General features: G+C 35.4%; 23 protein-coding genes and 2 long non-coding RNA genes across 31 annotated transcripts in view; 15 read left to right on the top strand and 10 right to left on the bottom strand.

Annotated features, from left to right (window-relative positions):
• LOC107191698 (CCHC-type zinc finger protein CG3800-like) overlaps positions 1-2,046 on the bottom strand; it is a 2,547-nt gene extending 501 nt beyond the window's left edge. Inside the window, exons 1-2 of the mRNA XM_015580797.1 lie at positions 1,951-2,046; positions 1-261 (exon numbers count right to left, since the gene is read on the bottom strand). The exon at positions 1-261 is cut by the window's left edge and continues 5 nt beyond it. Of these exons, the coding sequence (XP_015436283.1) occupies positions 1-250 (250 nt within the window). The 5' untranslated portion in view covers positions 251-261; positions 1,951-2,046. The remainder of the gene's footprint in view (positions 262-1,950) is intronic.
• Positions 2,047-3,151: 1,105 nt separating this feature from the next.
• On the top strand, positions 3,152-4,590 carry LOC107191676 (splicing factor 45). The gene is made up of 4 exons (XM_015580773.1): positions 3,152-3,312; positions 3,382-3,693; positions 3,774-4,202; positions 4,284-4,590. Exons 1-4 carry the CDS (start codon positions 3,196-3,198, stop codon positions 4,569-4,571), a joined length of 1,146 nt encoding a protein of 381 aa, XP_015436259.1. The 5' UTR covers positions 3,152-3,195; the 3' UTR covers positions 4,572-4,590.
• Positions 4,591-5,131: 541 nt separating this feature from the next.
• Positions 5,132-6,671, bottom strand: LOC107191660 (alpha-1,3/1,6-mannosyltransferase ALG2). Its single transcript, XM_015580753.1, has 2 exons — positions 6,384-6,671; positions 5,132-6,185 (listed from the first exon to the last, which is right to left on the bottom strand). The coding sequence occupies exons 1-2, from the start codon at positions 6,624-6,626 to the stop codon at positions 5,205-5,207; spliced, it is 1,224 nt and encodes a 407-aa protein (XP_015436239.1). The 5' UTR covers positions 6,627-6,671; the 3' UTR covers positions 5,132-5,204.
• Positions 6,662-8,832, top strand: LOC107191661 (vesicle transport through interaction with t-SNAREs homolog 1B-like). Of its 2 annotated transcripts, none has more exons than XM_015580756.1 (3): positions 6,662-6,837; positions 7,392-7,523; positions 8,403-8,832. In XM_015580756.1, exon 3 carries the CDS (start codon positions 8,491-8,493, stop codon positions 8,830-8,832), a length of 342 nt encoding a protein of 113 aa, XP_015436242.1. In that variant the 5' UTR covers positions 6,662-6,837; positions 7,392-7,523; positions 8,403-8,490. The 2 variants fall into 2 exon arrangements, with proteins under 2 accessions (XP_015436242.1, XP_015436240.1); XM_015580754.1 differs by having other exon boundaries at positions 6,816-6,837; positions 7,397-7,523.
• Positions 8,833-10,180: 1,348 nt separating this feature from the next.
• Positions 10,181-17,988, top strand: LOC107191550. The gene is given in 13 exon segments (XM_015580613.1): positions 10,181-10,238; positions 10,923-11,512; positions 11,843-11,953; positions 12,033-12,088; positions 12,091-12,180; positions 12,251-14,484; positions 14,571-14,700; positions 14,770-15,267; positions 15,335-15,478; positions 15,819-16,549; positions 16,613-17,014; positions 17,101-17,330; positions 17,715-17,988. Coding segments are annotated over 13 exon segments (5,490 nt in total). The 3' UTR covers positions 17,931-17,988.
• A 1,534-nt stretch (positions 17,989-19,522) lies between these two features.
• Positions 19,523-20,583, top strand: LOC107191551 (E3 ubiquitin-protein ligase RNF4-like). The gene is made up of 3 exons (XM_015580614.1): positions 19,523-19,708; positions 20,055-20,193; positions 20,275-20,583. Exons 2-3 carry the CDS (start codon positions 20,060-20,062, stop codon positions 20,576-20,578), a joined length of 438 nt encoding a protein of 145 aa, XP_015436100.1. The 5' UTR covers positions 19,523-19,708; positions 20,055-20,059; the 3' UTR covers positions 20,579-20,583.
• A 354-nt stretch (positions 20,584-20,937) lies between these two features.
• On the top strand, positions 20,938-21,565 carry LOC107191772. The gene is made up of 3 exons (XR_001516284.1): positions 20,938-21,169; positions 21,355-21,414; positions 21,490-21,565. It is a non-coding gene; the product is annotated as an uncharacterized LOC107191772 (long non-coding RNA).
• A 2,544-nt stretch (positions 21,566-24,109) lies between these two features.
• Positions 24,110-26,256, top strand: LOC107191715 (E3 ubiquitin-protein ligase MARCH8-like). The gene is made up of 5 exons (XM_015580814.1): positions 24,110-24,276; positions 24,354-24,445; positions 25,203-25,383; positions 25,506-25,771; positions 25,928-26,256. Exons 1-5 carry the CDS (start codon positions 24,160-24,162, stop codon positions 26,166-26,168), a joined length of 897 nt encoding a protein of 298 aa, XP_015436300.1. The 5' UTR covers positions 24,110-24,159; the 3' UTR covers positions 26,169-26,256.
• Positions 26,257-26,960: 704 nt separating this feature from the next.
• On the top strand, positions 26,961-31,978 carry LOC107191596 (ATP-dependent RNA helicase WM6). Of its 2 annotated transcripts, none has more exons than XM_015580661.1 (11): positions 26,961-27,009; positions 27,733-27,970; positions 28,249-28,469; positions 28,745-28,928; positions 29,019-29,137; positions 30,741-30,872; positions 30,979-31,125; positions 31,228-31,365; positions 31,442-31,559; positions 31,700-31,759; positions 31,836-31,978. In XM_015580661.1, exons 2-10 carry the CDS (start codon positions 27,769-27,771, stop codon positions 31,711-31,713), a joined length of 1,275 nt encoding a protein of 424 aa, XP_015436147.1. In that variant the 5' UTR covers positions 26,961-27,009; positions 27,733-27,768; the 3' UTR covers positions 31,714-31,759; positions 31,836-31,978. The 2 variants fall into 2 exon arrangements, with proteins under 2 accessions (XP_015436147.1, XP_015436148.1); XM_015580662.1 differs by lacking the exon at positions 26,961-27,009 and adding an exon at positions 27,415-27,437.
• A 163-nt stretch (positions 31,979-32,141) lies between these two features.
• Positions 32,142-33,865, bottom strand: LOC107191597 (U6 snRNA-associated Sm-like protein LSm4). Of its 2 annotated transcripts, XM_015580664.1 has the most exons (6): positions 33,696-33,865; positions 33,572-33,613; positions 33,387-33,485; positions 32,702-32,879; positions 32,546-32,628; positions 32,142-32,216 (listed from the first exon to the last, which is right to left on the bottom strand). In XM_015580664.1, exons 1-6 carry the CDS (start codon positions 33,696-33,698, stop codon positions 32,208-32,210), a joined length of 414 nt encoding a protein of 137 aa, XP_015436150.1. In that variant the 5' UTR covers positions 33,699-33,865; the 3' UTR covers positions 32,142-32,207. The 2 variants fall into 2 exon arrangements, with proteins under 2 accessions (XP_015436150.1, XP_015436149.1); XM_015580663.1 differs by lacking the exon at positions 32,142-32,216 and having other exon boundaries at positions 32,243-32,628.
• Positions 33,866-34,975: 1,110 nt separating this feature from the next.
• On the top strand, positions 34,976-37,800 carry LOC107191713 (aspartate--tRNA ligase, mitochondrial). The gene is made up of 10 exons (XM_015580811.1): positions 34,976-35,013; positions 35,087-35,172; positions 35,500-35,723; positions 35,811-36,179; positions 36,252-36,428; positions 36,499-36,678; positions 36,747-37,031; positions 37,093-37,305; positions 37,381-37,564; positions 37,640-37,800. Exons 2-10 carry the CDS (start codon positions 35,160-35,162, stop codon positions 37,798-37,800), a joined length of 1,806 nt encoding a protein of 601 aa, XP_015436297.1. The 5' UTR covers positions 34,976-35,013; positions 35,087-35,159.
• A 6,765-nt stretch (positions 37,801-44,565) lies between these two features.
• On the bottom strand, positions 44,566-45,845 carry LOC107191707 (WD repeat-containing protein 82). The gene has a single exon (XM_015580806.1). The coding sequence runs from the start codon at positions 45,511-45,513 to the stop codon at positions 44,566-44,568; it is 948 nt and encodes a 315-aa protein (XP_015436292.1). The 5' UTR covers positions 45,514-45,845.
• Positions 45,846-50,426: 4,581 nt separating this feature from the next.
• Positions 50,427-52,180, bottom strand: LOC107191731 (transmembrane protein 189). The gene is made up of 4 exons (XM_015580830.1): positions 51,949-52,180; positions 51,242-51,453; positions 50,880-51,098; positions 50,427-50,721 (listed from the first exon to the last, which is right to left on the bottom strand). The coding sequence occupies exons 1-4, from the start codon at positions 52,178-52,180 to the stop codon at positions 50,461-50,463; spliced, it is 924 nt and encodes a 307-aa protein (XP_015436316.1). The 3' UTR covers positions 50,427-50,460.
• Positions 52,181-60,742: 8,562 nt separating this feature from the next.
• On the top strand, positions 60,743-63,950 carry LOC107191552 (mitochondrial ribosome-associated GTPase 2). The gene is made up of 7 exons (XM_015580615.1): positions 60,743-60,767; positions 62,315-62,551; positions 62,616-62,735; positions 62,794-63,132; positions 63,254-63,392; positions 63,463-63,695; positions 63,780-63,950. Exons 2-7 carry the CDS (start codon positions 62,315-62,317, stop codon positions 63,948-63,950), a joined length of 1,239 nt encoding a protein of 412 aa, XP_015436101.1. The 5' UTR covers positions 60,743-60,767.
• Positions 63,951-63,975: 25 nt separating this feature from the next.
• On the bottom strand, positions 63,976-68,874 carry LOC107191773 (alanine--tRNA ligase, cytoplasmic). Its single transcript, XM_015580874.1, has 14 exons — positions 68,751-68,874; positions 68,373-68,539; positions 68,112-68,300; positions 67,901-68,046; positions 67,626-67,821; positions 67,272-67,558; positions 66,813-67,197; positions 66,417-66,740; positions 66,092-66,350; positions 65,769-66,021; positions 65,432-65,696; positions 65,051-65,335; positions 64,794-64,971; positions 63,976-64,708 (listed from the first exon to the last, which is right to left on the bottom strand). Exons 2-14 carry the CDS (start codon positions 68,514-68,516, stop codon positions 64,026-64,028), a joined length of 3,594 nt encoding a protein of 1,197 aa, XP_015436360.1. The 5' UTR covers positions 68,517-68,539; positions 68,751-68,874; the 3' UTR covers positions 63,976-64,025.
• Positions 68,875-69,286: 412 nt separating this feature from the next.
• Positions 69,287-70,298, top strand: LOC107191737 (probable 28S ribosomal protein S25, mitochondrial). Its single transcript, XM_015580838.1, has 3 exons — positions 69,287-69,510; positions 69,724-69,830; positions 69,937-70,298. Exons 1-3 carry the CDS (start codon positions 69,374-69,376, stop codon positions 70,200-70,202), a joined length of 510 nt encoding a protein of 169 aa, XP_015436324.1. The 5' UTR covers positions 69,287-69,373; the 3' UTR covers positions 70,203-70,298.
• A 571-nt stretch (positions 70,299-70,869) lies between these two features.
• On the bottom strand, positions 70,870-72,491 carry LOC107191553 (probable RNA-binding protein 18). The gene is made up of 5 exons (XM_015580616.1): positions 72,486-72,491; positions 72,289-72,386; positions 71,411-71,624; positions 71,261-71,337; positions 70,870-71,151 (listed from the first exon to the last, which is right to left on the bottom strand). Exons 1-5 carry the CDS (start codon positions 72,489-72,491, stop codon positions 70,938-70,940), a joined length of 609 nt encoding a protein of 202 aa, XP_015436102.1. The 3' UTR covers positions 70,870-70,937.
• Positions 72,492-73,478: 987 nt separating this feature from the next.
• On the top strand, positions 73,479-74,943 carry LOC107191827 (succinate--hydroxymethylglutarate CoA-transferase). The gene is made up of 2 exons (XM_015580950.1): positions 73,479-74,540; positions 74,713-74,943. The coding sequence occupies exons 1-2, from the start codon at positions 73,479-73,481 to the stop codon at positions 74,941-74,943; spliced, it is 1,293 nt and encodes a 430-aa protein (XP_015436436.1).
• An 823-nt stretch (positions 74,944-75,766) lies between these two features.
• On the top strand, positions 75,767-88,727 carry LOC107191828 (CKLF-like MARVEL transmembrane domain-containing protein 4). Of its 4 annotated transcripts, XM_015580953.1 has the most exons (6): positions 86,053-86,153; positions 86,222-86,320; positions 86,549-86,697; positions 87,312-87,485; positions 87,749-87,847; positions 88,035-88,727. In XM_015580953.1, the coding sequence occupies exons 3-6, from the start codon at positions 86,563-86,565 to the stop codon at positions 88,167-88,169; spliced, it is 543 nt and encodes a 180-aa protein (XP_015436439.1). In that variant the 5' UTR covers positions 86,053-86,153; positions 86,222-86,320; positions 86,549-86,562; the 3' UTR covers positions 88,170-88,727. The 4 variants fall into 4 exon arrangements, with proteins under 4 accessions (XP_015436441.1, XP_015436438.1, XP_015436440.1 ...); XM_015580955.1 differs by lacking the exons at positions 86,053-86,153; positions 86,222-86,320 and adding an exon at positions 75,767-75,785; XM_015580952.1 differs by lacking the exons at positions 86,053-86,153; positions 86,222-86,320 and adding an exon at positions 85,033-85,236.
• Positions 77,582-80,682, bottom strand: LOC107191554 (F-box/WD repeat-containing protein 5). Its single transcript, XM_015580617.1, has 8 exons — positions 80,393-80,682; positions 79,927-80,084; positions 79,450-79,627; positions 79,174-79,366; positions 78,887-79,099; positions 78,661-78,812; positions 78,237-78,582; positions 77,582-77,867 (listed from the first exon to the last, which is right to left on the bottom strand). The coding sequence occupies exons 1-8, from the start codon at positions 80,679-80,681 to the stop codon at positions 77,582-77,584; spliced, it is 1,815 nt and encodes a 604-aa protein (XP_015436103.1). The 5' UTR covers position 80,682.
• On the bottom strand, positions 81,399-84,326 carry LOC107191593 (male-specific lethal 3 homolog). Its single transcript, XM_015580657.1, has 10 exons — positions 83,946-84,326; positions 83,674-83,742; positions 83,484-83,593; positions 83,120-83,303; positions 82,859-83,044; positions 82,477-82,781; positions 82,176-82,388; positions 81,886-82,079; positions 81,704-81,788; positions 81,399-81,630 (listed from the first exon to the last, which is right to left on the bottom strand). Exons 1-10 carry the CDS (start codon positions 84,045-84,047, stop codon positions 81,543-81,545), a joined length of 1,536 nt encoding a protein of 511 aa, XP_015436143.1. The 5' UTR covers positions 84,048-84,326; the 3' UTR covers positions 81,399-81,542.
• Positions 88,728-89,732: 1,005 nt separating the features above from the next.
• Positions 89,733-95,750, bottom strand: LOC107191555. Its single transcript, XM_015580618.1, is given in 5 exon segments — positions 89,733-90,059; positions 90,671-91,220; positions 91,662-91,849; positions 95,569-95,603; positions 95,606-95,750. Coding segments are annotated over 5 exon segments (1,245 nt in total).
• Positions 95,751-102,740: 6,990 nt separating this feature from the next.
• On the top strand, positions 102,741-105,218 carry LOC107191714 (glycosylated lysosomal membrane protein-like). Its single transcript, XM_015580813.1, has 6 exons — positions 102,741-102,873; positions 103,482-103,739; positions 103,832-104,041; positions 104,120-104,350; positions 104,440-104,732; positions 104,807-105,218. The coding sequence occupies exons 1-6, from the start codon at positions 102,790-102,792 to the stop codon at positions 104,976-104,978; spliced, it is 1,248 nt and encodes a 415-aa protein (XP_015436299.1). The 5' UTR covers positions 102,741-102,789; the 3' UTR covers positions 104,979-105,218.
• A 2,126-nt stretch (positions 105,219-107,344) lies between these two features.
• Positions 107,345-121,062, top strand: LOC107191682. Its single transcript, XR_001516280.1, has 3 exons — positions 107,345-107,718; positions 119,522-119,599; positions 120,511-121,062. It is a non-coding gene; the product is annotated as an uncharacterized LOC107191682 (long non-coding RNA).
• A 3,142-nt stretch (positions 121,063-124,204) lies between these two features.
• The window catches only part of LOC107191756 (sodium channel protein para), a 43,845-nt gene continuing 34,616 nt past the window's right edge, over positions 124,205-133,433 (top strand). The window contains exons 1-3 of the mRNA XM_015580858.1: positions 124,205-124,369; positions 127,038-127,044; positions 127,374-127,402. Coding sequence (XP_015436344.1) covers positions 124,223-124,369; positions 127,038-127,044; positions 127,374-127,402 — 183 coding nt within the window. The 5' untranslated portion in view covers positions 124,205-124,222. The remainder of the gene's footprint in view (positions 124,370-127,037; positions 127,045-127,373; positions 127,403-133,433) is intronic.

Consider the following 133,433-nt stretch of genomic DNA (forward strand, 5'->3'; position numbering starts at 1 on the left):
TACAATCTTTTGCGAAGTGTCCAACACCGTTACAACGGTAGCAAACATCCTGAACCTCTTTGCAGTCACGTGCATAGTGTCCAAATTGGTTGCACTTGTAGCATTTGTCACGATCGCGTCCATAACCGCCTCCATGGTCATATCCACGGTCACTTCTACCACCACCGCCGCCTCCACCACCACCGCCTTGTGGACACTCTCGTGCAAAGTGCCCTATCTGGTTACACTTGTAACAAGTGCTTGAACTCATGTTTCAAACTCCTGTAAAATTAATTAGCCAAACTATTATGTACAGTTTGAGCAGATATTTCTGCTGAAAAATTCTAGTGTTTTATCAGAAACAAATTTTATTTGTACTATTTTAATCCAAGATAATAAATTACAACAAAATTCCATCAGTAACTAGAATACAATATAATAAACATATTATTACAGTCGTATAAATCAAGCATCATACAGTTAGAATTAATAATGCAAAAGTCTGTAATTGTTGAACAAAATAGAATATTATTACGAATATGTGACTCATAGACAACATAAAAATATAACCAAATTTTTGTAACTACAAATTATGGACAAATTGTTTTTAAAAATTTTATGTTAAGAGAAGCCGAACAGAGAAATGTGAAAAATAAGAGACACGTGGAAACAATAAGAATTATTCTCTTTCTTTCGATCTTTACAAAAATACAGAAATATATACGTATTATAACACGGGAAGGAGGTTCGTGAAATACGTAAAAGCTACTTTCAATAACGGAATAAAATTGCATTATGCACACGTGTTCTTTGTGATGCGTTGTGTATAACGAACATTGTTTCCGATGGGAGTATAAATATTTTGTGGCTGAATGGATAATCGCTGTTCGACCATTTCTCTATAAAATTCTCAAAAAATGATCATCCATCCTACAAACGTGGCTTGATCGTCCTCACTTTATACTGGTGTTACAGAAGTACGCCACGTTGAAAAATAGTATCCAAGAATTCAGTGATAGCTCCGCAGACTATTCAAATATATTTGGCCTTTCAACGAATAGTTTGGACGGCCTGAACAGAGTTTGGTTGCCTCGCCACGACCAAAAGATTTCAAACAATTGTAGTCTGCCAAATGACTCAAGTAGTGGGGTATCGGGGCTTTACGATCGGTTATCGATATTCTCCTTGCCCCGAAGTCTGATTGGTCACCGGTGATCGACCCGCGACCCGTAATATAAACATGCAGAATTAATCACGCATAAATAAAAATTTTAGTTTTTATTGCTTTTAATATACTTTCACCGTAATTTTATAATTAAATTGAAAGATTCTTCTGATAAAAATGAGTCCAAACTCGAATAATTTTTTCTGACACGTAATATCGCGATTCAAGTTGTGTATTATTGAAAATAGTCTGACGTCGAGTTTAGACTTATCATAAGGAAAATCTCGTCAATTTGTTTGTAACACTTTTATGAAAGTACATTTAAAACAGCAAATGTTTAGATTTTTTTAGCATAATTCATTCTGTGTGTTTACATTATAGGCCGGTGGCTAGTCAATGGCGGCCTTATGGACTGCGAAGAAAGGAAGCCATCGATAGCCGATCTCGAGCGGCTTGAAAAGTCAGAACTGTTCTTACTTTTTCAGGAGTTCGAACATTTTGCCAGGTTCGAACTCTGTTTGGACTGCTCATACTTTTTGTCAGGAGTCCGAATATGTTCGAATAGTTTGGTGATCCATCATTAAGTATATGCGCACGACAAAACGGGACGTATGTAGCGAGCCGAACATCAAAGGCAAAATGTTCTCCATAATACTGAAGAATCGAAATAAAAGTTCATTTACTGGATAACGAGAAAGTGAGTCGAAGAAGTTGAGGACCACGTGCAAAATTGCATAGAAAGAACTGCGGAGCCCGGCTTATCACGGCGTACAGTATTGTTCTTTACTATCAATGAAATGACTTACCTCAGGTACTCGATGAACACGAACAATGAATTCTCCTTCGATTGGATTTTACCGACGCGTTGGTGACAATGGGTTCGGGAGAAGTAACGTTTTCCTGGGAAAGCTCGAACCGATATTCAGCCGAGTGATTGTGAAGACCATCGATTAGAAGAGGGAAGATGGAATAACTGTTGTTACTTTGCCTGCTAAACTCCCGTTGCAACTATGACGGCAGCGTCTAACAAACTTGTTACCAGAGGGCTAACACACAACACTAATTCGTGCAAATTGTCCAATAATGTCGAATTGGTTGAATGAAAAGGTCATTTATGATTCAAATTATTTTGGGTTTAAGTCCAAGTTCATGGAATAAACTTTATAACCGAATTTATATGTGTGGTAAAGTTCAAGCAAAATAAAAAGGTTCCTTTCCTTTCTTCTCAAATAAATACAAATACGAACTACCATCGCTATCCAATACGAACGCCCCCTTTCGCACCACATATATTCGTAACCAACATAAGTTTAGAAACATATTTACTTTTTCTAGAGCTAATGCTTTCACAGCTGCCAATGTAATAATCATCAGACTTGGATAGGGAGAGATGCCAAGAAAAAGAACGCAGCAATCTAACACCGTTAAAAAATATTTTTAATCGTCATGCCTGGATGTATTTCTATATTTTACTAAATCCCTTACCACCACTAAATGCTGTAGCATCAAAAAGGGTTCTCATTTCAATTGGTGACCTTTGGTCTACAAGTTCGGTGTGATCACAGTAGAATGAACAAATATTTCAATCGATGGTGTGCAGTGTAGATGCATCTGGATGCATCTACAGTCTGAACAATTCTACTAGCTTATACAATTTTCTTGTCGTATCATTGAAAACATTTAAAGTAAATGAAATCTTATGAATTTAGTATATCTTTCTTATTCCTAAAATAACTACAAGTCAACCTTATTAAATCTTTTGAAGTCAGTTGTACTTCTCTGTAAGCGATTCTATTTCTTATGCATAAACAGTTGCATTCACATAGGGGCCGTAAGTAGGCACAAGTAGGCATTAGTGTTTAATACAAGTGTAGTATTTTTTAGTAAGAGAACGTAAAAAAATAAGGATTCGTTTCGTGACATTGACAGAAATCAAGATTAAGACATTATTATTATAATATTTATGAACTGTCGATTTGATAAAGTTTTATAACTGGATCATTCCACCAAATATAATGTTTTAATACAAACGTGACGTATAAAATACAGACATGTCACTATATGATGATTTTGATAAACATAGAACCTCCGAAAAGGTGGCTGGATGGTCATCAAGTATCAAATTGTTACAATCCCAGTTACAATTAAAAAAAGCTGCTACTACGCAGGTAAATTTCTTACATTGTAACATTTGAATTATGATAACAGTTAAGATTTTTAATGTTTTGTGTGACTAGCCCAAACGTGAACAATATAGAAAAGCCACAGCAGTATTAGCACCTGTGATTGATTTGAAATCAAAATCAAATAGAAATGTGGATAGAGAAGATGAGGGGCCACATAGTAATCCTCTTTCTTCCAGTAGTGTTGGTAGTATTGGAATAGGTGGCGAATTCGATTGGAATGTAATAAATGAATATGATCCTATGTGGCCTAATGAATATGATAAAGTTGTTAAGGAATTAAGAGACTTGCGAGATAGAGAACATGATCAAGAAACTGAAATGCGTAAGAGAAGACGTGATAGCTCACGTTTCGAAGATACACAGGTAATATATGATACTATGTTCAAAGAAAAAGAATAGGAGAACATCTTTCTGTATGAGAAGTAACATAAGCATTTGTCTAGACTTCCTCTGGGAATAACACAATGATTGCTCCTGAGAGAGATGAAGAAAGGACTCCAACATCTAGAAGTGTGGCAGGTGGAGCAGCTATTGCACCACCACCCTCTTTGCAAGAACCTACTGACCTTCCACCTCCAGCACCAAGGCAATCAACTAACATGGGATATGCAACATCATCCGTGGCAGCAAAAATAATGGCCAAATATGGATTTAAAGAAGGTCAAGGGCTTGGGAAAAAAGAACAAGGAATGTCTGTTGCTTTGCAAGTAGAGAAGACTAGTAAAAGAGGTGGAAGAATTGTTGGAGAAAGGGAACAACTTATGCCTCCACCACCACCTGTTGCAGTTTCTCCACCTCCATCACAACAAGCTCCTCTACAGCAGCCTTCCGAAGAGCCTAGTATTACAGAAATAATGAAATGTCCGAGCAAGGTTAATTTAAAAAAGCTTGTGGATACCATAAATTACTTAAGACTTAATGTAATTAATTACAAATATATCACTTTTATTTAGGTCGTTCTGTTGCGCAATATGGTTGGTCCTGGAGAGGTGGACGAGGATCTTGAACCTGAAGTAAAAGATGAATGTAACACAAAATATGGTGATGTTGCACGTGTTATTATTCATGAAGTAGCAGAGGTTGTTCCAGAAGAAGCTGTTAGGATCTTTGTAGAATTCAAAAGGATAGAAAGTGCTATTAAAGCTGTTGTTGATTTGAATGGACGGTTTTTTGGTGGAAGACAAGTTAAAGCAGGTTTTTATTCCAGTGAGAAACTCGACAATTTACAATTAATGGACTAACTTCTTATTTAATAAATGCAACAACAAAATTATTCGAAATAAATGTATTGATTATATTGTGTATCAGTTAGTACAGTATATCATGATTTTACTATCACGCTCGTGTCATAATTGATTCCCATGAAAAGAATTGTCGATAAATTAATGTCACGAAAAAATGACGAAGTTTACATAAAAGTCAACATATTAAGAAACATTTGAAATTATATTTAACTTCAAATTGAATAAGATGTAATATAGCTGAAACATTTTTATATGTATCATACAATTAATGATCTGAATGTAACATAAACGTCATGTGCACAGTAAGTATAAAAGATAAATATACATAAAAATTCATTTCTATCCTAAAAATAAATAAACGAATAAATATTTCGATGTTTTTAGTACAGTTGACAATATAGGAAATATAGGTCAATATAAAGGAAAATGAAGGAACATCATTTTTCTAGAATTGAAAATAGCAAGTAATAGTTGCAATACAGTCTATCTTCTGCAGGTTTATGTATGATACTTTCTAGATCCTAGAACCTTGTCACAATCACCATATATTTGCTTGATATAAAAAATATAATTAACATGTAATAAGGCAAAAATTCACTTGTAGTATATAAAACTTTAGCTGTTATAATATTATTCTTCTTTCTTACTGCTAATTAAGTCTTCAATAGCTTCATTTAACTGAGCAGTAAATGCAGCAAAACTAAAAATTTTCATAAATCTGTCTTTACCCGAAATACCAAATTCGTGCATGAGAGTTGGATTCTTAATCAAATATGCTAGTTTTGAAGCAAATGAATAGCCTGATAAATCGACTAAAAATCCAGTTATTCCAGAAATCACAGATTCTTTTGGACCCCCGGAATTATGGGCAATCACTGGTTTACTCGCATACATTGCTTCAAGGGGTACAATACCAAAATGTTCATTTGGTGGTGTGTATATTAAAATTTTACAATGATGTAGAATAGATATTTTGTCAATATCTGAAGGTGAACGAAGAAATATCACTTTATCTGTAACATGTAATTCATCAGCAAGCCCTATTAATTCTAGATAATGTTCTACATTTTCTTCAACTCTTTTATCGTATCCTCCTGCCATAATTAAATGCACTGTTTTATATTCATCATCTGTTAAGTACTTTTTAAGTTCTGCCAATGCTTCTATTGCCAATCCCAAATTCTTTTTTCGTTCGTATCTGTTAATTGATAGTAATATAATACTATCTGGTGGTAATTTTTTATCAAGTACCCTTTCCAAAGACATGATTCTAGTTTTGTCAAAAAAATCTGTGTTAATAGAAGGATATAATACTTCAGGTTCAACTTGTAATCTTTTGAAAGTATCCTTAAATACACCACGTGTGTATAAGCTATTTACAAATATTTTTTGCGCCATTCCAGTTGTGATTTCTTCCAAATAATTTAATGGTACACGATATAATTGTTTAGCAATGCCTCCTGGTTGAGACAACAGCTGATCTGGATGATGGCAATAATATATTACATATGGAATTCTCAGACGAAGAATAGGAATGCATACAGAAACTAAGTCACAGAATACAATTTCTGGTCGATGTTCGCAAAAAATGATGTAACTAGCTGCATATATCTGAAAAAAAAAATAGAGCATTGAAATGAATTTATAAGAGGTATATAGTCTCTTGCAGATCACAAAATCACAAATAAATAGTCCTCTTGGAGCCATCTTTTAGAGCTCGCTATATCTTGTACACCAACTATACAACTAAACAATTGTTTTCCCACCTGTACCAACAATCACATATTAAAGCAAGTGAAATTAGCTCACCATTCGAATGTAAGCAAAAAGTGCGAAGAATCTACCCAAAATATGCGTGGGTAGCCAGTCTCCAACAACTGTGACGGGAATTGTTCCATCTTTAGTTTCGGAAAAACAGTGATCTGGATCATGATGAGTTGTCACGAAATTAACATCGTGACCTTTTTTCTTTAAAGCTAACGCTGCATCGACTACTAATCGTTCGGCACCTCCAATTCCAAGGTCCGGGTGTAAAAATGTAATTCGCGTCATTTCTATTAATTATTTAATAACAGTAAATATAATATTTAAAACGGAAAATAGAAGGTGTCAGTCAGTGTCAGTGGTACTACCGGTCTGATCTAACCAGATCTAACACCTGTTAGTCTTTTAAGGCTACTTTTAACACGACGATCAACATAGATAACATCCCGCTTGTCAAATCATAAGAATAGCCAAACGAATCAACGGATGTTTATTCAATGTAAGAATAGTTTAAATCTGCTAGAATTTGTTCGTGTTGTTACAATCAGTGAAAAATGTAATTGAATGTAACCATAATTAAGGAATGGCAGATTTTATGCATTTGTATAGTATATGTATATGTAAATATGTAGAATACATAAATTCTCATCGAGTAAAAGCTTTTCAATCTAGGTAAACTATTATAGATACAGATTTTTGAGATTTTAACTTATATCGCATACAGAACTAAATACATATTGTTCGTTGTTGCTTGTTTTTAGTAATATCTTTACTGAACCAAAACTAATTCCGAAACATCATTTTTAAGGACACAAACAATATTAAATAGTTCTTTTGAAATATATTTCAAAAATATATATATAGAAACATTCCCCCTCGCCGCCGCAAGTCTCTCTAGGGTTAATGAAGCTTTGACAACGTATTTATTTGATATCTAATCTCTAGAAGTCTTTAATAAGAGGAGTTACTTTTTCTTCAATTTTTGTTTGATGATTTTAGAAAATTTGAATTTACATAAAAATTCACTGGTTAGTAACCATAAATGTATGTAAGTGCAGGGAAGAAATTGGAATCAATTGGAATCAAGCGAGCGTTGCTAACCACGATTGCTGCACTACAAACAACGAATGACAGTACAATATAGAAGTTGATAAATCTTATCATCCTTTACGACTTAACAAAAAGGTAAACTTATTTAAATAATTGTCATCAATTATGTCGAGCATTAGAAAAAGTGTGATTACGGAAAATGATAAGAAACGTCTGAAAGAATCATTTTACTTGATGGATAGCAATGCTGATGGTTATTTAGATTATCATGAAACGAAAGCTGCACTAAGGGCTTTAGGTTTTACAGTTAAAAAATCGTATGTTCTGGCAATTATACGTATGTACGATAAGCACGGTCGTAATAAAATTTGTTTGGATGATTTTAATTATGTTGGTATGTTGAACATAGTAGTAATAGTTAAAATATTTTTACAGTGTATCCCATTTTAATATTTCCATATGATTATCTCCCAAATTGTTGTGCGAAAAAATCATTCAGAACATCTTATAATGAATATATTTTTTTTTCTAGATTGAAGTACTTTTTAATTGTTTAAGGTGATTTTTCTTTTTTTTTAATGGTACAATGCTTTTTTTTAGTTGGACATGTAGTCTACATCCAGTCATTTAGAATCTAGTGTCATTAAGTAGCCTGTTATTTAAAATGAAACACTTTATAAATTAATTACATATGTATTGATTTATATAATTTTCATGTCTGTGCAGTATTAGAAAAATTGAGTAAACGAAGCTTTTTAGATGAAATAAAGATTGCATTTAAGTTGTTAACAAATAATTCTACATGTGATAAAATAACATTAGAAGATTTACAAATATTTAACGAAAAACTTGAGTGCAACTTAACACTTGAAGAAATGGAACTCATGATTAAAGAGTTTGATTTGGACCAAGATGGTTCTAGTAAAGACGATTTTAGTCCATTAATAAAGCTTGACATTATATTCTTTGTGTTTTGAAAGTATAAATAATAATTAATAATACTTATGGTTTTAGTTAATGAAAATGAATTCATAGAAATTATGATGGATCTTGGGATTTAAAAGAGTTCTAGTTTCTGTCATAATTTCACATCACTATCACAATGAATGTTGGAATCAATTGGGAAGAGGAGCACCGGCGTACATTACAAGATAGCTTTGCCGCATTGGACCGCTCTGCACAATCAATTGCACGGTCACAAACTGTTGCTGCTCAGAGTGAACAAATAGGGACAGAAGTATTATCTGAATTAGGTGACCAAAGAGATCGATTGTTGCGAGCGAAAAGACGATTATCAGAAACAGATGAAGAATTGGATAAAACAAGGAGAATACTGAATATTATGAAAAGGAGAGTGTTAATGAACAAATTTGTATTAGTTCTAATAATATTGTTGGAAATAGCTATACTTGGTATTATTGTGTATCTAAAGTTTTTCCATTGATAATACAGTGTATTATTTAATTTCTATTTATATGTGTACATTGTACATACATGTATTTTTATTTCATTAATGTATCATATGTACTGTATATATAAATTACTTAAGATTGCATTATGAATAAAATGTTATAACTAATATACTCAGAAGTGCTACAATAAAATTATGTAACTTTAGAGTTACTGATCAAGTATTAAATCAGATCTACCAATTATACAAAAGGGACTTGTAACAATATTTGTAACTGATAGAAGAGAATCTGCAATAACAGTCACTTCAATGATTTTTGTATGTAGTATAGCTGAATGTAGCTAATAGTCGTAATTTAGATTTTAGATATTACAATATCAAAAGATATAATATAGATTTTACAATATATGTTATTCCTGAATTTACTGTTCTCATGACGTAGAAGTTGTTAAAATCACAGGCTTATATGTAAAAATATACCAATTGCCAAAAGGTAATTGTGCGTATTAAGATTCTTATATCACGTTATTAGATAAAAAAGATATAAAAACAAATAAAAAAGGAACGTGTAAAAAGTCACATTACTAAAATGTTCATTCACGGTTTATATAGAACAATATAGAATAAGTTATCGTATAGATAAGTCAAAAAATATATACTTCTGTGCGTCTGTGCGTCCTGTTTCATGAATGCCTTTACTGAAGCGTCGCATATTTTTGTTCCCGCCAAATCATATTAAATTGCGTAATATGAACGAGGTATACGGGTGTAACAAAAGCGTTGTGAGTCCCTGAAATGGGTCAATCGTTCGCGAGGTGATTAGAAACAAAGTTTTCCTCAGTTTTCCTTAGCAAAAATGTTATCCAAGCAGGCTTTGTTAATAAGATGTTAACAAAAAACCCCGACCAATCGCAACGCGTAGCCAACACTACGCGCTCGGCCGATAGACTCGGATTCTGATTGGTCGGAGTTTTTTTATTAATACTTCATTAGCATAGCCTGCTCGAATAACATTTTTGCTAAGAAAAAACTTGTTCTAAATCACCTCGCGAGTGACCCATTTCAGGGATCTATAACACTTTTGTTACACCCTGTATAATAATCCATTTATGCTAATAAAAATAACACTCAGAATTCATGCTTTATCGGTAACGTTGGAGATTGACACTATTTGACACTAAAGTCATAACGGGGTTCCTAGGACCCCACAAAATCTGGCCCATCTGGCCACGAAAAAGCATTGGATAACAGGTCTATTGATACATCTCATCTGTGGCTGTATCAAGTGTTTAATAGTTATCGACAGGGCGAACTGGAAATTAGAACGATTGAGGACGAGCAAGAATCTTTAGTATTTTGTGATTCAATACATGGTCGGGTCATGGCGTATGTTAATGTCGCTGAATGGAAAACTGATCAAGTGTGCGAATGGTTAAAAGGTGTGAAAAAACGTGTTTTTTTTTTATAAATTTACTAAATCGTTTATTATATTTCCAGAAATGAGTGATTTTTCTTAATCGTCTGTCGTTGAAATTTGCGTGTGAAAATACACTCTTGGCATGTATACGCCCGCATTTCTCTCTTCTCTCCTCTCTTCGTTTGATCACTCATTTTATTATATGTGTAAAACAGTGCTGATTCATTTAATCGCTCGTCTCAAATAGATACTTGCCTTACGGATAGTGTATTACTTCAAAAACAAATGAATTCTAATTGTAAAAAATGACTTGTGAGCATAAGCAAAGGCTTCATTCGTCTCTGCAGTATGTATTTAAGTTCATTGTTTACATACACTTCAATGAATGATCTTCACTAATCTGGAGTAATACATATTCAAAGTATGAAACACTATTCAGGTTTAATATATCATCTTCTAATGAAAATAATTTTCTTTTAAAGTGATTCTTTTAAGTTTTTATTTTATAAACTAGTTTACAAAAACTGGAATCTAATTTGTTTATTATGGGTCTTTTTAAACTCACAATAATATATAAATTAAATTAAGTTCTATTCAGCTTCTTATTATATTGAGATATGGACATTTACTTATAGTTTAGTTATCATATCTGTTTTTCATTGAGATTAATGAGACTTTCATAAAGTGTAAATTATTTTTGTTATAGGCTTAGATAATTCTGTACTCCCTTATGTGCACAGTTTTACAAATCACAGCGTTAGTGGGCAACAGTTACTGAGTTTAAGACCTGAAGATTTAGAACACCTTGGAGTATTAAAACTTGGCCATCAGGAAATTATTCTAGAAGCTGTAGAGTATTTAAGGAATTTTCATTATGAGCTCGATCGTGAAAACCTGCAATTATTGGCATTACGACTATCCTGCCAAGCACATAGTCTGCAGAATGAGCTATCCCGTGAAACAGATTCTAAGCCTGTCACCACTCAAACTTTATCTGATGTAGCATCTGTTATAACAGCTGTAAAGCCTTTAGTGAGATGGCTTGATCGTCCTCCGTTTTCTGGACAGTTGGAATATAATGATAAAAAAACTGAACTAATGAAACTAGCTTTGGAAATGGCTACATGTGCACAAAGAGATAGATTCGCAGAGAAGCCAATAGAAGAGATCAGAACAATTTGCGGGCAACTGGCTAAATTAGCAGATTATATAATACAAGATATAACTGATCCTATGATATTACAGCCGGCTAGTTTAGATTTGGCTACATTAAAAAAGAAGCCAGGAGATGACTTAGTAAGTCTTAAAATAAACAGAATTATTATAGTTGAAAGAAAGTGATATTTTCCATGATGCTTTCTCTTCCTTAAAATAAATCTATAATGCATGCAGTATACACAGTGTAATGACATAAATTGTAGAACATTGTGGTTTGTAATCATTGTGGAAGAAATTATCTGCTGCATCCTTTATAGATAAGCCTGCAACCACTGAACCAACACAACTCTAACTTCCTGTACAGATACTTGTTTCATAGTATATAATTAAATTACTATCAGAGAACATATTGTTTATAATCATATATTACGAAAGATCGACATTTTCAAATATTATCCTGTTTTTCAGGGATTTTATATTTTACCATCGTTTCACGGAGCTCATCAAATTGCTGAAATTAAATTTGGATCAGCTGCTCATCAATGTGGTAAAATGGAAGAAGGAGATGAAATAGTTCAGGTATTCTCGCAATCTTGCTTGTCAGTTGAGTGTCGATAAGTGATAACATTGAATATTAATCACGAAATAAATATTTTAGGTAAATTATCAGACTGTAGTCGGTTGGGAACGAAAGAACCTTTTAGAATTATTTCGCGAACATCATATACAACAAGATGGCAACATAATCTTCCATCACCAAGACCAGAATTATTGACCATACCAGATTTTACAATGCCATTACCAAGGTACATACGTATACATATTGTTTTTACATTTATATTATATCGCATGATATTAATTTAAAAATTTGTTTAGGCACATGCCAAAGAATCCGAGTCCAGAACCTGCAAGTATTTTAGATACAGTCAATATATTAGACACAATGATCATAGATAGTAGTGACTCTGATAGTGAAACAGAACCGCCTCTATCAATTCGATTATATTCTACAAAACCAAGAAATTCAGTTCAAAGACGAGCTACTATAACTGGTGCTAGTCCCACTACTAAACATGGAATTGATATTGAACAATTCTGGAAAGAATTGAAGCAGGAGCATAGTACGAGTTCTCAGTTACGGGACAAAGCAGCATCTTGCGCTCACGGTTTAGATAATGTCCCTTCGAATTTACGACCACAATCGTGTTTGACTATAGAACACAGTAAACGAAAGAAGAGGTCTGATATGCAAACTGACGATAAAAAGTTGCAGTTTCAAGAAAAATCTGTTAAATCTGATGTTCCTCAGATAGATAATACAGTTAATGTTATACACGAAGCGAAGGATGAATGTAAAACTGTTCGAAATTATGAGGAAATTTTAACTACTAATAATACTACAATTTCCAGCAAAACATCTCCAACATCTGCTAATGTTACCAATAACAATAATTTCGGTGATACAAGTGTGCCTTTAGACGAGTGCAACAATTTTATTAGAGATAGACATAGTAATAATAAGAATATACTAGGCGGTAAAGAATCTAGTTCGTGTGCTGTTAAAGAGCGAGGTAAATTGGATAAGAGTTATAGCACACCTGCATATGATTTAATGGACACTGACGATGTTGAAGACAGAAAGCAAAAATTATTTTATACGTTCCAGTCGTCTACAAATAATGTAAGCAATGTATCCACGAGTAAGACTGATATTGAATTGAATTCTACGAGTTTAGATAATCAACAAAAGTTAAAAGATATTGGTGATCAGCAACAATGTACTCACGTGGTCATTGATAATAATATTAAGAGTGAAGAGCAAAATAGTAAAGAACAATTTGTTGAAACGTTTCAACACTCCGATTTACCGAAAATATTTGTACATAAGATAATCGATGCGAGTCACGGAAACAGTATAGAAAATAACCAAAGCAATAACGAATGTATTATTTCCGATGTAAATAAATACGACAAAAGAAATATAACGAATAATTCAAATGCTGAAATGGGAAATACGTCACAGGCGTCTAACACTCAAATTTTGGCAAGTAATTCAAGTTCGAAATATGAAGTAAACGAAGATAAGTCACAGTCGTCGTATAATTACGTACAAAATAATATCGAGAACAATACAAATTTGAGTAGTTTTGGTAAAATTCTGCAAACGTTCAATTCCGTTCCAGTAGAACATTCGAAGTTAGGAGAAAAAAAGTCTTCTAATGTATCGACGAAAGAAAGAACACCAGTCCAAGAACAAGTACGGACAAATTGTGATTTGGATTCTGCTGAAGATGACATACAGAAAATTACTCAAAACATTCCTCAAATACAGATCAGTCAAAAAATTCAGAATGATAACACAAAAATTAAAGATGCGGTTAATCAAGCAAAGACGGTACTACCAGGCAAATACGCAGAGCTAACTAAGACCGACTCTACTAAGAAGCTAGAACCTAAATCTCATTTAATACCTCCAGACCCCCCTCCACGTAAATATTATACAAAGTTGACGACATCACATTTTGATAATGCTTCAAAGGCTTTCGAAGATCAAGAAAAACTTTATGCATCTCAAAGACCTAATGTTAGAAGAGATTTAAAAAAGCCAGAGTATTATGCGGAAAATCATATTAAAAGCAACATGGATCTTCAAGAAAAGCAAGATTATTTAGACGCTTGTAATAATTTTACAGAAAGATCAATCGAATACATTGATGAAGTAAACAATTTAGGTAACGAACGTAGACCTAGCTCAAACCTGGATTCTTTATTTGTAGAATACAATGATAAGCAGGTAAAAGAAGACAAGTCTATCTGTGATAAGTATGAACCTTTCGGTGAAAAATATGGTTACGCGAGTTCGACAATGGACGGCCATAATCCTGAATTATATTCGCAAACTATGGATTCTCTAGATGGTTCATGCTCTTCAAAGCAATTACAATCCCTAGAACATAAACTTAAAAATTCGGAAAAAGAGAAACATTTAGAAAAAGGTGTGGTTAACAAAGCTATGATGGTAGCCAGAAGTATTGGACTACATGGAAGTTTAAGTAAATCTTCTAGCAGTAGTCCCAGAAGTAGTAGGAAACGGAGCATATTGTTTGCAAGTAAGCATCGGATGTATAAAAATCGTTTATTTGCAAGTGTGCATATATCCATTAATATTATAACCTTTGTATTACATTTTCGTCAGGAAGGAGAAATATTTCCGTTAAAGATATAGGTGCTGGTGATTTAGAAGGGTGGTTAACTTATCGTACAAGAGGTGCTGGTGGTGCTTGGGCTAAAGCTTGGTTCGTCTTAAAATGTTCTTCCTTATACAGGTTTGTCGAATGAATTCTAATATTCTTGTATGTGTATATCGTACAATATTTAATTCGTTGTATTTATAGATTTAAAACTCAAACCAGTATGAAAGCAGATTGCCTCATAGCTTTGACTGGATTCACCGTGTCGCGAGCGTTCGAAGTAAAGTCTAGAAAATTTGCGTTCAAAGTTTACCATACAGGAACGGTATTTTATTTCGCTGCAGACACGGAAGACTCGCTTACTTTGTGGTTAGAGGCAATTAACAAAGCAACTTTGGGCACCGATAGTCATAGTAGAAATAGCGCGCTTTTCAGTGAAACGGACGAGAGCGACGGCGAACAAAAACCGAAAGTTAAAAACGCTCAAACACTAGAATATAAACCAAATTTGGAAAAATCGTTCGGGTCGTTGAACAAAGTTGTTCGCAAGGATTCTTCTGGATACAAGGATCATGAAATGAGCGGTTCCAGCTTGGACAGGAAATATTTAAAATTTCTCGGTACAAGAAATCATAATGTACCAGTACCAACGGCACAATTTCGAAGTTACAGAAGAGTACTTCCCACATCTACCCCCAACAAGTAAATTGATATAGTAAGAAATGCTTCGTGTAAGATGAGAATGCAATATTAACAACTTTTTTTTTAGGAAACAAGATTCTGTCCTGAACTCGTCAGACTTACAAATGACAATTGCAGGAAGCACGTTTTATGGATTGTGCGCATCTCAAAGTGCTACGGATATGTCGAGTAGTACTCAAGATATGGGGGATTATAGGCGCACAACGGACAGGTAAATACATAAATCTAATACTGTAGAGATAACAGTTTTATTGCTTATTCAAATGTGCGTACTGTACTAAATCAAAGTTACTAACCATACTACTCTTTTTAAATGTAGAAATAGATTCTAAGTCATAAAACGATAAGATTGTCACGCTGCACAATTTATAATAAAACAATAGACAGAAATTATTGATTAACTTTATTTTACACACTAATAGTTTGTGCACGTCTTTCCATGGTTTATTACGTTCCTCCACTCCATCCTTAATTGTGCGAACTTTTCAAATTTTTTTGTCCGTTGTACATCTATATTTAGAGCAACTAGTAAAAGGATGTTTAATATACAGGTGTGTTACTAGCAGAAACAGAAGACCGGACGAATTACAAGGTTTTATCACGTTAGAGGAATTTATGTTGTCGCAACAAGACGATCGGGGACAAGTAACAAGAAATAGATCGGTATCACCGCATATAACACCATTGACCAGCGATCATGTTCATGTTCAGCACAGAAATTTTCATGACAGCGGAACAGTTAATGAACAATCTAAAACTACCACCGAGGCAGTGATCAGTAATAATGTTGTACATGCCCGAAGTAAAAATAATGGTGAAGTAGTAAATGCTACTACGTCATACGGATATGCGAGAAATACGGATAGTTTACACGCACGGCAGTTAAGCGGCGATTTCGATTCGGAGAGAAGCGAAAATAGGGGAGAATCGTCAAAATATTCAACCCAGAAGAAATCAAGTGAGCCCAGTTACATGCACAAAAGAAACGCAGCGGAAGGCTCAAGTTCTCAACAAGTGAAACCTTGCGATTCGACTCATTTGAGAAATGTTACAAGCGATTCGAAGCAATCAACTTCTTTCTACCATAGTAAATCAGAGATGGGTGAACAGTTGGATAGACAAGCAAGTACGGTTTGCGACTATAGTTCGAATGCTTGCGCGTATCCTCAACCTTTAAATCATCATGAAACCTCTAGATCGTATGATTATTATTCAGTAAAAAATGTTAGTAATTTCGCGGAGGATATGAAATCAGTGCCTAAACGACTTGTTCGAAATGACGGTAAGAGTTTCGTACGGAAATACTAATCTTGTAGTGTACGAAAATAATAAGTTCACTTTTCAGGTTGTTCTGGATCTAGTACCGATCTCACATATCACGCCTCGTACGAAACATTACAACGTGCGAAGAAAGAGGCAACCGTGAGTCGCAAGGGAAGCTTCAACTTAACGAGTCGCCGTGATCATTCGTTCTCGGATAAGCATTGGTTGGATTCTTTGCGACGAAGCGATAAGAAGGATACCGATTCTGATAAGACGCGTTTGAAAAATGTAGCGCAGTATCAACCGCCGCCAATTCCGACATCCCCGTTTGAACAAGAAGGAATGACAGCTGCGTTCGAAATGCATTTGGATAAACGTGAACAGGTCCAAAAGCCAAGTCGTTTGAGAAATTTATTTGGCAATAAATGTCAGCAGAAACCTTGTACGCTTGATCTACCCAAAGAAACGCAGAAAACTTTGCTAGGTAAATTAATACATTGCGGTTTGACAATGGAAAACTATAATTTAACAAAAAAAAAAAAGAAATGAATAATTTTAATGTTTTCGTAGGTTCTCCAAGATTACATAGAGCACTCTTCCGTGAGAAATGTTACAATCAAACACGATTACCTAGCCGTTCCAATAGCCAAAGTCCTGGTGATAGTGGGATCAGTCAGTCTGTTAGTTCATTCAGCGGAAATAGTCCACAAACACTCAGTCAAAGCTTCACTTCAGTTAGTTCTGTTAGTGATTGGAGTCCAGATACGCCATCACCATGCACTGCAAACGTAACATCAAGTGTAAGTATTTCAATAGTGTAGTTCGCATCTTTGTTACAAAAAGTATTAACCATTATTAAATTATTTATTAAAGTTTATGTACAGTTTTTTATTTTATTGATGATTGCAAATGTTTTAATGAGGTTTTATTATAAACGCAGAGACTGTGCTACTTTACTACAAATTATTTATTTAATCGATTAGATAGTCATCATTGCATTCTGTAATGTTCTATTCATAATGTTTCGATAAAACAATGGCTATCACGCCATCCACTGAAAATCTAACTAAACTTTTGCACTCGTTCGGTATTATATTTTGCACATTGATGCATGGTATAAATGATGAAAATTCACGAGTTAGTTACATCAAACGTTTATCCTGATATGACAAATTTGTTTTCAGAGTGGTGCAAGTTATCCTGCATGTCAAAAAGGATTCACTGGCACGGGTAGACATTCGTTAAATCCGCCGACATTACCTTACATACCACCACCCACATCACCACCGCCTGATTATCCTGGTTTAGAATATCCACCAGTGTTCGAACCTGGTACTTATTCTCTCTTGGATGCTTCGTTACTGCGTAATCGGAGTAAAAGAAATCGAGACACTCATTAACCGATGATATCATACTTAGTTCATTGATCTACACGATAATAGCCAAAGATAATTTTTTTTCTCGCTATTCATTAATATAATCAGGTGTTTTGAATGAGGAATTTAAGAATTTACTAGTATTTTTCTATAAAGTATTCAAATTTAACCGTCCATTTTATAACCATTTGAATGTTATCGAAATCATTTTGTATAAATTGAAATTGTAAACTGTCCACTCTCAATGATACGGATGAATTGTAATATATATTATCTGAGTGGATGACTGAAATTAATATCATGTACCATTGTCTTCATAGATATACTGGAAATACTGTGTGTATGTAATTCAAACAAATTCCATTTTGTTATTTTATCATTTTTTGTAGTTACTGTTATTATAAAGGAGTAAATCAAGACATTTCATTGTATTCTCTAAAATATTTCAAAGGAGTATTATTTAAACATTTATTGTACATGAATTGTATAATCCTATGTTAACTAATGAGAACATGCATATATTTACGCATAGAACATTATAAGGCCAGTCTGTTTTTATGTAAAGAGCTATTATAAAACCATAATAATGTATTATTTGCCGAATAATTATACAGAACAAATTAATTTTTGATACACAATAGTACCATTCAATGTATTTCTATTTTGATTTTGATGTGGAATGGCCTATGTTTATCATACATGTACACACATAGAAAGTTTTACTACAAATAGTCTTAAATGCTGATGCTGGAAGTGCTCTTAAATATTAATAATATATAAAAATAATAGAAATTACTTTTCAAACAAATATTTGGAAAATGTTATTGCATAACACAGTTTTAAAAGTTATTTATGAATTATTTTAAATACATTAATATATCATACGTGTACACATACATTTATATGTAATGTAATGATATGTAAAGTGCCTACATATCTTCTTTATATAATTTTTGTATATAATTAAATTTATGTTTTAGCTCTTAATGTAATTCAAGGTGCATGACTTTTATTATAATTTATGCTCAAAATATTTTTAAAAAGTATTATAAAACTAAATATCATTGAAATTATTTACTACGTATTTTCTGTACTTTTGTAGTAGTTTGTAATTATTATATATATTTTTAAATATACTAAAAAACATTTTATTATGTTTCACGAAGTCTAGAATGCTATAAAATGACTAATTTATTGAAATGAACATATACAGAAAGATCAAATGAACTTAAACAAAGTTCAATATTGCAATTCCCTATTGTACTACACTATGTTCTGAAATCCACAATCAAATTAAATTTATCTCATCAATTGAAAGATTTATTAAGTTAAAAATACAACAAAAATTTTGTTAATCTCTGTTAAACATTTCGATTTACCGTGTGTTATGCATTTGCGTATACAAATATTAATGTAACTAAAATACATATTTTAATCTTAATTATCTTGAAATTAATAAAATCAAATTCTATCGTTTGAATCGAGTCCTATTTAAATATGTTTATTGTATTCCCCCTCCCCCCCCCTCTCTCTCTCTCTCTAATATATGTTGACACCGCTGACCGCACGTTCAACCACGTTCAACTATATACGTTCAACCACTGATATCCCTACTAATCACTACAGTTGATGATTCAAACACGTTGGTTCGTAAAAGAAGTGAAGCAACAAAAAGTTTTTCAAATTTGTCTGTGCTGATTAATAAATTGCTGCAATTTAATTTTTACACTATTTAATATATTTTGTTCTGTAATTAATAAAAGAAACGATCTCTGTTACGGAAAAACGGTTAAAATAACACGGTTAGTATAAGATAAATCTTACTCGACATTCGTAATTTCAGTTACTGAATTTATATATTAACAACGTGTACTATTAGACTGCAAATGTTTATGGATTTATCTAACTGAATACACCATTGTGAAATAAAAACTTTAGTAAAAGCATACTAAAAACAAGAAATAAATTTCCATCTAATTCCTGTTCTTATAAATTAATCTGTAAATCTAATAAACATCCGCAGGCTAGTAATAATAAAGAAAAAATAATAAATTAATAATAATCCGATCAAAAATAAAAGTTTGTTGAAATTTGTCTAACCTTTACTGGTAATTTAGTAAACATGTATTTGAAACAGGATTTTTGTAGGAAATATGACAGACCCTATAGATATTATTGATTTAACAGTAGACTCACCAGTAGTGCCTAAAACATTAAGATTGCGAAGTATCAATATTGACACAGTGTCTAATAACAGTACAACATCACAGCTTCAGGATTCTATCATGTATGTAAAGTTTTAATATCACCAGAAAATTATTTCATTAATTTGAAAAAAATACGTGTGGTAATGAAATTACTGTTTCAGAGAAATAGTGGATGAGAACATATGCAATAAGGCACAATCAACAGAAATTATAGACTTAGATAATGTTAATTTACCTAAAAATATTAACATTTATAGAGAGAACAACTATGAGCCAAGAAGTGAAGCTACATTAATTTGTGCAATCTGTTTAGAACAATTATATTCTGATATGAAACCTATGTGTACTCGTTGTGGACATATATTCTGTGAACATTGTTTACAATTAGCTTTGCGTGTATCAAAAAAGTGTCCAACATGCAAAAGGGTTGTTAAAATTCAAACCTGTACACGTTTACATTTTTAGTTTACTAGAACCTTATTTAACATATTTGTTTAAGTATTATTTTGGATGACTATATGCATCATTAAATTATGTTTTATTTTAAATGTATACAAATGATTCACCTAAAAGTGAAGTAAACCTGCTCAGGAAATAAAAAAAAATATTTTAATAGTTACTAATATATAGATATATATGACTGTAGTTACATAAACTTTGATACCTTACAAGAAAACAGTTTTTTATTTAGGCATAATGTATGTTGCAATTTTTTTTAATATAAATATTAGTAATTTATTAATGTCTGAAGACATATTGCAGATTTTAACTACTGAAATTTTTCTTCCAAATGATGCATGTATGCACGACAAGTTCAACACATCTTGGCAAAAAGTAGTTCAATGTTTACATTCTGTTACCACCTTGAAGTGTCTTTCTTGAAGCATTTAATACAACACTCATCAGAATGTGGTGATCTGTCTGTGCTTCAACCTGTGTACTATAATATAACTGTGTATGATATTATTTAAAGCAATTAATATTAAAAAATGTCCTCAAACAAAGAGAGTAAGACTGCATATCTTCTGGCAGGCACTGCAGTCGCAGGAGTGGCTGGTAAATATTACTTAAATCTTTAATATTTTCTGTTCAATGATTTATAAAATTTGAAAGATAAAAATTCATTGTTACACTTTTTTCATACTGCTTTGTACATTTATATATATTGTAAATGAATAAAATCTGTATCTGATCATATTTAGCTGCTATACTTTAATAAACCTTATTCTTTATATTTGTAGCTGGTTTTCTATTTAGAAAATTATTCGCTAACACATCAACTGTACAAGTTCAAACTTTTGGTAAGTTTCTTTCAATATATCACAATGAATAAGAAAATACATTTATTACTGCTAATATCTGTTATTTGTTTACAGAGTCCAAAACTTCTAACAATGAGAAAGTAATAAAATATTCCCAGGACGATAACATTTATGACTTACATTTACCCACTAATATAAATTCTGGTCATACACGTTCTAAAAGCACTTCTCAGTATGAAAGTAAGAATTGTAACAAAGGATCACTTTTTGAAACTCCTGTACCAAGATTGCATAATGATTTAAGAAACAATATTAATGACCTTGCTTCGCAAAAGAAATGTGATCGAACGTCACAAAAGATGTTTTTTAACAGTGATACGAAATTTTATAACATAAGCATAGAAGATAACAACGAATGTAATTTGCCTAACAAAGTTTCCTTAAATAAGGAAGAAGAAATGGAATATAATACAGATGATGTTTTTGACTGTGAAAATACAAAGAAGGAATCATTATGTGCTGCTCAGGAAGATAGTATTCCTTTAACAAACATAGAATGTGGGAATTTGTCAAAAGCAATAAATGTAAACATAAATACATCGGGTAACAATAAAAATGAAAGAAATATGTTAAAGGAAGAAAAAGAAATATGATAGATCGTTTGAAAACGTTGTAAAAGCATGGCATTAACAGATATGTTGAACACTTTGTGTAATGACGATCTTTCAAGTTCTATAAACAATCTAATTACATTATGAAGTCATGTGAAGTAATTCAGTCATGTGGAGATGTACATAAACAATATCATACTATCTGATAATAAAAAGAAGAACAAAGCTACATGTCAATCATTTAAAACAAAATAACTCAAACCATATCTACACATTATTTAAGATACTTTATTATTTTCATAAAATTAGGGTTTATAGCGGCAGCTGAAGTTCCACGCGAGTAAATTTATAAGAACGAACATATATATATTTTTTAATGTGCATGTATATTTGTGTAAAATAAATTATAGAGTGCGTAAAATATATTTTTGAAACAACAAGTAGTAATTTACTTAATTTCCAAATCTGATATTTAAATTTAATATTATTTCAATTTTCAATTATTATGTTGCAGATGTTTATTTAAATTCGTATCAAACTATTTTTCGAAATTCAGAATCAAATAAAATTTATTTCATCGATACGGAAGTGACTTGAGTTTATTATGCAATTGTATATACTTATATGTCCTTAAAGCTGGGGCCCAAAAGATAGGTAGTTTACTAATTATATCCGAAATTTCACGTCAATTACATCTTCACTTCAACCTAGGTAGTATTCCATACATTGCTATTTCAAATTTTCCTACCTCTGTATTAAATGTCATTCCTGAGTAGCCGATTGGTCGAATCTGTGCATACGCCACGCCTACACAGTGCGTTCTGGCGGTTATGGCGGCGTATCAGAGAAATGAGATACACAGTCTGTTATGGAGAAAGGACTCTGCATTGCAATGAAGTCGGTGCCTGTAATAATTCTGAATATTAATGCGGTTAGCAGCGAGCGTTTAAGACGTGAATGATGATAAATCGAACCGATTCGCGGGTCGTTCGACTGTCAAATCGCGCCAGTTAATTAATTTACCGCAGTGAATACGAGTTTCCTATATTGTGTCATTGACTCGAGACGAAGTGTCAAAATCGTTCAGGCTCGCCTTGACTTGTGTCTGATAAAACTTTGTCGGGACAGAAACATTAAAAGTCTGTTTAATGAAACTCTATCGAATCGCTCAAAATCGGGCTATTTTAATCGCGTACACCTTGGCTGGTCATCGTTATCCAAGCATAAAATTATTTAATGCATCCACTGCAACTTTAGATGGAAACGAAAAGATGTATGTGACGCCACTGCTTTTGGTTTCTTTTTGTTGAAAAAGCTTCTCTCCCCAAGCGTCGGTTTACATGCAGTGATTTTTGTCAAAATATATAAACTATTCGTTATGCCTATCCATAATTGTTTGTTACTTTTGTACATTATGTTATTTTGATGTTTTCTTGAATTTTATAAATTAGAACGGACAACTTGTTTGTTTATTGTTGACGGAGAAGACGTAGCGAACTCGTAAAGTAAAAGATTGGTACCTAAAAACCTTAGCACACTGATTTTTACAGTAATACAAATAAAAGTATAATCGATGTTGATTATTTTTAAAACACTAGGTGAACACTTAACTTCTACCTATCTCAAATTTTTGTGAAGAGGATTGTCCCAAATTACAAAATACACTTCCGTGGTTGCCTAAAAATATTTTATTAAAACAAGTTTGCTATATCTTTCCCATCGTCTGTAATAGTACTTTTTGTAACTCTCTGCGATTCGTCTTATTTACATTATGTTGGTATGGATCCTTAATTAATATTAACAGAAACTTGTTCAATGTTTCGTATTACGAATTTTATTGTGAACAGGCATGATTTGTCAATAAATATTTATATCGCTTATCTTGGTTTATTTATCATTTCTTATCTGTATTCTGTAATGTTTTTTGGTTATGTGTCGAGATCAGAGGAGCACAGTTTTGTGTATAATATTTTGTAAGTTTTAATGCAATTGCAGGTTATTAGATGCGCACTGAAATATAATATTAAATACTACGGCGTAAGATCTCTGTATGCGATTAATAATCGATATGTCCTTAAACATGATATCAACGAGAAAAAATTACCAAACACTCGTCGGGATGTGTTTCGCTAATGTTTATCATTGATCGCATCTTTGCTGAGGTCAGAGAGTGATGCCGGTTCACCAGATCAATGTTAATCCGCCTGACTGGCAACCACCTTTGTCACTTGGTCCTTCCAATAATAACAGTCCTGCTGCCGGTGAAGGCTTACCAGAATGGACTCCAAGGGTAAATTAGTTTCATACATTTTCTACTTACTACTGTTTCTATTTTTAAACATATTTAATGGAACATTTATTTAACAGGAATCGACGTATGCAACAGTAGTTACAATTATACCAGACCATTGTCACTCATCCGTGAGCACATTGTCCTCCAGCAATCATGATATTTGTAGGTATGTAAGTATTAGTTATGTGTAGTTAATTAAATTTTGAGTATTTATTGGTATATATGACTTCTAAATGTTTTTATTTATATCTGTCTTTAATCTCATATAGATCTGTATACAATCTTTGAATTTATCTTGAATTGTGTTATTAAAACTTATCAAGGAATGATTGATAAAAAGAATATTGATTTTCACAAAAAGGGGACATCGAAATTTTGGGTTGCTGAGTTTAATGAAACTTTTAGGATATGCAATAGGCTTCTTCCTCTATACAAATCGCCCCCCAACTAGGGACAGATATTCAAAAGCTTTTGAGTTATCTGTTGTTGAAGTTTTCCATGTAACTTGAATACAAGTACCCCTCTAACAATTTTTTGACGTATTCGAACTCTAGTTGTCACAGTCAACATTATGTACGTTGCCCCGACACTAAGATGCTTGTATCAAAGTCACTTGTATCAAAGCTTAAGGGTAGCTACTCTTAGATGGGGGTGATTTGTATAGAGGAAGAAGCCTATGACATGTCCTAAATGTTTCATTAAAATCAGTGTCCCGAAGTTAGGGCCCTCTTCTTGCCAAAACTTTGTATACTGAGACACGATTAAACTTTTGTCTGGAACAATATTTTATAAAGTTAAAAAGGGGTCTCATACTTTTATGGTGATATATATATGAAACATCCTATTTGTGTGAAGAATTTTTGATATTACAACGAAACGGATAATTTACGAGAATAAATATATGTATTTTTCTTTCATTGCAGAATATGTCATTGTGAAGGGGAAGAAGGTGCTCCTCTTTTAGCACCTTGTTACTGCAGCGGTAGTTTACGTTACGTGCATCAGACATGTCTTCAAGAATGGATAAAAACTTCAGACACGCGTGCTTGTGAATTATGTAAATTCACATTTATTATGCACGCTAAAACCAAACCATTTTGCGAGGTATCATTCTTTTCCGTTTACAGATGTTCTCTGTATTTTATTTCAAATAAGAAAATAAATAATCACTTTCTACTTCATTACAATACATATAAAAAATACCAATGTTATACATTAACTTTCAGTGGCAGAAGCTCGAAATGTCAGCCCTAGAGGTTCGTAAATTATGGTGCGCAGTTGCTTTTCATGCGGTAGCTACACTTTGTGTGGCTTGGTCTTTATATGTACTTGTTGAACGATCTGTTGAAGAAGCTTTACGTGGATATGTAGACTGGTCATTCTGGACTAAGCTAATAGTTCTTGTAATTGGTTCCACAGGAGTTTTAGTTTTTATGTTCATTCAATGCAAAGCATACATTACGCTATGCAGAAAATGGCGAGCGTTTAACAGGTAAATTGTGTATAAAGAAATCCTTTCATACTGTAATTCCTAATACAAATTATTAGGTCATCTTCATAAATTCGTGAGTTCATGAGAGATGATTTAATATACCTTAACGGTAACATTTATATTCTATGTCTTATACTAATTGATAATATTTTCTAGAGTAATATTCATTCAGAACGCTCCTGAAAAAGTGGTGCTTCCTCCCTCACCTACAGACTCTCTGAGAGAAGTAACATTGCCTCTGAAGGAGTTCAATCATACTTTACTACCCCGTAACATAGATCCTCCATGTGCCTCGCAGATGGTGAAACCAGATTCCGAAGCGCCTCCGCAGAGGCACGAAGCTCAATTGAAACTTTACGTGTTTGATAAATTATCCTCGTCAGAAGACAACTTATAATACGGTCGGGGTAATACGGATAATTGCTAATTGTGTATTAATGAATAGCGAAATTGTAAGGCGAGCATCAGCATGTGTCTAGAATGTGCCCTTATTCTGGACTACAATGCGATTTCGAAGAATCGAAGTTTCTGTTTCGAAACTGTCAAATGTCCGCTCTGATGGAGTATCCTTATCTGAAACTTAGTACTTCAGTGCTTACATTGACAATGGGATAGCTGAAGGTGTTCAGCCATCGAGCTAGCACTTTCTCCAGACATTTGTGTACATAATTATTGTATCTGTGATGTTATTAAATAAACTTTACCATATTTAAACAATACTTCCAACAACGCCAGTGTGATTTATTAAAGGTTTACTTTTTGGTTTCTAAAAATTCCATAAAAGAATTCTATCATTTGAACATTATTAAATTTGTAGTAAATAATTCAAATGCCAAACTACCATTTAATTAACGTCAGTTTGATTCTGATTTTAAAACCAGCACAAATTCTTTAATGTGTACTACTTGATCGTTACTTCCGGGATTACTTGCTACAATTTACAACATGACGAATTCATAATTAGTAAATCACTAAGAAATTAACAAAACTTCTTTCAGTGATAACAATTATAACATAGAACTGCAATGTAATTTTCATAATTAAAATGTTCATGTAGAGTAAATATTTCAGAGTACTTTATTATACATTTACCTAATAATTTTTACAAAATATGTATCAATTTGTAGATGGCGGCACTAGTCTTCCGGAACATAGTTTCAAGATGTTGAAGCGAACGTGCCGCTTGTAGCAATAAGCCAGCGTCAGTTTCAGTCAGTTTGTCGAAGTTGTGTTCAGAGGTAAGTTTGATCGTTTGTTATCCATTTTTAGTTATTTGTTAAAGATCAATCCATTCGAAAAATATACTTAATTGCATGGAGAATATTCTGATGTTTTAATAATAATCAATAGTTTCTCTATTGGATGAGCTATATTGCTAAAATTGAACGACGCGTAAATATTTATTTTGTGGACTAGCATCACACAATACGTAGACACATTTGATTTATAAATTACATGAATTGTGGTTACACGTGTATATAAATACACTTCTTCGAATTCACACTTATAAACTACGTTTATAATAGCAAATAGAATTTCTCAGTATTGTAGGTATTTTATAATATTCACATTTCCTTGCGGGAAACGGCATAGCGTCACTAAAATGGCGGTTACGTTACGTGTACAGTTTCTACAAAAATCGTTATCGCCACGAGCAAGCGCGTTGGTACAAATTCATATTATTTTGTGATTATTTTATTTTTTTTAAATCGTAATTACATGAAAACCAGAAATTTAGTATAATTACATAATTAAAAGCAGTATGAAATTTATTATACAGTAAAAATTATGCGAAAGTGTATATTACTTTTTAGGATTATGAAACGTTTTTTTAAGATCATGTATAATTAGATAAAAGTATAAAACTAGCTCAAACAAAATTTAATCCAATTTTACAATATGACTGAACATATAGTTTTATTGTGTAAATAGTTCTCATAATGTTATCTGTAATATTTTAGGTGTAACCCAATATAAACCCATACACACACATAAAAATGGCGGACAATGATGACCTTTTGGATTATGAAGATGAAGAACAGACTGAACAAGTAGTTGATGGAAGTGGTGATATACCTGCCAAGAAAGAAGTCAAAGGCACATACGTATCTATCCATAGTAGTGGGTTTAGGGATTTTCTTCTCAAACCTGAAATATTACGTGCAATCGTTGATTGTGGTTTTGAACACCCCTCTGAAGGTAACTAAAATATATATTCAATTAAAGATATTGAATAAGAGTAAATAACATATTGAAGTAAAATATTACATTATATCCAAAGAAAATATGAAATAATGTATTATTAATTACGTAACGTAGTCATTGTATTTATATATTTTGGTGCATAGAATGATGATAATAGATAGGGACAACTGATTCTATGTGAATGATTGTATCATATACTGAGGTCTTATTATACAAAATATTTCATGTTCTTGTTAAGCGAGAAATTAATTTTGTATGAAAATTGCTTACAGTGCAACATGAATGTATTCCTCAAGCAGTGCTTGGCATGGACATATTGTGCCAAGCTAAGTCTGGAATGGGAAAGACTGCAGTATTTGTGTTGGCAACGTTGCAACAGTTAGAATTAACCGAAAACCAAGTTTATGTCCTTGTTATGTGCCACACGAGAGAACTTGCTTTCCAAATTAGCAAGGAATATGAAAGATTTAGCAAATACATGCCTCACGTAAAGGTAAGCCCTCTTCGAATATTGCTGAAGTTTTGAAACTTTCTGTAACTTTTGAAACTTATTATGTTCCCTTATTATGGAAATTTTCTCAGAGCATTTTAATTAAATTAGCATCAAAGAATCTTCACATGATGAAATAACTATCTTAACAAATAATGATGACACCTTCATCACCATCACTCACCACTGACGAAGATTCCTATTTACATTTGTTGTCCCGATTTAAATATATCTAACAATTAAATATAAACATAAAAGAAGCCCTTCTGCTATTATAGGTTGGAGTATTTTTTGGAGGCTTGCCAATTCAGAAAGATGAAGAGGTTTTGAAGAACACGTGTCCTCATATTGTCGTGGGTACGCCCGGTCGTATCCTCGCTTTAGTACGAAATAAGAAATTAAATCTGAAGCACCTGAAACACTTTATACTCGATGAGTGTGATAAAATGCTTGAACTCCTAGGTAATTATAAATCCAACTTTTTAAATGTAAAAGGGTGTTTGTGACAGGAAACAGGACACTTTAATATCTATTGATCATTTATGTTTGCAGACATGCGTAGGGATGTACAGGAAATATTTAGGAGCACACCACACGGCAAGCAAGTCATGATGTTCAGCGCTACGTTATCGAAGGAGATACGTCCCGTCTGCAAAAAATTTATGCAAGATGTAATTAACCAATCTTCCTCTTCACTTCGATCTTCGATTGCTCCTACTTCGTTGGCCCTGTATTCATACCCAGGACAAAGCTCAAACCGTATTCTAAATATCGTTGACGGCGCACCCGCGGGTTAGGCTAGTTAGACAACACTTTGAAGAAGTGACACAATTCAGTAACGATAAAAAGCCCCTCGATGTCTTTGGATATTACAAACTCGAGTTCTACAACTTGAATATAACGAGTTACTGCTCCAAAGTTTCCCTCCGTTTACTGGATGAGATCTGATCATAGAAAAGGATACGAAAATCTTCCTTTGATATCGTTTTTCGAGTTAATGAAGACCAGGCATTGGCAGTCCTTTAAAAAAAAAAAAAAAAAAGAAAAACACAGAATTTCATTTAGTTTTGATCTTCAATATTCAAATCTTTTAATTGTCTGCTGCATATTGAAGTTGCCAGTGTTTCGGTATAACGTTAATGCAAAATGTTGGGAAACATAATGTCCGTCAGGATGGGTTGGGTAGGCAAGGGAGGGGTAGATTTTTTAAATGAGAGTTAGAGCGGCATTGAAATGAGCTTTTGAGTTGGGTGGGGGGCTAAGAAGACTTCAAGACAACCTGAAGACAGAAGAGCGCAAGAAAGAAGATGCAAGAGGATTAATGGGAACTTGGGGTTAGCTAGGGTTTCGAGCAATCGTTTCAATTAAGTGGCATCTATGTATAGAGATTAAGTAGCGTTCGTGTTGTAATTGAAAACGGCACATTTTGGTATTTTCACGAATGGGGTAACGGACGTGGGTAATTCGAGTAATAGAAGTGAAAATTGGACAGCAATGGAAGTGTTATAAATATATAGTTTGATCGTGGCCATCTGTACGTGAAATAATGCGAATGCATTGATCAGTTTGAGAATCGCGATGTTAGAGAATCCCAGAGGCCCTAAATGTTTTGTGATAATACCGAGCGTACCAACAATAATCGTGGCAAATTCTGGGCATACATTCTGAATGTGCCAGAATTTTGTGAGAAGAGGTTTGGGCATCGAGTGGCCAGCGGATGTGCAATCATGGGTGCGCCATCTTATTTCTGTTGGGGTGACTGCTGAGTTTTCGTTGTTGGCACTACCCAGAGGTGGAAGTCGCCGGACCGTATGTAACCAGTAATGACTAATCCGATCGACAAAATAAGTGCGAAAAACATGAGAGCTCGAGCGGAAAGTTCTCTAAAACAGTCTAATACTTTTCTTTTATAGTTACTGACATAGAGAATTTGTCATTATCAAGGAAGCGGGAGAAATTGGGACATTTACAAAATTAATTTTACATCTTCGCATTATTTGATTCATTCTTTAATTATTGTTTATATACTTCTTTGTTTCACGTCTCAAAAGTATTTCTTTTTAGTAATTTTTCTTTAATCTAACGATAAATTGCATTCAGTACGTTTTCTTTGAGTATTCTTTTTTTTTTAACTTGAATAGTAACTAACGTTCTGTTTCTGAATGTGTTAAAAGTATATACAAAGGGAAAATATCTTTCATTGAGTCTAAAGCTTATCACGGTGTAACAGTTAGGGTAAAATAGGTAATCTTGTAAAATACATTCTTTGTGTAGCCTATGGAAGTCTATGTGGATGATGAAGCTAAACTCACATTGCACGGTCTGCAACAACATTACGTGAAACTTAAGGAGAACGAAAAGAATAAGAAGCTGTTTGAGTTACTTGATGTTCTTGAATTCAATCAGGTTTGTCTACTCGATCAGATTATCGAAATTAGGTTTACTTATTTAGAATTTCTCTATTTGTTGTACCGATATTGAATCATTCGAACTTAAATTATTCGTTCTGTAGGTTGTTATCTTTGTAAAATCTGTACAAAGGTGTATGGCTTTGGCGCAACTTTTAACCGAACAAAACTTTCCCGCCATTGGAATCCACAGAGGCATGACGCAAGAGGAACGGTTATCCAGATATCAGCAATTCAAAGACTTCCAAAAAGTGAGTATCAAATTAATAAACTTTTTGAGAAGCTTTCACGATCCAGAATCATACACCATTATTACTATTGGAGGTTTCTATTTATATTCTTATCCTTTTCAGCGAATTCTTGTAGCAACAAATTTATTTGGACGTGGCATGGATATTGAACGTGTGAACATAGTTTTCAATTACGATATGCCAGAAGATTCTGATACGTATCTACATAGAGTGGCTAGAGCTGGCCGTTTCGGTACAAAGGTTAATATCCCCAATATTTCTTACAGCTTATATTTTTTAATTTATTTTGGTACTAATGATTTGTTAATCTTTCCAGGGTCTTGCTATTACGTTAGTAAGTGACGAAAGCGACGCTAAAATATTAAATGACGTCCAAGAAAGATTCGATGTTAATATCACGGAATTGCCAGATGAAATAGATTTGGCTTCATACAGTAAGTTTATTTTTGTATACTAATTTAACATTGTATCTGAAATGTTATAGACTATTGGGGCAAGATATCAAAAAATATGCATAAGTGTAAAAGAATTTGATAAAAATTCTATGACTAATGTTTTTTTTTTTTCATTTCAGTCGAAGGACGATAAACGAAATTCCATTTCGAAAGTATAAGCTTTGAAACCCTCACTTAAGGTAGGTAGAATCACGAAGAAATGTTTACAGTAGATTGTATTCTTTCATATTTTAATCTTTCTTTTCTTCATTGCAGATTATGAAAAACACTGCATTCAGTACACTTGTCATTGTGTATTCACGTTGAGCATAAGTCATATTTTGTATCTATATACAATTATCTTTTCATTCATCTGACAAACTTTAAGAACAAGTGACGCAAAAACGAATTATAATAGCTGAATTATTATTCTTTTAAAGCTACAATAAATAATTCATGTTAATCACTGTACAATACTATTTAACTTTAATTCCTAGCGGGTAAGAAATGTGTATAATAGATATACAAGAGGACATGTGTGTCCTCTCGTTCGTGTACATGAAATAACTATTCCTTTTTTTTTACAAAAAATATGTAGTATTTATTGCCCTCTTATTTTATTATTATTAACGATCCCTAGTAGTACTGCTACTGATACTGAAATAATAATCTATTATTAATTTATATACATAATTTATAGTCGCATTTATTAAATATATTTTATCGAAATGTGTATATTACAAATATAACTGACACTTTCTATACATGTATTTATCTTTGAAACAATATTTACTCTTTATCTACCCTTGCATCTTCATAGACGTTATCTATTGTGTACAAGTGATTATTAAATTCCTAAACTAATATTGTGGTTTACAGAGGATTATATTTTTTAGAAACTTAAAAATGAAATACAAAAAGGAGAACCGATAATTAACTAAATTACACTAAAATAATACCATAATTTAGTTTTATTTAGTCCTTGCCTTGTTTTGTAGTTTATTTCCCCCTGGATTACCTCCACCACGACCTAGAGGTGCAGGACCCCTTCCGCCACGGCCAAAAGTTCCTATCAAAAATAAAACAATTTTCATATCACGTATATAAAAAGAATACCTCTTTCCTTCATTCAAAAGTCATACCTCTTCCACTACCGCGTCCTCGTTGATTTTGTCCTCGTCCTTTCATTTCTCCGCGTCCACGCGATTTCATTTGCACATCTTCTTTTACCATATCTATAACTTCATCAGGTATTCGTAGATACTTGATTGTGCTACCCCTGATATAACATTCGGGCATTCTCCAGAATTTGTCACCGTCCTAACCCACATATACAAATGCCTTGTACTTTTTATGTATTTAGTGTGAATCACCAATGAATTAGTGTGGATATGTTTTGTTAGACTAATTTGTGTGGATATGTACAGGATTCTTATAAGTACTTTAAACTGGATAAGTACTAACTCTAGAAGTAAACACTATGGTCTCCATGACCCTGTGAATAGTAAGCTTTGTATAAATAATAATCTGTATGGTTCCAGCATTAAATTTCTTTAAATAGTATTTGATCCACATTGCTAATATTATATACATATATGTATAAAGAATATTTGCCGGAAGGTCTGAATATACTCTATTAAAGTTTGAATATATACACGTAGAAACATTGTTTTTGATATACAGGGTATAAACATATTCAATTAGAAAATTCAAATATATACAGTTAAGACTTGATATTACTTATAATTACAGCATCTATTTTTGTTATTTAATTTTATTTCAATTTTAACTGAAATAAATCTAATTTAGAAAATAGTGATACCATACCCTAGATGTGCATATAACCTCTCTGAGATTTATGTTCATCCAACTATCGCAGCTAACTAAATGTCCGTTATAAGTTTCTCCATTTTTCAGCTCAACAAGCTGTAAAATAATACATTAAATTACTTTAAGGTAGGTATATGGATGACAGAAAACGCATATTTATTTTGAACGTGTTGAAAACATACCATAGGATGATTCTGTGCCGTCCTTAATAACGATAATGGTAACTGAAAAATAATAATATGTGTGTAAGAAACGAAAACGATAATACTTTAATATCATTTCTCATGTAATGATTTGTAAATATACCATTTTTTGTTAGTTTGACGAATATCCAAACTCTAAACTCTAAACCACTCTGAACGATGAACATCAAAACATATTGTCGGTAAAACCTCTGTGAAGTTAGCCTGACAATCTGACAACTTTAACTTTTTAACGTTTCATTATACCCATCGATGGTGGTCGATTGGTAGTCATTTTTCTGAATCCAAGATGGCGAAAAAATCTGCACGTTCTGGAAGATTATTCTTATTATATTGCAGAACTTCTTCCAAAACTTAAAAGTTTTAGAATTAATTATTTTGTTATTATTTATTATGTCTTATTACTTTTTTGGTTAATTGATATTAGGAATAGGAATGGAGATAGTGCCGCTCAGGCTTATAAAATATTGTAACTTATATGCCGCAAATAATTCTCTCCTCTGTAACTTGCAAATCTTCCGTACCGTATTCAAAGTTTCATAAAGGTTTCATAAGTTTGATGCCGATTACAAAAGGACGCTTGACCACCAAATGTTCTAATTAAGCTATCAATGACCACCAAACGACCACCAATTAGAGATGGCGTGCAAAATCACTAACGGTGATTTATCACAGTGATCGTCGACTCACGATCACGATCGTGATTTAACTTCCTTCACGACCGTGATTGCGATTTTTTTATCTTGAGTGAATTTGCTCACTGCAATCGTAAGTCATTAATCTTTAAACAGAAAAACGTATTCAATATGATTTTACGATGAATTACATTACTGTGTTTGTAAAAATCAGTAGAAAAAACAAGAAATTCTAAAAGAATGATTTGCTAGGTAACATGTAGATTATAATTTGTAATCATTAATTTATTCATTATTCTTCATTGTTTCTACTTATTCCTTCACTTTATACGATATAACCCTAATTTTTGTTTTGATGTCGTTAATGTGAAATATACAAATTATGTATCGCGTGTAAAGAACTGTTAGGTTTCTCCACCAATAAGAAACAATCACGGGAAATCACGAATCACTGTGAAAAATCATTGTGATTGGGAACTGTTGGGAACGAATGTGTTCGAATCACGAGTGATTCACAAGTAGCAGTTCACGCCATCTCTATTGGGTATAATGAAACGTTAAAAAGTTAAAGTTGTCCGGCTAACTTCACAGAGGTTTCTATCCTGTACTTATGTATATTTATATAGATAGATATATTGAATAAAATAACGCGAACAAAAATTTAAACTCGTATTGTAAACAAATTTAATTGTATTTAAAAATTCTTTTATTTATAAATGGGTTACAACGTATTCTTTTTGTGATGTAACTTACTTTGTATTAAATCTAACGATCGAATAAATACTGGTAGCTAATACTTTCACAATTAAATACTTGTTATAGTACTCATAAATATTATATATAAGTTTATTCATTCCAGAGAGAATGTTTACCTTGCGACATTGTATTATGTCAAGGAGACAGTTTTTTAAATTATTTTGTATAAATGGTTTATGCAAATGGGAAGTAAGTCTCACTATTTATTAAGACTTTTACTCAGCTTGTTAGGTTCCTAAAATTTGATAAGAATTATTATGAAACTAATGGATATTTATGCAAAATTAAATTTTGATAATTCAGTTTTCGAAATTGAGAAACAAGTAGTAGAAACTTATTTTCTTTATCAATGTTTATTAATTATTTTATTAAACACTTTGTGAAGTCTCTGTTTTCTTCTATTTTGTATATTGAAACATGTTATAAATGCATAATATTTACAGTCTAATTATTAATTGTGAACGAAATGAAAATATAATTTGTTTTAGCTTATGAAGAAATATCGTTATATGTTAGTAGCTTATACACATAATTTGGCTATGGAGAAACAAATCCTGACAAAACAAAATGTACAGCCAGTTAACAAATTTGTTTCAAGGACCCATACATGTGGTGAACTGAATATTCAAAATGTAGGTGATAATGTTCATTTGTATGGCTGGCTGGAATTTCAAAGATTGAACAAATTTATAACACTAAGAGATGCTTATGGTTCTACACAACTTATGGTACCAGATAATGTAAGTCAATGTATTATGTCATTCAAATTGTTTGCAATATTTTAAGCACAATGTCTTAAAAAAGTCATTGAAACATTTTTGTTTCAGAGAAACGATTTGAAGGATATGATTAAAATTCTATCTTTTGAAAGTATACTACATATAATCGGTACAGTATTTGAAAGACCAAAGGAACAGAAAAATAGCAAAATGAAAACTGGGGAAATTGAGGTGCATATAGAATCCTTGAAAATTCTGAATCAAGCGAAACCAAATCTTCCAATATTTATCAGAGAATTTAATAAAGCAACAGAGAGTAACCAAATGAAGTACAGATATCTATCTTTGAGATATCCTGAGTTGCAAAGAAATCTAAGATTACGTTCTGAAGTAATAGCAAAGATGAGAGAATACTTAATTAAAGAATGCAATTTTGTGGACATAGAAACACCAACATTATTTAAAAGTACTCCTGGTGTATGTATGTCAAAATGATGTATAAAATACAGTAAAATAGTAAGTTCTATAATAAGATTTTTTTACATATAGGGAGCTCAAGAATTTGTTGTACCAACACAGCATCCAGGACAGTTTTATTCTCTGGTACAGAGTCCTCAACAATTTAAACAATTACTGATGGTTGGCGGCTTTGATAGATATTTTCAGGTTGCCAGGTGTTATAGGGATGAAACTGCCAGGCATGATAGACAACCTGAATTTACACAGGTGTGTAGTTGCTATTAAATGTGTATGTTACACATTAAAAACTCCATTTTACAAATATATTCTTTTGTAGTTGGATATAGAAATGTCATTTGTTGATTGCGAGGGAATCATGGAATTAATTGAAAATTTATTAGTGTATTCTTGGCCTGAAGAATCAGAACCCATAACGAGTCCTTTTAAACGTCTCAAATTTGACGAAGCAATGGAACTATATGGTTCAGATAAACCAGACTTAAGGATACCATATCAAGTAAGATGTCAATAATGTACTCTAAATTTATTTATTACATGTTGAAAATATTACTACTAATGTTTCAGCTTCACAGACTCACAGATATAGTCGATTTTTCTGCAATAAAAGAATGCTTACAAACGAAGTGTAACGATTTTGAGATTTATGCTTTAGTGTTTCCCAATCAGCATGTATGTTTACAAAAAAATTATGCATCATCTGTAGTATTACTTCAATTAAAAGTGTGCCATAAGTCATCAGCAATAGAATCAAATAAAATTTACTCAATTTTAAAAAGAGATCTAGAACAGAAACTAAATTTAAAGGACGGAGATGTTCTGTTTCTAGCTTGTGGTCAGAAGATTCTCGCAGTAAGCATTGACTTATAAAGTGTATAATATTCTTAAACATGACATGTTTTTAAAATCGTAGCAATCACTCTTGGGAAGGGTGCGTGTTGAATTCACAGATCTATTAGAAAGCAAAGCACAAACTATTCGAACACCCGGTAATGAAATGTTATGGGTCACTGATTTTCCGTTGTTTTCATTTAATTCTAATAACAATGAGTTGGAAACTATGCACCATCCGTTCACACAACCTCATCCGGACGATATTCAATATTTTACTGAAAATCCAAAAAAGGTACTGTTATTATTTAGTAATGTAATTATTACCATGGTGTATTCAAGGTTAATTCAAGTATTCATTTAATTGTAGGTAAGAGGATTACATTATGATTTGGTTATGAACGGCTCTGAAATTGCAGGAGGATCAATACGAATTCATAATTCAAATTTGCAAAAACAAATATTGACGATGTTAAATATAGACGCATCACATTTAGTACATATGCTTGATGCCTTAGAGTCTGGTGCTCCGCCACATGGTGGAATTGCTTTAGGTATTTCAATTTATAATATCCGATAAATGAAATATTAATAATCTAAGTAAATTTTTAAACTTCATCTTATTCAAGGGCTGGATCGTTTGATGTCTTTGCTGTGTAAAACAGAAAGTATAAGGAGCGTAATAGCATTTCCGAAAACTACGGACGGTCGAGATATGATGTCGGGAGCGCCAACAGCACTTTCTGATAAGGAGAAGGCATTATATCGTATACAAACAATAGAAGAATAAGATAATAATTCCAAAACGTTCTATGTACGTTACATTATAATATAAAATTTATTTAAAAAGAATTCGTTCATATTGTACTGAATATATGGTGCATTATGAGAAACAGATTTATTTCTGTTGGATTTTAAAACGTAAAGTGTAAAGGATCACAATTCTTCACAATAAATTAATTTTTTATAAGACCAATTTAACTATGCACTATTATATAATATCAGAATGACCGTAGACTTCAAAATGTAAGGCGGAGGAACTTTGAGAAGTAAACTTATTTCAATTGTTAAATTTCACTTAAACCGAAGAACTCGTTTAACAATGAAATGGAAGTGTTTTTTCAACAATGTTAGAGACTGTAGAAAAATTCTTTCTAATATGTACTTTTTTATAATATATTTTACATATATATGTACATATTTGTACATATCGTATTTTTTGAAGTGACGAAAATGATCACGATCCCCTTTATATTTTAACTTTTAAAAAACTTTTTATGAAATACAAAACACATAATATCATACATATTATTTGAATTTATTTCAAGAACCTGTTTTACGATTTACAATATTCATTTACGTTGAATTTCTGTAACTACAAACATTTATAAATAAAATGTTTTTTTATGACAACAATCATGAGTGCAATTTGTTTCTTTTTTTTTTTAATTTACAAATGTTCCGTTGGTATTGCACTTCTGTAACCATATGAATAGTTACAAATAAATCACGGTAAATGCGGCTGATGCAACCTACAAAAGTATAAAAATAAACTATCAAATACATTACCAGGTTCGAACGAAATTTATGCGGTCTCTATCATATATCACAAGTAGGAAATTCATCGTGTGAGAAAAACGGAAATTTATATCCGAGGAAATCATATATAACATATCATAACTAGATTGCGGATTTTATGCATAGTAACACGCACGTATCTATGAAACATAATAAAGTAAAATGTTAAACAAAAATTTAATAAAACGATTGGATTGCTTCCAAATAAATAGAATGAATTTCCGTTTGACATCAGTCTATACAAATTGCTCTAACAAAATAAATAAATCTGCATAAAGGTCCGCAGTCTAATCGTTACGATTTGCAATATTTGAACAGTGTTGATCACTAGAAACTCCACCGATATATTTCGTAGATATAAGTTATAAACAAAATTTAACACACGTATTACGTAGCTTCGAGCGACCACATCGCTACACAGTGTACATCGTGGTATTTTAAATGATTTCTGAACCAAATATAGAACGTGGACAGTTGTTAAAAGAAAGAATACCCGTAAAAAAAATTTTTTTTCTTAATATTGGGCTGTTCATCGAAGAGGTAACGTGTAAGCATAGTCGGAAACGAATATAGAAACAAAATGATAAGACCAAATTTTGATGTACAAAAAAAGTGTTTTATTAGAATTTTTTCTTCTCTCTTCTTTTAGCAAAATCTCCTACGTTACGTGAAAATGCTTTTAGAAGAATGTAATAATTTATTCTGCGCGCTAAATCGTTATCAGCCAGAAAAATTCAATATATTCTTTCCTCTGTGTTTTTTTATACACTTCAGAAAAAACATTAATTAAAAACCGTCTAATAAACACGTTGATATGTTGGTATGTTTATTTATCAGTGGAAGAGAATTTTATCTGTGCCGCGTATTCTCTCGGCTTAGCGAACTGGAACGTAGATAAATGCGGTCACGAAAAATGTTCACTCTTCTTTACATTTTAAACGGAATCTTGCGACATATAGTTTTACAAAACAGTACGGGAATTTTTTTTATGTATATAATACAATCGTTCTGATTCATAAATCTTTTACACTATCTATTTGTACACGTGAAAGAAAAACTTAGTTCGTGAAGGAAAAGCACCCTGAGTACACATATTAAAGAATCTGTGAATTTAAGTAATATTTAATTATCCGAATATTTTGATTGGTTGATTAGAATAGACTATTTTAAATACAACCTAAAAAAACATGAAATGGAAGTTCCAAAACTCGTCTCTACTCCTTTCACAGTGAAAACCAATAGAATGGCAAGCCACAATCTATAACACGTTGTTTAATTTAACCCTCTATAAGCGGATTTTTCGGATTATAAATGATTGTAATTAAAAAGTTTTTTTTTAATTCCACGTTCAGCAGCATCATAATCTCAAAACTCTTTCTTATATATATATATCGAAACATTTGCTCCCAGTTTGGTAGAATAAACAATTTCATCTAGGATTATACTTCGTCCAAATGGGAGATCTCGTTGCTACTCGTAATTTGATTACATTGTGAAAGGATTAAAAAGAATGCAACGGTAAAAATCTGTGTACTCTCGAGTCAGTACCGGAAGATGCTCGTATGTCATTGTTCATTCTGTCGAACTGAATGCTGTGTAAAAGACACTGACACGTTTCATTTCTTATGTTCCTAGTCCTCTAAGAAGACATTCTACCGTGTAATTGCGCCCTAATATTCGACTGATTCTAATCACGCGAGAAATGCGAATGTTCAATGTTAAGAATTAGTACCACATACTTCTAAAGACTTAACGTAGGAACTTAGACACGTATGCATACACTATACGTGGTATCAACATAAGCGTTGAAACAGAAATATTTTCACAGGCAGACCACATTGGCGAATCACGACACATTTGGCATCTTCTTTTTTTGCCCAATGAACACATTAACAAAACACACGGTCTAAAAAACTTATTAAATAATCCTCGGTAGATAAAATGTGAAATTCAATTCTAAATTCCTACGTTAAGTAGCCGCATAAATCGTAGATTACAATAGGAGCGTAAACGGAATGTCGCGTATACGAGGCACAACATTCTTTTTCCACCCAATTTGGCCTTTTTCATTTAATGGTCGTGAATGAATGACAAAGTAGACGTATCGACAATAAAATAACATTGATGCTTTTCTTTTGTGCTGGATTGTCTCTAGTGCCCAGCTCGCACGCGACAGAATGAAAAATGTACGATCGAAACATCGAAAAATTCAAATTTGTAAAAAAAGAACGTCTTGTATTTTTTGTGTTTTCCTTTTCTCAATAGATATATATAGATATATATATATATATATGTACAAAGTGATCAGGGGACGTCAAATAATCTCGATAAAAGAGGGATCGCTAGCGTTTTTTACGTCCTAGACTTTGGAATACGTAAAAAGACTCGATCGATCGATCCGACTTCCGTTTCCGTTAACGAGTCGTACGATCCCCGATCGGTCGATATTTCGCCGGAACTTATCAGAGCGTATGTACAAATTCAGTTTTCTCCGTTTTTTTCTTCTTCTGGGAACACATAGTGTTTCGAATATGCTTGCACGAGTTACAGAAAAATCCGCTGTTATTAGTAGACTGCAAATTTTATGCATTCATTGCAAATTCGGAATATCCAGAATGTGCTTAAGTAAAATATTTCGCCAAGGATCGATATTGTTTTTGCTTTTAGTATTAATTTCATACGTATGTTAATTAACAAAACGAATTATTCTTTGGATTCCAGCTTTTTGTAGAACTTGTAAAATCGTATTCGTAGAACCGTTATGACACAAATGTTTCGCAGAACCGGTCAAGATAGGAATTTGCATATAAAATCCACAGTCTATTCTATTAGGATACCTTCGGTGTTTTGGGACATTCGTTCCAATTTAGAAGTTGGCAGTATGACGTAAGAGTGTTTAATCTATATACGTGGATCGATCGTGTGTACTTTTGCCTCGAATAGCAAGACGCATTTGTTGGTTGTTTTTTTTTCTCTCTTTAAATAACATCGGTATTCCTCATTCGTTCGACACAGATTAGAATCGGGATGTAATTGCGCGCACGCTGTTCCACCATTTAGAAAAATACTATTTTACAAGACGAGGCGAGAACTTTCGCGCGTTCGACGCACAATGTGATGCACTCGACACCGCGGAAAACTCGGAAAGATACACAAGCAGACACACGTTTACGTACAAAGAGGAGGACATTCTCGTACATACACACTCACGCACACACATACACGCATGTCGTCGGTAGAATCAATAAACAATACGCAAATCACAATCGTGCGTACACGCATACACGCGCGCTTTTTCGTATAGTATATTATAATTATTAGACCGAAGATTTTATGCATTTATAGCACGTATATTTAATGGGGAAAACTACGATCGGCAGTAGCATTTTTGTATTATTTTTTTAACATCTCAGGTATTGCTACACCTTGTCATAAATAATCACATTAAATATTCTGCATTTCATATATTCGTCTGCCCCACCGAATGGAGCACGAAATTGTTCTATTGTGTTTTACACATTTGAATGTACCCGTAGATGCATAAAATCCACGGTCTAATAATCATCTACTCTTGAATAAAGTATGTTAAGGAAAACGTCTAGGAATTCTATCTGACATTATGAATATAATGGTATATACACGTATGATGAAGACAAGACTGTAGAATCGAACAGACAGAATGTACACGAATAAACTGTAAACACGTATAAAAGTTACACAAAATTGCGTAATACTTTGTCAATGGAATTCGCGGAACTCCTGGAAGAATGACAAAAATATTGGATAGTTCATTCTAATGAACACGTGTACAGTGAAACGAGAATCTTATTAGTCTAATTCAGTTGTATTGTATAAAACGATGGATTGTCAATCGTCTAATTTTTTCATTTTATTTAAAATATTATTCGTGTTTACCTGTCTATTCGAACACGCCTGTTTCCTTATTAAAAATGAGATGCCATATCGCGATGACATAAACGTTAGAAGGCGATGGTAGAAAATGAACAATTTTGGATTTCGTCATAAATCTAAAATGTTTTTACACATCACATATTCATAAGGTTTAAGAAATCTGAATATGCACAGTTATATGTCCATCATTCGGTGAGAAAGTTATAAACAAACTATGGAATTTATGTAATGTTCACGTGTTTTTTTTAATTATGTAGGTTGTTCGTGTTATTACTAACAGGCGAGGTATTTAATGGAAGAGGAACAATTTCACTACTTTTTGTAAAGAACACAATATCAGTTTTTTTAGATACACAATAATTTTCGAATGACAAAGATTGCTTTGAACTTTTTTTATGAAAATGGACGGTGAAAATCAATTTAAGGTCACACGAAGTTAAAATTGAATTCATCTTCCGTCTTGAGAGTTACTGTTATATGATATAAAAAGAAAAAAGAAACAGAATTTCCTATTTGAAAAACGGAATATCAACTTCGTTATTCAAAAATCGTTGCTAAACTTGTGTAATTATGCATTCTGGGTTCTTAGAACTTATAAATAAATGATATGTAATAATTTTACGTTTCCAGCGAGGTCCTAGATTTTCCATTTTCTACCATTCTCCTTTACTGAACTACCGTGAGACATAACAGCACTTCCTACTGTCATCGAATGTTTCTCACCCGGCCCGCCGGTTCCACGCATGTAGATTAAAAACGATACCATATCTAGAATAATACATACATAATAACGTAAGTGCCATCGATGGCAGTATACTTTCTGTATTACTATACCTTTATCGCATGGAAGTCGTAGAAATACGTGATACCTTACTGCCGTCGTCAATAGTGTCTATTTTAAACGTCCGCGTATTTACTGAGCACAATAAATAAGCTCGACAGCCTATCGTTTTTATACGCTTAGCAACACGTCGTTGCACGCCGTTTGAATTTTCGAGCAGACACTGTTATCGATGAAGTTTCGAAAGAAATATCCCTGATTTCGGACGGTCACTGGGAAGAAATATAAACAACCGTAACCAACCGCATGATTTTCAATCGACGCAACACGATCATAACAATTTCTCCATGCGGAGTATCAGCGTGGCTGCAGTTCATTATTTCCAAATACCAATATTGTAGAATTGGACGCGCGCGTATTTTGCGTGTGTCGCGGAACTTCGTGTATACGTTAGCATACAATAAAACATTTCTTCTCGAGTATCAGTACAAATTCACCAACCTTTTTTTCATGTTCTTCCTTTGTGCATCAAACTCGTTTCAAATAAGCTGATTTCCGTTGAACACTTGCTTCGTCGTAAAATTGTATACTACATAAGTGTATAACATTGTTGGAATATTGTATTGCATGCCAATTCCTTTTTTTTTCGTGAACCAAAATGTATCTTGTTTGATATGACTTAGTTGGAAGTACAACCAGAGACGAAGTATAATAAGTAGCATGTGTAAAATCATTGATTGCTTAGAAGTCAATTCAAATGTACAATTCAAAGAGTTTTTTGCAGCATACAGTAGACAAATCTGTATCATTATACTACACACAGGTACACAAGAAGGAATTATGTACATAAGATGACACATTCAAATACTACCAATATTTGTAGTATGCTTTTGAGAAAGAAGAGAAGCAATGGTATATCACGGTTTTTAAATATTGACAAGGTATTATGATGGTCACGTTCATCGCACCATACAGTACATGACGATGAAGATGGCAGAAATACGTAAATGGTACACGACGTACTCGAAGCGAGTCAATGAGCCAAGCGGGCCGATCCTGGATATTACCGCAACTTTTCTGCTCCTTCGGTTTATTCCGATACCGGCGTCTCATACGTCGGCTACTGTATTTTGTACATAACCTAAATGCAATTTCTGCTTGTTTTATATACTCAAGAACTATTCACTGTCGTTTCTTCCTTGAACATATGAGGCTTACAGTTTCTTGTTGCACAAAATTAGGTTAATTCTTGCGAGCTGTTGCCCAGCATTTGATGCATTAATTTTATGCACTTTCGTCGACTGTTGGTAACCAAAATGCCATGTTGGTGCAGGCCGATGCGAGCATCATGTACTTAGGATTAAATTGAATACATTGAACAGGTGCAGGATGATCACCGTTTAACACGCAAACCTTGTATCCAGTCTCAGCATTCCATACATGTACTCTACCATCTGTTGATCCACTGAATACAAACTGTGAATCGGGACTGAAACTGGCCTCAATTGCAATTCCCTTATTGTTCAGATAACCAGCAAACGTCTGTAAGGGAGTACCATGAAATGCATCAATCAAACGAATCGTGCTGCCATTTGTGGAAATCAAGATAGTTTTGCCATCTCTGCTGAACTTCAATCCTGTCCAGTCACATTCCTTTTCTTGTGACAACTTAAACGTGGCAAATGGCCCCTTATCGAAACTGCGTAAATCATACAATTTTATGGACTCTGAATTGACGCCTGCAGCAAATATCAGACCCTCGGGATCGTAGGCAGCGACCGGGCGTCCGGAAACGTTCATTACACCGTGGCAATTCGGCGAACGTAGATCCCATAGTCTTAATGATTTATCTAGAGAACCAGAAAGAAACGTATCTTCTATAGGACTGATACACAGCGACACAACTTTCTTGCTATGACCCGGGAAATATCGTATGTACTTGTTGTCGTGCAGACTGAGATAACGAATTGTATCGTCGATCTTGGTACTGCTGTGTATCGCTGTATTCTTCGCATGTGTGAAGTGAATTAAGTCAACACCGTACTTCTTCGAGTTGACTGTACGCACCTGAGTGCCTTTCTCGCAATCATATATCACAATCTGATCATCCTCTGAACAAGAGATCAAAGTGTCCCCGTTCGGTGAGAAGTCGATGCTGTTTATGCGGTCGGAATTTTCACGAAAAACCTTGGCCACCTTGAAACTTCTCACCACGTGGTCAACGAGCTTCATGGTGATGGACGGCGCGATATCCCTTTCGTGCCGTCCCCTTAACCTTCCCGCTTCCGCAATTTCTTTCTCTTTCCTTTGGTACGGGCTTAGGCGCCGAGGCGCGAACCTCCCGAGAAGGGGTCAGGGGTTCGACTATGTGCCACTATTATTCACCTCGCGAGAAAGAAAAAACTCGCGGGGAGTTCAAGGGGTCAGAGAATCCGAAACGGATCTGAAACTACTGATCAGTTGCCCTTCGGTTACTGAATTCCCTCTTTTTCTCAGTATCAGATTTCTTTTTCAACAAATTCGCTTTACTTTAATTTGACAAAGGGATACTTCAATGCTTCCCTACGAACGGACGCCGACAGCAAACTATCGTCACACCGAACGTTCAAGTTCTGCCAACTGTTTAGAGAAATGGATGACCAATTACCATGAACATTCTCAGAATACTGAAGATCGTACCGTGAGTAGAGCTATCGATCTGCGTTGACGTCTCTGCAACGCCTCTTAACAGAAACTGCCTTATCAGCGGAGCCGAGGAAAATTTAAAATTGAAAATTTACTAGTGATATTTAATACAATAAATCTTGAAGTTAAAGTATTATTTGCTGTAATTGATAAGATGGAAAATTTTTATTTCGTAAATTTATTGTGCGGTTTTCATTTTAAATGCAGTTAAATATTATATTGTGTTTATGTGATCGATACATTTACACTCGTATGAACTGTAACAAATTGAAAAACAAATTAGAGAATAATGTGTTAACCATTGCAATATACAGTGAATAAAAAAAGTATTTGAGCGCATATACTTTCTAAAAGTAATTTCATAGATTTCTATATAGATTATGTTATAAAAATTTCCATTGTCTTATTCTATTCTCTCATTTCTCTCGCTATCTAGACAAAACAAAAAGCTTGTTATGAACTTGCTGTTAATGCCGCCGAATCGTACACTCGTAGCGAGGAAGTATTATGGCATACGTAGCAAATACTAAGCATATTCGTATCTTTGCACTCTGACTCTATTATAACAACCGGTTAGAATAAGCTTGGTTTATAAATGAAACAGAATATCTTTGCTAAAACACAGATGTGCGTTGCTAAAATAAAACGTAGAAAAGCGATGGTACAAGAGGTATGTATAATATAAATGAATACTTCACGATTTTATTAAGGAACTATTCGATCCTCTTCTTTTGCGGCATAAAGTTCGTACAATATCAGTACTTAAAAGGTAATTCGACATTAACGAATATTAAATTTTCGTGTGCAACTTCACTATATAAATTATAAACATGTAAAATTTGCGATATCACAAAATAATGTCTTTGTCCCCTTTATGCCTTATCAATTGCATAAAGAAGAAAAGTACTAACATTGCGAAATCATAATTAGACAGCACAAATATTTCTATATTAGTATAAAATACAAGTTTTTAAGTTTCTATTTGACTAGCACTTTGACACTGTCAAAGGCATTGTTGTGGATTATTAGTGGAACAACATTAACTAGTTTTAAATACATAAGGCTTATTGTTTCTTCAAGGTTCATTATAAACTTATTATATTACTTATATACATACATATTTATTATCTTATCAAGATAATAAATTTTGATTATATCAAACACATGCACAATGGCAAATGCAATTTTTTTTGTCAGTCAAGTTTTTCTTGATACTTATGATTAATTATGAATACAATAAATTTTTTTCAGTAAGAAGAGATGTATTTCATTAAAACAAAGAAATAAAAGCATTTTGTCATCAGTCTCTTTAACATTCCTGAGACTAATACATGCATCTAACAATTTATTGTACTATAGCTTACATATGTTACTAATATCAGACATTAAAATTAATATTTCCGTTTTCTTTTATATTCATGTTTTTATCGATTGCATAATAAATGAAGTAACTGTATTTTTTATGTAATGTATCTTTTAATGTGTGAACCTTAAATGCACTTTATGCTACACCAAATTAAACAAAACAGCGTATCATTTTTATTAAATCTGTTACAAATTTCATTGACTTATCACACAGTTTATTTGCCAGAAATTTTCATGAAACTGAATGCAAAATTTTGCTTAATATTGCCATAATGAGATTACATTAAAAGTGTTTGATTATAATCATATGAAAATAGGTATGTATCTTTTGCAATTAGAATTACATTCTTAATGTATGAAATTCAATGTATTTACAGCCATTATATTTTTTCTTTTATTTGAACTATGAGGTTTATACTTTTCATTTATAAATTTAAGCTTAAAAACATATATTTACATCAAAATATTTTGCTGAAAATCCAAAATGATTAATGCCACCATTTAAAATTGTATTTGAAGTAATCACTATATATTTTCTAAAATCGAGACTAACTTTCGAAGTAAATATAGCCTCAAAATATTAAAGCTTAATATTATTTTTTAATAAACATTTCCTTCGTTTTCATTTCATAAGGCTGATGTTAATATTGACTGCCATTAAATTTACGTGTATATATATATACAGAAATCATTTAAATAAAATAATTTATAAATTAACAATGATCTTCGTGCGTTATTACATATATAAATATTATATGTAAATAAGTATCTATTTATTTAGACATTTAATTTGTAAAATATTAGTGCAATAAATATTTTTATATACTTAGGCTTCTGGAATGTAAATAAGACATTTTATTTTAGTTGGATATTTCGTGTTGTGATATTAATTAAATTGATGAAATAATTATGTAATTAGCATATGTCTATGCTTCCTTTACATATAATTTTCTATGTTTCAATAGTCTTTTTCTTCGTTGTTATGAATATTGTAAGCATCTGCTTCAAACATTCAGTGAAATATGTGACTAAATAGTTAGCAACATTTTGAATACCTATAAGTAGTTTTCGATTTTTCGGTTTTTCTTGATTAATGACACCTTGTACAGTTCTATTATCATGTCATTAATTTAAAGATTTTTTTTAAAAAACTACATTTGCAAAAAGGAATTAGAGTTTGCAATAATGTCGTTAATATATTGCATAGAAAATTAAATTAGCAAAAAATATAGTTCTGTGTTTCATTTTGCTTTGTGTAATTGTTAGTTAACTATTAAATAGACCTATGTAAAGAGAAAGCTTCAGTTCTGGCACGCATTACTATATGACATTTCTTTAAAGTTTATACTCCTTTTCTTTATAACAGTAACAACAACAATAACAATTACAGTACTTATAATAATTGCAATGTCTTATAATTATTATTTTGTTCAAAAGACATCACTAATGATTCGCTTGCAAGGAACATATATTATGGTAAAGCTCTGCATAAAGTATACTGAAAGTCATATAAGGCATTCAAAGTGGTAGCCAATAAAAAATATAATAGGTATAAAAATTAAAGTCACCAGCATATAGTTTAATATTATTATATGTAAGTAATCAGCTAAATTCTTATGATTATTTGTATATCAGTATACTTTATCCAAATCAAACCAATTACTTTAGAAGACTGCTGCATAGAGCAATAGGCCCTTGTTTGGTCCCTGAACCTAAAACTTGTACTTATATTTAGCACCTTATAATGTTTATGTGTGTTAGATCATATGTCATGAGCTAAGAAATGTAATTAGCGAAAAAGAACGTATTGAATAAAGTTACAATAAGATGTATAGGTGATGTAAAGTTTATACTTGTATACGTAATACGAAATTCTTGTTTTTACTGTTGTCAACTGATGGTGATCATTAGCCAGGAGCCTATAGCTTAAGGCAAATTTGGAACTATTGAATTAAATTTGTATTATACATCTTACAAATTCTACATTGCATACTGTTATACACATCTTAGCTCAAATTGTGACAATACAATCCAACTGTCTAGGCAAAATCAGAATCGAAGCCCCCATTGCCAATTTGAAAGATTGTAAGTATTTTTGAAAAGGTGTGAAAATAAATATAGAATATACATTTATTAGTAAATATTAAGCTAAGTCTTTTGATTTAGAAAAGAGAAGAAAAAGTATCTGATTTTACAGTGTGAGTGTATAAACAGGTAATAACTAAATTGACAATATTTACTTCAGATAAGATATCGCTATTACAAATCAATACTTTTTATTCTCGATTTCAGTGGCTCAACATTTTTTCAGAGGTTCAGGGAAATTGGTGACTGTACTCAAGCAGTTACAGCAGACTAGGCTAGTGTATAAATTTTCTTTAGAAATTACACTCTTTAAATTTGTATGCAAATAAATGTAAACAACGAATTTTAAATTAATTTATAAATACTTATGTATAAATATATATAAACGTGCATACACATACACATATAATAATATACATGTATGTATTAATGCTTATGATTAACATTTAATTTAATTTCATAGCCACTGGACAATGCATTCTATAAATCATAGAAAGTCTGTGATATTATTTTCTAAAATGTGTGCAGTATTTTAATTTCAACTTCATAACTTTTTAAAATTATTATGTAAACAGACAAATCAAGACTTTTTTGCTTGAGTTTGTGCTACTTATGTAATGATTGTGCAGTGCGAACGTATAATTGCTTAATCTGTCAGGCCAATTGTTAATTCATAGTTACACAAACATGATTTCGTACTCACATATTTCGTCTATAATATATATATGTGTATATACACAACATATATACCATATATACATATCTCTATGTTATTGCATATACGCATTATAAATGTGTAAACTTCAAAAGCATTTTCAAGTATATAATACTAAATGTCTTTAATCATGCTATCTATTTTGTAGGAAAGGCCTCGTAGTGCTAAGTGTAAGAAAAAAAAATTACATTCACGGGTTTAACCTTCCTCTCGGTGTTTGTAATTTCTTACTATATCTTTTCACGAAGTCATAAATCCATAGAAATCTTCACTTTTTGCTAAATTTGTTGTTTGTCCATAAAAATGCATAAAACAATAAAACACAGTAATCAAGATCGTTTCTGTGCCCACTTCAGATCGTCTGCTCTTGGTCTACAGCCGGTAGTTATTTCAATTATGGCTTCTAAAATGTACCAAAAACGAAGCTTTTCTAACGGCCAATTCAACCATCCAGTAGTAATGCAGAAGTAAGTTTCATGCGGTGCAACATGGTGCACACGATGATGCTTTCTGGGTAATATAATTCTGTGTTCTTGTAACCAGACAACCCAGCTAGGTAGTCCAAAATATGTGTGAGACCATTTATGTATCTAAAAAAAAAATATTTTTTCCGAATTATCAAGTTCATGAATGATTATATAAAATAAAACTACATCTTTTTATATCTTGCATGTCGTGAGAAATATACATGCACTAGAAATATCCAATTGTTTTATGTTTCATTTTCACAAAATTTATATTTATTTACCTGATTAGTCATTGCTACAAAAATTGCAAGTAGAAACCAATAACAAGTCCATACAAATTTTTGCTGAATTTCTGTCTCTGGGAGTGTTAAAAAATCCCATGTTAATTTACAAAGGAATGGTATTGTGACCATAAAATTATCACCATTAGTTTCTATGAAGTCATGCCTTGTTATACTTGTGGGATCAATATGATGTTCTCGAAAAGGTCTCAAAAAATTCTGAAAATAATATTTCAATAATTAACAACACAAGAAAAAAATGTGTAAATTTTTGTATCCAAGAAAAGCTTTCCCTGCAAAAAAACTTCCAGCGGAAATTACTTATGATTTCATGTAATAGTTTCTTGTGCATTATGTTTTACCTTTCCTAAAATAGGAAGTTCCACAGAGCCCCATGTATCGGCGGCCCAATGGACTAATCCAGATCCAAAATCCGCAGTTACGATGCCGCAAAACGCTGCCATCGCTATAGGACTTAAGTTTCCGAATCGTAACCTGACAAGGATAAATATTGAATTGACCACCATGAGCGTAATGCAGATACCGACGCAAATACACTCTTGCGTTCTCTTTCCTGAAACCAAAAAAAAATATTCAGTACTTAAATATAGTCGTTCTCCCTTATAATTGCATATCGAAATAAAATGATAATAATGTCTTTATAAGTATTGTGCAGTATAGATACAAAGATACATATTGTTATACCGCTCTTTATTTTTGCACGCAAGCGAGAATTCCAAGGTGCGACTGACGTATAGCCAATGCTTTGGCAAGTATCAAAATCAGAAAATATACATACAATCTGTCCTACGTATCGTGTGTATGCTTCTTAAACATTTTAAATAGACTGTAATCATAACTGTTAATTGTTCGAAAATTTGACAGACAACAAATATATGTCGCGAGAAATTTTAACGCAATGGACAGTAAGGGCCGAAAGTATTCGTATATTCGTTATTTAATTCCGCATACTTCCTATACGAATACTTTTGACCCTACCTGTGTACTTAAAAAGACACGTTTGTTAAAAAACAAAAAAAATAGAATATGACTAGTACTATATAAGTACCAGTGCTGTATAGATTCGCTAGTTCTTGGGCGCCTTTGTGATTAGGACCCCATCTCGGTACGGTTCTGTCCTCTTGCGAAGTCGGTACCACCGAGTTGGCATTGGGATCGTCCTCGAGCATCGAATTCTCGTAGATCTGCCGTTCGGTTTTCACTGGCGCCAAGAAATTCGTTGCCATCGAGCACGCGGCTGAAGCCGCTTGGCCTAAGTTCGCCACTTTTATTTCATCCATAATTATCACTGTTATTAATTCGGAGTAAACGATAAAAACACATGCATTCCTCTGTTTTCTTTTTTTACTAGGCGATGTTGTTCTGTTGTCCGTTCAACAACATCGTGAAATTCTTCCTTCTCTATACGTGTCTGTAGAAACATATCATGCTCTTTATCGAATGATTTGTTTACAAAGTGTCAACGATCTTTTAAATTTTGCATGTAGACACGGCCATAACGTGTTACACATTATTCGATGAATTTTAGCATCATCTGTCGTTGAATCCATCTGTCTTTTGTGCGATTTCACCCTCCCCGATTATCACATAATTATTGGCTGGAATCGATGATTTTGTTCGTCGTTGTTTCGTTTTTTCTCCTGAATCTTTAGTAACCGATCCCTCATGCGACGGAATTTGTGCTGGAAACAATAAATAAAATATTCATTAATTCAATGCAAAATTAAAAATTATTTTTTGCCCAGGTACCATAGTTTAACACTTTCTATGGAATAGTACTTGCACGTAATAATTCGTCCCAAATTGCACGCAACGAAATAGTAGTGTTTGAACTGACATTTCAAAATGTCAAATTTTATTCGTCCGATAATATGTTTTTCAATTTTTGCATATGTTTTGTCGATACACCGTATAATAATCGAGATATTCAAGACAGTGTTAGTAACGCTGATAACCAACTGCCAACATGTTTACAATAAATTATAAAACTCAGTTTCACTTACAAATCAACGATTTGATATTTATCGCTTAACTGCTTCAGTTACTTTAATATTTTTTAATTTGTTGACGTTACTGCATTATCCCGATAAGTAATAGTAATAAAAGTGTTTCCTATAGTGATCACAATACGGGATGTTTTTAATGGCATCTCCTCGTCATACGCGGAAAACTGCTTATCTATCTCTATCGTTCATGACGTTCAATCGTTTCACAGTCATTTATTTGATTAATTAAAAACTTTTACTCGTAAAATTGATAATTGCTCCATTAGACGCATAATACGACTACTTAAGATGAGAAATTATTTCGCGATAACGGTCTGAAGCGTACTAATTAGAAAAAAAAAAATTATCTCGAACTGATATTATCAAAGCGGAATAAAGATAACAATTCATAAATATCTAGACCGTTGAAGAATAACAGTAGTACGATTCAAGCTTATGTATAGGCACCGGTAAAGTAGGTTAATTTCGTTTTTACACGAGCCTAAAAAACAATTTTGATAATACACCTACAGTAGTGGATACAAAATGTGTTTGCGTGCATAGTTCTTGTATAATGATTATTTTAAAAAAAGTAAAAAGGAAAATGTAAAATTGACACGTTAAAAATAGCACGACGCCATGAAAAATTATAATGCAATCTAACGATAGATAAAGTTGTTTAAATAAAAAAAGTAAGTACATGCAAATACTTTTTGTACCCATTCTGTAGTTTACCCTTGCTCCTATTTTGACCGTGCGTGTACATACTAATCGAAATAATTCAAGGGCTCTTTCATATCGCGTACTGTTCATCGTTTGTTAACACATTCAACTCGAGTCTGAAAAATTAAACGCACACCCAAAACTTTGGTATTTGTGGTAAATCAAATTGTATCAGTACTTTGGCATGTAATCCCCATATGGGTGGAAAATCTTTTCGTATTCAGATTTATAGCAGAATGTTAATTGAAATAAATCTGATTAAGATTCACGAAGTTCGAGAAGATTTAGATAAAGGAGGATGATGATAAACGAATTAGTTTAAACATTTCTCAAAAGGTCCTATAGAGGTGGGTCTGACAATCAAAATGATAATACGAGAATTATTCTTCTGAGTTCATGGATTACAAAATGAAATTGAAAATTAGGTGATGTTAAAAATGATTAGTTCTAAATTATTATACTGCATATATATGTTATATGTATCTATTATCGTCGCTGCTCAAATATGCATGCTCTGCACTATCTACTTTAAAACCGGCGTGCATGGTTACGTACACATATAGATTTGAACTCTATACAGTGAGTAGCAAAAGTATTCAACCAGAGGATACCACATCTACATTGCGATAATGAATGTTTTATACCGAGCGAAAATGTTTCGTTTTTCCTCAAATTCGGATACATTCAATGCACATCTGAGAATAAATGTATAAGCTTCATCAGTCTAACATTAACATTTGTACCATTTTCGTACACTCAGTGATCCTTTAATTATTCTATCGTACGAATACTTTCGTTTCTCACTGTAGCACACGCGCACAGCACGTGCACATTTTTATTCGAATGGGCGTAAGAGAAAGAAACACGAGTTACATTGAAACAGAGAGAACAAGGGTGTTGCTGGTTTAAAATTCGAGCATTCGGACGTTTTTAAGCAACTGAATTTCACTGAGTGAAACTTCGAAGGCATACCCATGTGACGGATGAAAGGAGCAAGTTCGACGATAGACAATCCGCGAAGAACTCAGACGATTTTTCGCAGTCTCCTGCCTCCGTCGTTATCCTGGTCGACGCATTGTTCGGCCATAAAGTTGCTGAATGTGCACGCTCAATTAGTCACTGGTAGGATCGAATGAGACCTACGACGAAACACTATCGTACCTCGTACCGATGTAACACATACACACGTAAGGATAGCACGCATGATGTTCACACGCATTCGTGTCGTTTCCACGCACAAGTCTATTTCTCTTCTTCTTTTTCTTCGTTTAGCTCTCGGTACACTGTGAATTCACCAGAAGAAGTTAGTAGTAACAGGAGTGTCTATTGTTTCGTTGAATAACTAAAGAGAGAACAGTGTCAAAAGGACACATGGGATTGGAAAGGGCAGAAAGACCCGAATACGTATAGAAAGAACGAAAGGTGGGAGTAAATTGACGAAAGGACCGAGGAGATACGTTGTCACGGTTTGGCATTTAACTCCCGGGACCTGTTTGCTCGCCTTGCAAACCGATAGATACGAAAGTAACGAAGGAGACAGTGTAAAAACCCGGGGCGTTAGTCTCGCCGTATGCTCGTATACGCGGATTCCGTTCGTTTGAGATTCTCCTCGGTTCTTTCTCTTTTCCTCAAGTTCACGTTGCGTGAATTCGCTAACTCTTTCCACCTGCAACCCCGCCTCGTTTCGTGACGAACGACCGGCGCCGCCTGACGACCATACCTCGCGTCGCGTCGAGTTGCGTCGCGACGCTCCCGTGGCGCCGTCACGCGGCTACCCTTTCCGTTGTGACCATTTTTACTTGTATGTATGTACAAAGACCCTATCTCGTTCAATCGAGCTGTAGGATAATCTGTTTTGACTGTACCCTTTCAATCGTTCAATTCAATTCTACCCACGGAGCACACAGCCTTTTAACGCCATTTGGCCCACTCTAAAGACACCATTCTGAGCATGTACGGATGTCGTGTATTAACACTAGAACTACCGACGATAAACGCATATTTGCTTCGATCGGTGGATAAACGTGAAAAACTTGAAAATTTAGAAATCAACTTATTTCTTCACTTTCATATCGTAATAATAGGTGCAAAAGATCTGAGAAAATGTATTGTCATAACATTTTAATCGTCGTTGTAAGAGTGTATTGACAAGTCATTTTGACTTGCTTGGTAGTTCTGGTGTTAATGTTACAATACAACAAAACGAGGTGTTGATTCCTCCGAGCAGTTTCATATGGGACTGATCCAAACTGAACCAGATTTAATGGACTGAGTTAAGGCATTTCTGTCCATAATTGGAATAACCTACTAAATGGTTGCTGGGCCTATATTAGGCCCACACATAAACGACACCGATGTTAAATAGCGTCGCGTAACCATGGCGAAGGAGACACAGTAGGGGACAAGTGCTTTGCTTCTAGGAATAACTTTAGACTCAATTCGAAGCCGTGTGTCGTTCGATACTTCGTTCCTACAGTCAATTTGATTTTCTCATTTATGGTAACGGAAAATCGCAAGAACAGGAAATTTCTTGAAACAAAATATACAGATAACTATTTCCGAATGGTGACAAGTTAATACCTGACTGATGCATTATTTAAAAGGCTCCACTATCTGGATCATGAATTTTCTTTATCAGAAAGGTAAAAAATGATTAATCGCATTTTTCCTATCTTTATAAAGAATCTACTGTTTATCTGTTTGAACTTTGTAACCGCTCGTGATATGATTCGTATACGTCAAAAATACGCGTGAGCGTAAAGCCGCGGAAGTGCACGTCACCGATAAAACATGCAGCACGACATGGCCATTCTTGTGTACAGTACGGGAGCTTACGTTCTTTCAATGCACGTAAATTTATCGCACGTGACTCAAATCTACGATGAAATTATCACGTGTGCAATCATCGATAAGTATAACTGAACGTTTCATAAAATATTGTTTTTCCCACTACAGTTTACGTACTTGTAATATGTCGGCTGGAATTATTGTTCGATATCCTTACATACTGAAGCTCAGTTACGTATGTAACGTCGACTGGTACGAACAATAGAACTCACTGATAATGTTTTATCAGATTTCAGTAAGATCACGTAACCATGCACCTACGCGGTATGGTTATAAATTACGGAGGTGAAGAACCCTACGGACTTATCCTTCAATAACAGCGTCGTGTAAAGTCTGATATGACCAGAGAGTCCTTTGGACTGGGGCACGTACCGCCCGGCAGAACGTTCATACTTTATTCAAAGGTGGATCGACCGAATGGCTTGGCCCTAAGTTTTTCATAAGTTATATCACGAAGATACGTCGAGCCGCGATCACGTAATATATAATAGCTGTACACGATAACACACTGTCACGTATAAAAGCACACGTATATCCATAATAGGAATTTTTTATGCCAGATTTTTTAAATGGTCTTTCATTTAGCTTAATGGAGAATTATTGATTTATTATCGATCGCCTGTGTTAACACATTTACCAATATCACGGTCACCAATAACTGACGTTTACGACTGATCGGTCACCGAGTCACCGGTGACCGTGACTCTAATGTATTATAATTTAATCGATGTAAACGGAAAACCAGCTGACTTTTCACTGTTGAAACATGTTTATTGAAATGTAGAGGGAAATTCGGAACACGGACCTCCCCTCCACTCCCTCATGTAAAATGGCTCGATTTCGCGAAATAATTAATTTATATGAAAACGTTACGACCGTATATGTACTTACCCACGAGTACTTTAAAATTGGTCACTAAGGTGAAACGTTAAACGTGAACGGGTTTTTCGGTAATTTTCAAATCGACATTATTTTCTGCGATTCCGTGGAATCCTCTTCGTAATTTATCTGTTTCAGGCTATCCGGTCTTTTAGCCTTGTACGACCAGTTCAGTTGCCAAGTTACAATAATGCCAAAATAAACTGAGAAGTGCGAAACTTCGGTTGACATAAATTCTTAAACCGTGATAAGCGCGTCAGGTATGCACGAGTGGCGGGCGTTGATCACGAAAACAAGTTTACCTTTCGATGAAATACCATTACGCTGGCAAAGAATCGACAATGTATTTCCGCGGTACATTATCATCGTGCGATTCAACGGTAATCGCTGAAAAATCGGACGTTCGCCATTACGAACGTGTCCGATAAGATACGTGTTTTTACAGTTCTATACACGTGGAAAACACGTTGGCGAGAAGCTAGGCTGCAAGTCGAGTGCAGTCGGACCGACAAGCTGACCCGAAAGACAAAACGAAGATATGGCATCATCCGACCGCTCACGCAGAAGCTAGCACACTTTTATTTTCGTCAACGAATGTAGCGGCTATATCGTCATGAAAACGACAATTGCTATTTTATACTTTCCGCCTTATATAATTCTTGCTTATTAATAAAGTTTCACGCAACTGAATAACCGGATGCAATACCAATTAGTGCAATTAATATATAACTATAGTTGGTATAACCAACATCGAACGATATGACATTATTATATAAGTTAATCTAATTTAGTCATGCGACCTTCAGGAACGAAGTTTCTGATTTTTTGTAATTGTACAAATGCACTATCAGAGATATCTGTTCTTTTTTATGTATTATTATTAATTGAAATATGAATATAATTTTCTATTGTCGCGAAATAATTATCGTGACGTGGTAATTTAAACAGAAATTTTTAACATCGTTTGTATATTCTGTTGTATTTGAATATTATTCGTCTGACGAATATGTGCAATAATATTACGTGGCCCTCTCTGTAATTGCGATCTGTGATTACCTCCAAAACCGATATAATAACTATGTTTATTCATAAGGTCGTCCTACGAACAGTGTGACTCTGATAATGGCTTTGAAAGTTACTATTGGAAATTTAGTCTTACCATGGACAGGCTAGATTTCCTTTATCGTCAAAAAATCACTGGATCCAACTATATGTATGCATCAGTATAACCGTGTCGATGTGATGCACAGGTATCCCAAAGTATAACGCAACAGCGTGCATACCACGCGTGATACAACAATAAACGACAAGTTCATGTTTTTCGTCGTGGTAATCCAGCATATGTCGGTCATTCGTGGACTTGTGTGCTGCGATATATCCAAGGTACTTATACGAAGACTAAGTACGGTATTATAAAGTATAGGCGAGTACACGAACACCTGACGTTTCAATTGTCTCGAACATATGTTGAAACGTGCATGAGGGTGATTATGGCAGGGGTCGTTCGGGTTGTTCGGTAGAATAATAAATTTTCTTTTGCATATAATTTCGAACTAACAGATTGTAGTGTCTTCTATGACCGACATTCACTGTATGGGAATTATAGCAAATTTTTATACCTCGAAAGAAGGAATTTCAGTAGTTAATGTTTTTCAATAAGTATGGATAAAGATAGCAACAAAGTTAAAATTATACTTCTTGGTAAACCACCGGAAGTAATTACAAAATTGTCGGTAAAAATACAGTACATGAACATACATAACTGTTCAGTCACTTGGAGGCATGTTGAATTGTGCATCTTATTTAAATCTTTATAGAATGGTAAATGAGAATAACAAATCGATTATTATAAATGCATAGTTCGTTTCGATGCGGTTAATCGTGCCTGAGTATCCACCGATTCGCAAATATTTTAACGAACGTAAAAACAGAATCATAGAGTGAATTCACGATTCTAAATTCGTAACACACTCATCGAATTATCGTGTAAAAATAGTTTCATTCATTCGTCGTACTATTATATCACGAACTTTTGCATGTTGGCCAAAGATGATATTTGCAAATGTTTGTAAGGCGCGTGTTACCGTATGGATATAGATTATTGTTGTATGTATGTTTTATCAAATGAATGCATTAGGTAATGTTTAATATCTATTTTCTATATAGGTCTGTGGGTTACATACCTCTCTTAACATTTTAGTGTCAATATCCGACGATACCGATAAGGCATGAATTCTGAAAAATATGCAATGCTTCGGTTTAAAGGCACTCATGAAACATGACGCGCGAAAGTATATATTTCTTTACTTATCTATAAGATAACTTATTCTAAATACATCGTAATGGATGTTTTAGTAATGTTATATACTTTTTACACGTTCCTTTTCTATAATGTAATTGGTAAATTTTTACATATAAGTCTTATTTACGCATCACTTCTTTACAATAATTTTATTTATTGCCAGTAATTAAACAATGAACTTCGACCCAACTAGAGATCAGCTAGCCGAACTTCTACAGTATTGCCAAATCTATGTTTTCTTCATTTTCTCCATGAAGAAAAGCTTTGATCTATTATGTAATTAGTAATATTTATCAGATTGTATTTCATAAACTTTGGCGCCATCGTCAAATTGACGGAATGTATTTATGATAGATGGCGTTCAGGAAAACATTGCAGTTTCAAAACTTCGAGAAAAGAACAGCAAAGGCATCATTATACATTAATAACGCTGTCCATCTAAAACGAATTGAAATAACAAATTTTCGAGAATAGATTGCGCGATGTGTTTACATAGCGCAGTTTAATTCTTTCATTAATCAATAGAATAAATTAGAACACGAATTTTAAAAAATTGGGCAACCTGATGCACAAAACATAATGGTTCTAACATTGTTATTTACAACCAATTAAATGAAAACATTTCTTCACGTCGAAAACTTATTACAAATCTAAAAAAGATGCGTAGATACATTTGATGAAACCGGTTTCCTACGCCTTAAATGCATGATATGTAGTGAGGTTGAAAAAGCTAGTTTGAAAATGCACTTACATGCGCATTTTACGTTGATTTAACAGTTATGAGAATACAAATATAAATTGCTATCGAATAGAAAGTTAAAAACTCGTCAGGTTTTATATGTTAAGCTTAATTGTTATGTAGTTTATTAGGTGTTCCTGAATTCCATTAATTCCATAGAATAAACACTATTTATTCGAATTTAAAATTTGTAAATCGCCTGTGTATGGAGAAATAAAATATTTTGCTTAAATTTACATAATAATACATATACGCGTTCATAATAGCAATATTAAGCGTGACTACTTTTTTATACGCGAAAAACAATAATAGATCCTACGGGATTTGAACGTATGACCTCTTATATTTTTATATACTTAACAGCGAACGGGCAGAAGGGAATCTTCTGTAAGGTATTTAATCTATACCAATTGATACTTATTTTTCGACAGTGTACATACTACTCTATTATAGAGTGTATGTAGAATTATTTATTCATCTCTTAATATTGGTTGTTACTTCATTGTAACAAATAATGATACGCAAGTAGATTTCCTGAAAATTAGTGATACGAATTAAGAACATATTCTACATATTTACGATTCACATTAAGGTTAGTTAGTTATTCCGATGCATTGTATACAAGTCAATTCACACAAATAAGAAATTTGTAGTGTAACCAAATCTTAATTTTTTAACATAACAGCAAAAGGGCAGCTATTTGTTAATACAATGAAACTTGCTCTGTTCAGTGAGAATGATTCTGTACTTTTATTAGGAGAGGGTAATTTTTCATTTTCTGTTACACTTTTCCAATTAAATTTAAATATTAATATTACTGCTACATGCTATGAAACCAGTGTTAGTCAAGATTTTGGAAAGAAAAACATAGAATACTTAACAAATAATGGTTAGTACTTAAATAACGAACTAAAAATGTGTATTTGTACAATCACCTTGTGTAATTATCTAAAGAATTCTATGCTTTTCTTTGCAGATGTTCGTGTACTGTTAGGTGTTGATGCAACAAACTTAAAAGAGCATCCAATATTAAAAGCTGAATTATTTGACAAAATTGTATTCAATTTTCCCCATGTTGGTGGTAAAATGCGATTAGAAAAAAATAGAGAGTTATTAAAACAATTCTTTATAAATGCAACAACAATATTGAAAAGTAATGGTCAAATATTAGTCACTTTGTGTAATGGTCAGGGTGGCACACCTATTGATAATCCACAAAGACATTGGAATGATTCATGGAAAATTACAGAAATGGCGGCACATGGAAATTTTGTATTAAGTCTAATTGAACCTTTCATATGGTCGTCTTTTCAAAATTACATAGTAACTGGCTATCGTGGTTTGGATAAGCAGTTTCATTCTGAAACTGCTTTAACTCATGTATTTGTTAAGTCTGAGCCTCCAAATGCACAGAACATTGTTCCTAACAACAAAATAAATATTTCCCACCATGGTAATGATAACTTTTCATGGAAAAATATATATCAAATGATAAATATTCCAAATAGAAATACTTCGTATGCACATACGTATGAATTTGATATAACTTTCAGTGTTAATGACAAATGTGATTCCTCTGAATTTTATACAGTACTGTACAATCATTGTGGATGCATTATTAGTGATATTAACTTTGTGCGATTGTATGAGTCTCCTATGGACAAAGTACAGAAAAGAACTTATAGAATAACTTATAAATCTGACTATTTACCTTTGTATAGAAAAAGAATTATTGATATCCATCAAAATTTAATTGCAAATATCTTGGAAGATAATTTAAATGTTTCAGTTTCAAGATAGCATTATTGTAATGTATATATTTAAAATATAAGTCAATGTAATTACACTTTAATAAAATTTGATTTGTTTTACACCACAAAAATATTATATTAGCACAACATCGTATAATTTAGTTGCTTAAAAATTAAATTATTTACAGATGCATTGTTTTCGTCAAACAAGAACATTATTTTTACATAATGCTAATTGGAAACAAGATGTTACGAATATTATTCCTATAATTGTACAAAGATGTAGGAATATAAACAAAAATGTATTTAAACCATTCTACACTTCTAACTCGTTTCACCACCAAGAAGATATTTCCAAACCATTACGCAGTTTAAAGCCAAAAGCACCAACTGATGCACAAAACACATTCGTCGATATTAAGCAAGTATGAAACTAATAACTTAACTTCTATATAATACTTACAAATTTTAATCCATATACATATTTAGGTAAGAGCTACTGGAGGAACAGGTGGGGATGGAGAAATATCATTTTTGCAATTGTGGGTCAATGATATGGCTGGACCTGATGGTGGAGATGGTGGACACGGTGGTCATGTAGTTTTTGAGGTATGTGACTGACACTTTAATATTAAACTTAAGTGTAACTAGAAACAAAATTTTACAGGCAACAGCAAATGTTAAAGACTTTTCACATATGAGTGGTGTTTTAAGAGCTGAAAATGGAGAGAGGGGACGTAATAAAGATTGTTTTGGCAAAACTGCTAAGCATACCATAGTAAATGTTCCTCTAGGCACTATTGTACGAAATATAAAAGGAGAAATAGTAGGTGATTTGATTAAAGAAGGATCAATGTTTATTGCCGCAAGAGGTGGTGCTGGTGGTCATGGAAACACATTTTTTAAATCGAATTTGCAACAGTCACCATGTATATGTGAATATGGTGCACATGGAGAAGATTTACAATATGTGTTAGAAGTAAGAAGTATGGCACATATTGGATTGGTATGTGTGAATTGTGATTCTTAATATTCATACCTTATTAGTACAGTCCGTTACACACTAATTGAAAATATTGAATGAAAAGAAAAAATATTTTATAAAATATTTCACAAATATATTTTAGATTGGCCTTCCAAATGCTGGCAAAAGTACTTTGTTAAGAGCCATAACTAGGGCCAGGCCAAAAGTAGCTGCGTACCCGTTTACTACGTTGAAACCTCATTTAGGGATGGTATTATATGATGACTACGAACAAATTGCAGGTTGATAATTTAATTATTTATCAATATTTCGTTTCAATTGTATTGTCACTGTTTTTAATATATTTTTTAGTGGCTGATCTACCAGGACTTATAGCCGATTCTCATAAAAATAAAGGTCTTGGTATACAATTCCTTAAACACATTGAACGTTGTAAAACATTACTATTTATCCTGGATACTACCTCTGATGAACCTTGGGTAGATTTTGAAACCCTAAAGAATGAAATTACACAATTCAATATAAAGTTAAATGAACGATCGGTTCTTATTGCCGCGAATAAGATTGATTTGCCGGAAGCAAAAGTAAGTCATCGTATTTTTTATATCTGTCTTATAAGTTAAAATCCTCAGAAAAGATATAGTAATGCAATTAATTTATAATTGTAGGAAAAATTGGAAATACTTAAGCAAAAAGTTCGTATACCAATCATACCAATTTCTGCTAAAATAGGTACAAACATATCCACTTTATTGAAAGAGGTAAGGATTTTATACGATAAGCAGAGAAAAAAAAGTGAACAGGAGAATATATTGGAAAACAATGAAAATTCTACTTAATTTTACTATATATTTATAATAAAAATTTCTTAATAAAAACGGTTATAAAAATCATTGTTTTGAGATTATCATCTCTTAGCATTTTACAGCTCTCTCGCATAACTTAAAGTTCTTTAATACACAAGTAATTTCTTGTTGATTTAATATGGTATGGAACCATCTGTTCAAGTTTGTATACTGTTTCCTACACTCTGGATCAAAAACATACTGATATAAAGGTATTAAGGTAGTGAACACAGCAATGTCTGCAAGACTAATTCTTTCACCGACTAAATAAGTTTTTGCAAGCAGTATGTTGTTTAATTTTTTCAAAGAAGAAAGAACATCTTCTTTCGACGTTTTTATAATCGTTTTCATATTACTGGATACATTCTCTGAAATACAAGGAAAAACCCATCCAGCCATTGCTGGCAGAATATGATTGTCAGTATAACTTATCCATTGTAAAACTTGACTAAATGCATAAGAATCGCTCGAACATCTCAGCTGATCATTTGCTAAATAGAAAGTAATGGCACTGCTATCAAATAATTCAAAACCATTTCCTTCAAGTCTTATGTCTCTGGAAATTCCACCATTAGTCTTGTACTGCACTAAAATTATTTCCCTACCACTATACTTTGCTGCTATTTGAGCGCGGTAACATTTGACACTTCCAACATTACCAAAAAGTGTTAATTTGTTTTCGGAAATTTTAGAGCATACCAAATGCTCAACAACTTCCGGTTGATTATTTAAAATATCATTTCTGACAGAATCTGTAAATGAGAAACCGTTTTTTTAAATCTCAGACATTTTTTTATGTTACTCTTATATTTATATATCTTGAAGAAGGGTTTTCACCTGTAATTCCAAGCTTTAAATTAGCAAAGTTTTTAGCTGTATGTATTAACTTATTTAAACAGGAAACATTGGTACCCGAAGCTTGAGCGGACTCGGGTTTTCCACCCCCTTTTCCTCCCATAAGAGGAGCAATTTCTTGGATCCATTCATTCGCTTTTAATCCTTTGTTTACGCCGGACTATTACGTTTCATAATATCAGTTAATAATTATTTTATATATCTTTTTTAAATGATTAATTATTTATGTTTAATTTTACCTTAGACGTTGCACTAAGTGCAAATATTTTCTTAGCGTCAGGATCCACGCTGACAAGTAATGCACTTGTTTCTGGCGACACAGCTTTTATCTTTTTAAGAGCAGAATCCAAAGCTTTCGTATTACTGTATGCTTGACAAACCTCTACCAATACTGGGCATCCAATGTTTTGTTGAATTATTTGTTGAATAGTTTCTACCACCGTATTAGCGATCGCCGCTTTTGCTACGCGTTCTTTGTCGTCGAGTGTCTTTTTCAGATCTTTCAACATCTTACGCATCTTGTCCTGTTGGCAGAAGTAATATATGTATACAATACATTCGTATCTCTTACAAAATGTTATAACAGTATATTGTAAAAAAAAACTTTTAACTCAATATACTTTTCTCCAGCTTGGAATTGTAACACGTGAGATGTCGTCCGTTAATTCGACTATTCTTTTTACGTGCTCTTTTGAATTAACGCAGTTCTTGTCGATTGCTACAGTCATTTGAAGCTGATCCAATTGAGTCTGTAGCACTTTTGCTTTTTTCAGAGCTTTTGTTGCTTCAGGACCAGTGAGAGCTACAATACGCCTAATACCTTTAGCAATTGCTTCTTCGCTGGCTATAACAAAGTCTCCAATGTGATCTGTGCAATGCAAATGCCTAAAAAAAATTTCAATTAGTATATATTTATAATGCGAACCATTTTATATTGTATAATTTCAATTTACTTACGTTCCCCCACAAAATTCTACACTGGTTTGCACCGCATAAGGACCCAAAGGATCATTTTCTAAATCTTCAACTGGGACACCTATGCTAACTACTCTTACAGGATCCGGATATGTTTCCTCAAACATAGCCCGTAAACCTTGAATAGTTTTAGCTAATGCTAAACTACTTTCCTTGGCAAAAACTTTTTTCTTCTCTTTTACTATAGTATTTGTAATTTCTTCCACTTGTTTCACTTGTTCTGAAGTCATAGCTCCTGGAAAAAATTATTTAAAATCATATTTTGTATTATTTCTTATGATTAAAAGCATGTTGCTTTCACGAACCTTTATTCGTAAAATCGAAACGAAGGCGGTCCGGTGCTACCAGAGAACCTTTCTGATCCACTTCCGTGCCCAATACTTTTCGAAGCGCGTAATTAAGAGCATGCGTTGCGGTATGATTGCTCATTACAAGCCTCCTACGTGTAGTGTCTATATTCAAGTAAACTTTATCGTCCTTCTTCAGAATTCCCTGACCTACAGTACCAATGTGCAAAACGTAGCCGCCTCTGACTTGAACATTTTTTATCCGAACTTCTGTCTCCTTGAATAATAAATATTGTTAGTTATGCATAAATACGTATGAGTAAGGTATATATTGATTATTTACTTCATCGTCAGTTTTCACTAAGAATCCTTCATCGTATATTTGTCCACCTTGCTCAGCATAAAAGTTAGTTTGATCTAATAAAATTCCGACTTCTTCTCCTGATAATACTTCGTCGACAAAAGTTTTGGCATGCCTAAGGGCAATTACAGTGCCAATACAAGGAGCAAATTCATATTCTTCACACATTTTATCACCGGTAACCGTGTAATTGTACTTCGGCAAGTCTATAGTGGGCTTGACTCCTTTATTTTGTAATTCAGTAATTGCATGAACATCCAAGTTAATTTGATCATCCACACCGCCACTTTTGCTTTGAGAAATAAGCTAGTGTAAATGAAAGAATTCTAATTACAATATAAATAATGAGTCAATATTGCAAAGTACTTTATATGCTACCTGAGCTTGCTTTTTCGCTTCTTCATAGCCTATCATGTCCACTTTTAAACCCTTTTCTTCTGTCATGAGCTGCGTTAAATCAACAGGAAATCCGTATGTATCATACAAACGCCAAGCAACATCTCCAGGGACAATAGTAGACGATTCCAATTTCGCTACAGTACGATTTAATAAATTTCGACCACGTGACAAAGTTTTAAGAAACTGAGCTTCTTCTTCATTAATAATATCGATTATATATTGTGGATCTTTAGTTACTTCTGGGAAAATGTCACCAAGTATCTGTACAACGACGTTCACCAATGTTCCAAAGAAACCAGGCTTTGCATTCAATTTTTCCGTTGCATAACGCACGGCGCGTCTCAAAATTCGTCTCAGTACATACCTAAATAATAAATTACTATATTAATACATATACAAATAAATTGAAACTGATATAACTCATAAGGCATAACTCACCCTCTACCAGTGTTATCAGGTACACCTCCATCAGCAAGAGAAATTGTAAGAGTTCTAGCATGATCAGCCAAAACTCTGTATGCCATATCTATGCCATCTTTATCATCTGTGCCAACTTTGCCTTGATAAGGTGGTGCTCCTGTGCCCTTCTGAATAGCTTCAAAAAGTGGCATGAACAAATCTGTATCGTAATTAGCACGTTTATTCTGAATAACTGACACTAATCTTTCCAAGCCTAAGCCACAATCAATGTGTTTCTTTGGTAATGATTTCAAACTTCCATCAGACTCTCTATAACGAACATACAACATGAAATAAGGAAAATTCTTTCAAATCTTGTATCTTATAAATGACTTGCCTATTAAATTGTATAAACACAAGATTCCAAATTTCTAGAACATCTGGATCATCCTGATTGACTAAATGAGCTACCTCTCTATTGCCAATACGATCATAGTGTAATTCACTGCACGGCCCACAAGGCCCTGTTTCTCCCATTTCCCAAAAATTATCTTTCATACTTCCTGGCAACACATGCGTAGGAGGTACTCTAAGAAAATAAAGAAGAATGAAAGATATTCTCTAAAAAGTAGCACGGGGACTAAGTAAAGCATTCAATATGAAATTACCCTAAAGATAGCCAGATTTCTTTGCACTCTTCATCTGGTTTCAAATTATTCTTCTCATCTCCACCAAAATAAGTTACATATAATCGGTCAGATGGTAGTTTTAATTTGACCGTTAAAAATTCCCAGGCCCATGTGCAGATTTCTTTCTGAAAATAGAAATAATACTAAGAAGTATAACATTTCTGTAATTAACTATAAACATTATAATTACTTTGAAATAATCGCCAAAAGACCAATTGCCCATCATTTCAAAAAATGTATGGTGATAAACATCTTTGCCAACATCATCCAAATCATTGTGCTTCCCTCCAGCTCTGATGCATTTCTGACTGTTAACAACTCTTACATACTTTGCCATATCACTGTTAGGATCTACTGTGCCCAGAAATATTGGTTTGAACTAAAATAAACCATCAATAAGTTCAATGGTGCAATTTAATACACACAACAGATAATATATTCTTTGACATACCTGGTTCATTCCAGCATTTGTAAAAAGCAATGTTGGGTCATCGTGAGGTATTGTAGAACTAGAGTGAACATACTCGTGACCTTTGCTTTTAAAAAAATCAATATATGCTTGTCGAACATTCTTGGCATTTTTATATGAATCCATATTAATGTCCCTCTTCTTTTTTTCTAAATAAAATAATATGTAATTCAAGATATATTAAACATCTAATCAAGAAATGATCTGAGCATATGGAGATAGGTGACACTGAATTCACAGGCAAAATTAAATAAGTAATGTTAACTCAAAAACTGTGCATATGAGTTTTATAAATACTGATAATATTGTGAAATTATAATATTCTCTGAAATAGTCACGTATCGTCATATTAAAACTCACCCCGAAATAAATTTGGAAGTTTATATGTAAACAGCTGGTCGCACAACGAATACTGATAACGTCTTTGAAAAGAGAAAGGAAAAAAGAATTCAGAGCATGTATCGGTAATCGAACCGGTATTCCGAAAAAAAGATCACTCCGTAACTGTAGCAAACTGACTACCCGAACGGTGAAGTGGTCATGCAATAAAATGATAGAATTCTTCAAAATAAAAATCGATGCCTATAGCGAGATGTTTTACACAAATTCAATTGATGATGTGTATCATTTAATATGTACGATTGGAGAGGATTTAATTTCTCGGTACATATACCTTCCTATTTAGATATAAGTCTGCTGATTTTCCGTGACAAATTTATCATTATACCTACGGTAAATCAACATGAAAATTTAATATAAATAAAACATATACATATGATGAAATAACTTAATACTAAATACATCATTTTATGCTTTGAACTTTCTAGTTTATTCTGTAAATGAATTGATATGAAAGAAACTTACGAAAATACAGGTCTTTCATATTTCAACTCGTCAAGAATGATGTGTTCAATTTGAGACGATCGGGAAAGAGGTAGAGGTAATTTTCACCGGTGGATAGTTTTATTTAAAAAACAGGCAATATGCCGTTTATGATTGGTGCGGCGCCTATACGAAGAACGTGGAGATATTTAAACGCTGGTAAATTAGTCTTAAAAAATGAGATACAAATATTTTCCATTAATTATAACGTACACGGACATAATCATAAAGGAGCTAGGTAGGTATTAGGTTATGTTTGTAGAAAATATATTTTTGTTTCAATTTAAAATGCTATTTATAAATTTATAAGCTCTAATAAGAAAGAATATACTAATGTATTTCTTATAATGTTTTATATGAAACAGTTTATGTTAGAAATCAATAAAGTTTTACATGTTTTCCATGTACTTCCTCCAAGTTGTAATTTTAATATTGTTTATTATATTTATAGAGAATTCATATTCTGGAATCTATCGCAAATTCAGTATAAAAACCCAAACGTGCAAGTGGTTACATTTAAAAATTTGACACCAACTCCTTTTGTAAAATGTTACTATGGTATGTACTATAGCTAAAGATTTAATTTTACTTTTAAATAATAAATACATTCACAGAAAAAACTACTAAAAGAAAAATATTTTTATTTTACCTCAATTTTATACAGACGATGGAAAAACTATGTTAATTGACATAGACAATAAATCTAAAGAAGACATACTAGGACATCTTATGAAAGTTGTTGGTAAATCCGAAGATGTTTTGAGAGAAGAGAACATAACACAAGAAAAGAAAGATAATCCTGCAAATTTTGGTGTTGACTGTTCAAGAAGTTGTATGTGTGTAGTTCCTGGTCAATTGCCATGTCCTTCTGTAGTACCTTTACCATTTCATATGCGTGGTAAATATATACATGCCAAAAAGGATGATTAACTCTAAGATTATTTTCAATGTTACATATAAATATATTAAAAGTAACTACTGTAATTATTTTTTATGTTTTATTGAGTTGTTTACTATTTACACATATCTTGAGTATTTTTAAATTGTTCAATGTGTTTTGTGCTCAATGTGCCATTATTGGTCCACAACAAACTTTCCCTTCTGGCCACTGATAATTTTGCACTATCAGTATAATAAATTAGAATATCAATTAATCCTACTTGTTTAATAAAATCTGTTATGTACCACCTTTTGTATATTCTTTAAACGTTTATAGTACATTTTAATATAGAACATGAATGACTTATGTGGCGTGAATCGGAAGTCACGTAAAGAGGGTCTGAATATGAAACATGTTACCTTTGAATAAAAGGATGCATATTTAAAGTATGTATTCGTTTATTATAAAAAGATATCATAGATTATGAAAATACATGTACATTAGTGTACATATTAAACATCGCATTATCAATGAATTAAGATACGCGTGTATCGGATGCGCGGTCGCATCACTGTAGGAATCATGTTTGATTAGTAGAAAAAGATGTACAAAATATCAACTAAAATGTATAAGGCTTTATAGTACAAAAAACCAAATACACAGAAATTATTTAAATAGAAAATATAAATAATATATGAACTATGGTCATGGAACGAATGTTGGTCAAAAAGAATAAATCGATTATTCTTAATCATAACGTTATGAAATAAAAAATGGGATTCGAATTATCTTCTGGGTTTATAACGATTATATGGCTTATTGTTATGATGGTGATTTCGATTGTGATAACGAGTTGATGTGGACGGTTTTGGATTTTCTGGTTTCTGATATAACTGTATTATGGGTGATCCATTTAAAGGTTTGTTTAATTCAAATTCTTCTTCCGACTCTTTCATTAATTTTAGTTTCGCTTCTATAGCTTGAATTGCTGTTTCACGACTGTGGAAAAGGAATTACATTCGTGTGACAAATATTTATTAACAATTTGAATTGTAATATAATAATCTCTTTTGATTTTATAGAAATATTTCAAAACTACCAAACTTACCTTATTCTTTTGTCTTCCTTCTTAGCACCAGCTAAAGCAGGTATATCTATTTTTGGCTTTGGTTTATCTATGTCAGGCTTGAATGAAAAAGAATATTGTTAATACCTATTATTAAGAAAAGATTAACACTTATAACATTTCATTAATTACCTCTGATACACTATGAGCCCATCTGACGATAATATTCTTTGCTCCTACTTTTAAGTTGTGTAAAGCATCTTTGGCTGCCTCTGCATCCTGAACTGTTTTGTACGTAACAAATGCATATCCTCTTGGTTGACCAGCTTGTGGGCCAGACCGGTGGAATAGGAGGTCGAACTTTTCAATAGTTCCATGGTTTTGGACGAGTTTTAGGAGTTGGTACCGGTTGACAGATAAAGAGTTAGTTTTTTCAGTTCTTTTGCCATTGTACAAAGATATTATACAATATGAACATACAAGAAGAACCCAGGTATGACACCGAGCAATAGAAAAATATGTTGTTTAAAGAAGTATAGAACTTATATGTGGATTTATAAAAACAATACATAACCCAAGGGATAAACGGACACTTGTCCCAAAAATCATCAATCATAGCTTTCATATTATGAACTCCATCATTTTGCAAAAACTTATTTAAAAATGAGCATAATACCAGGAAATTCTCGTTGAATATGTAGTCACAATCAGGACAAGTACTTTTTATATTATTTCATAATTTGTTTATACAGAATGTTCCACGATATGAGCCAGTTAACATAACACTAGTTACTGAGTTTATGAAAAAACATTGAAGATAAAATTTATATTATATGACTCATAAAATCTGTTGGAATAGAAGACATATTTTTATTGTTATTTCCAAAGTCATTTAGAAGTTGAACATTATTTTCTTATAAAGTCAATAATTTAGGTGTAACTTCAATTGGCACTTATCTTTGGACATCCTATATTTATCGATTTCTATAATTTCAGTCAATTTTTCTTTGAAAAGCTCTTCTCGTAATAATGACCTACTCTTGTGAGAAAGAATCCAAATAAATACTTACTCATTAATTCTTAAATCTAAATTGCCCACCCACAATCTTCTGTCCTCCACTTGATTTGATTTTATTGGTTCTAATGGCAAAGGAACTTTATTAATTGGCTGTAAATAAAAAAACAAGAATGTTAACAAATTTAAAATACATCATACAAATACGAATCGCGTAACCTTGGTGTAATCGAAACGTGAAGAAATTCTTACCTCCATACCGATAGTCTATAAATGATATCAAATTAATACAAAGAAGCCTTAGCTGTTGATATTGATCTTAAAATGCATTTCTGTACGAAATTAGGCATTAGTATCCGAGTATTCATAGAAAATTTTATAAATACAGCAAAACCACTGTACAATCACCACTACAGCAGTCTAGCAAATTATTCATCCGTACGGGCAATAGTTATAAACGGTACAAGAACTATTTCTAAAATAATTTCAATACATTAGACAAACATTTTTTCGCATCTCCATTGAAAACTATAAATAACATCAAATTCATGAATACTTTACTATATACGACGATGTTATTTATTATTGTCAAAGATTTGAATTCAAAAGATACAATTACAATTACAATAAACAATTACAAATAAGGTATACAAACATACTTGACGACATTTATAATTATGTTTCTCTGACACACAAATCGAAAGCCATAATATTTTCTTCACGATTGTCTCGAAAAGAGCAGTCAGTAAACAGTTTTGTACCAATTTTAAACATGGCGTCGTTTTTATCGGATTAGGAATGATGACAGCATGAAGTAACCGTAATATTGAATCACGGTGCGACGGTTGTATGTAGTTTCGCAGTACTATCGTGAACGGAGTAGATTCCAAATGGAAAGATCAATGATGTCCGAGCAATCGGCCAGCCAAACACAGACGGAAACTGTTTTGGAGACGGATGTCACGGATTCTGTATCTCAGGTATGGTTACGACACGTCATTATTCTGATCAGATAATAAATATTTATTGTCTGTACACGTTTTTCGCAATTTTATATTTTTAACGATAATACAGAAGTATTGGATACTTTTCGCGTGATCTTTCTTTGAGACTTTTACTGTCATTAAATCGTTGTCGTCAATCCGATTATCAATATTCTGCCATTGAAAATCTGTGATTTTGTGACGGTAACAAGAGTTATAAAAGCAGTTACTACTTATCCAAGTTATAGAAATTATTGAAAGCATGCTTGCTTTCTTATTGAAAAGTGCTACGAAAATGTGTAATATATTGAGTGCATGTAACATTAAGAGTCTAAGAACATTATGCACAACTATTGAAGATTATACATCACCCCTTGCTGGAATTAGAGTTTTGGATTTAACGCGTATTGTGGCTGGCCCCTATTGCACTATGATTCTTGGTGATCTTGGAGCTGAAGTTTTGAAGATAGAGAAACCTGGTACTGGCGATGAAGCAAGGAAGTGGGGTCCTCCTTTTGTTACAGGAACAAAAGAATCTGTTTATTTTCTTAGCGTGAACAGGAACAAAAAGAGCATATGTATTGATTTGAAGGAAGGTAAAGAGATTGTCTATGAATTGGCAAAAAAGTCTGACATTTTGGTAGAGAATTATGTTCCTGGTAAATTGGGAAGGCTGGGCCTGGGATACAAAGATATTTGTAAAGTAGCACCACATCTTATATATTGCTCTTTGACTGGTTATGGGTATAAGGGTCCTTATGCAAATAGGCCAGGGTATGATGTGATTGCTGCTTCTGTTGGAGGCTTGTTAGATATAACAGGTCCAAAGGATGGATCGCCGTGTAAAGTTGGGGTAGCTGTAACTGATTTAGCAACAGGTTTATATGCCCATGGTGCAATAATGGCAGCATTGTATCAAAGAATGAAAACCAATAAGGGACAATGGATTCAGTGTAACTTATTGTCAACGCAAGTTGCTAGTTTAATAAACATTGGTTCAAATTATTTGAATGCTAATAAAGAAGCAGTAAGGTGGGGTTCTGAGCATGAAAGTATTGTTCCGTATGAAGCTTTCCCAACAAAAGATGGATATATGACTGTTGGAGCAGGAAGTAACGTTCAGTTTTTAGAGTTGCTCAAAAGAATGCAGCTAGTAGAATTGTTTAATGATGATAGATTTAAAGATAATACTGCTAGAGTGGAAAACAGAGATGGACTATTAGAGATTCTTAGAAGAGAGTTTAAAAGGAGAAGTAACAAAGATTGGGCAGCTATATTTGATGGTGCCTCTTTTCCGTATGGTCCAATAAATACAGTAGCACAGGTACAGAGTAATAAATGTTTGTATTGCAAGTATCCTTGGAAATTGGAGACTTGTGGCTTTCACTGCCCGGCATTGTACGGTTGTTATTGTTGAAGCTTACACCTGAAAGCTTCAACAATAACTCTACAGTAACAACTATCTTGGAAATATCTTACACAAAACAATTTTATAGGTCTTTGAAGATCCACATGTAAAGTACATAAAAATTGTAGAAGAAATGGAACATTCCTCAGGGGAAAAGGTCAAAGTTGTTGGTCCCCCTGTAACATACAGTTATGCTGCAAATAAAGTCAGATTAGCACCTCCTATGTTGGGACAGCATACTGAAGAAATATTGAAAGATATTTTGGACTATTCTGATCATAAGATACAAAGTTTAAAGAAAATTAAAGTTGTGCAATAGAAAAAAAGATTACTCTTTTGAAGTTAAGAAGGTGGTTAGGTCACATGTTTCAAAGATATACATTTTATTTAAACGTGATCTTTACAGAACTGTATCATTATATCTGTTATTGTATAATAAGAACTGTTTGCATCTTTATATACAGTGTAAAAATAAATAAATGTATTATCATAGACATTTGCACGGTTTATTATAAGTGTATCCTTTATTGATTGATAAATATAAAGAACAATAATTTATTTTAATACTTCTATTTTTCAGGATGTGCCGACTGTCCGTCTACGTCTCAGAAAACCAAAATCTAATAAAAAGGTCCAGTGGACTCAGGGTACTGTGGATAACGAACACATGAATAAAAAGAAATCTAAATGTAAGTTTTCATGTGGTATCAATGTATCTTAAAAAAAAACACATGCTTACATTTAAATTGGCTGTTTACTATTTTAATAATATTTCAGGTTGTTGCATCTATGAAAAACCACGAACTTTCGGTGAAAGTAGCTCCGAAGATAGCGATGATGAATGTGAACATTGTCACGGTCATAAAGATGCTCATAAAAAAGTCGCACCACATAATGCAGAGACATCTAAAGAAGGGATTCCTTCTAACCCTGGTAAAGATACTTAATAAAATAAAAATATGTCAAAAGAAACGATATATGTAATATAAATCATGAACTAAAAGATTCTGAATGTTTGTTCATTCTTTTTACAGATACAACGGTAAAAGCATCTACATAAATCTACATCGATGGCTGAAATGATTTTTCCGAATGGAAACAAATCCATTCCCTGTATATTTCTTGTATCAATGTTGTTTAGAAGAAGGAGATGGAGAATAGGTATGTCATTTCTAACTTGCACTGTTTTATATTCAGTGAAATTAATCGTAAGTACGTCAATATACTTCATTTTACAGGAAACTCAAATGAAAATGTTACAATTTTGAATGCAACTGCATTATTTATATTCATACTGCTGGTATTAACATCTTTAAATCAGTGCTACAAGTCATTTTTGCAATATTCATATTCTTAATAAGAAGATATTGGTAGAACATATCATTATTAACCTTTTCGGTACAGTCGGCGTCTATACACGCCGTGCAAAAATCGCGCGCTGACTCTACCGTACCGAAAAGGTTAAAAAGAAAAGAAAGAGGATATAGAAGTTTATTATAAGATTTAACTCCTGTTACATTATCTGATGTTTGTATAGTATGTTAAGTTGGATTGAACTTTATCATAATAGTTAGTAATCTTCAAATTATTATAGCTGTGTATATATGTATTCATACATACATATATATACATATACATGTCCTTTTGGTACGATTAGAAGGGATTCATAGTTCCTATGATATAAAGCATGCATATTATGTCTTAGCTGTTTTGAAAGTAATGAAATTATCTGAAACAAGTTGCATTATTATAAAAATTCAAGAAAGTCATCAACGATTTCAGACATTAAAAAAACCATCATAATTCATGTGCATTCTACAATAAGGATTATTGCAAAAATTTCGTTTATATGTATATTATTTATCTATTGCATATACATACCTTCTAGATATAGTTTGGATGGGTGTACATGTTGAATATTTGTAATAGGAAATTGCTTTTTATTAACTTCTCATCTCAGCAAATAATGTTTGCGTGTATTCCTTTATGAATAAAGTATCTTTATTTTGAATAACTTTATGTTATATACATGGATGTTACAGCACTATTTTAATTTAAATGTACAATACAGTTTCTTCGTTTGAAGACTTATAATTAGACTAGTTATTTGTACAGTTCTGATGATACGCAGTATGAATATATCGATAATGACTTTTCCTTGCACTTTTGTAGAAAGAAATCTTCGAAATTATTGTGCCAAAGCTTGAGATTTCTATTTTGTATTTCGTTTGCGTAAATTACATCATACATACGTGTGTACCATCAAAACTTATTTTAATTAAACTGAAGATATCAGTCAGAAGAGTTATATATATATAAAGAGAAAATATAGTCAATTAAAATATGTCATGAAAATGTTTAAAAAACTCTCACTTTTATGCCTTATAAATGTTTAAAAAATATACATTTTATCTATCCGAGTTATAATTCTTAAGTACACGTGGTTTGCTTGATTTGCGTGTTTCTTTTATGTACAATCACACAGGTATACACAGTGTCACTACCATATTAGGTACTAACACTTATCGTTGAAATCCACGTATATACTTGTGTGATATGTGTGCGTGAAGGCACAAGGTAAACACGAATCAAATAAGCTGTGTGTACACAAGATGAAAAGAGGACGTAATCACGTAAAAAGGATTCAGCCTCACAAAAAAAGATACAGGTTTTTGTATACGCTTACTAAATTATTAAAAAAAATTATAAGTATTTTAATTCTAATAAACAATGACATAACAGAATAAATCTTTTCCTGAATCAATAGAAAACAGATTTCATCGTATGCCCCATAACGCAGCTGAGCGATATTTCCATAAAAGCTAATAGTTAGTAAAATAGTGAACACGTAAACAAACATTTATAGATTTTTAGGTCGATAAATGTGCAACCTCATACATCTTATATTCCAAATTCATTGAAAACAGACTTCACATCGATATAATCTCATGTATAACTCAACAGTCACTATTGTTCAGTCGATCTGTACTATAGGTTCGTCGATGCTTATGTCTACTTTGTACTTCAATGCCCCTCGGATAAGAATTTTCGTTCAAGCTTAACGCACGTACCTTAGCCCGACTACGCCAAATTTTGATGGTATAATCATCGCTTGTTGTAATTAACATTTCGGGATCACATGGATTAAAGGCAACTGAATTGACAACATCCGAATGAGGAAGTTTGGCCAAACACATCCCATAATATCTGTCCCAGAGATAGCCATATTTATCTTCCGCACCACTAATAGCAAATATTAATTTGAATATAATAATTATACAAGACTTTGCACACTAAATTATTCAATTATGATAGAATTTAATACCTCGCTACATATTCATCGCACACATCAAGAAAAATAAAAAAACATTTATTGCTCGATGTATAAGCTCTATGAGCCCTTGACATAAAACCAACTTGTTCTAATGTCACTAAATCAATTACATGTATGTCTATCTCTTTAGCTATGGGAGGAGGTTGCAATGGATTTGTAATAACGTAATCTTTTAGCCACGGCCGTATATTTACGTACAGATACCTGAAGATACGCGAAAGGTGACAATTAATGAGAAAAGTAAAATACGTTTCACATATACAATAGAAAGAACTGACCTATGATCGGGGGAAAGTCCCATTCCTACAATGTGACCGTGTAAATCAATTACATGATCTATCTTGTCAAATTTGTCGGCTATGGATTCAACGTCCAAAAAATTGCCATTGGGATTTTCTCTCTCTCGTTCTCTCTCCCGTTCTCTTTCCAATTTTCTGTCTCGTTTTCTTTCTCTCAGCGAGTATAAACGTCCTGGGTATATGCTAGTAGGAAATTTCAGGTCTTTTATTCTCTTAAAAGCTATTTGGTGTGGTATATAAGTCTCCGATCCGGTCGTGAAAATAAGATACTTGTCGCAGCTGTTTGCTATCTCGTCGACGTTGTCTTCTTTTGTATTTACAGATTCTGTAAATCGAAAGTAAAGATTATAAATATTATAAGCTTTTGACTTAAAAATTTGACTTAAGAGTAAGTTTCCCCCACGTTCGCTCTCTTTATCCTGCTGAGTATTTTCTATGCGAAAGGAGTTTGTAATCTGAGAATTATATTCTTGATTGTACTGTAAGGGACAGATGTGTTGAAAACAGTTGTCGAGCTTCGTCCAATTCATAGATATACCCTCTAAAGTATTGCACCTGTTTGCAGATAGTTTGATTAATGCGAAGGATATTTGACATTCAGCGTTACACCCTGTGTAACTTTTACTTACTGTAATCCAGATTTTTTCTCCTCTTTCTGGTGCTGAATAGTCTCGTTAGAACAATCAGAAGATGTAGATGAAATGTCTGTATGGCTTAATGGATTTTCTTTCATATTAGATGATGGTTGACCCCCCTCTTGCTCTTTAGATTCATTCTGATCAGGTGTTAAGCAATTAGCCACCATAACTGCTCGAACGGAGGAACTATTACCGTTGCAAAACCTAAAACACGTAATGTATTTCTGGTTAATAATTATTTATAGACCACACGAAAATGTCTACAGCATACAAAATACCTAAAAAGTTGTGTTATAATCGGTATATTTTCACTGGATAACTCTTGATTCGCCTTATTGAGCCAGAGGATACTAGTGCTAACCGAATGTGCTAACCAGTGCAGGCTTCCACTTAAAAGATAATGTTCACTGTACCATGTACCAAATATGTCATAGGGATTGTTTGCTACTCTACATTGCAAATCAAAGCCACCTGTATCAAACAAAATTAAGTACTTATTCATAACACACCCTTTATGCCATTTAAAACATTAAGACATTCGTTAACATGCTCACAAGTGAGACTAAACACTGCTATTTCGCCTGAAGTGCTGTGAGGAGTTTCAAAACGTGCACCAGAAACAAGTAATAAACTATCAGAGGAATTGAACTGTGAAAATTGTGTGTATTCCCATCTAAATGACTCCATGTTTTGACGATACTTTATTCGAACAGGATATTGGCTTTCCCAAACCTAAAACAAATCTTGTAATGAATCCTGTTTCCAAAGTAATTATTAGATGCCAGATGTTTATGCAAATTCACAATTCTAGACAATAATTTGTAAACATGAAAATGAGATAGAAATTTATTTTCTGTATGAGATGTCTTATTATGTTGATAATAATATATAAATATCGTTAAGTTTTAGTAAAATCTTTATTTTATTGCATTTTGCATGTTAAAATTGCTGTAATTGTATACACAAGTATGGTCTAATAATTATGTAGTATAGAAATATTCATGTTGTAATCATAGATAAAACTGACTCACAAAAATGTATCCATCTTTCGAACAGGTGGCAAACATTTTTCCATTATGTGAAAAGCTAACATGTAGTACTTGATGAGAGTGTTTTGTAAGTACTTCTGTTTCTATCAGTGGTACGTGATATGTTAAACGTTTAAATTCTCCTAGCCAAGAGTTTTTTCCTACAAAAAAAGGAATATTTTTAAATTGTCTGAACTGATAATAACTGATAATTCTAAATTATTAGAATTGATTTCCATTCACTAAAATATGGTTGTCGTGAACATAGTAAATTGGTGCACATAGATATTATTTTTTTTATATTTTCTCTAAGAGATTGATAAAGCTATAAAAGGATACAATGACCGACAGAAATGTAAAATACAACAGAAATGATAAAGGGATTAAATGTTTGGCAGAAAAATGCACTTCATGTACACCAACCAAAACATTATGTTATCTTTGTTGTTATTTTTATGATAAAGTTAACCTGGCATAATGCCGACATTAGGCTCTATTCCGTACGCCCGATGGAATAGATCTTTCCACAAAAATTCGTCGTAGGACACTCTGTGCCAGGATTTGCATACTTCTCCTGCAATCGTTAGTTCCTTCGGTGTCAAATATTGAAAGATATTCAAAAGAATGGAATCCGGCATGTAACGCCACATTTCATTTTCCTCGAAGATTTCTGATAAACAATCGCTTTTATCATCTGACGTGACTGTATCTTCTTCGCTATTTTCTTGATTTTCCGTTTCACTTTCGATGATGTCCATACCTGACCGTTGTTATTTATTTACTGGAACAGCTGATACCTACTCGTATCCGTAATTATCGATCGAGATCGATGACACTCGCGCGGTACAACGTGACACAAGTATTTGCGACTGCCCGCTTTCGTAATGATCTATAACGCAATCGAAAAATGTTGGGATCGTAAATAGAATGAATTCCTTTGAATATATTTGGCGTACTCAAATCTATTGTTACTCGAGTAGGTACCGGATGTTCGTGAGAAGTGTGCGAAACAAGAATTTTCTGGATGTGTTACCCGAGACAGGGTATACATATAGGTAGTTTCGCATTTTTTATTTTTCGAATTATATTCGCAAACAAAACTTTTTCTATTTCAGCATTTTACATCTTTATTGATCATACCTCAAAGGTTAAATTGTAAATTTACGTGACGAATAACGTTGAAAAAGATAAATTTACAGTTACTGAAAATTATATTCCAATACTAGAATATTGAAAATTCAAATTGAGAACAAAAATATTTAATATTAGTAGTTTTTAAATGAAAATAATAACATTCGAACAGTAATCGGAAAATTCCGGGAGCAGTAGACAAAGTGTTGAGTACAAAAACAAACATTTGTATTTTAACAAAAAGTTTTATTGAAAAGGAAAATTATGTAAAAACAATTATAATTTCGATAGAACTAATCCATAAGGAAAGTTTTATTATGAAAGGTATATAAAATACTATTTGGTAATTAATATAAAAAAGAGTTTATCACTTACACTGAACTCACATACATTCTTGCTGTACATCGCGCATAATAATCACATAACGTTATACACAAATCACATCTGTAATCAAATACAGGGAAAGTATGCATGTTATTGCTACTGTGTTAAGAACTACTTGATTGAGGAATCAACTGATTTTCCACTTGCATGTAAAATTGCTCTCCGAACCATTCTCTATGCATCTCGAGGTAACTATCATAATAAAAACATAATAATCAGTTTTATCAAGTAAAAATCGTTTGAGATACATGTCGTGTTAGATTACCTGAGAAACATATCCAAACATTTTAAGAGAATTTTCAATTTTTTATTTGGTATGTCCGCCGACTGGAGTAAGTCTGGTAATTTAACTAGAAGTGCCAACAAAAATTCTTGAGTCAATTACATTAATTGATGTATGTATACACCAAACTTCTCTGAAAAGTAACATTGAATAAAAATACGCACCAAATAATCGAGTTAAATGTATGGCACCATAATAGGTAGAAGGGTTCGGAGGACTTTCAGTTTTTGTCGATTCGGGCAATAATCTCCATTTATTTGCTTGCTGAAGCAAAGCACTGACTTGAGCAGATGTAACAACTGGTACCCTTAGTGTTACACCACGTGGGCTAGAACAACGAGAACTTGTACTTGCAATACTACAAAAAAAAAAGAAATCGATTCTGTATTTACATGGCGATATATAAAAAATTTTAGCGCTTTACTATTATCATTACATTAAACTCTCTATGTACCTTGATACAGTGCCCGTATCCGGCTTAATTTCTTCGTAAGATCTCAGTTGCCTATTTTCATCAATAGAGCTCACTCGGCACGATCTGAGCCTTCTTTTAGAACCTGCCAAGGTCTTTGATGCATTCTCTGTTTCTGGGTCATGTTCTTGAAATGGCGGTAAATGAGCATATTCGGTATCTTCATATTCTTCTTTAACTAATACTTCCAAATTCCTTGAAATTATAATAATTTTTCATTCCTTATCGTTCTAAAAAACCGGGATTTTAAACATATTAAAATGATTAAATGTTCTAATCTTACTCAATTGGTTCCTCTTTTACAAGTGTTGGGTGTTCACTGTACAAGAAAGAAGACTTTAAAGCACAGTACTGTTCTCGTTCTTGCCTATAAAGCAGGAGATCGTGTAATGTGAAGTCAAAATATATACGCAGTCCATCTGCAACTTCTCTACATATATTAATTTCATTGATCGTTTTTTCCACTGTGTTATTGGCTTTATTTCGCTGAGGCTTTTCTGGAATGTTCGTCAGTTGCGTGGTCGTGAAGTGCTGTACCCACGACTCCAAAATATTTACAACAGTAGGCTGTGCTGGTAGAACAGCCAGCTGAAATCCATATATTTCTTGATATTTGAAAACTTTCAAGAATGGTTGCTCGAGTAAAGTTTTACAATAACAAATACCTTATTTTTGTTCATTATTAGGTCATAGTCTTGATCTAGAATTCTTCTTAACATTGTACCTATGTCGAGATCAATTCCTGGCTTCACACTAGCTCCAGATTGACTGCCACCGCCGCTATCTTCATCATCGCTTGTTTCTCCAACATAGTCAGAACTGCTTTCTGTGTCTTCTTCGGTAATAACTTCCTGTATTAGTAAACGTATTTTTCTTTTAATCTTGTATATTGTACAACTCGTCACAGTTACTATTAATTAACCGACTTCTGTATCATAATCCGCATGTTGCCCTGAACTACCATCTTCCGACGATCCTGTTGTTGCAGATGTTGCTCGACTACCACCACTTCTTGCTCTTCGTCGTGGTTCTTGATTTTCAGATTCATTCAATCGTTCGGATAATTTGTGGCTTCTTTTTTTACGCTCTCGTCGATATAAATACGCTCCCCTGTTTTCAATTGCATTGACAGACAGTTAGAGTATGTTCTGCTTTAACATCCGTAATTTTTTAATAAAGAATCACTACAGTGAATATTGTACTCGAATTCATGAGCTTTGGCTGCTCAGGAACATTTCTGCAATAGCAAAAGAGTTACATAGTCTGAATATACTTTTAATGGAAACATACAACTGTAACTGAGCTTTCTGGGCCAAATCTCGTTGGAGTTGACGATTTTCTTCGGTGTCTTTTAATACATATTCTTCCGTTACACAACGATCCCATGAAGAATTCCATCCCTATTATAAACATATTTTATCTTATGTAATTTTAGTGATTTATACATAAAATAAAAAAATAATTATTCTTAATATCCTACCTGAAAATGTATTAAATATTCAACGGCTTTTCTTCCTCTTTGATCCTTATTAACTATAACATCTAGTACCTAGAGGAAAGGTTTAAAGTAAAGAAGTTGTACATAGACTTTATAAATCATATAATATGTTAAAACGATAATTTCAATAAGCTGTACAATGTGATAATTTTGAAATTGTTATTACAACAATGAACCATTGTCAATATAGCAGTAAACAGATATACGAAGAACTGTCATGTAACGCAATATATTTTTTCGTTCCTGTTGCGTACCTTCGAATCGTACAATACTTTTGCTTTAGTAGGATCAGGTTCATAACAAAGAACTTTTTCACCATCACAGAATTTGAATTTTGGGCCTCGAGTGGAAACCATTCCTTCCTCTTCAATGTCTGAACCGAAAGCCAAGCTACTTTCGTAAATAAAAGTGTAGCAATGCGGATAACAGACTAATATTGTTTAGAATGACATTATAACCTAGTGCGTCAATATTTGAATCGAAAATAATCCCACGCCTACATATAAATTTCCAACATTATTCACATAACTGTGTTTGTTGAAACTGTTGGATAATTTGGATCACTGAGAGTATTTAATTCATAAATAATACGTTTTCGAAAATATACAGACGCAAATTTAAGTCTCCCGGTATTAAATTTGCTAACAAGATTTTGTTGTGTTAGTTTGTATACCAACTAACCTAACGTCAGTTTAAATCTAAATGTGGCGCATTATTCGAAGGAAGTGTTGGGTTGACAAAGCCACCAATAACGATTAAGCGGGATTGTGTTGCGTAAAAACTCTAGTATTTGCAACACTTTCTCCGACGTTGCTTATCTAATACATTAATATTATATAACTATATCTAACAATATTAAGAGACCATGCAGTGAAATTCTGTATAAAAACATTTTCATATTACCAAAGATGTCTTGAGAAATGAGCTTAACCATAATGGGGATGAAGAACCTAAATTCTTGCGACCTTATTAATGTACGTTTTTTTAAATATGTATGTTGATTGAGGCTTTTCGAATCGATATTACTCAATGACAATTGTTATCTGTTATGTTTCTTCATTAATATTTAATTTTGTAATATAACGAACACTAAAAAGAAATTAACGTCATCTGACAACAAGAATGTGGTACTAATTGGCTATTAGCTTGGATATTCTGCCGAAGATGGCAGTATTAATTTTTTTTGCCAATCTGTAAATGATCTCTACCGACTAAATATTATTTGAGAACTTATGAACACTTCCACCAGATGGTGTTGTGTGAGAACAACAAGGAGGGGTTCAATCGCGAGGTTCATACCTACCAAGGTTTCATAGATCCATTTGTAACAGCATAGGTAACTGTGTTATAGTTGGTGGTTTGTTTCGAAACAGAATCTGTGTTATTTCTGTTGTTATATATTCATGCGTTCTGTTTCGGCGAAAGTAAGGAGGAAAAGTTTCTTGTTCCCGAGTGTTTCAAGGACGGAAGAGGTCCAGTCTTACTACACGAAGCGGATACAAGAGTCGAAAACAATCGAACGTGTAGATCGGTCTGTCAATACAGGTATATGTATTACGCATCGTATGTAAGAAATAATACTTGCGTATTCCATCGCGTGTGAAAAACTAGAAATCGAAACCAGGAGAACTGATGATTCACGTGGCGATCTTGAAAGCAAAGCAACTAACAGAGTAACAGTATTTTAATTACATGTGAAGAATGTTGACTTTTTCCCGCTATTTCGTGCTAACGTACGGGAACGACAGAAGCTACAGGTCAGGATTATTTTCGTTGTGATTCGTTCAACAGAAACACGTGGAACACGCGACATGCAATGATATAAGTAAATGATAAAAGAAAACCTGAGGGGAAGCTAAAATCCGATCATAAGTGTTTGAAATATACACCACGATGATTGGATATTGATCATTATCTCTGAGAAATAACGTTCTTTCGTAATAACGTATTTGGATGCGTTTACCCGCGTACTATGATATTCCATACCGGTTCTACGCATATACTCTGATACACGCCCTTTTCTCGTGTATCATATTTTACGAGTTCTTTGCGTTTGCGGTCACTGTTGGAGCTTCTACCGCGATAACATGTCACACAATCGAATTCACCGCCCACGGGCGTAAATGCATGTTACGAGTAATACACTCTCACAAGTACAGATTCGTTCTCTCGTGCCATTACTCTTCTGCACGAGATAGAAAGCCTGTCATTCGCTATTTTCAGACGAGGTGATTTCACACCATAACATTAAGTAATTCTCGTGGTATGTCGCTTGGATGACATAATTTCGTCGAGCTGTCACTGTTCAGGAACGAGCACAATAATCCTCCAGTTTTATCCGATCACGAGACTGTACACGCGTGTAGTACTCGCATTTTGCGCGTCCACGGTAGTTCGTAATTGAATTGGCGGGCAATTTTCTCGTTCCTTTTTGATCGTGGTTTTTCATCTGTTCGTCGAAGGTTAGATCGGTTCTACGATTGTTCGACAGTAATACCGACTAAAATCGGCTAATTGAGTTGTTTCGCAGGGATACAAATAGAGGTTGAATAATTATCGGAGCGCAGTGATTTAAACGACGTTCGATTAACGACTGCCGGGGCGTAGAAAATTTAAACGAGAAGAATAGGTACACATTACGAGTTTATCGATCAAGTCCAGTGTGCAACTCACTTTCCTCGACTGTGAGAAGTTTCTACAAATTTAGATTTTTTTGAGACTTTCATTTTTAATTAATGGAGAACGAAATAAAACGTATTTCCTACCCTCAGAATTCAGTCCGGTTAAAATTACGATAAAGAATTGATTAAATTTTCATTGGAGTTTTACTAATTCATATATGCTGTTACATTTTTAGAATAACCAGAAACGATGGATCAGGGATTTCCAGGGCAGCATACCACCACAACAACGGTGACAACGACGACCACCACTACACAACCTACTATTCGATTTGACCCATCTTATACAAGAACGTTGCCCGGCATGCTTAAGGTCGCCCAAGTGGTGAGTTTCCTGCAATCAATACTATTTCGTTTTATCCAAAGAGCATCTCATTAGATTCAAATCATATCACGCGACTAACGTAAATTGTACAGAAAAAAAACACCCCGTATAGAACGCAGTTAGCGATATTAACGAAAGTGAACGTTCGCGTTTATTATCGCTGTTATCGCACTTGATATGCAGAATGGTATACCAGAAACAGAACACCTAATACTTTACCGTTAAATGTACGACGAAAAAATCTGAATTGAAATCGGATCGTTTTTTTTTCTAAAAAAAAAAAATGGAAAAATAAATCGTATATAATTTTTACGTAAGTCGGTGAAGGTCACAATTGGGCTACCCTCCCCTCTATTGCACGCATATTTCTTAACTCACGAAATGTTTCGTAATACAGACAATTATGCGTTCCGTTTCAGATGAGTCACCGTGTATATTTGAACACTTTACAAATTATTCCTAATACTTGGTAATTTTATGACAAATTGATTTTTTTTACGATTTTGAATTTACAATGCCCGTCAATTAAGAGGGGCACATCAGGACCGTGGATTAGAATAATTATAGATGTTTCTTTTTTTTTTTTTTTTAACATTAAAACAATATTCTTGCAGGTCTTGAATCTTTTGGGATTCATATGTATTACCGTATCGAGCCAAAGCAACTCCAGCCGCGGAGGATGGTTTAATACAGTGGCCATGGGTGGATTTTGGTTTACAGGCATATTGCTCGTGTTTTACCTGTTTCACATCATCGAAAAGTTTTCGAAAATTCCCTGGCTGAAAGTTGTGAGTTGAAAAATTCATCTTTTTTTTTTTAAATCTATGTCTAGTCATTATTGCTTCGAGTGCTGTGTGACGTGTACAGACTGATTGGAAGCGTTGAATGAGAAGTTTACTTCTGGTTAAGGGTGAAATATTGATCTCGGGGTAACGGGGACATTCTGTGCTATAACATGCTATGTTAAGATTATTCTATTTCCGATTTATACTAGCTTCCTTGAAGTACACATGTTTCACATAAATAGCAATATTTATACTTTTGTTCGCAGGAATTTATATTTTGCGTGATTTGGACAGTCTTCTATTTGCTGGCTGCTTCCCTCGCAGCGGACTTCGCTAAACACGTAGAAGCTTTCGGAGTCGCAGCGGTGAGTTTCGTGTATTTTCTTTTTCATTTTATGTACTGTATTTTTTAATCGAAATGCGAACCCACCCTTTTTTTTATTCTTCCACTTACTATGTATAATCTTTAGAAAAAATGTTCAGTTGATTGTCCTAAATCTTGACGTCACACAGGTAATTGTTTAACATGTTTAATAAGCATATCCGTTCTAGTTCTTTGGATTCTGTGCGATGGTAGCTTATGGTTATGACGCCTGGTTGAAGTTCCACGCGGCAAGGAGCGGTGCCTTAGCGCAGGGCCAACACACCCCTAAACAGGTCTCCACAGTGACGAGTCCTGCGTATTAAGTTCAGTCTGAACAAATTTATGGACTTTTTTTTGAGACATATCGTTACTTCTGTGCATTGGATTTATCTGGATAGATCCAGCATGGCTCTCGTACGTTCTTGGTTGTACCGCTCGAACGTAACGCACTATACAAGTATTGGGCACAACGGATTTGTGAATCTCATTGATTTCGTTATTTTTCCTTTGTTTTTATTAAGTGTACGTATACAGTTTGCATACGTACACATGTCGTCATTCCCAATGGTAATGTTGCGAAAACATAATTTTTCAGGAGAGAAAGAAGAAAACCTCTTTGTCGATTAATGCAAAATCACTTTGCACTGATTTTATCCACCACTTTCCACTGATTTCAATCACAAACTATTAATATTTACTTTTTGGCTTTTTTAAGCGCACAGTGAGAAACTAAGTTAAATGAATAGTGAGACACAAGATTATGCAAATAGCTCAGATTCCCAAATACTGCAGTTTCACAACTTCGCCATTGGAATGACAATGTACGATGTCATACCAACACGATATTCGATACCTTCGTATCTTTGTAATATAAACTAAGAGGATGCTATACAGATATTCTAATATACACATATTTTTTAATCTATACATATGTTAATTGAATCGTATAATAATTGTATATTATACCATGAGTTTTTAACATCTGTTTATATTGAAATAATATTTTTGGACAAGTAGTATTATATAGATGCACATATGTTTCTATAGATATGTATGGAAATATATGTTTAATTAGGATTGTGTTCATAATAGAAGACCGTCGAATCACGACTTTTGTACTCATTTTGTATTTAATTTTGTACGGTGGTAACTCGATCGCTTTGTTGTGTCGCAATTTCTGATTATAGTGACAACTGGGCGGACAATTATCTGAATTTATTTATGATTATGCATATTGAATAGGGAATAAGAATACTATAATAAAACGGTTCAACGTTTTTGGACGTGTTATCGCTATCCGTTTAAGTTATTCGAACGTCGTTTTACGTGCATTCTGCGTAACATTAAAAGCTAGCAATTAAGGATGATTTGTTATAATTTATCAATTATTATGATATTACGCAGTGTATTACTTAATGTGTTTTGTTATTTTTATTCGATCAACTCCATACAGGTACCTACAATCATATGTACACGATGTAGAAATACATGCTAAATAATCTATTTAGACACAAATTTCGAACAATACAAACACAACGACAATCGTCACAATAAAACTGGTATTACTATATAATACATTACTATATTTAACGAAAGCATTCATTAACTGCTATTAGATACGTCGATGTTCTCTCAAAACTTCATTATAAAACAAGATATTAAGAAACCCGTAAGTTTCTGTCATTACTAATATAAATGCTGATTTAGTGCTATATATTTTTTAATTAACAAAAGTGTTATTTTCCTTTTAATATTATCGGAATGTTAATATATTTGAATATTAAGAAATGAGAATAACATCAGGATTAGATTTTGGTAAAAATTGACCTTGAACATCGTTGTTGTCTCTTTTAATTCATGAAACAAAGGGTTTTAAGTTACGAGTTTTATGAATTTTTGTTACTAAAACGAGGTCTGCGGGCCTGCTTCTTACCCATACTGGAGAGGTCTATTGTTTTACCATCGGGAAGCACTAATTTGTTCTCTTGGTAATCTACGAAGCCGTTCTCTTCTTCGTCCCGTTGCTCTTCGTCGCATCTGATCCCAGTTTCGTAAGTGTACTCCCGACGAATACCGTCCGGATCGATGTACCCGTATTTGCCTCTCGTTATGCAATCAACGCCAATTAATTCTTCTTTATACGATCCATCATCGTTCTCGAATCCCCAGGTGATCGAGCCATCAGAATTGTCATTACGGTACCGCCTGATGATCTGTTACAAAACGATACATTCAACATACTTGTTCGAACGAAGATGATTGATTTGGTTCATTCAAGTGCCCGCTTCACTTTCGTCTCCGTTCAACGTGGTTGTTGATTTACTGGCATTTATATATTACACATCCGTTCAGCTGTCAATCTCCCTCTCTACGTTACGTAATTATTACAGGTACCGTGTTCCACTTTTAGGCAATAACTAACGATATATGTAACATTAGAAATTACATCTTGTTGCGGTATCACGATATAATTAAATATATACAATTGTCACTGAGCTCAGTTTCCAAAATTATCATTTAAGTCGAACAATTCATAGAATTCAGACTTCCTTCAGATAGGTGTATCGATAACTTCACCATTTAAACGATTTATTCTATTATAAACTTAGAAAAAAGGCGAAGAAACTATGAGGTGGGTGATTATAGAGTGCAGTGGGAGACGCCATTTTGAACGGATTACTTTCCACGCGTTGAGATCACATGTTTTTTCGAGGCAAGGAATTGATTAGCTATTTAAATACAAAGTTCTACAACTACACCAAGGAAAATTATTCCTCAATGCGTTGTTTATCTTCCCCCTTACAAAACGACAATTCAAACTGACCTGTGCAACTGGTTTCTTTCCACGTCCGTCGTACACCTGGGACGGTTTCACAGGTTTCGCAGGCGGTTTCGCGGGTTGCTTGAACGGTGGTTCTTCTATGGGCTTTCGTGGCTTGTTTGGTTTCGGTGCCGGACGATATTGTACCGGCGGCGATGGTGTCGTTGGTATCAGGGATCCTCCTCTTGCAGTTGGTATCGGTATCTGTTGAAGCGGACGATACTGCACGGGTATCGGTTGAGGGGCCGGAGATCCAGTATTCGAGCTTCTCGATATCGAGCCTACAGCCCCGAGATTCGCTATGGCCCGCGGAATATTTTCCTCGCTGTCTTCCTGGCTGTCGGATTGTTCCTCGCTCAACTCGACATCATCGTCTTGATCGTGATCACGGTTCGATTCACGGTTTCGTACATCCTCATCCGGTTCCTCGTTCACAGGCTTGATCTGCGTGGGTAACGTTGGCGCTGGTCCCGATGGAAAACTTGGCCTGAACGATTTGGATGGTGTGAAGGATCCTGGTCCAGTTACTGGCCCGTCATCCGCACCTTTTGGTCTAGTATTTTTATAAAAAATTCATGAAAACAAACACTTCAAGGCGTTATACATTATGTTTCTCTGAACCAGAGCTTGAAAACTATTATATGTATATACCCAGATAGCACATGACGCCTCGAAGACACCTATTTTACGGTTATTTTAGGTCTAAGACGTCTTTAAGCTGTCTTCAAGGCGTCATATGCTATCTGGGAAATGACTTATGGCGTGTAAATATACTTTCACTGTTTATTTTATACGTAACCAAGTTTCATATGATATGAACATAAATCAGTTTTTATGTGTTATAAACATTTATTACTTCTTTGCAGTCCAATTTCTAAACAATGATCCCTCAGCTCACTGTGTGACTTACACCGTTTGGCATCTGTACCCTCCATACAACAGTTTGAAACAGTTCTTTTCGGTACCGTTTAATAATATTACCGGTAAACAATACCTGAACGTGATCGGCCGTCGTATTCTTTGGTTGGCAAGCACAGCCTGGGTGGGTACCGCTGGCCTGGCCGACGGAAGCCTCTGAAACCGTGCCGATCTTATTGGAATCGGTAGTCCTTTCGGCGGCGGACCACCGTCCACATCCTGCTGGAACTGTGCCGAAACTAAAGCAGTGATGCTCACCAACAACTGTAACGACACCAATAAAATTCATCCGTTCAATATCGTTCGTGATGCGAATCCCCTTGTCCAAGAGTAAAATAAACGTCATCGAATCAAACGATCGAAAAGAACGCGAGTGTAGTACGACGACTTTCTAAATACTAAGAGAACGTTACCCCGATATACGTGTCGATTAATGGTATGCTAAACTGTGCAACCTGGGCTACTATCTACATTATAAACGGAACTGTGTGTTTTCAATGATAATGGAACTTATGAATTGGCACGTGAACATTCGTCCACACATTTCCCCTTTCTTTCTTTCAGTACACGTGCTCGGTTTACCGCGACGGTTAATCGTTTTCTCTCAGAAATTGTCAATTGTTTCCGAGCTAGTTACGTGGACGGCGAACCAATGCAGCCGGACACGCGTTCACGCAGACGTTGCAACGACGACGAGGGGCTATCGAAATCACTTTCTCTTCTCTCCAGCATTCGACGAATTTTACAAGGTGTATAAATACACACGTAACCGCCGGAGACGTGGCGAGCAGAGGTAATTATGCGTATATATATACGTGCAGAAAACGTGTAAACCAGAATCCACGGACCGGTATATGCTCGACTTTAATACGGCTGGAACCAGTTCGACGGGGAAACCTGTTGCAACGCGATCGAACGAGCTCAAACACGAAATAAGAACAATCGTAATTACCGATCGACGCGCCCGAACGAATGGTCGATATTTGAATTGTGGGGGTGGAGGGGGGACTTGCGTTTTAACCCTTTGCAAACAGAAACGGCTATCGCGTCACTGCAGTTTCCTTGTACAATTTCGCGTTACATAAGAATATGAGATACCGGTCGCGTTTATTGCCATTAACGTAACAACTTGTCGCGCTAGAGCTCTATCGAATTATTCCGGGAGAAAATATATATATATAAACAGAGCGGCAAAGCGTGATCGACACCGTTACGAGGCGAAGGGGTGTGAAATCTCGACTTATTCGCTGCTTCCGGTAATGATGTCAACTGGCTCGATTTCTTTTGGGCAACTCTGTTAGATTTCAGTGTTTCGGAATAGGGGAACCTGTTGTACCTTAGGTACAGGTCTTTTTTTTTTCAAAAATTCCAAATGACGTTGTACCTAAATCAAATTGACATTTTTTTTGCAGTAGAAAATACGAGTAAAACGGTGGTTTGAGAATGAGCTATGAAAAATGGAGGGATTGTAACTTTCCTTAGTATATAAACGAAATATTTTTTCAATTTTATCAATCGTGTGCGTGTGTCCGTAGACCTGGAACACCCTGTATCACAGCAATCTCGGCGAAGTCGAGTCGGTATCGGCGATCGCCATATCCTCTATAGTTCCTGTAGTCCGCAACTTGGGGGGCTTGCACTTCGTTCCAAGTCGAAGCACGCGTAGAGGATATATATTTGCAGAGGGCTACGACAGAAAAATTCTATTCGACTTTCTTGCGGGGGCACTTTCACCTCGGTCTCGGACGGCCTGTCTACGACGGACACTAATTTTCGTCCTTCGTGCCCGAGGATCGTTAAAGAATGCGTTCAAGATCTTGCTACAATTTCTCCCTTCCTCACCCCTTCCCATCTGTTTCTTTTTCATTCTATTTCACCGACTCGTTGGCTCCGTTCATTCACGCCCCCTCCGTGTGCTTTCACTTTCTTGCACGCGGACGACGATTTTCATCTTTGTCAACGAATAGAGAAGGGACTCGTGATCACTGTCACGTCACGGTGACGTGAGACTTTTTTTTTCTTATTTTCGATCGGGACTGCGGTTACTTTTGACCTTCCCTGACGTGCTGACTCGAGTTTCAGCGAAACAATCGAACATGACGGTTTTAACACGTTCGCCGCCATGTTGGTCAATGGTGGCCGGCGTTGAAGTCTCCGTCGACAGATTTTGAACGTTTGTATCTAACAGCAAGATATCGAGTTCTTAACCGTTCTACCACTATTTAAAAAAAAAATTAGTTAATCAATGTACGTGCGTCTCATTGGTTCGAAGAATACAAATTCACCGTAATGTAAAGAAAATTCAACCGAAAAGACAACAAATATTCTTCTAAGTCCTGACTCTGAAAGTTTTTTTCATATTAGTTGTTTCTTCAAATACTAACAACAATTAAAAATTTATTTTCATAATAAGAGTAAGTATTGTAAAAAATAGCTATTCAGTAGATGATATTGTAGCGTGTTTGATTATTACACTACGTTCCTGCTTCTATATTATTAAACTTCGTAAACATTAAACTCAGTTTGCTCAGTTTAGGAACTAGTGGAGATAGAACAATTAAGAACTAAAGCTCTAGGATATGCTTACGTGACAATAATTATTAGTGAAGACAAAACTAAGTGTTGGATACCAAATGTTCTTGTCAGGAATTAACTGCTCTATTATTGACAAGTTGGATGGATTTCTAGGCTGACGTGACCGTGACGAGGGACTTATTAAATAATCCAAAGCACATTAATTATTCATCATCTAAATAGATACTAGGTCATCCAACACGGATTCTATAACTATCTGTCGATCTGGCATTGATTCCCATGGAAGTATAAATATAAAAGTGTTCGGAATAGGTTTTTGAGGGTCGTTGCGCAAAGGCTTGGCTACTGTAACAGTAGAATTGGTTTTGAACATTCATGATTCATTTGGATTCCAAACAATCTGATATTCATAGAGAATGTCAAGATTTTCATTATTGCGGAAGATAGTTATTTAGTGAAAATATTGTACCATTTGTAACGAACTGTTTTAAAAAAAAAAAAAAAATTGACGATGGTAAGAACGGGTTGAGTGGAATACAGTTAAGCTGTACCCGATAGCATTCACTTTCGTTGGATAAAATGTAGCGGTTAAGAAGATCCCGAAGTAGATAAAAGAAGTATGCTGTCTGCCCATTGGCTTTTTGCATAATCCGATTACACAGTAACAGGTTGAGACAGAAGGCCCTCCGGTTCAACGTGTGCGTGTGCAGACATCGGAGAGGGTCTGATCGAAAGGAATGTCAAGTATAAAGGAAACCCTATACGTAAGTCGATACACTTTTTACGTATTGTCTAACAACTCGTCCGTCCGCATGGTCTCTCTTAGTGGATTATTTCCCACCTTCGCCCTTCTAACTACCGACTCGTTCTACCTACCGAGCTTGTAACTATTGCATAATGCGACAACTTTCGGTTATACCACTGTCGTAAGACCCAATAACAATAACTTCGTCCGTCTGCACAAGAATTCAATAATTTTCATAAATTTAAATCCCATTGAAAACCGTTGCCACGGGTCCAAACTACCCTGCAGCTTACACAGAACGTCTTTCCTATCCCAATCCTCTTCCAAAGATATAACCATCGCCAATGTCTGGGTGCATTTTAACAGCTTCCGAACTATCGAAAACAGTAAACTCTAGACTTCGAAAGATTAATTACTCCAAGGATAGGCTAAATTGTATGTGATAGAGCTCGAGAAAACAGGTGCACAAGGGTTTCAACGGACACCCAGTCATGGTCAGCCCTGCGGTCGCCAGAAGCGTCATACGTCCGATGGTTAATGGATTATTCTTTTTCTTTTAACTTGGAATTGTTGACTGTCGATGATGAGAGTTGTGTTAGGGGTTGATGATGAAATTAGGGTACATGTGTCCGTGGATCGATGGCGGGACTGGGGGGTCTTCGAGTGGGGTTTAAAAAATGGGAGAACACTTTTGGGTACTCACGATCACTGCGACTCGCATGGCCGTGTCCCGTGTCCCCTTGTCGCAATGGTGGTCACGCTGGGTGTGGTGCTGGCGCGTTTATGCCTCACACTACCGCGAACGACTCCCCGTCTCCGTGTTCTTATACCTATATCCCCGTTTAAATTCCTATGGTACGAGCAACACGCAGGCCAACTTTCCATCGGCCAGGCCAGGAATTGTGCTCCGCGCGAATACGAGACCGCGAAACGTTTCGGCACGTTGTCGTCGTCGTCGTCGTCGTCGTGTGTACTCTAATTCCTGGATCACGTTGTCTTATCAGCGGCCTGAACACACGGGGATCATCTTTCAACGGGCCCGTACTCGATATTGGCAATTAACACCTTGCCCTATAACATAGAGTCAGACTCGTTTTTTGACAATTTAAACATCGATTCAACAAAGAAGAATATTATTCGGGTTTTTTTTTAGTCGAAGTGACGTACCGCGTTGCTGGTATTGATATTTAAATTTTACAGTAGAAGTATAGTTACGATAAGCACGGAATTCCTTCCGTTTGTGGGAAACTATTGATCACAATGTAATCAGAGAGACTGCAGATATAGTTAAGGTAAAAATTGTACAGTAAGCAGTCATATGCATTAATCCTCGTGCACTGTTGGGGACAATTTGGTCCGAAGCGAATGCTTGGTTCTTAATTATAATTTTTATTAGAGATATTTGTAAATTAGTTTGACACCAACAGCTTACATGTTTGTAAGTAATTTGATTTTAATTGTGGCCCAATTTAATTCAAGGATTAGTAATGTTAATAGTATATTGAACAGTGCACGAAGATTGAACAACAACCGTTGCTGTCACAAGGTTGAAGAAGCGTTTAGAGCAGTTACTTAAAACACGGACACATTATTGGAACTCACTACCCTAGTCTTCCGTAATCTAGTAAACCAACGGGACTAGTCTTAATTGTGCTGTTACACAGCGGTCAGACTTGTAGCAGACGCAGTGGTAAAAGTATCCATCAATATCAGTTATCGAAAGTTACCTAAGTATTACATCTATCTGAATTTCCGCCATCGCAAAAGTAGTTCACATTTCCTCGATCGCTTAAATTTCCTGAAAATAATGAAACAGTATTCTTTTAATATTTCCTATTATAATATTCAGGAGACATTCAACTAATTTATAAAACATACAGTAGATGTAGAAAGTATCCGTGTACATACTTTTCTTACATTGATTCTATTGAATGTAATAATAGGAAGTAATAATTCTTCGAAAAATTACTATATTGAAAATTACTATATATACCATAACATTATGGAAATTTCGATAACCTAATCTAAAGATTTATGATGTTCAAAAATGTTAAGTCTACGCGTGTAGCTTTTGTATCCATTGGTTATTTCTGTCATCTCTACAGAAAACAGTAGGTACGCCAGTAGTGCTTATAGTGGTCAGTGAAATTAAATTTTCACAGTGACTGAGGTGCTCAGCCGCCTTTTCAATTTTATGTATGCCATACTCATAATATTAATGAACACCAGTCTCGGAAAGGAAAGTTTCAAATAGGCTACTTCGGTGTTACATATTCCTTGGTTGAAGAGTTCGACGATTCTGCGCGCGCTTTCTTTCGCTAACGCCGAGAGAATGCTCGTGGATACTTATCGTTAGAGGGACTTCTAGGAGAGGCAGTGTCGGAGGCACGAAACCAAGGTCAGTGTCGGGGCTGAAGCCGACTGCACTGATCCTGGTAGTATAAAGCCGATACATGTACAATACGTGTTCCTGCATCAATCTGTAACGAAATATAATTTATAGCACATTAGATTTAGACATTCAACGATTCAAAATATTGAACGCACCGATAACTAACCCAAAACTTTTTTATTAAACTGGAAATATAATTTGAATTCAGAACATTTTCCTGCCTTTTTCTTGTTGGAAAGCAACGCAGATTGTTAGAGAACGATAATAAATATTATGGAAGTATTATAGACCTTCAAAAATAAACACTAAATCTAACAAAATATAGTGGATTATTTATTGGTATCTTAATTAACAACATGGAGAACGCTGACGAATCCATTTCATTCTCTTGCATAATTTATTATAATTTCGTTTTTTTTATACCGTTCTTTAAACAAAATTTTAAAACGCTACCCAATTAATTTTGATTCTGTCATTCATTCAGGTGAGAAAAAATTAATAGCTCGGGTCGACGGAATCCTGCGGTTGCTTCAAAGGTACGCAGACCGTCAACGCTTCGATCTCATAGACAGAGACCCGATACACAATATCATTTCGGGATTACCACCGCGTGTGTATTCTGGACGTGACGTCTCGTAAAACACTGATGGACTTGTAAATTGTACGGGCACACTAAATGCAAATGTTACCAGAACATTCTCCACCATCCGAAACCAGTTTTCTCTTCGCGTCTCCCTTGTACATCGTAATACGAGGCGTATTTCGTTTTTATGCCTCTTTTCTTTGTAATGTTCAAGGTCACCAGACATGTTTCCTTCCCCTCTCGCGAGAGTGGGTAGGTAGGTACTCATTGAAAACCGCGTTCCACCGATTGTACATCTTTCAAAGCAATTCTTCCTATTTCACCAATAAATAATAAATCCACTACTATTGATCCTTGATCTGAGGAGCCATTTTCTCTTACAATCCCAAGTGCCCAGGGCTCTATTTAGAATTTCAAGGACCTACTCTACTTGAGAGTCTTGTGACCACTAGTACATATAATTCTATGGCAGACATGTGTTATGTGACAGAGGAGAGGATAGAGTCTCTAAGCATCAGTTTACCCCGGGTAGGAGGAATGTTCAGTCGCCTAGGTAGGTAGGTAGGTGGGTAGGTAGGTAGGTTGGTAGGTAGGTGGTGCACCAGAGCAAGCGCTTTCGCGGGAGGTGAACAGTGGAGGCAAGCCGAGTCGATCCGGCAAGCCAGACGGATCATTTCGCGGAGGCTGAAACCCCCGTGAAACCGGTTCCTCCTTGCGCGCGCTTCTCTTCTGTTCGCTTTCGTCTTTTTTCACCCTGAGACCGTAGACGCCGTGTAACCATCGGCTGGTACTACTTCGATTCCATGGCCGTGTGTTACACGGTTGTACGTGTGCAAAACGCACACTGACCTGGAATTGTACGGTATATGCCGAAGGACGCTGCAGCCATTGTTGCAACATTTGCCAATGTTTGTATGCCTCCTTACGCAATTTTCGGGTCATCCATTGTTTCGGATATTAATACCACGGGCCGATCGAGGATCGCCTTTCTGGAGAGTTTTGGCGAACGAGCTGGGTATCAGGGTTGAAAGGAATATTATGTACTGGGTGTTGTAGAATTGTGGAACCAAACGTGGTCCATTGGTACGACTCCTAAAAATGAGTATATTGATCTTAGAAGCTGTACATATATACGGAGACTAGTTTGTTAGATATTCGGTCCTTTATGGTAATTAATCTTAAAGTTAAATTAAAATATCTGATAGTACTCACAGAAATAAGTAAAAATGTCCTAGTAGTCAAGTGTTTAATTGTCTATTTTGTAAAATAGAATGATACTAAGTAACAGATATAAGTCTACCAGTAGCTGATCCCCAGGTAGTCTTAACATTTAAGGGTTCTTTTCTTTTCTCTTTCGTTATTCAGTTTCTTCAATCGTCATTCTATGTCGGAGTATATTTCAACAAACTTAGCATTAATGCGCACAAAGTTCAATTTTATTCAGACGGCGTGTACACGTCCTTTTTTGTAACGTTGAAGCCTAATGAACGTGCACGTAACGAACGTTGCACCTTTTATAATTAATCACCTGTGATTCCTGCGGCAGGCGCACAGATCCGGACGAACTGGATGCGACCAGTAACCATAGATGGCAGTTCGATGGTTTTAGAACAGTCTGGACACAAATGGATCACGGATCGTAACCGATGGCTCGTACGTTTCGAACTTTCGAGTACAGTAACCACAGGCTGTGTTGCACAGCCCTTCGTCCTTCATTCGTAGCGTCGCGACGTCGCCTGGCATTTCGTTCCACCGCATTTTCATTTCGCTCTGCTTCGCTGTCCATTTCATTGCTTGTCATCTCCCTCGAGTGGCATAAATAATGCAGCTGATGCGATGTAGAAACGAGTTCTCCACCTACCTTACTGAATCTGAATTTCCCACATGTATCATAACCGAAGTTTCTATACTATCCTTCATAAATCATCTGACCCGTAATTGATAACTACAAGATAAATTGCCAAGAAAACACTACTCGGTGATTGTATACATAGAGCTCCCATGATTTCTGACATCCGTGCCGTGTGTTGCCTAGGTATGAGGAGCAAGAATCACTAGAGTAGTATGTGCAGACAAGATACAGACGACAGAGTGCAGATGGCACTGATCTAAAATAAAACAGTCGATATTTGGTTAAGTACAATGATCAGTGCAAATATTCAATGTTTATGGTTATATCCTCGGTGTCTAAAGCGATTTAATTTAATAAAATGACTTGTACCATTGATTCGAGTGAGCTTCTGGGAACCTTATGAATGCAGGATTATGAGCTAAAGTTCTAATTTTCAGAGACACACTGTATTTTTTCCAAATAAGTTCATCCCCGGGAGGAAAAAAAGCGTTGTTAGTTTCAAGCCTAGCCAAGCCGATAAAACGCGCGACGATGGCAGCGTCATCAAACGCCTCGACAACCGGCCGATTGAACGCCGGGCCGCGATCGTGCCGATTCCTCTGATTGGCCGAGAGACCCAGCGTTACTCACGGGCGCAAGAAGACTCTTTGTCTGTTTTTCGTCCGGCCGAGCAGCCGGCAACCGGCGGCGGAGCGCAAGTTATACGTGCAGTCGGAGGTCCTTCAGCCGTCGCGCCGGCTGCAATTATATTACGCTCGCTTTCGGGCTCGATCTCGACCAGTTTCGTACACCGTCGCGATCCATCCAACGGGCTTCCTTATCATATCGTAACACGCCACGAGAGAAAACCACGGAAGGTGCGGGCGAATCGAAAACGGTGGTGTGCTTTTCGAAAGTTCTTTTCTCAGCCAAACGTAGGATATTGGACTACTAACGTCAACGGCGATTCGATCAGTGGAAGGTAAGCCCACGATTCAATAACTGTGTAACGTGAAAGTTCTCGAAGAACAGATAAACTTCCCTTTTAAAATGGAAATGTAAGTACTGATCTGGGTTAGATAGGTTGAGGTTGTAGATAGGGCACGGTTTGCATTCTGCAATTTAAGATAATACAGCGCATCGTTGCATAGAAATGTAACTACGGTTAGTGGGCAAGGTTTAGCAAGTGTAGATTACTACTTATCCCGAAATTATCATTTAAATATTGTAGAACGGACGAAGAAAGTACTTGAAAAATCGAGTTTTATTTCTTTTTTAAATATTTTTTACATTGTTTTACTATTTTGCATTTTATATCTTCTTGGAAGAATGGAACGTATAGGATCAGGTTTAGACTGGGCTACCCGGTACGTAGGACGGTTGTATTCTCCCGCGAGTCCCGACTTCCTCCGACGACCTTCACCACGGTATCGTTAAATCGTCGAAGAGCATTGGCCGTAACTGCATCAAGCAAAAGCGAGCAAAATTTTAAACTCGCTGTTTTATTAGATTCCTGAAAAAAAATGTATTTTTGCCAGGTGTTATATGTTTGAAGTGTTGAAATCGAAACTGCGTATTTTTAATTTGCAAAAATGTTGTCAGGAGGTGGGAACCGAGTAAGAACTCGAAAGAACGTGGTTCTCTGAGAAACGCTAGACATACGCACGGACATTTGTGCGTATGTATGTATGTGCTTCAGGCGCGGACACTGCTTCGGTCAAGGTCGTAGTCTGCAAGTTAATGCTCTTTTTACACGTCTCGTTCCCCCGTCTGTACGCGCTGTCCCGAAAAGGAGGCGTTGTCTGCCAAGGAAATGTTATGGAAAAAAAATTAATATTACTATTTAATAATATCAATAATACAGTTAAAGAACAGAAATGTAAGAATACGAAGCTCTGCGTACGATTAATGTGCAATGGGCAAGATTCAGCCGTTATAAATTTACAGTACTAAATGTAAAAGTTAACCTTGAAAGAATTACAATAAATATTATACATCGAGATTTAAATTATTATTGTAAATTATAAACAATTTACATTCAAAATTAGATAACAGTCAGTATTAAGAATGAATAAAATATCATAATGTTTCACAATATCTTGCTCAATGTCGTGAATCTTATACCGAGTTTCGTATTCGTCATCTTTTATTAATGATTTTCGTCACTGAATAAGTGAATCTTCAGGAATAAATTCGAAGAACGACGTACTGTGTCGAGGATTGGTAACTCCACCACCGTTGGCGAAATTTGATGGCCAATGGGGTACGAGTTTCCTTCCCTCGGCGCGAAATGCCGCTGTAAACGCCCTGAACGTGAAACTAACAGAATTTTATATCAGTTTAACGTTCCAACGGAAACGGATTAGCAAATAAGATTTATGTAGACACGTTACTATCGTGTAAGTATTTGAGTAAGTATACAGAACCTTAATGAACTGTTCAATTTGCAGAGAATGTATATATAAAATTTAATACAATATAGAAGTCATATAATATTTAGACATTCAGATAGTTGTTTGAAAATATCAAATGAATTTTTATGGGATAAAAGTGTTGATAAGTATGATTCCTGCGTTTCGTTTCTTAGACTTTAATCTGTGGTGTCATCTACGTGAAAGTACAGGAACTAAAATTTCTGTTTTATCTCTTATGGTAATCGCAACACTGCGTCTTCCACAGAAATTTAAGTTGACATATATTTATGTAAATATTACAGATAAAGACAATTTACCAAGTCAATGAACGTAATTGAATAGAACATAATGTAAAGTATTACACATAAGCGTACGTTTACTTGATTTCTTATGTTGCTCCCAGAGAAACTATGTACATACTCGTTCATCTTGGTTTGTTACGAAATGTAAGAATATGGACACTCATTCTACAGTAAATTGTTATCAAACATCATAAAAGTTGACACAAAAGATTTAGAAAATTGTTAACGTTTGGATTTTGCAAAAATTTGCTGATTGTAGTTCTGCATTAGCGAATTCTTCGTAGGCGTCTCCACAGTCACCATATTGTAGATTTATTGTGAAACGAGACGCGTTTCAGTAGCGGTCGGTAGCGTCGCCAGTTGTGGTGGTGTTCATTGTGATTGTTTGGACTGTTGTTATAAATGTCAAATAGAATGGATAATGTTGTTATATCGTTGTTGTTATTCGTGACAATAGTAAATTTTGGATACTGCACGCAGAGAACTGTAAGTGATACTACGTTATAAGTAGATTTGAACGAAATTTTATTATGTAGTCATTTATTTGGATCAATGTCCTTTTATATCAAAAACAAAGGTCGCGCGTGTATGATTCATCGTTTGATTGTTCTATCTCGTGCCGTGTCTGTTTAGAAGTTATATGCGAGAGATTAGTCGTTGAATAATAATACGATGGTAATTGGGAGCAATCCGTTGCTTAATGAGGAACACGAGATCCCATAACCCATTTATTAATTAACGTGAGAACTAATCGAGGGATAATGACATAATGCACGGGAATTTAAGGACAAATTTAATCAGTCAATGTCAATCGATTATATTGTTTTCAAAAATATAAAGCATAATAACATAATTTATTGTCGACTTATTCATATTGCTTTGTAATGTTGAAAATACAAGTTCAAATAAAATATGCTGTATAGAAAAGAATATTATAAAAAAAAGTTAGTTAATATTTTTGCCATTAATTACTAACACCATAAATTATATAATAATTAATATGTGAAATTAAGATGATGTATTATATATATATATATCGAGTTGTAAACAATATATTTACATTTTTTTATATAAAAGAATTTGCCTGGCACTAGTTACGATCATGGGTGAATCCTGACTGTGGCGAATTATGTAAAGGCACAAATTTAACAACAGTTTATCTAAGGACTGATGGTCCCAATGATACTCTGCATTACCTGTGGGATTTTCGTGGTAATCCATCCATATTGTTAGCCCTCACTACACCATCAACTTCCTTAAATATAAGTTGGGAAGATTTTATCGCAAGGAAAAAAAATTCTATAACATTCACAAATGAACCTATTTATACTTTTGGTCTAGTTATAAATAAGGTCAGTATGTAGATAAGATCATTGTAGATTTTATCTTGCTTTGTCACAGTAAATCATATTTTATAAATTGACAAAGTTTATTGAACTTCTAGATTATAGAGTTCAATGACATAAATGACACAGCATTAATAAATGTTACTAACATTAAACATGTAAATACAAACATTTTGCATCCTATGTTTTTCCAATGGGAGCGTAAGACTTTATTGCAGAATAATGAATTTGTTTCCTTGGACATGGAAGGCAATTACTATAATGATGTTCCTATGAACATTAGTAGACATGGGACATTAAAGCTTTCGGTAAAATGTGTTTATTAAATATCAAATTGCATACGAATACCATGGATTACAATGTTCTAATGTTTATGCATTTTATAGCTGAGAGGATTTTGTTCCCTCGACCATTCACAAATAATGCCTCACATGTTGCATACTGAGAATTCTACTCAGGTGGACATGATTCTTGACCATGTAGAAACCAATAAAACCTTTTCTAGTAGTAGGTTTGCTATTGAATTACTGGTGGTAGGTGGAGGAAATCCTGAGATACCTATGTTTATTAATTCTAAAAAAAATTTGGACGATGAACACACTCCAGGAATATTTGAGGTAATCTTTAGTTACAAATATTTATTATATTATTCACTTATTTGTTTATTATGCAAATAATGTAATGCCATGGAATTATTTTGTTTCAGGTTGTTGAAGTCAGAACTCCACCATATAAAAGTATGGATGATTATCAAACAGAAGGAGCTTATTTGCAATGGAGACCAGTCTCCTATACGAATACATCTCGCGATGTAACAAGTTCCACAGAAACAGTACAATATCCAGCATTGAAAGTTACTGATCACACAAGTGCAATTAAAAATTCTTTGTTGTATTGTTATTATGGAGACAAAGTGAATGATTTGCTTACACAAAGAATTATAGTATCACTAGGAATGCAAGGGGATGGATTTTATAAAAGAACCAATTATTCTACATGGTAATTTCACGTTTAGCTTAATTATATTCTATTGTATCCTGATACAAATCGGATAATGTTAATATTTCTTTCAGGACATTTTTAGTCGGCTATGGCACACCGCCGAATGAAAAGTTCTCTTACTTGGTGATAATGATTATTGCGATCGGTCTTGGCATCCCACTTGTTATTCTAATAGCAATCGGAATATACCTTTGTATTCGTAAAATGCCCAAGCGAAATAGGGGTGTTTATTTAAGTCAATGAAGTAATTCGTAGATTCTGTAAGAAATTTCGGCTACGTCGTGTTCGATAGAAGTGTGAGCACGTTTAGTTGCATTTACGACACCACCGTTAAATTATACAAAGATATTACCTATATTTATACATAGCACATATATTTTTTACACAACTTTTCAAGTTGGTTCGTAAACACCAATTTGAAGTAAATAATTAATGTAACGCAAAAACAAACTATTCTGTACAAATTTATACACGATTCATTAATAAATTAAACGCAAGCGTATTAATTCATGAAATCTTTCCGTTACAATACTATTGCAATACGACCGTACAATTTCACAAACATGAAATTCATTTAGTTTTCTCTATGATCCAGTCAATCGATTCGGTCTAAAACCATTCGATGAAATAAAAACCGTTAAAAGCCTAAAAAGGTAAGAAAACTAAATACAAACTCGTCGAGATTATTCTCATTGAATGGTAGACAATCGCATTCCACTACAATGGCAACGGGTCGGTATAGAATGACTGCAAGATCGCAACACAATCGTCTCGGCGCGGCAGTTCCGCGGAGAAAAAAAAAGCCTCAACGGGTCGGAGAGAGCTTTGCAGAAGCGGTCGGTTGTTCCGTAAAGGTGGACGAATGTTTTCAGGTATACATAGATAGTAAGGGTGGCGCGGTGTGGTACCGTGTTTCTCGCTATCACGGGGAGGGAGGGGGGTGGGGCGGGCGCGGTGAGGTGCTGTCGGTGGAGGAGTACATTTCATTGATCCATTCGCGGGTACGGAAGCGTTCGGGGCGTGCGAATTTACGAATCCTAACCGCGGTATCGACCTCCGCGGCAAATTTATAATTGAACCGTGTATCGCCACACGGGAGACTGGGGGCCTTTTCAGTGGGGGGATACCTGTTCTCGCGGTCACTTCCGAACGGAAAAATCAGTCGTCGGGTCCCGTCGTCGCGAGTATAAACAGGGAAAAATTCGGCAAACAAGCGGTGCTGTCCGAAGCGTCGATCGCCGACGTTAAACGCGGGGGGCAATCGTTTGTTGCCCGCAGCCGTGATTGGTCGGGTACGGATTTGTAGTTGCGACAGTCTCGCGCGCGCAGGCCGGCCGAGAGTCCGGTGGGTGGTCGTGTACAGGGGTGAAGGATGGGGCGGGAGGGGGAACGCGTAGAGGGTTGCGAATGGTGCGGGTGTAGTGGGGCGCCTCGAAACTAGTTCCCGTTTGGTCCGCTGCGCGGAGAGTGGCGCGCGGCGGTGCAATAACGTACGCGTCGGGGTTTTGTCTAATCGCGAACTAGTCCTCGAGGAGAAGCTTTTCTGGGAGGAAAAACACAGTGGCGGCCGACTAGAGGGGAGAGAGGTGGTCTCTGGACTCGGTGACTCGGTTAGACTGTTTGGTGTACGCGGAACGGGTGAATTTCATCGTGGTCTCTCTCTCAAGAGGTTCAGCTAGACGTTTTCTAGGGTACGCGGGGACCAAGAACGAACAGGGAGAGAAACGTCAAACGGACGAGAAGAGAGAAAGAGAGAGAGAGAGAGTGTGTGTGTGCGTGTGTGGCTCAGTGGCGACCCAAGTGAGACGGTTCCGAGATAGAGGGTAGATGACAGAAAACGACTGACAAATCGTGTCAGAGGTGGGGGAGTTTGTGAGAAAAACACAGGTCCAACGGACGCGACAGTTAAAGGGACGAAGGGAGAGATAGAAAAATAGTGAGAGAGAGAGACGGAGTGAGCGAGAAAGAGGTAGGGGGTAAAGACGGTGAGTGGAACGAAGAGAGAGAGAGATATATAGATATAGAGAAAGAAAGAGAACGTGTGTGCGCGCGCGCGCGTGTATGTGCCAGGAGGAACACGGACAGAGACAAAGGAAGTGGAAAGGACCCGGTTGGTCAGGCCAAACGAGTCAAAGGGGTTACGAAGATCGACAGTGAAGACAGGAAAGACGGAAGAGGATACGTAAGGGACCGGAGAAAGCAAGGAATACGGGGGGGTGACAGAGCGGTGCCGCTCGTGGTGGAACCGAGCGTCGTCGCCGTCGTCGTCGTCGTCGGGTCTGTCCCCCAGAAACGGGACCGTCGCGCGCAACGCGATCAATTTTCGTTGCGACGCGGGCGGCGAGAGACTGGCGGAACGGAAGAAATGACGACTGCAGCGAGATACCGATAACCGGCCGGATAATGTTGTCGCAGAGCAAATTTTACGCTCTCTTTATCCACTACACGTTCGTGTAGCGCGACACACGGGGCGGGTCCTTGCCGCTGCGGTAAAGAAGAACAGAGAGAGAGAGAGAGAGAAAGGAGTAGTAAGAATAAGAGCAGGTGGAGAGACGAGCGAGAAGAGCAAACGGATACGAAGAAGAAAGAAGAATAATAATCTTGGAAACTCGAAGATTATTTCTCGATGTCTCGTTTGTCTATATATTACAGAGGAACGTGAAACGAGAAAAAAACAAAAAGAGAAACAGAGAAGGGAAATCAAGAGAGGAATAGAGAGACAAGAGAAAAATAGTTTGTCGTGGTATAACGCGCGGTGTTAAGTTTTTCAAAAGTGTCGAGTTCGCTTTGGTACAGTGTGTGCCTCTATCCTTGACGAAGCCTCGAACACACAAGCAAGGACCGCGGAGGTATCTCAGAACCCGCCCCTCCTCGACGTCGCAGTGCCTCTTCTCCCGTTATCGCTACGTCGTGTGCACTTTTATTTTCTCCCCGTTCGAGCCGCGCGACTATCTCCACGCTACCGGAGAAACACTCCTCGACCGTAAGTGCAACTCACGTTTTTACAATATATATCGTCGGTTATTATCGGTGGAGCATACATGCGAATCGGTGTTGACCAAAAGGGTCGATCCAGCGACATAAGTTTAAAAACCGTGGGGGGTTCGTATCGAGCGTGGAAAGTGAACAAAGATAGAAAAAAAAAGAAAGAAAGAGGGAATCGTAAAGTTCTCTGTAGAGCATAAATATCCATGGTGCGCGCGGTGGGGGCCCAATCATACCCGTTGATTTCACTGCTTTCGACCGCGTGTGCAGCTTGCTCCCCTAGAGGCGCTAATGGCGCTTCTCTATGTGGCGGATCGTCGCGTTTCATAACCGCTTCTCACGACGGGCACGGGACAAGCGACTCTATTGCCCCACGTCCCCGTACAACAGGCTCGAGGATGACGTAAAACAGTGCCCCCACCCACACACACACCCTCATTCGTCGATCAATTATCGTGACGAACCGGTATGCGGTTTCGATTAGCTGGAAAGGATAAGCGCGAATCGAATCCCCCCAGTTTGGTTGACCACATACACACAGGTGTGACGTATATACATATGTGTACACGTATGTATAGGGTTATAGCGTGACGCGTGACTGCTGTGTGTTCCATTCTCGATATATCGATCGATAACCGCCTCGGTCAGGGATCAGTCAGGGGGTTCAGCCGCGCGAATCACGATAAACGCTCGCGACTGTCTTTCGAGATTCGAGAGAAAGTCCATGGCTCGAACACGTGAAATATACGTTTTTATTTTTGTTTTCTGTTTTTTTTCTTTTTTCGATTGAACTTTCTGTCGCGTCGCCTCGAAGGTCGTGGGGCTCTCGCGAGCAGCGCTCGTGACAGCGACACGGTTATATCGTGCCCTTCATCCGTGTACGGTCGTCCTGTGTGTATGCTTGTGTATTCTTGTGTCTCGTGATGACCTTCCTCCGGCGCGAAAATTGCCGGTCAATACGACGTGCACACGATCCGCTTAAGAGAGACCCGTGTGCGATGGTATCGATCACCGGACTCGTGAACGTCACACACGACGGGTGAGTTTTCGTTCGTGAGAGTGCAAGAAACGCGTGCACCGTGTCTGCCCATCGATAAAAGAGATGTATCGGTCATTTCGATATTCCTCCGAGGTGACTCGTTTCGAAACGCCTGTTCCTTGTAACGGTTCTTGGCAGGACTGCCTTCGATTCTTGCCTCGTATGAGAAATGAGGGGCGTTCTCGTGAATTTCCTTTTTAGGAAAACGAACATTCATATGCTTGGAGACACGTCTTTTTCGTAAGCTCTGGGAAGTTTCTTGGGGAAACATTCTCGGTTTGCAAGGGTGTCTGTAGACAGTTTCCTGTAGCGTGTTAGGAGAAACGTGCCTACATTGAGAACTTGAATCGAAATTCATGGAAAAAGCAAAAAATATGGAAATGGGATCGGTTGAAAGATTAAATTTCATGGTTATGTGAAGATTTCGATGTTCCTGATGATTAAAAATGATTTTTCATGGATTTTGTAATTGTTTTTAGGTTTAGGTTTTCAAGTAGGAGTATTGTCTTTAGTAATTTCAAAGGAAAACGTGAATTGGTTGAATCGTTCCTGAAAGAACGCGTTTAAAGCTTTGTGTTAACGTTTTTAGGAGATAACTTGTAGGTAAATATGGCTGATCAGCTGTTCCATGCTTACACCATAAACCCATTGCTCCCTGAAAAATATCTTCTTTTCTTTGCTGTTTCTTCTCGACTGTCGTGATCCGTTTTGTCCCCTGGAAATTTCATTTTTCAACAATCTTGAAACGACAACAATTGAATATAGTCGAATATTTTCAATAATGTTGTTAAAATGGTAATTTCAGCAATTTTTCAAACACAAAATCGTCCTTATATGATGTGCGTATAAGCAGTATTTGAAATGTTGAAAATATAAAAATAATAATACCGTACATAATGATTACATTCCCTTCGAGCTTGCATGTTATTGTTATTTCGATATTTTAAATGGTGAATGATTAATCGTCTGTGAATAAGGAACAGAGGTCGGCCAAGCAGCGTCACAATCTCGCCGTTTAAGATTTGATGAACTATTTTCCTTAATAAATAAAAGATCGATACTATAACCGTGTAATGTCAAAGGTCGTGTCAAAGCTACATTGTCTAAAAGGAAGCGTGTTTTCTCGTCCGTTCGTTGTGAGAAAAGCGTGACGTCAAAGGCGATTCCTTAGTTTAAACGTTCCTGTTGCTGCTACCTCGGGCGTACAATATTTAATTCAGGAAAATCGTTCTTGCAGGACTTGGCGTGTTCAAAATGCAACAGCTCTACCGATTCAGTTCAATTCCTGCAAATCATATTCATACGTAAGGATCGCGATTCTCGAATCGTAGTTCTTCGAACACTTTTTGATCCTCGTTAATTTTATAATCCTCGAGAAACACAATCCTGGACATTCCTACCCTTGACATTCCATGGTCTTCAAGAATTCGACAATTATCTGTGATCGCAATTTTAGGGTCGAAAGTCCTCGAGAATTCCAGGCGTTAGGATTGCAAGTTCAAACATTTTTATACGTAACAATTCCGTTTCTTGGATCGGAATTCTTCGAACACTTTGATCCCCGTTAAGTTTACGATTTTCAAAAAATACGATCGTGGAAATTTCATGGTCTCCAAGAATTACAGTTTTCAAGTCTACAGTTTCCACAAATGTGTCTGTGTTCACGATTTTGGGGTCGAAGGTCCTCGAGAATTCCAGGTTTTAGGTTCTGTAGGATCAAACATTGCGGTCCCAGAATCGCAATACCAGCTTTTGTCCCTGGAAGTCGCAACATCGTAGTAATTCAATTCAGAACTATAAGTTGGGGTATCCTTAACTCAGTCAGGGTAACTTTGTGCCAAGTCAAAAAGTAATCATTATCGACTTACGACTCTGCAAACTGTTACATCAAGTTGATTTTTACGTAGAAATATTTGCAAAATCGAAAATGATCAGTTTCTGACTTTGGGACAAAGTCACCGTTGACAGAGTCCAATTAATCCCAACTTATGGTAATGATTCACGTAATGATTGTTCGTTATCAATGAGGAAGTGGTCGCAGGGGGCAACCTTCCTCGAAGAAGTCTCGATCCTCTCTGATTTCGAATGCGTCATGACGAGGAACGGCGACAGAAAAACGCACGCCCGCGCATCCAGAAATGGTGGAGGGCGCGCTAGAGAAGGAGGGGGCGATTTTGCAGGGCAAACGATGGGCGAGCGAACGCAACAGGTGCGATATGCTTCGCAAGAACGTTCTGTGCAGAACCGCTCCGAAAGCTGTGACCGTCCGCTGAGCTCTCCTGTTCACTTTATTGTTCTGTCGATACTGATACCATTTTTAGGGGATTTTCGTTATTTTCCTGGGGGCTGTGTCCAGCGTTTGCCTGAATGGGAAAGGACGATTGGTTGGATAGATGGATGATCCTGGATTCTCACTTTTATCGAAAAGTAGTTGAAAGGGTAGTTCTTCTTGTATAGAATTTAATTATCGTTCTTTTTTTATTATTTAAACATTTCCAGTTCGTAAAATTTTGTATCGTTTAAAGATTCCTAGTTCGTAAAATGTTGTATTCCTTAAACATTCCTAGTTCGTAAATTTTTTTATTGTTTCAACATTTTTAGTTCGTAAAATCTTGTATTATTTAAATATATCTAATTCGTAAAATATAGGAAATTCCCAGTTTGTAAATTGTACAATTTGATGGAAATTCCCTCCTTGCAATTTGCACCATGATTCCGTGTGTCCAGAATAAAGAAGGAAGTCTTGTTTATTGAAAAGCAGCTTTGTGGTGATAATTACTGGACGTTTATGGGAATATTCATCTTTAAGTATTAACTTACAGGTACTAGAGTCGAGTAATTTGTTTGCTTTATTTTCCATCAGGATCCATATGAAATCAAAATTGCATGAAACTTTATTAGACTGTCTACCATATTGAGTTTTAGACAATCGAATATGCTATAAATGCATAACATCCACGGTCTAGTGATAATAATAATTTTACTAATAATCGTATAAATACAGGGTTCAGAATATATAGGTGCATCAGTACAAAGCGTTTTATTATGATTAAGGTGACTAGGACAAGACTCCACGATTGCGATAGTTCGCGCCGCCATAAAGTCTAACCAACAACCAGTAAAGAGGTTGTCTAGGTACTGTTATAGCGAGGGAATGCTATATTTGTTCTACACTTTCGAGTACTGATTCTGAACGTCACTAAGTGTTTCAGAGAATTCCCTTGAGAAACATTAGAACTTCTTTAAACATAATAATGTCACATACATCGATACTCAACAGTGAGAATAGAAGAGGATCTAGATTATAATTAGACCAAATGAATGAAAAAACAATATATATATATATTCCATGATGAGACTAATGATAGCATTATCAAGAGGGTCTCTAATGTTAGACTTTCGTAGGGATGCAAATAAGGGGGAGAAAGAGGTTCGGCAGGGGGAAAGTACACGGATGAAGGATAGGGAAAATAATAAGAGGGTTCAAGGTTCTATCGATTGATGAAGAACACTTGATCGAGATCACATCTGGTTGGTGTGTGTGTGTGTGTGTGGGGGGGGGGGGCAATTTTCCGAAACGCAACGGTCGACTTAGACCGTAAGAGAAGTCAGGCATTAGGCAGCGAAACGGGCAATCGATCGATTGTCCTCGCAAGAACGCATGGCCCTGTTCTGCACTGTACTTTAGCTTCAGATATACTTCGTCTTTTGTGGGTCGTGTCATTGCAGCTGATGCCGTGAGAGCAATAATCTGTGTTTGTGCACTTAATTCTTTTATTTGCATTGTACTGCACAATGGGTATCGAATATTCTGTTCCGAGCTACGTAATTTACTAAAGGAATGCATCTCAGATAGGGTAAAAATACATTTTTCATATCTTTTTTATCATACTTCCCTTCGATGAGGAGATTTTTATTTTCATTGAATTATTATTTCAAATTTTTTTATATTAAATCATGGTGCTATTTGTTAACGTAAAGGGGAGAAGTTATTTGCAGTTTAGTGAATAGTGTGTCTGAACATCGTCGTCGTATGCTACTTCGAACCCTTATATTTAATCGAGGCATTCATCAATACGTTCTTTCACGCTCGCCAAAAGATTAATACCATATATTGCACTACAAATTTGAATTTACATAGCGTGTTTGACTCTTGTCGTCCTACACCACTTAAAATTCCTCACATTTCATTGAAGTAGGAGTACCTTTGTGAATAATTCAGTACCATTCGAGTCTGAATACGCTCTTTCATCGTTCCTAAATGATTAACACTGTATATTTCACCACAGATTAAAATTTACCGACCGTGTCTGACTACAATCGCCCTATACTACTTGAAACTCACATTCTGCTAAATTAGTTGAACTGTCATGATCAGTTCAGTACTGTCTTCGACTACAAATACTCTTTTTCGTCCTTTTTGAACAATTAAAATTCATGATCTATCTAAAAATCGGAGCTAAGTCGATACTGATCAAGGATATAAGGTGTTTTCGAAATGGTTTCCGAGAAAATCAAATATGAAAATCAGCTGGATACACCAGCAATTGAATATGGACATCGTTAACGCGTCTGTTCATCATATTCTGTTTCTACTTATTATCACCACGAATTTAGTAAATGATGCTCCTCGGCACTGAACATTACATATTTCATAAACTAATAGTCATATGCGACTGAAACAAATATTATTGGCTTCAGAATCCCAAGCTCTATCACTGTGCTAAACCTCATTGAAACTCAGCATTACACCTGAGGACCTCTCCTTCTGAGTGCCGAGGAGCCTTTGAACATTCATCGATGATTTACTGCACAGGTATATTCAATGAAAGTTTCAAGTGTTTTTTCCCAAATACTTTTCGACTTATATTTTCTTACAGAACCACCTTCTCCACCCGATCGTACCATCCACCCCGAGACCCTCTGTATAAATAGATCTATCTATCTCAATCACAATGCCATCCTAATCATTACAAACCCCGTAACAATCTCGTCAATATCAACCAACCTACGCAAAAAGAAAAAAAAATAGAAACGTTGCACGAGTTGTCGATCGTTTGAACTTTTCCTCGAACTATTTCGTACCTCGTGGCACAGTAGTTCCACTTCGAACGGGGTGACCTAGATGGGCCGCGCGCGCGGCTACCGTCCTTTTCGATCGCCTCCGCGTCGAACGGTCAACGCTGCCGTCGCGTACAGCCGAAATATTCAAAATCCTGTCTATATTCGTGTAACGTGTTGCTAGCAGACCGTAATTAATCGAATGATAGTCCACACCGTCATATTTTTCGTTGATCTCGCGACAATCCTTGGCATTGTGGGGGACGTGTTCGTATGCTCCCACGGCGGGCTCGAACGAGGAGGGACCCGAATGGTGGTGGTAAAACGGCGGTGCGGTAGGCGACGACGGTAGGCGTCAGACGGTCGTCGTCATGGCAACGTTTTTCCGCAACGTACCCGGCCTGGTTTCGTGACGTCACGCAAGCGTCGGCCAGCGGTGTCGGCGTCGGACGGTCGCTGTTGTGCCACATACACGTCGCGACGCGGTGAATACCGTTTTCCGTACCGTTCGACGGTTAACCGTGGGGGGCGCCACCGGTCCTCTCGACGCTTCTCGTCCAAGATGGCGGACACGTAATTACGGGGAATGCAGTGGCCTCAACTGCTGAAGCGCACCTTGCGTTTCTTGTTTTTTTTTCGTTTTTTCGCCTTGTCACATTTACTTAGACAAGTAAATTGAAGCTTCCTGATTTAAAAAAACAATACTTTAATAATTCTGTTTATAATAATAGAGTTAAAAATTCCGAACATTCACGGATCTATGACTTGGGATCGAGCGAATATAGTTTTACCAAAAATTGATAAATAATTCGAAATTTTTGACTTCTAGTGTAGAAGTACAGAAATCTATTTCTTTTAATCTTTAAACTTTATGTTCGTATTAAATTATTTCAGGAACATTTCGCGAATTTGCATATTTCTGTACTCGAGGTTACACAGATCATTCGTTCGTTTCGTATTGCAGGCCACTGTATGCATCAGAACTATTTATTGATCCGTGATTCGAGCTTTGAAAAAGACCTTTGGACCGTCTTCTCCCCCGATATTTCCGTAACGCTCCGGGAGTCGATGGAAACCGTGCCTTACACAGCGAATAAGTAGCACAAGTTCGATAATACGGTAGTCGGTGATGAATACACTGCCTGCGCCTACTCTGAAGGAACTACAGTATTCGAACTACAGTTTTCTGAGATTAACATCGAATCGTGCCCCTTTCGGTGAGACTTATTAATGCGTCTGACAATTGCTCGATCTTTCTACTTGAAATTCTACTTAGGATACCATATGCTTAGTCGATTGTACTTTCCACTTGTCGATTTGCGTCAAATTATCTGGTTCAAATCCCTTTTATATTAAAATTACAACTATACTTATATATTACCTATGTCTAAACTTTCCTTATCTTTGGTACAAAATAAAGTTTAATACTATATATGTGTTATTATGAACGTAATAAAGCTTCTAGTACAAAATTCAAAATTCTGTTCCATTTTTACATACGACTCTCTAAAATTGTGAATTTGCATAAACTTCCATAGTCTATTAATAACAGCCTTAATACAGTACATAATTTCGCACAAATTATTATTATATTATAACTGTCTCGTACAGTGTACAATAAAATAAATTAATTATCGTTATTACATCACATGTAATATACAAATTCTGTTATTCCCCCTAGTGAGTCTAGCCAGAAAGTCATCCAGCTAATATTTTCCGTCGTTATCGAGCGCAACATTCGCAAACGCCGCGCGACAGGAGATTTTTAATCGTATTTTTTCGAGCGTCCTCACGGAAAAACGAACTTCATTTCGTCGACGAACGAACAAGAGAGAGGCAGAGAGGAAGAGAGAGAGAGAGAGAGAAAAACAGCGTGTTCTTAGTCCTTTTAACGGAGGCCTCTTGTAACGTCGAATGCTTTTGTTGATTCCCCGATGAAGGCTAATTTACCATAGACATACCTGACCCCGTTTTCTCCCCCAGCCTGCGTGTTGGCAGAGTGCCGTTTTTATTGTAGTCATATATCCGCAGGACAAAAGCTGCAATAGGCAATTAAATCGAGCCTCATCCTATTCCATAAACGGTTCGAATTATGTCGTATCCTCGAATATTCGTTGCACATTTCCCTCCTTATAGGGGCATGTCGCGTCTCATCCCCTGGAGTGGGGGGATTTCGAACATCGGTGGAGACTCTTAAACTTGGCACTTTCGACGTTGTCGAGACGATTGGGGTCCCGTGGACAGTTTGACATTCATTGTCCACTATGAAATACAAATTCTGCTCGTTTTTATGGAGCAATTATTTGTGAAGTGTGCTTCTGGAGAATGTTGAGGACACTGTCGACCATAAGCATTTTTTCTCTCATCGAAGAGCAGTTTATTCGAGGTTTTTTTGTTCACATTACTGGTCGTAATATTGGTAACTAGACTGTGGATTTTTATGCAAAATTTCCGTTTCTAAAGTAAAAGACGAGGTCAAATATAGGAATTCGTTTTTTTCTGTTAATCTCCTGAGGCCTACTGGCACATATGTGTACGTGTAACTTTTCTTTCATTCAAGCATTATTCCGAATTTGTAATTAAATTTTTAGTAGGAAATACCTTAAGAAACAAGAATATTCTACAAATTGATTGTCGTAAATATTTATAAATATATTTTAGTTAAATACAGCCGAAGAATAAAAAAAATGTTCTTTCTGGTCTTAATAAATTCGTTCCTGAAGAGGTTAAGTATGTTATTGGGCTCAGAATGAAATAGAAAACTCGTTGGATCTGGTGAAGTTTTTGTCTTTTGTTGTATCTCATAGACCCCTATAGGTTATAAATGAAGAAAATATATGGTTTAATGATAATTTTGAAGTGTCGTGTTCGAGGAAGTCGTCTTCGACAATTGATCTGACATGTATTGATTAGCGTTTACGATAAATAGAAATGGTCAGTAATGACCAGACGCGTTAGTCGAGTCCTATTCAACAGCACGTGTGTGCAGGAAAGTTTGCAGAACATGTTTTACTCGTAAGAATTTTATTCCAGACTTTGATATTCGAATTGCAACAGATCTACAGTGAGCAGTACTTACATACGTTGATCTAAATATGGTAATCCTATTACCTGTCCGGATTATGTGCACAAGTGCAACTGCATATTGCAGATTCTTGCACTTGAGATATTCCTATCGACGACTAGGTCTTCTTTAACCATTGATCATTTCCTATTGCAATTGTATCTAGAACAGAGATTTTCCTTGTACCATTTTCGTGGACCACCCCGTATACAAACTTCCATCTAAACGTACGTTCCATTTTTTGTATTCAGTTTAATCGTACAATGAAGAATCCCAAAGTTTCAAGGAGATTGATTGAATAAGTTCTTCACAAGAAATTCCCAAAAATTCATTCATTTTTACCCAGACCCTATTTCTAAATTTCCTTTCACAATTTAACACTTAGTATATTATAGGAAGGGAAAACTAAAAGCTTCGAAAAAGTATAAAAGTAAAATTATCTATGTTTATCTAATCTGTCAGAATAGTAGTATTCCGATTGCTGAATAACCATAAAAAATATTTTGGTTGCCCACACAAGGGTTAAGGGGTAAATATCTATTGCTTCTTCGCGTTCAGTTTCTCTATTAACAATTTTGCAATGAACGTCGGTAGGTCTATTCACGACACTTGTGTAAATCAACGTGTTCGTTCATCCTCGGCTGCAGGCTGATCCTGCGTCTAACCCTGTTTTCCTGCCCATCTAACCCTTCACTCTTACTTTCCTGGTCTTTCTCTCCCTGCGTATGGGCGCGCGCGCGGGTTCGCCGTTGGCGCCGCGACGACGACGACGACACCGATGCATAAGCGCGTGACCGAGTTCCGGCGGAATATGATCGACCGCGCGAAACTCGGTCAAAGACCACCGACACCCTTCTCTTTCTCGGCGGTTCTGTGTGCATGTACAGTGAGAGTCAAAACTACGTACACACCTTAGAAAGGCGTGAGCTTCGTGTAACACTTCCGTAGCATCCAGGCCAGGATTAAGTTTTTTTATGGTCCAGGGATCGACAGAAACACTTTCAGTCGGTTACGTCCTTTTGCACCGTCACCAGATCGAAATGTAACAAAGCATCTGTGCGAAATGTTGGGTTCTAAATTCATAGAAATAAATTTAATGAATCTTATACTTTCAAAGTGTATATTCACTTTTGACTCTAACTGTATATCGTGCATGCTCCCAGTGAATTTCTGCTGTCGTGGATATGCGTGAACACGCCGCTGCGGTCCCTCTCACGACGGAAACGAAACTGGAGGGTCCCCTGCTCAACCCTTTTCCCTTTCTTCTGAACCTTTTTTCCTTTCTTCTTCTACCACGGATGGGATAGGGTAATATTATAGGAAAATACTGCACATTTTAAAAATTAGTGCCTGAACTGTGTGATGGAAAAATTTTTTAACCGAAGGTGTTGTTAGTAGAATATCTTACAGGCTGGACCACGAAACGTGATCAGTTTAGATGATTTTACTGCTAGCTTCTCGATCGAAAATTTTTTTGCCTAGTATAACATGATTCAAGGAGAGCTTTAAGATGATTGCACCAAGTTTTTTGTCAATTCTTTTTTTCCAGACTTTTTAAAGTCACCTTCAGTTTTTTATAGAAGAACCTATAACTTTTTTACGTCCACCTTTTAGCCGATATTGAGACGAATTCGGCAAGCATCATAAGAAATAATTTGTCTTTCTTCTAAACCAAAGAAACATTAAAAAAATATCATTTACCTTAATTAAAATGATGTTTTAAATGGTGGTCCACCCGGCATATCACCTTCCAAAACATGAAATAAAGAAGAAAACGCCGCTGGCAGTGGGGATTCTGTTGGTCTGCTCGTGTATCCTCGTTTAATCCTTTGCCATGTAACATCAAGGACTCGTGGTGTTGATTTTAATATGAGACTGAATAAACATTAACCCTTTGCGATCGTATGTCTACTCTCAGTCATCGGATTACCCATGTCTGAGGTAAATACGATCGCTAAGGGTGAATATTATTGAATTTTCTCTTCGAGTCGAAGTGAAATATTATTTTGCTGGTATTGATGTTTAACTTTCAGAGTAGATGAAGAGTTGCTATGAGTACAGATTTAATTTCATTTCTGTAAAGTAGTTTTGGGGACTAGGTATGAAGGAAATCGTGAGGCAAGGGGTTAAGGGGATGTACCACCCTGAGGCCTTGAAAAATAGGTAAAGTTATAAGAATATTCGTTCATGGGTAATTTACAATTTTTAATACTGATACATGAAAAACAAAATTGAACAGAATATTTTTTCCTGTACCAGAGGTTTTAATACATTCGTAAAAATATGTAGGTACTAATAAATTTTACTATAATCATTATTCTGCTACATTTTGCAAGTCAGGGAACGCTATAAATGCATAAACATTTGCAATTTAGTAGTTACTGTAATAAAAATTTTCGAGTTTTCGGTGGATATAAATGTAGCTTTCAGATTTATTTTCCCATATCCTCCGATAACTCGAAAGATTTCATTTAATAACTATATCTATGAATAAACAAATTCCCAAACTTTATTTATTTTTAAACGCCTCAGTGTACCGCCTTAAATATGTTTGCCTCTGTGACTTATGTAAGCACAAGCCTGAGGAATATTATTCTCCATATGACTCATGTGGTTCTCGTTTTCTTGCTGTTTTAGATAAATATCGATCGACTTGGGAATCAGACTATGTTATTTCGGATAACGGATTGATCGCACCCGTCGCTTCATTCACACGTGAGTATTAATATCGAACGGTTTCGATAAATCGTCGAGTGTTTCACGATTGTAAACGTATTTTTATCACGTTCTTGCCGTTATATAGGACGGGAATTCTTGACTTTGGTCTTTGCCGGTGAATGGAACAGATTTAAAGGGTTCTTAGACGGGGGGTGGCCATTTTTCGAGGGCGCCTGGCTTAAGGAGGGAAGAGAATCCGTTGATGACCTAGATAGTTCGATTTGTGGGACAATCGCGCAGGAAACGAGAGATCCTGATTCTAATCCCCATTTAAGAAATCCGATCGGCTGATTTCTCTCTAGTGCTCTGTATTCATCTAGCCCTGGGGAAGCCCTATTCTTTTTTAATCGACAGAGAACGACGATGTACTGGTAGTCGCGAACAATCGGCGTGTTCACTTTTTTGTCGTTAGTTCCAGTTGAATATTTGACTGGTAATCAACTGAGAACTTGGAATTAAAGGGTAAACGTCAGGCAATTTTATACAATTTAATTTATTATAAATTAGATTGTTCTCTTTACGTTACAAAAATTGGAACAGTCGTGGTTTCTTTCTAGAACTGGAAAAAAATTTTTATACGTGAAAGATAAAGAAAGTACAGACAAAAACTGTCAAGAACCTCATGAACAGCTAGTTATTATTATAAATCGTTTGAACAAAGTATTATCTGTACCAATAAATAATCCACCATCCCTCGACACAATCTGCTTCTCTGGAGTCACGGCTCTATACTATTTTAATTATATTTGACTTTCCAGCATCCTTTAATCCATGTTTCCTAGGAGCAATGCCAAGATATTTTCAATTTATAACACACCGTTTTATACTTTAGAAGCATAGTGGATTATTTACCAAACATTCGCCACATTTTATGTCCGTATCCCCTCGCCACGTTGCTCTGCTTCCAGGTCGGACATGAAAAATCTTGGTTCGCGTTGGACGGTCCCCGACATAGCACGCACTGCCGCAGCGCGTTCGTCATTTCTCGTCGCCATTTCGTCGGAACGGGATTCAGGTAGCAGCCGCCCCAGCCGCAACCGCAGCAACGGAAGCCGTGACAGCATTAAACGCAGAGGAAGCAACGTTCGAAGTAACGGTAGCGGCAGCGACAGCAACGGTATCGGTAGCATTGGCGGAGGTATTCGCGCGAACGAACGCGCCACGACGATCGAGAATAAGAGGGTGACCAGGGGGATCGGTGGATCGGCAGTCGGCGTGCTGCTGCACGAGGCGACGTATTTATCCGTCCGATCGTACGTAACGGCGTCGTCAGATCGCATCGACGGCACGACGCGTCCCGAATCGACGACCAGGCACCGGCCCGTAGCCGGCAAGTCGCGCGGTTCCCAGCGCCGGTATCGTCCTCGCCAGCCACCGCAGCCGCAGCCGCCGCAGCAGCAGCCACTCTATAACCACACCGCATCGTGGGACACGCGCACATTACACTTCAGAAACTGTTAGCACCGATCAAAAGTGAGTACCATGAACCGATCCACGAGTAGATCAATATCCCTATTTTTAATCATTAAACTGCGGATTGTTATGCATTTACAAAATTTTCATCGGATACAATGATGTTTCTATTTTAGTTTGAATTTTCTATTTAGATTTTCTATTTTTTCTATTTTTGAACCCAATGAGATACTGAAAAGAAAAAATAAATTTCTTTGCTTCTGTCTTTATAAATTACATTAGAAAATGTGATTTTGCATAAAAATCCGCTCATAATATCGAAATATAAATCGATATAATATAATTTGAGAGAAAGAGCTCGCTTTTTTATAGTTACGCCAAGCAGTGTAGTTTATTTACCACAAAGGTAACTGTAAATTCTATTTAATATTCCGAATATTCGAAAGGCTATTGTCAACAATAAAAACGTCAGATGTACATATTTCGGATTTGAATCCGACATTGTGGGCGCCGAACATCACTCTCGAGCGTCTTATCTCCCCTTCGATCTCTGAAATGGATGTCCCACAGCTCCAAACGTGTGTTCGTTTCCGGTTGGTCGATTTTACGACCGCGCTATATCCTGACAACTACTGTAAATGTTGCACGAAATTTTACGAAATCGTTGGAAGCCCGAAAGAAATATTGTTTACGGGATACCGAAGCTCGATGGGACAACGATTACACTATTACGTAGTAATAAACGTGCACTTGAAATGTAGAATTTTTACGAAACATTACATTTTCTTCGTACAGACCATGTACGTTCTAATATTTATGAATGTTAAGATGATAAGATATTAAGAAGATATATAAAGCGAGTGTAAACGTAGCTTCGTTATTAGTTGTCTGTACTCGGGTGGATCGCGATAGTGTTTTGCGTGCATTTATTCAGTGAAGTATTCTTAACCGTGGCTACACCATTCGATTGGTACGTTTACTATTTTTGCACCTTTTTTTAAATATTCGAGTGTGTCATACCAATGGATCAAAAGATCGAGTTTTTTTTTGGAAGGATATGTTCGAATTGGTGTTCGTTTGCATTTACAGAACATTGCAATCGTCGAACTACGGGAACTCGTTCACTTGTTATCATTTCCGGATTCTTTATGGCGTATACTGCAACGATTTTTCGCTTCGTGTCATCTGGCGTTGTCAGTTGATGTACTAAAATTATATATACCAGGAAAAACCGACAATGTCACAAGATATGAAGCAAAGCATCGTTGCAGCGTGTGCTATCATCAATCCGGAAGTGATAAAAAATGCACGAGTTTCCGCAGTTCGACGATTACAGTGTTCTAATCACTTGGAACATCTCGTCCTTTCGAATGACCTTGTACCATAGATCATTGAAATCCTCTAAACATCCGCTATTTTACTAAAGATAAAAAAGTACAACGTAACATTTCAGATAGTAGGAGGTGACTTTAAAATCTGTGAAAACCCTCCACCCACAATAAAACTATTATTAACTTGTTATGGCCCTCTAAGTACCGTAAAACTTCCGTAAATAAACATTTTTCGTATCGCTGAAAATAACGTAGATATTCCACGGTCCTTTAGTTTACGTTCTTTAAATTGATAATAGATGAATCGACGAAAGTTGAAGTAGCTTTGCAGTCGAAGTTTCATTTGTTATTTGAACCTCAGCCATCCTGTGTACAGAACAGACAAGTGTAATATTCGATAGCGTGCTCACAGAATTCGATACTATTCGAGTCGAGAGGTATTGCGATCTGTTGTCGCATTTAATAGCTCCGGATGCTTGACGCAGAATTCGTCTGAGGGGTAATTGAACCTTGGACTTTAACGAGTTACAGTTTTACACTTGACTGACATTCCGAAATTGTTGCCTGTTGTTTGACTAAATTTCTTTGTATCCTAAAAAAAGCTTTATCTTTTTACGAGAAATTGAATTTCGAGAACTTAGTGAAACTATGACAATTTTTTCGTTTTATCATAGTGGTCCCTATTGACAAGAAATCTTCGATTTATTTCACTGTAAGATAATTTAGTATTAATAGAGAAGTTAGTGTACCTACGACAATTTTTTCGTTTTGTTTCATTTCGAATATTTTGATTTATTCTCGGTTTATTTCATTGTAAGCCGATCTTGTATTTACGATAAGTATCGATTCCTTTGCTCACTAATTCGTATCGACGCTTGTTTGTGTCGTTTTATTATGCACAATAGGAGAGCGAAACAGCTGTATTTAATAGATTCGTGGCCACGAGAGCCCCCCTGGAACCACCGTTCTGAGGCCATTGTATCAGCTAGAAAGTTGACTGTTCGATAAATCTCATGCATAGTTTATGCGGTTTCTAGTTCCGCTTAAAAGCGTCCTCAGGAACTAGACATTATGTCTATTTCCGGAGTGCTTCACTTATTCAAGATGAACTTTAGATGTCGCATGATTTCGGTCTGTATACTCGTTGTCTAACGGAAAATATAAACAATTATTCCACGTACGAAATAATGGACGCAATATCGACTGGAAAGTACGGTATATGGTAGTTACAAGTCTGTCATGCTCATTGAACAGAATTACGATATTTGAGCGATTGAATTAAAATAGAATCATTTCCCTTGACATTCGATAAGTGTATTCTAATGATTACGAATGGGATTGTGCACGCTCTAGCATAAAATATTAGGTGTACTAATAAATCATTCACTACTTATTGACGAAATCAGAATTAGTTTATATGGAAATCAAGGATCTATGCTGTTCCACTTATATTCATAATAATCAGACTGCGGAAGTTTAAGAAATTACAAATTTTAGATACTAGTATATAAAAATTAAACGTGGACAGAATTTTATTTCCTGTACTAGAGACGTGAAAATGTTAATAATAATACATAAGTGGCATGGTAATTTATTTAAATCATTATTTTACTATGCTTTGCAAACTAGAAGATACGATAAATGCATAAACATCCGTAATCTAATAATGATATTTCAACATCCTTCACCATTTGTACTCAGTAAAAGATTCAGAAAATACTTTTAATTTAAAATCTATTGCCTTATAATTTGACAAAATAACAGACTACTTATCGGTACATCTAATGTTTAAATTAATTTAGTAGCATTGCGATTTTATAACCTGGTATATTTCGAATTGTTTAGGAAGGTGGCTCAGCTGTGTGCAGCTTAGACAATGTCCGAAGATCCTGACTCTGTATCAGAGGAAGAAAGAAGTTTGTTCCGTCCGTTCACGCGGGAGTCCCTGGCAGCGATCGAGGCTCGCATTGCCGAAGAACATGCCAAGCAGAAGGAGCTCGAGAAGAAGAGAGCGGAAGGCGAGGTAGGAACGCGGGCGTATTGTTTTTCATCCATACAATAGAACGGCCAGAAACGATTCTGACCAGTAGGATCATTTTTCTTTTCTTTTTACCAGTCGATTTTTTTCGTTGTTCTTTTCGAATTTTACAGTTCAATCGACGAAAGACATCTGTTCGGTCAATTGGTTCTTTTCTTGATTGGGAAATTGGAAAATTTACCATTCGTTGGTTGGGTTCTTTGTCATTTTCTCGAATTGAAACCCGTTTGTCTAGTCAAGTTTAAATTTAAATTGGAACGTGATATGGAAGTCGATACTGAAGACTGAATTCGAACTGGGAATTCAATTTAGAATCGTCTTTATTAGATCTTGAATTTGAATACCAAATTGAACCTAAATTAGAATTATAAATTGAATGTCAATTCGAACACGAAATTGAGCCTAGAGCCTAATTAGTACCCGAATTTGAATTCTAATACGAAATTGAATTTAGGTTCGAATTAGAACCTGAATTTGAATTCGAGCACGAAATTCGAATTGAATAACAGATCAGAATCAGAATCTGTTATTCGAATCTAACCTCGGATCGAAAACCTAGATTCAATCTTCTACGATAGTTTGAATCGTAATTGAAATCCTAATTCCAACCCAACTTCGCGATAAGTTTCTGTACCTTCAATCGCGCACGGATCGATTTCGTCGATTAACATCTCACATTCGTTTTTCAGCATCCACTCAATCTTCCCCTACAACCATACTTCCTATAACGCGCATACCAAAACGAAAAAAAAACCCGCGACTACCCCGTTGACACTGTAACAGAACCGAGAATCTCGATTTTCCGACGATTAACGATAAACACAATGGGCGGCAGTTTCAAGTAAAACCCTTTTTCTCTCGAGTCACAACCCAACCCCGGACGAATGCACACGCGTGCCCGGCGTAAACGGATGTCCCCGAGAAGACACACCCGACGATTCCGTCGTGACGTATGAAAACGGTGGTTGGGCCCGTGTTATAACAACGGCGCACCCATACACAGGTTGTTCCGATTTTCCAGATACCATATTAGCAGAGTCATCGAACGTACGCAGCATCGCTAATTACAGTGCGTTACAAATGTTTCCACTGGTTGTGACCAGTGCACTTAATCACCGATCAATGTTTTCTCGACTAATCTATCGAATCGCCATACATCTTCGATTCATATAAAAGAATCGAAATTTTCATAAATTCTAGACAATCTTATAGGATTCAAGATGCTGGGATCGAATTGATCGGTGTTAAGTACACGGTTTTTTTTTGTTCACGGTGTTGTCCGTGACGCTCGATGGACGTTTACTATATATATATATATCTTTTTTTTTTTAATACCCCGTAATTGTTTTTTTTTTTTTGTAGCTGCAGTGCCGTTTTGCGAGATCTGTTTCTTCATGTTCACTGATCATATATGATTGATACGTCAAGCTGCGGTGTTTAAACCCTAAACCACCCCTCTCACTATCACCCCATCAACCCTTCTTTGTAAGAAACCGATTGTCGCTACCCGTCGCGTTGATTGTTTGCTTGATTTATTGCTGAACGTAGTGAAAGATACTTTGCCTATCCTATCGACGACTTCTGTCTACATCTATCTATCTATCTATCTATCTATATTACATACAACACAACTGTCGTCAAGTAATGTATTGTTTTTCTATTTTGTGTTACCAAAGATATGTTCGCGTACGAGCTCGATGTCTGCAGTGTCACTATCTGTGCCTGTTTCTATACGTTAATACGTACCTCTGTGTCCACGTCCTCTCTCTCTCTCTCTCTCTCTCTCTCTCTCTCTCTCTCTGTGTGTGTGTCTCTCTATGCTCTCCGTTGTACAGCAAAACGATCCTTACGCACGTACGTCTGCATACTCAAGGAGTTGCACTACTAGTTATGTATAGTATGAACATTGTAATCAAGGAACACTAATTGTCTAGCAATGGTGTTGGTATTTCGCGTGGATGTGATAGAACGGGGTGGTTCAATTGAGCACGAAATTAAATTAAAATGTTCATGTGAATCATTTATAGGTCGTGTAATATACATAAAAATACAATAAACCATTTCTCTGGTAATTTTTTAATAATTTGAGAATGAAAGGGTTAAACGATTAAAAATGACGAGGTACTGTTTTTGATCTTTTATTCGAAACTTTTGCCCATCTCTGCTCTCTCTTGTACAGTAGCTTTCTGTCCCCCTTTTGTGTTTCCTATTACGTAACACCTATTCCTTCCTGAAATAACGTCCTGTAACCGCAATTACATCCCGATCATCCTCTCGAACCAGTAGTAAAAACGTGCACTATTCAGACAGGATATCAGACCACGTACCACGATTTAATATCCGACCGTAGTATTCGTTATTAATTAACGAGAATCTCCTTTCATCCTCTATTCGATACTACCATCCAGTAGCAATAAGATCAAGCAAGAAAAGAGATAGAGATAGAGAGAGAGAGAGAGAGAGAGAGAGAGAGAGAGAGAGAGAGAGAAAGAAAGTCGGGATGGTATCAACTGGATACGCTTCGACATATCCTCCTTTTTCCCCCCTAGCTTGCCTGATCCAGCGATCCTCTCGCTTGAAAATTCTCCGTATCGTATATACCCCAATATTAACATACATATATATCTATATATAACGCTATATATATACATAGGTAGTACGTGTATATATACATATCTCAACGTTTCTGTATAACCCACCCCCACTACGTTTCTCCTGGCATCCTCTATTTCTCTATCTTCTCTAGCGTGTACCCTTCTCTCTGAAGCTTTTCGAATCGATCCTCCGAGTCTCTCTGCTCTCCAGTATTACATACCACCTATTTACCCGTCCCGTGACTGTACATTAACCAGTGGAGGAACCTTGTTTCTCTCGCCTGAAAAATTTCCTGCTCCCGAAAAATCTCTAAACCACACACCACCCCCCCCCCTCTATTCTGTGTTGTTTCTGTGTGTAACGACTGTTTCTCCATTTCTCCAATTTCAGGGAGGTTTTGGACGGAAGAAAAAGAAAAAAGAAGTAAGACGTTACGTCACGCTAAGTAATAACACCCGCAAAACCTATACATACATATTACACACGCATACACATATATATACATACATGAATACACGCATATACACATATATATACAAGAATACATGCATATACACATATATATATACAAGAATACACGCACGCCGTATTATACGCGATCCGAAACTGTCCATAAGCCTCGATCGTACGATGAAAGTGCCACACACCGCACCAAGCTTTGACACCCGGCTCCGTCACACGATTCTCTCTTCTCCCTTCCACCACCCCTCCACCCCCATTGCCATTAGCATCCGGTCGATCACGTCAACTGAACACCAAGCTGGCGACACACATACACACACACAAATACACATTCTATACACACAAAGCACCGTTCGACACGAGACACTCGGATTCTCACGAGGTCTCGACGCCACGTGTGCACATCGGATTCGATTCGATTCGTATCGGGACGGCACACATACACGTCGATATACCGAACGGCCGAGATATTAATTAGATGATTCTAATAATAAGTCGTCAACCACGCTTCCGACGTTTCCATCGTGCGCGTGTTCGATCGATTCCGATGTGGCTTTTCTTCCGGGCTTTCAACGCCTCGTCACGGGATTGTTGCGTTCTCCGTTCAAGAGGAACTGATACGTATAGGGACATCGGGTTTGCGAAGTTGAACGTTTCGAATCTCTGACCACCATTTGAATTTAATAGGGGCTTAATAGCCTTAGATATCTAGAGATTTATAATAAATATTGTTTGTTCATTTTCTTAGCTTATATTATTATTTATATAAAAGAAGAAGTCCTGAGTCCTGTATTTTTTCTTTACAATTCAATTTAAAAATTTTGTTTTCAAAATAATTTTGCCAAATCCTTCTCCAGTTCAGAGAAGTCAGAATCACGCTTATCCAATTGAAATTTTTGCAAAAATAGCTATTACTCACGCGAATTTACCTTCTATCGGCCAACTCGACGAATCAACTCGAATTACGAAAACGCTCGGTTCACCCAAACAAGTGATTCGTTGGATTAAAAGTCAGACAAGGATACTACAACCGTACATTACAATTAATCCTCGTGTGACCTTGATATTCTCTGCTTAAAATTCATAACGATACACAACCTGGTCACACAGACAAGAGAACAACGACACACATGCTTCCATACCTCACCGCTGAGACACAAACAAACACAAACAAACACAAACAAACACAAACAAACACACACATTTGCACATTGCCACATAGAACATTGACCACCGGGTACATTACGCGTAAAACGCTTGCTCGATTCTATTACACGCTCACTCCCACGTCACATACATATTCTACACGCTCTGGGCCCCGCGAGTGTCTTGACGTCTTACCGACACGATCGTAAAAGCGTGCAGCACCGCGCCTGTCCGCTTCCTCGCAAAAGAAAAAAAATTGTCGTCTGTCTTCTAGACACGTGTGTTGTACAGGATGAGTCACTTAAGTGTACCACTTAAATTTACTCATAAACTATTTGTTATATAAAAAAATGTTCCAAACGAAAGTTGTTTGATATAAAGCGAGATATATATTATATGTAATGAACATTCATTCTTTTTATATTTTGCTATTTTATAAATACAATATTTTTAAATCATAGGAAAACAGTTAATCCTCCATAATAGGGATATCATCCGAAATTAGGTCACGCTCTTTATAGGGTCAGAAAGTAATACCGCGAAAATTACTTATTGCTTGATAGTTTAATGTTTACAAACATATATTTCCGGTTCGATAATTCGATATTGTTGCTGCCTACAATACTTCTGTAGTAGTATATACCGCGAAGAACAAAGTGATGTAAATTTAGGTAAAAATAATAAGTAATTAGGTGGTTAGTTAAGTGACTCACCCTGTATATTCGAATTCGCACGCGGCGTTACGATGAACACGCACGTACGGGGAGACGAGTTTATTGCACTTTTTGTTTATTGGGGTTGTCAGGTAAATATCACCAAGTCACGAGTAATGGCGACTGGCCCGAACGGGGGCCGGGACTGACGTGGCTCGCTGCGATCGAGCGGGATCGAGGCGAGTCGGTCGGTCGCAAATGCTCGCTTCCGGAATGTATACACGCATTCGTATATACGCTTTCGCGTGCATGGCACTTGACGAGAAAATTTGGACACGTTGCTGTCGATAGAAATTTTGTTGGAACGATGATACGAATTTTAGTGATGTGTGGAAGCTGTAAATTGAATTGACTGCTATGATCCAGCGAATTAATTTTAGTCGAGCACATATTTGTCTTAGAATCTAGGGAATGAAATGTTTTCAACTTTATTCTTGTGCATATTTTTTTTCAAGGTACGTTACGAAGTATTTTTAACTTTATTTGTTCAGATACTTTTTTTAAATGTAGGGAATGTGTTTTTAATTTTATTTGTATACAGATATTTTTCTTAAAATGTAGGGGATGAAGTGTAAGTGGATGTAAAAGAATACGACAGACTTATGTCTGACCGTATATAGGATATATCCACTTACATTCTGTCTGATTCTAACAGTCTAGTCATATCTAACCACAAATATAATATTTCTATTTACATTCCCTTTGGTTCAGTCTAATATATCTCATATACAAATATAGAATATAAAATAAAACTGTATAACAGTGAGCTCGCTAGTTCAGTTATACCAGTATCGAGCCACGTTTGACTATAGAATGACCACTTCTACTTGTTGTGTACATGACCCCTCACACGATATAAATGAATACAACAGTTGCAGTGTCTGATCATATACCGACTACTTTCACTTAAGTACACTATCAAAAACAACCTTCATCCTAATTTATTCCTCAAAGAAATTCATTCGATTCGTAAAATTATCAAAGATGCCCGAATATTCGTTTTCGTTCCTACACAAAAAAAAGCACAAAAATTGACATTTTTTTTAATTATCCTTCACGAAAGGAATTTAATCAAATCTCGTGGCCGAACGGAACAACGGTCGTAATAAGAGAAAAGAAAACTGGGAGAATAAGACAATTGCAGCGTGTCCGTTTTCTTTCCTCTCGTCGAGTGCCGTTCTCACGTCTGGGCGTAGAGCCTCGCAGCCGCCTGGAGAACGCTTCTATAGATCGTATGCCGTATCCGCAATGCTTTGCCGCTGAAGCTAGAGAGCTTACACAGAGAGCTGTGTATACATGTAGGGCGAGCCACCTAACGTTTGCACCTCAAATATCTTTGTTGTATATAAAAATACGTCAAATGTTTTAAGGACCATCTTGAATGGTTCAATGGGGCTCACACGATGCCAAACAAATTTGTTTTTATGTCATTTTTTTAGAGATATCAAGGTCACCTTCGTTTTTTAAAACGGAATCACCCTCTTTTCTGTGACCTTGAATGACCTTGAATAATTATAGTCACTGAATTCCTAATGCAAGGGACTATCATTGTAGGTGTTTAAAAATGGTGATTTCATTTAAAAAAATAAAGTTGACCTGGATATCTCTAAGAAGACATAAAAACAAAAATTCTTGGATATCGTGTCAGCCCCATTGAACCATTCAACTTTGTCCTTAGGACATTTGACGTATTTTTATATACAGCAAAGATATTTGAGGTGCAAACGTTGGGTGACTCACCCTGTGTACGTCGTCCCCGTTCCTTTCCTCTCACTGTGTTCATTAAATCGCGTATTACACTCGATTGGCAAACGGCAAGTGGGCCTATCTCTCCTGGGATCGTATCGATTTATCGCGAGCACGTCGCAATACAGTTGCTGATTCCACCCCTCCCACTCCCCGAAAACCATGCCCCCGCCTCTCAAAGGACATCGATCGCTTGTGAAATTTCGTTGGACGAAACTTTTCGACAACCCGTTACGTAACGTTCGCGAGGGCTTGATCTGGCGTGGAAATTATCCCAGAAATGATTTTCGTGATTTCTGGGCCCACGTTCTCGACGGATTCGATTACATAATGCGAATGATATTCGTACGGCAAATCGAACGTAAGTAGCCTGTTTTTTTTTTCGAAGTCGAATACAGGGTGATCAATAAATAGTGTGCGTATTGGAATAGTTTTGTCAAGTGACTTGTTGATGTAGAAATTTGTTCTGTGGACAGAAAGTTTGGAATGGAATTGCTGCGGAACTATAGAGGGCGATTCAAAAGTAACTGTGTTCTTTGGAAGATTTATTTTTTTTTTATATTCTGTTCCTGTATTCGGAAATAAGTTTGCTCTGTTTTCGTTAGTTTCTATATGAACGAACGATTTTCTTGGCATCAGATAGTGTTTCTAATTTCTCCTTAGTTTCCATTTTTCAAGAAAAAAAATTCGTTGATAACAGTACATATACTTAGATTCAATTAGATTCTGTTGCAATTGGATATTTAAATCAGCGTGCCACGAAACATTTTTAAACGTCGTTCGCTGTTTCTTAATCACTTTGTACTTCGAGGAGTCTCGAGTTTTCGGAAGAAATGGATAAATTTTATCTCGATCGATTTTCGAAAAAAAGTTCATTTCGAAGACACGTCCCTGTTTAATGTTCTCGTACGATGAAGCACGAACCGATCGACAGTAGAGCGTGTGTGTATGTGTGTGTCCTGCTGCACCGTGCGCTCTACGCTCTGCTCAGTAAAATTGCGCCTGAATATTCATATCGACAGACACATCTCGCTTGCGTAAACTAGATATAGGGGTAGACTTTTGTACATACGTGAGAGAACCGTAGATCGTAGATCACTGTTACGCGTAGGATGTTTCGTCTGTATGTGCATCCAGCTGAGTCAAACGACTGTTCTCTTTTTTTCTTTCCTTAGAACTGTAACAACGCTTCTAGATAGTGTCCGGGTAATCTAGGTGTGTAAGGATACCGAGTAATTTTCATCGGTGATCAAAAGTAAGGAAAATCTGCACAGATTTTAATTCACACGGTTGACATTTATTGGCAAAAGTCAGGTGTTGTAAACGATCGCGAAGAATTACTAAAAAGTTTGAGACTCGTCGCAAGAAAGAGAAGAAAATTTTCATTATATACAGGGTGATACGAAAGAAGGGTTCATAGCTTTTAGGGTAGATAGTCAGATTAATAAAAAAAGTTCTGATAAGCATAGGTCGAAAAATTAATATTTTCAATATTATAAACAATTTTTTCTTTTGGTTAAAGCGAATGACTTTCTCGCTATCGTACTGTATGAAAATAATTGATTACCTTATCGTTTCTTCTTCTCCTTGTTACAGAAGGTTTTCGAGTTTTTATTAATTTTTTTTACAATTTCCTCCATTGATTCCATACGGTACGATAACCCCTGAAGCAAGAAGGTTACTCGCTTTAACCGAAACAAACAATTGTTTATAACTTTAAAAATATTAATCTTCCGACCCATGTTTACTAGAATGTTTTTTCATCATTTGACGAGTACTATCTACCCTAAAACTTATGAACCTTTTTCTCGTATTACCCTGTGTATATGTTTATGTTTAATTTTAAACAAGGCGACATATCGTCCCGTTGTTCGATCCGATTGGTAGTCGACGTGCGCGAAAGATAGACTGAAAAAGAAAGTACCAGGTGGACACACATACCACCCCCGAGTTTCGAATAATGACTCTCGGGAGAAATTCGGGTGAGAGGGAGCGGAAACGAGCACGGATCCACGTGTGGACCATTCCACCAAGGTTCGTATGTTCACGACCCGCTTTTAGCACCAATTTCGTACTGTACACACACGTAGGTATATACATGTATATATATATAGAGAGACCACCCGCCTTCTATACGACTAGTCGCCGTAGCCGCTTTTCAGACTTGCCCGCGGAATAGATGTTCCCGATGCTTCCAAAGTGGGGGAAAAGAAAAAATGTGGGGCAACTGGTCGTGCTATCGGTAAAGTACACGGTATATAACTTACGTGCTGAAAACGGAGCGACCGCTCGCCGTTTCCTGTAACATCGCCGCCCGCGGTGACCGTTGCGCAATTCAAAAACTCCCGCCATTTCACTAGGGCGCAGCTCGAGATTACGCGACGCTC

Source organism: Dufourea novaeangliae, unplaced genomic scaffold (genome assembly GCF_001272555.1).
Source record: "Dufourea novaeangliae isolate 0120121106 unplaced genomic scaffold, ASM127255v1 scaffold228, whole genome shotgun sequence".
Taxonomy (NCBI): Eukaryota; Metazoa; Arthropoda; class Insecta; order Hymenoptera; family Halictidae; genus Dufourea; species Dufourea novaeangliae.

What these genes read in the sequence shown, in the direction of transcription:
- LOC107191713 (XM_015580811.1), top strand. An exon ending in AACTTATGGTACCAGATAAT is followed by an intron (nt 35,724 to 35,810) that starts GTAAGTCAATGT and finishes TTTTTGTTTCAG; the next exon opens with AGAAACGATTTGAAGGATAT. An exon ending in GACAACCTGAATTTACACAG is followed by an intron (nt 36,429 to 36,498) that starts GTGTGTAGTTGC and finishes ATTCTTTTGTAG; the next exon opens with TTGGATATAGAAATGTCATT.
- LOC107191553 (XM_015580616.1), bottom strand. An exon ending in GGGCTCATAGTGTATCAGAG is followed by an intron (nt 71,338 to 71,410) that starts GTAATTAATGAA and finishes TTTTCATTCAAG; the next exon opens with CCTGACATAGATAAACCAAA. An exon ending in AAGGAAGACAAAAGAATAAG is followed by an intron (nt 71,152 to 71,260) that starts GTAAGTTTGGTA and finishes CCTTTTCCACAG; the next exon opens with TCGTGAAACAGCAATTCAAG.
- LOC107191714 (XM_015580813.1), top strand. Translation starts at nt 102,790, where the DNA reads ATGTCAAATAGAATGGATAATGTTGTTATATCGTTGTTGTTATTCGTG. An exon ending in TTGGTCTAGTTATAAATAAG is followed by an intron (nt 103,740 to 103,831) that starts GTCAGTATGTAG and finishes TTGAACTTCTAG; the next exon opens with ATTATAGAGTTCAATGACAT. An exon ending in ATGGGACATTAAAGCTTTCG is followed by an intron (nt 104,042 to 104,119) that starts GTAAAATGTGTT and finishes TGCATTTTATAG; the next exon opens with CTGAGAGGATTTTGTTCCCT.
- LOC107191773 (XM_015580874.1), bottom strand. Translation starts at nt 68,516, where the DNA reads ATGGATTCATATAAAAATGCCAAGAATGTTCGACAAGCATATATTGAT. An exon ending in CCTGATAACACTGGTAGAGG is followed by an intron (nt 67,198 to 67,271) that starts GTGAGTTATGCC and finishes TTTATTATTTAG; the next exon opens with GTATGTACTGAGACGAATTT. An exon ending in TAGTGAAAACTGACGATGAA is followed by an intron (nt 66,351 to 66,416) that starts GTAAATAATCAA and finishes TTATTATTCAAG; the next exon opens with GAGACAGAAGTTCGGATAAA.
- LOC107191828 (XM_015580955.1), top strand. Translation starts at nt 86,563, where the DNA reads ATGGATCAGGGATTTCCAGGGCAGCATACCACCACAACAACGGTGACA. An exon ending in TGCTTAAGGTCGCCCAAGTG is followed by an intron (nt 86,698 to 87,311) that starts GTGAGTTTCCTG and finishes ATATTCTTGCAG; the next exon opens with GTCTTGAATCTTTTGGGATT. An exon ending in AAATTCCCTGGCTGAAAGTT is followed by an intron (nt 87,486 to 87,748) that starts GTGAGTTGAAAA and finishes TTTTGTTCGCAG; the next exon opens with GAATTTATATTTTGCGTGAT.
- LOC107191552 (XM_015580615.1), top strand. Translation starts at nt 62,315, where the DNA reads ATGCATTGTTTTCGTCAAACAAGAACATTATTTTTACATAATGCTAAT. An exon ending in CATTCGTCGATATTAAGCAA is followed by an intron (nt 62,552 to 62,615) that starts GTATGAAACTAA and finishes ATACATATTTAG; the next exon opens with GTAAGAGCTACTGGAGGAAC. An exon ending in TTGATTTGCCGGAAGCAAAA is followed by an intron (nt 63,696 to 63,779) that starts GTAAGTCATCGT and finishes TTATAATTGTAG; the next exon opens with GAAAAATTGGAAATACTTAA.
- LOC107191660 (XM_015580753.1), bottom strand. Translation starts at nt 6,626, where the DNA reads ATGACGCGAATTACATTTTTACACCCGGACCTTGGAATTGGAGGTGCC. An exon ending in TTTTTGCTTACATTCGAATG is followed by an intron (nt 6,186 to 6,383) that starts GTGAGCTAATTT and finishes TTTTTTTTTCAG; the next exon opens with ATATATGCAGCTAGTTACAT.
- LOC107191715 (XM_015580814.1), top strand. Translation starts at nt 24,160, where the DNA reads ATGCCGGTTCACCAGATCAATGTTAATCCGCCTGACTGGCAACCACCT. An exon ending in AGCAATCATGATATTTGTAG is followed by an intron (nt 24,446 to 25,202) that starts GTATGTAAGTAT and finishes CTTTCATTGCAG; the next exon opens with AATATGTCATTGTGAAGGGG. An exon ending in AAACCAAACCATTTTGCGAG is followed by an intron (nt 25,384 to 25,505) that starts GTATCATTCTTT and finishes ATTAACTTTCAG; the next exon opens with TGGCAGAAGCTCGAAATGTC.
- LOC107191596 (XM_015580661.1), top strand. Translation starts at nt 27,769, where the DNA reads ATGGCGGACAATGATGACCTTTTGGATTATGAAGATGAAGAACAGACT. An exon ending in GCAAAAAATTTATGCAAGAT is followed by an intron (nt 29,138 to 30,740) that starts GTAATTAACCAA and finishes TTCTTTGTGTAG; the next exon opens with CCTATGGAAGTCTATGTGGA. An exon ending in CTGGCCGTTTCGGTACAAAG is followed by an intron (nt 31,366 to 31,441) that starts GTTAATATCCCC and finishes TAATCTTTCCAG; the next exon opens with GGTCTTGCTATTACGTTAGT.
- LOC107191551 (XM_015580614.1), top strand. Translation starts at nt 20,060, where the DNA reads ATGACAGACCCTATAGATATTATTGATTTAACAGTAGACTCACCAGTA. An exon ending in CAGCTTCAGGATTCTATCAT is followed by an intron (nt 20,194 to 20,274) that starts GTATGTAAAGTT and finishes TTACTGTTTCAG; the next exon opens with AGAAATAGTGGATGAGAACA.
- LOC107191676 (XM_015580773.1), top strand. Translation starts at nt 3,196, where the DNA reads ATGTCACTATATGATGATTTTGATAAACATAGAACCTCCGAAAAGGTG. An exon ending in AAAAAGCTGCTACTACGCAG is followed by an intron (nt 3,313 to 3,381) that starts GTAAATTTCTTA and finishes TTGTGTGACTAG; the next exon opens with CCCAAACGTGAACAATATAG. An exon ending in TAATGAAATGTCCGAGCAAG is followed by an intron (nt 4,203 to 4,283) that starts GTTAATTTAAAA and finishes ACTTTTATTTAG; the next exon opens with GTCGTTCTGTTGCGCAATAT.
- LOC107191827 (XM_015580950.1), top strand. Translation starts at nt 73,479, where the DNA reads ATGCTTGCTTTCTTATTGAAAAGTGCTACGAAAATGTGTAATATATTG. An exon ending in CAATAAATACAGTAGCACAG is followed by an intron (nt 74,541 to 74,712) that starts GTACAGAGTAAT and finishes ACAATTTTATAG; the next exon opens with GTCTTTGAAGATCCACATGT.
- LOC107191707 (XM_015580806.1), bottom strand. Translation starts at nt 45,513, where the DNA reads ATGAAGCTCGTTGACCACGTGGTGAGAAGTTTCAAGGTGGCCAAGGTT.
- LOC107191597 (XM_015580663.1), bottom strand. An exon ending in AGGTTATATGCACATCTAGG is followed by an intron (nt 32,880 to 33,386) that starts GTATGGTATCAC and finishes TATGTGGGTTAG; the next exon opens with GACGGTGACAAATTCTGGAG. An exon ending in AGGACGCGGTAGTGGAAGAG is followed by an intron (nt 32,629 to 32,701) that starts GTATGACTTTTG and finishes TATTTTTGATAG; the next exon opens with GAACTTTTGGCCGTGGCGGA.
- LOC107191731 (XM_015580830.1), bottom strand. Translation starts at nt 52,180, where the DNA reads ATGGATGAAATAAAAGTGGCGAACTTAGGCCAAGCGGCTTCAGCCGCG. An exon ending in AGCGAATCTATACAGCACTG is followed by an intron (nt 51,454 to 51,948) that starts GTACTTATATAG and finishes TTTTGGTTTCAG; the next exon opens with GAAAGAGAACGCAAGAGTGT. An exon ending in AACTTCCTATTTTAGGAAAG is followed by an intron (nt 51,099 to 51,241) that starts GTAAAACATAAT and finishes TATTATTTTCAG; the next exon opens with AATTTTTTGAGACCTTTTCG.
- LOC107191737 (XM_015580838.1), top strand. Translation starts at nt 69,374, where the DNA reads ATGCCGTTTATGATTGGTGCGGCGCCTATACGAAGAACGTGGAGATAT. An exon ending in CATAATCATAAAGGAGCTAG is followed by an intron (nt 69,511 to 69,723) that starts GTAGGTATTAGG and finishes TTATATTTATAG; the next exon opens with AGAATTCATATTCTGGAATC. An exon ending in TTTTGTAAAATGTTACTATG is followed by an intron (nt 69,831 to 69,936) that starts GTATGTACTATA and finishes AATTTTATACAG; the next exon opens with ACGATGGAAAAACTATGTTA.
- LOC107191593 (XM_015580657.1), bottom strand. Translation starts at nt 84,047, where the DNA reads ATGGTTTCCACTCGAGGCCCAAAATTCAAATTCTGTGATGGTGAAAAA. An exon ending in ATGCGGATTATGATACAGAA is followed by an intron (nt 83,045 to 83,119) that starts GTCGGTTAATTA and finishes TTACTAATACAG; the next exon opens with GAAGTTATTACCGAAGAAGA. An exon ending in ACATTTAACTCGATTATTTG is followed by an intron (nt 81,789 to 81,885) that starts GTGCGTATTTTT and finishes TGGCACTTCTAG; the next exon opens with TTAAATTACCAGACTTACTC.
- LOC107191554 (XM_015580617.1), bottom strand. Translation starts at nt 80,681, where the DNA reads ATGGACATCATCGAAAGTGAAACGGAAAATCAAGAAAATAGCGAAGAA. An exon ending in AGCAGTGTTTAGTCTCACTT is followed by an intron (nt 79,367 to 79,449) that starts GTGAGCATGTTA and finishes TGTTTGATACAG; the next exon opens with GTGGCTTTGATTTGCAATGT. An exon ending in GCAGGATAAAGAGAGCGAAC is followed by an intron (nt 78,583 to 78,660) that starts GTGGGGGAAACT and finishes TTCGATTTACAG; the next exon opens with AATCTGTAAATACAAAAGAA.
- LOC107191661 (XM_015580756.1), top strand. Translation starts at nt 8,491, where the DNA reads ATGAATGTTGGAATCAATTGGGAAGAGGAGCACCGGCGTACATTACAA.